Raw genomic sequence first — 114,713 nt, forward strand, 5'->3', positions numbered from 1 at the left:
TTGTTAATATTGGGCACATCCATGAAAAGGGTAAGAGGACTGAACCAAGTACTTATGACTTATAAATTAGACTCCTATTAGATGTGTAAGATTATGGAAACAACAGTTAAAACTGGACTCAACATCGTTTTAGGAAAGATGGGTCTTGCCTAACTAGAATTCTTTGAATGTGAAAAACACCAGGGTATACATACAGAGTATACAACATCATATATTTAGTTTTACTGAAGGCTTTAAACGAGGTTTATCGTATAAGATTAGCACACACTTTGAGAAATGGTTAACACAGCATATGGAAATGAGTACCAGAAATGGTGAATGTTTGGATTGGGGTGATGGAGTTAGTGGAGGTTCACTGCTGTTCCCAATTTATAACAAGGAGATGATATATTCTGGTATAGTTAATAAACTGATCAAGTTTGCATAAATCATAAAATAAAGATGTTTAGCAGACTGTTGAAGCAGCAAAGAAATGTAAAGGGTGTTCAAGACTTTTAACACTTTGCAGATAATGTTTCATATAGAGAATGTGCAGACTGATTTTATATGCAAGTAGAAATACATTATAAAAACAAAATATATTTTTTTTCTATTGAACTTGATACTTAGGAAAAAGACTTGTTTCTGTAGTGCCAAACAAATAATATTAGGATGTACTGTATAGTTACAACGTATAGCTTTAAGTGCAACATTGGCACAGTGGTTAGCAGTGCTGCCTTGCAATTCAGGGGCCCTGGGTTCAGTTCCTGCGGTCCTATCTGTGTGGCTTTTGTATGTTCTTAACTTGTTTGCATGGCAGGTACTCAATTTCCTCCCACAGTTTGCTATAAAATTACATCTATCTTAAACACGATCTGTTGGGATTAATTTTACTGGTATGTGTTGGAGCAGCTAGTATTTTATTGCTTCCAAGATCATATATTTAGTTTTGTATATAAATATGCAAAGAACAGCACACATTGTTCTTTGCATATTTGTAAAGGATACGCATGGGTTTCCTCTGGGTGCTGTGGTTTCCTCCCACAGTCCAAAGACATACTGGTAGGTCATTTAGCTTCTGGGAAAATTGGCCCTGGTGTGAGTGTGCGTTTGTGTGTACTCTGCCTTATGCCCATTGCTTGGTGGGATAAGCTCCGCCTCCTCCACAGCCATGCATTAGATAAAGCAGTTAGAAAATAGCTGAAAATGCAGAGCTGAAATCAAGCAAGTCCTTTAGACCTTGTTTAGAATATTCAGTATAATCTCACTCACAAATAAAAGAGATCTTAGTGTTCTGAGATAAAAGAAAGCAAAACAAAAGCAACTAGATACACTGCCAGGTTTAAAGAAGTGTCCTACAGTGACAGGATAAAAGAACTGAACTTTTTTCATTCCTAAACGGAGAAGACTACAAGGATACCTGATTCAAGTATTCAAAATCCTCTCACATTCAAAGGGTCTGCTCAGTCAACCCTATGGACATCTTCAGAAGTGGCAGTTAACCCCATGAACCAAAGAACACTTGGAAACTATGTTGAAGTGCTTTTAAAACCAAGAAAGGGAGCACATCTTCACGTAAAAGGTTATGGTATGTTTTCACAGATGTTATATACCTAATCTAAGTAAAAGGTAAATTGGATTCCTCAGGTGTTGTCAGAAAGTCCTCTTTCACTCTTATGGATCCTCTCATTTATTTATGTGTTCACTGCTCACTACAGTGTCATTATATCCGTTTAGATCAGTTGTTCCAACTGATCCTTGTTCTGGAGGGACCACTGTCTCTTCTGGTTTTTGCTGTAGCAAAATTTTCTATTTTGGGAATGTTTATAAATTTGCTTTCAGCTTTTAAAAGCCTGAAGGGGTTTGTAATTAGTTACCAGCCTCGCATCAATTTCTGAATTTCAGAACTGCCCTCATTCAGAGGTGCCTGAAATGAAACCAATTAGACCTTTGCAGAATAAAAAAAAATTACTGTGGAAGTGTTTGACGCATTGTCGTTCCTGTGTCTGTTCATTATGCATTGACCATCTATTAAGAGGTGTTTCATCAGACATAAGGGGAAGGCTGCTTAAGGTTCTCTGTGCAGAGGTTTCTGTAAACATTTAGTGTGCTTTTGAAACTCAGTACTAAGTGCAGAAATGAGTTGACTATAAGTCTACACTGATTTAGAGTTCAGATGAAGAAAAAAACAGCAGACAGGTATTTTATTCTTTTACCATTTATCTCGATGTCTCTGATCTTTCTATGTATGCAGCGTCCACTCAGGATTGTCTGAAATTTCTGTGTGAAATTGTGAAAATGTCTCATTTTTCTTCATTTTCATACCTAAAGTCTAAATAATCAGTCTTCTGCATGACTGTATCAGGTCCTGTGGAGAGCATATGACTACTTTCCCTGATATGAATTGGATTTTGTCTGTTCCATGTACAGTACTGCTGAAATTGATCTGTGTACCTCTTATTTGGTTTTAATATATGCCATTTGGATTGTAGAAAACTAAGGAATATCAAAATCACTTTCTACCACCTCCCAGTTACAAGAAAACAGAACATAAGAACATTTCATCTCTTCTTTGTAATTGAGGGCAGTAGCTAGGACAGAATAAAAGAACAGTAATGCTTTGAAGCACAGACTGTGTTGGCTTAGAAAAATATAGAATTGTTTCAGGGTACCAGTAATAATGAGAGCTTCTAACAAATGAAAAAAAAAACCCTAAGGACACAAAGACCTGACTTCCAAACCAGAAAAAAATGAGGAAGAAATGACTTCACTACATTAAGGGGAAATTAATTTTATAATGTATTGCATTTTGTGCAAGCCCAAAGTGAGATATTGCCTGGATCCCAGAGTAACACCTCTACTCTTATTAACTATCATAGGGTCTTCAATAAACAAGGACCATTTGTTAACATCTAATCTCATCTCATAGCGGTACCTCTTCAACATAGTTACCCTGATCATCACATTGAGACCAGAGGGAAAGGGTCTGGTCTAGACGAACGAGTGACACCTAAAAGATCCCCAAATACAGCAGCAACTAGCAACTTGGGTTTCCTTAGAGGTCTTCCAGCTTTAGGGCAACTTTCCTTAACCTCTAAGACCAAATGACATCAGGCTACAGGTAAAACATCTGTCAAACAATGTTGTAGGTGCTATCAGGCTTATGAACAAGCAGATAAATAAGCCAATTTTAATTGTTCAATAGTTCCTCTCCCTACCTACATGAGTGAAGGCATTACTGCAGTAAAGAACATGACATCACTTTCAGTAACCAGATACATGGTGGCTCAGAGCCTATCCTGGAAGCATTGGGCTCAAGGCAGGATACAACCTCATGGCAGCACAGACAGAAAAAAGCATACACACACCAGGGTTAGTTTTCCCAGAAGCCAATTAACCGGCCAGTCTGTCTTTGGACTGTGGGAGGAAACCCATGTAAACATGGGGAGAACATACCACCTCCACACAGATGGAGAATTGAACACAGGGCCCCAGCACAGTGAGGCAGCAATGGTAATCACTGCACTGCTGTTCCACCTTAGTAGAGAACATAAATCGCTTAATATTGTGTGGAAGCTGTGGCAATGATGACTACAAATCCCACCATCATTTAAAAATGTACAGTATTAACTAATGCCAGTACCTGTGTTGGTGAACTTCTACCTCTGCACCATTGAGAGCATTTTCACCAACGGGATCACCGTGTGGTGCGGCTACACCTCTTCTCGAGAGAGAAAGGCACTGCAGAGAATAGCGAATGTGGCCCAGAAGATCATCGGCCCTGGTCTCACAGAGATTAAACAGCTCTATGAGGACTGCTGCCGTGGTAGAATTCTGGCCATCACAGAGGACAGTAACCACCCCGGGCATGAGCTCTTCACGCCACTGCCCTCAGGCAAGAGATACAAGAGCATACGGACACTTGCCAATAGATTCTTTAATAGCTTCTACCCACAAGCAGTGCGATTGGCGAACACATTTGGCCATGCCTCTCGGACCACACCTACACCATCTACCTCATTGTAATTTTATTTATTGCACATCTGCAATCATTGTTTATGTCTGCTTTGTTTATATTCTACTGTTTACTTGTTTACTTGTACATTGTCTACTGTTTGTTTATATATTGTCTTGATGCACTGCCTGCACTTTGTGTTTTACACTTTTTTAACAATCAAGAGACTTTCTGTAAGAATTCCATTGTAAAAGTACATGTACCAGCTACATATGGCAATAAAGTTCTAGTTCAAGTTCAACTATTATTTAATACAGTATTTTTAATACAGTCTTTACAGGTATGCCAATATGAACAAAATATTTCAGGAAATTGCTTGAAAACAAGTATAGAAAGTCTTTTTTTAATGTGTTATCCTTTTCGTTGTGAAAAAAGTCTGAGAAATAACTCAAAATCTGCTAGGAGTTTGGAGGCTTCCAAATATCCAAGTTCCATTGTCATAAAATATTAAAGCAATATGGCAGTAAGCTTTGCAAAGAGGAGTTGTTTGTAGCAAAAATATCTAAGAATACTCTTCAGTAATAATAAAAACCAATAAATGTTCCTGTTACAAAATGCCGTAGTAAAGCAATGTGTTAGATAGGTTGCTAAAATATTATAAGTGGCAATTACAGTTTTTAGCTGTTGCCCAATTACAGAGCTGATTATTTTATGATTGCCAGACCCATTTTAGATGTCTTACACAGGGATTTGTCCTTTACTCTTTTTGATCTGTAACATTTTTTAGAAATGAGCTGTGAAGGATTTATGCTGACCTCCATCAAAGGAAATCAATATGGTGACGGCCCCTACGAAATGAGTGAGATCAGGGATCAGGGGCCAGCACAGACAGCTTTGATCACAATCTGGAGACAAAAGGATATGAGCAGCAGGAAATGGAAGTGAAGAAGACACCAGATCTTCCCTGAAATTTGCACTGCCTATAAATTCTGATCCACGATAAATTCTGGTTAAGGCGGTTTTCCTTCTTCATTTTCCAGCTGTATGTTTGGGATTATAATTAATTATATATGTTATATTTATAAGTCATTTCTGGATTCTAATTATCTAGTTTAAGATTTTTGTCTTTAAAACCCTAAAGATATACTGTACAGTGTACATATGCAAGTCAAAAGCAAGAAAGCAAGAAATGTTACTGAGATACCTTCAGCTTGTACTTCTAAAAATAGCCTTCTAAAATTAATAAAAGTAAAATGACATGAAAGAAACATTAGATTAACAAATGGGGGGTTTAGGAAAATGCTGGAATACAGTTAAACAGGATTGGTTGTAAAAAACAATAAATATCACCTGGTGACAGGGTCCTTGCAGTAATGGGATATGGAAAAAGACAGATATGGAATAAGTAGAGAATGTAAAGCAACAGTTGAAAGATATTCTGCTTGAAGCATGAAACAGATTAATTCCATAAGTAAATCAAGGGCTTGATAGCAGATGCTCAAATTGTTTAATATCATTAAGGTTATGAAAAAATAATAACATAAAGCACTTAACAAAGGTGTACTTTAATTCTGTATAAATGCAAACAAGACATACAGTATAAAGAGACAGGCAAAATGTGACAATAGTGGCTAAATACAAAACAAAAGTGGGTTTTGTTCTGTTTTAGAACAGAAAAAGAAAGAAATAGGCTCAGTAAAAATACAGAGCAGCTTTTAGATGATGAAAGGAAAATAGTTGATGTACTAAATTCATTTCACTTACGGGTTTACCAAGGAACAAATCACCAACATAGCTCAGGCTTAGGAAACAGAAGTTCTGTATTGAATTAGCATTAGCATAGAAGGCATACAGCAGGTACTAAAAGGACTTAAGATGAATAAACTTCAAGGGCCTGTGGTATTCTACCAATTGTTCTGCAGGAAACAAGATATATTATTCATAAGCCCTTGGGAAAACTCTTCCAGCTTAAGAAAGTTATACTCATCGATGATACCACTTATCCATGAAAATGTAAAAAAAAAAACAGAACCATGCAACACCAGATACCAACATGACAATTCAAGACCCCCAAAATAAAAAGAAATGTGCATTTCTGTTACATGTGAGGATAAGGAAAAATAATTAAAACTAAGGTAGTCTGATTTTAAAACTAAGGTAGTACCTAATTCTAGGTAATTATAAGATTTTGAAAAAGTAGGTCTTATTCAAACTGTAAGAGTTCCGAGCAACCGTTAGCAGTTACAGATTCAGAGAATGTGATATGGCATGTTTAGATTTCCAGAAGTGTTTGATAAAGTTCGTCATGAAGTTTTAATTCTAAAATTGAAGGTAATGCATGTGTTTGGGTGGAGAATGATTTCTGATCAGAAAAGGGGTGAATGCTTAAATTATGTTGAAGTTGTTAGAAAAGTACAACAGGGATTTAAATTATGTAGAATCAGATATAATTAGTTATAATAATTAAGATGTGTTTGCAAAAGATACTAAAGTAAGAGGATTAACGAACGCTGCAGAGGTAATTCAAAAACATTTAGTATAAATATCAAAACTGGGCAAGCAATGTACTCAAGTCTGGAGTGTTACATGCAGATAGAAGAAAAATAAACTATAAGAAGGAAAATATTGAGTTTAAAGAGGCAACTTATGAAAAGATTTAGGTCTTCTATAATTATTGTGTTCATGGTGATTCATCGTGTATTCTAAATGTTGACATATTCAAAATGTTTGCATTTTTTCTAGGTTTTTGTTTTTTCATCCTCATACATTACCTCCGCAGGTATACTTCCAAATCTCTTATTTGATCATGCCTTGGTTCTAAGCTCATTTAACTTCCAGGACCCACTCATGCTAAACCTGGCATTTTAATCATTTTGCTCTTCAAGATTATGCTCTTTTAAAGCCAATCTGCCAACTCCAAACCTTTTGCACCCATTTGACACCATATTTACTCGGTGAGTAAAATAATTGTTTCAACAGACACTGCAAGAGATCTAGTCTCTTCTCTGTATGACCTTTTCTAAAATTGATCAAATTGTCTAAAATTAGTCCTCTCCCACATACACATTACATGGGATGGAGAACTAGAAAAACAGGGAGTTCTGATTAGGATGCAGTCTGGGACAAAACTCCCTCTTTGACACACAGGCAAATCCATTCCATACTTCTGCTTGACATGCAGGCACTATAGCAGCAGTTCTTGATGGATTGCTTCTGGTCCAGGCTGTGACAGATACACTCAGGACGTAAAGGGTACCTACCGATACATATTTTTGGAGTGGCCTGTGAAAGAATATTTTTGTGTAATTAATGAGCTTTCAAATATGACTGTATGAAAGGCCATTGGCTGGTATTCGCTAAGGAAGCCGCAGCTGTCGGGAATCGATGTCTTAATGACCTCTCGAGAGAGACTGCACTGGTTCTCTGGGAGGGAGAGAGAAGAAATAGTATTCCCCTTAAAGCAGTAAGTTGTGAAGGTGGAGAACTCTTCCTATCCTTCTGTCAATGCGTCATTTGGGCTGGCCAAACGTGAGAGAGAAGCAGGGTATTTTTGAGTGTTAGCATGTGCTGGAGAGAGAGGGTAGCTGGGTAGCTGCTGGTAGTTGGGTTGCTGACAGCCACAGGACTGCTGAGGGGCAAGAAAAGCAAGACAGTGTGCTCGCTAAGAAAGAGTTCAGAAAAACAACCACCCAAAATTCAGTGAATTGAATGGTGTATTTTGTGTTTTAGTCACAATAAATGTGGCTTTACCTACTCAGCTGAGGGTCATCCACCTGGCCATAGGACAAGGAGGCTGGGACCCCCATGCAGAGTGAGAAGGGGGATAGAGTACAGTATTTATCATTTTTTTTACGTGAGAAAATTACATCGGAAAATGATAACAAATTGCTGATAGCTGAGGCTGATTGAACTTGTCATCCCTCTCAAACTTGCGTTGTAAAGTCCATTTTGTTTGTGTGTAGGTGCAGCTGCAATGGTGTCCAGGACATCTTCCGAGCCTCAGAAGGAGAGCCCGGGAACATGCAACCTTGCATGCAGCAGGAGACTGACAGCTGGAATTGAATGAGATACTGTACAATACAGAGGCACAGAGCCATGTGCTTAGGGGTGGTACAGGTACTGTATTTGTGAGAGTGAACAGTGTGCGGGGAAGACAGCAGTTGGAGAAGAATGAGCTGTTTGTCAATGTTAGAAATCATGGAAAATGGAAAAAAGGGCTTTCAGACTGCAGGAGGTCTCTCCTGTCTGCTCACACCCAAGTGAGAGAAATGTGAAAAGAGTGGTTGAAGTGTGTCTGAGAGAAAGTGTTCTGTAGTGAATGTGTAAATGTGAGTCTGGAGAGCAGGAGATTTAGCTGTAATATCCTATCCCTGAGGTAGGAAGGAGGGGGGGGGGCTGATTATTACTTGCCATCTCTGCCAGTACATCCGGATGTAGAATCATAGGACAGGATGTACAGTTGAAAGCACCCCGGCCTCTGTGTAAGAAGAGTGGTACAGGAGGCCTGTCCAGAACCTGTCTCCACTGGTTTGTCTCCACTGCAGGGATAGAGAAAGACCTTGACAGGGTTGAGTACACGCCAGACTGAGTGTTGAATGAGAAAAAGGTTAGTAGGTAAGAATAAAGTGAGAGTGAAAAAAAAATTGTGTCCAGATGGGACCCGTAATGAGAACCTAATGGGGTGTGACCTGTCTAGTATAGACTGGTATGACTGTACCCATTCACCATGAACAACGTGTCCAAGAAGATTATTTTGAAGTTATTATCAATCTTCAGTCATGGTGTATTCTGGCGAAACGGCCCAAAACCCATTTCAGATAGAGGACGACGACAGAGAATAGGCAGGAAGCAAGTTTGCAGCTATTCACCAGGAGAAATAAAGAGACAGAGGGACTGCAGGTAGAGAGAAAGGGGGAGGACAGTTTCCCCTAGCTTGCCAGGCTGTGCAAAGAGAGCGAGTTTTATGAGGGCCCTCCTTTTATAGAGTATAGTGGGGGAGGGGGAAGCTGCTACACACAAGGTCATGGGGCAATGGCACAGTCCATAACTTTGGGGGTAGAGGAGCACTATAGTATTCCATCCCAAAAAAAAGTGGGATTGAGACTAACACATCCCTAATTTTGTTTGATTTGCATTTATTTACAGAAATCATCCTTATGCTTATATAAGTACATTGTATAAGTTGTATAAGTACAACCATCCATTTTCTAACCGCTTCTTCGAATTCAGCAACTATGGGGAACTGGAGCCTGTCCCGGCAAGCAACGTGCACAAGGCAGGGTATGTCCTGAACAGGACTCCAGTACATCAGAAGGCAGACACACAAACGCTCACAACTTTTCCCAGAAGCCAATTAACCTACCAGTATGTTTTTGGACTATGGGAGGAAAGTGGAGCATTTGGAGGAAACCCACTTTAATGCAAGGAGAACATACAAACTCCACACAGACAGCACCCCAGAAATTGGAATCAGGGTCCCAGTGCTGTGAGGCAGTAATGATAACAACTGTCTCACAGCGCCACACTAATTAGAAGCACAGTTAGATTAAATCTGATAGCATGAGAACTGTGACAGCATGATGCTTTCCTCACATTTTATTAGCCAACTTTTTTCCATTTATTGTGGTTTTTACAGTATATGTTTATACTATACTTTTGTTTCATTGTGTTTTCCAAAATTAAACAAACATTTGTTCAAAAGCAGTAAACACAAATATCACTTTTACTGTATGCTTCAGATGAGAATTTTACAACTGAATTGGTTTTCTCTCCAAATAACCTCAAACATGTGAACCAGAAATATGCCTTTTCTTACAAGAAGTTGAAATCTTTTAATTCTTTGGCAAGTCCCTTCAAATTAGATTTTCTTTTGTTTCTTTTTTTCTGTTTTAAAAAAATGTATTTTGTGTATTGAGGTCATAAAAAACTTTGCATCCTGCCTTGTACTGTTATACAGTTAAGCTTTGAAAATGTTTACATTTATGTTTTATTCTTCCTGTTTGGAATATTAGATTAGATGGGTTTGGGGGTAACTGGTTTGGTTAATGGGTATTCTCCTGACCATAGGATGAGGAGCCTCAAACCCTATTCAGACTGAGTGAACCAAGGGGTAGCTGCAAGATGGAGGAGGTATGCTTGAGATGAATGCAAAGGGAAGGTGTTTATTTCTGATAGACTGTATGTACTGTATAGCTCATTTCCATAATGCAGGTACATCTGTGCAAGATTGAGGTGTCATTGTTATCCCTCCCAAGCTTAAGTTAATAACTTCCATTTACAGTAGATTCCTGAAATACAGTGGCTATCAAAAGTATTCACCCCCCCTGAAGTAGAAAAACACTTACATATTATTGATGGAAAATATAAATATAATTTATCTGTATTCAAAAATACAGTGTTGGTTCAGGTGCATTGTGTAATATGTCGGCTGTTTTAACATATCTTAAGCAGCTCCAACAATTACAGCTTCACATCAAAGGACAAGACTTGGGGCAGGACTTAGCAGGTCAACTCATGTTACATATCAAAGGACAGCTACACATCAAAAGACAGGACTTGAGACAGGAACAACCGGTCAACTCATGCTACATATCAAATGGCAAGATGAATACACATGAAGTGGTGAAACAAAACATCTTTCTGAGATCGTACTGTATGTAAGAGCTGGGAAACCCTTGCGGTTGGTTTGTCCTGCAGGGCAGACCCAACGCGCGTTGATGTCATTATTGAGCTCAATAAAACAACTGAATCTGCACAAGACTGTGTCCTGCTCCTCTGATGAAGAATTTCCCATAACACCCCCCCAACTTTTTTACGTTATTGTTTTACAATATGGAATCATAATGTATTTAACTAGGAGTTTTTGCCATTAATTGACAGGAAACACTCCTTAATGTCAAAAGGAAAACACAATTCTACTGATCCTCCTAAATTAATTATAACTATACAATGGAAAATGATTGCATAAGTATTCACCCCCCATTGAGACAATATGGCGGAGGCATGTTGGGCAGACATTATAGCCATAAGTCTACTTGGATAAGTTTCTAACAGCTTTGCACATTTGGCTACTGAAAATTTGCCAGTTTTTTTAGATGTCTTTATAATGGACTTTGCTGTACTTTGGGTGATATGTAATGCCTTGGAAATTTTCTTATACCCTTCCCCTGATATTGCTTTTCAATAACTCCATCCCAGATTTAATTTGAAAGTTTCTTTGTTTTAATTATATATTACATTCACTTGTACATTCACTTATAGACTGTAAGTCTATAAAATGAAATCTATAAATAATACTAGCTTCCCCCCCACCAACCTGTACTGATATTTCAGTGGATAAAGGTGTCGGCCTTATAATAAATATAATACTGCACCTCATCTGACATAAATGTTCAGTTCTGTGAGGAATAAATACACATGAAACATATTTACAGATTTTAAAAAAGGGTTTCTTAAAAAACTGCTAAACTAATTCTGATTCCAACACTTACAGATGAGAACTTCACTTTAATATCTATTATTTAAAAAACTGGTTCACTCCTATAGGAGATGTTTGTTTGGTATATAATTCAAAAATTTCATTTATTACAATGCTAAGCTGCTTAAGAATGTAAACATTAGAAACAACAGGATGTTCGTTGAGTGCTAAATTATATTTAAGGATATTTCAACATTAGCCCTTCCAGTCCTGTCAATTGTTGGATTTTAATGTGATAAGCTAATTAGTCTATTGAATACTGTTTCATTTCAAGGAATTATGAAGCTGACAATTATGACAGTAATGAAATAAAAGAGCATTACAAAATGTTCAGCTCTTGCCTAGTTCAGAGAAAGTGAAAATGACAGTTCTTTTAATTGTTTTTCAAGGTTGCATATGAAGAAATGTAAAGAAAAGATCTCTGGGAAATCATCATCATCTGGGAAAAATATAAAAGCTTTTAGAATTTCAATTCATGTGAAAACAGTGTGTTCTTCAGCAAGGCCATCGGAATTAGTTGATGAGCAGAGGGAATGCTTTTGTAAAGGAAGAGGTTTAAACAGAACTGCACCATATTAGAAAAAAAATCAAAACACCACATTTTAATAGCATTTCATTACAGCAGCATACAGATTCACTTGATGTACAAACAAAATGCCATCTTAATTTTTTTTTGTGTAAACAAGCTGTATATACTGTTCCACTAGCAAAATCTCTTACCCTTTTCAAAAGATTTGTTTTAAAAATGCCAAATGGAGAACAGGTATTATGTTCACAATGTATTAAAAAGAAAATTGGAGAGCCCTGAGTTTGACCTTTGACACTTTCAACTTGGGATTTTGGTTTGGCTGAACACTCAAGTAAATGCCACTTTCAATGGGCTAAAATAACAGCTTAATGGCAGTGGATTCAGTCACTTCTCCTTTTTTACATCCATTTCCTTTCAAAGACAGTAGTAGAAATAACCGGATGTGCTTTCTTCCACCTTGGCTTTTGCAATTACTTCATTAAATCGACATTTTCACTTCCTTGGTCAAAATAAATGTCTTTTCCAGGAATGTAGCAGTTGTTTTAATCGAAGTGACCTGAAAACCTTACGTGTGACATTGAGAACCAGGTCAGGACATTGGTGACCTATTAGGAAAACTAATTTTAGTTTTAGCTTCACGGCCATTCATTAAAATCAGCAAGCCTTCAAACTTTCTCAGTAAATAAGATTATCTAATACAGTACATATAAAACAACTTCTTGTCAACACTAAATGTTACAGACATCTCATTTTGTACAAATTTCAAAAACTGGCTCTGACAGCATTTCCTTTTTTTCTTCCTTTCATTTTTTTTTAAATAACTCCAATAGACAAGCTGGACAAAGAGCATTATTTACAGTAACAAAAATGCAAGTATATATATATCGCCTAAAAGCTGGGTTGGCCCCCTTTTCATTGCCTGGTACAAGAAACTAATAAATCATAGGCTTCCTGAGATGTGAGGAGCCATTTCTTTTGTCTTCAATGAAATTCACTAAAGGAAACAAAAACTGCACAGTCGGTTCCTATTTTATCCCTTTTTCTAATGGATTAAAAATACCTGCCTTACTATTGCACCACCCACCATTCCTACAACTCCCACGTAAAATCCCAAGTAAAACAAGTACATCTTCAAGTGTCACACCTGTGTTTGTCCACTACAACACTACAGGCATTTACGCATTAACTTTATTGATCCTGAAATAAATTAGAAATAAACAAGAACTAAAGTAATATGGTAGAATTCAAATAAATAAACAGAGATCGACGGTTGAAACGGTGGTTTTTTGTTTTCCTGTTTGCAGCTGATCGCTCAGTCGACTTTCTTTGTTCGCAGTCGGGCCAAGTCCAGGATGTACTTGCAGGTGGGGACAGCAGTGTAGAACAGAAGAGTGAGCAGTTTGCCGTGCGCCATCGTCAGCAGGGACTGGTGGCCGGTTGCCCACACACGGTACCAGGGACCATAGAAAGGATCCGACACCGCTGGGCACAACATGTTGTTGAGATTCACCTCCGTGACCTGCAGGTGACACCAGAAGTGTCTGGATTAGACTGTGAGAGATACTGGACTTTCTACAACTCCGAAGGGACAAAAGCAGAACGGTTTCCGGCATTAAAGCATTCTGTCACAGCTTGCCATTTTCCAACATAATTATTCTATTCCAGCATCATTTCATTTTGAAAGATCTCAGCCTATTAACTGAAACAACATGGATTGATCATTTTTATTCACTGTCTAAAAGGTTTTTGTGTCAAATGTTAGATTACAGCTCTGACATGGAGGTATTATACCGTGTAGCAGATCCTCCAGTCAGGTGATGTATTTTGGAGGACCTACTGTTCATACATTCACCGTATTACTTTCTATTTATGGGAAATTAAGAGTTTAGGTTGGAGCAACCCAATATTAATTTCCCTAACCTTCCTGATTTTGGTTTGTCTACCTACAGCTATTTTCTAGTTATTGTGTCTTATTCAATTCCTGGTTTGGCCCGAGGTCTAGACTTAACCTTGGTTATTAGACTCTTGACACAGTAATCATCTGTCCATGTTGGACATTCATGGAGAGCACTAAGCATCGGAATTTTTTTGCAAGCCAAGTCTGTTGCTGAGCTTTAAGGGACGTTTGTGCTAGGTTGGAGTATAATGGCTAAGTGTTCTAAATTGATCAATGGTCTTACCAGTCCCAGTGCCTGAAGAAAGGTGAAATGATAGAAGAACAGGATGCCAGTGGAGAGAAGAGCCCACCAGAAATCCCCCAAAGGCTCTGGCGTGTAGACACCTGTAAGAGATTAAAGCACATGCATATACAGTATGAATGTGTATTTATAGGTACATACTGAGCCAGCAAATAAACACAAACATACTCTCATGTTTCACAAGTAGAAACTCTCAAAGCTTTCAGTGCTCTCAGTAGTTTTTATTAAGGTAATTGTCTTTGTGTCTTATACACAAAATCCCCATACATTTTCTGCAACCAGTTTTCACATAACCAGCCTCTCCTGGGAATTATTTATGCTTGTATTCAAAGCACTTTGGCACTTTATTTTTCTATGGGGATTAAATTACCCAAGTGTGTGGAATATAGGGCTCAAAGTTGTCATTGAGGACACTGCCTTAAAAACACACACACAAAGCAAAAGTAAAACTATGACCCTAGACCAAAGAAAGAGTATTATTTAAATTTCAGAAATCTTTTCAAACATCTAACAAAAGGAACAAATATTTAATATGTCATTCTTGTCTTCCACTCTGTGTCTCTCATGCCTCATGCTTTGCAGCTACACATTATGAATGCAGGGATGATAAAACAGGGAAATATTAATGTGACAGATAATGGCGATAGACTAGAAAAACAGTGGACGGAAAGCAATGGAGAATATTCTGTAAACTTGTTCTCTATTTCTTCTGTACTTTTTACACTCATTGTTACATGCAAACATTCCAAATTGTAAAACACTGTTTCACTGTCTGCCCAGTATTCATTTGGAGAAAGCTTTTATCTCAACAATTCATGAGTAGGGATACAGAATAAAGATAATGCAAGATCATACAGCTGTATTTGACTAAATTAATCTAACAATAAGTGCATCTGAAACATATTACACATATACTACATACAATACCACAACAACTTCAATTATGTGATTTCCAGTACTGTGTATAAATGAAATCATGTATAGTTTATTGACATATAAAAATTTTAATGCACTGTAGTCTAAATCAGCTATGATGGATTCAGATCTGACTGATTTTTTCACACCTTTTATTTTCCAAGTTTCAGACTTTTGTTAACCAAGGATTCGATCAACTCCAGATTTCCATCGATTACAGAGACACTGATATGACATGTGATATGTGAAAAATATTTTAAAATCTTCCTCTTAGGAAACTGTATCAGTAAATAGATTTAATTGAAAATTTGCAAATATCATCAACACCCTAACCTAATTCCGATTTGCACCACACAAGTTACTGCAATAGTTTTTATGTCCACATCACATCATAAAAGTCTTATTGAGATATGGCCTGTTTTGCAAACCGCTCTTGTTCAAATACAGTTTGGCAAGTTAACTCAAAACTTGTTAGGCTTCAAGGATATTGAAGTAACAGAATACAATTTAAATATATTGAAATGGGGTTCCTGCATAGACATACTGTAGAGATGGCTGCTTGCCTTCCATTTTCTTCCCAAACAAAATATTTTGCAACAACTGCTAGGCCAAATAAATCCAAAATCCACAGGTATCATCTAGGGCAAAAATACAAATAAAATATAGTACAATGGTCCTCCTATGTGAAACTAGATGGCTTCCTGTCTATACTGGCCATTTTTATCATTGTATTTTGAACATTCAAACTGCCTGTATGAATGAACAATTGGTTCAAAAATTGAGGAGTCATCCTGGATAACTGACTATAACCTACGCATGGTTCCAGTTGAGAGGAGACCACTTGGCCCATTTAGCCAATTTGGTGGGAAAAAATAGGTAATAGATCCAAAGATCTCATCCACCTATTTCTTGAAGGAAGCCAGGGTATTGTCTTCAAATACATGGCTGGGTAACTTGTTGCATACTCCCACCACCCTTTGTGTAAAATTGCCTCCTGTTTTATTAAATGCACTTCCAGTTTCCACTTGTGTCCTCCGCTTTGTGTTTCATTGTTTACCCTGAGAAAGTCAATGAATGTGAGGAGGTGCAATGACAAAACATTGCACCAACATCAACCTAGTGTCCTGAGCTGCATTTTCAAAAACATGCCAAACTTTTACTACTTCAGAAGGACTAAACCATATATTTAAAACTTGCAAAATACAAGTAACAGTGTGGATCAGCGTGGCTCAGCATTAGATGTTGTGAAAAATTTGAAATGAACTGCAACATCAGAGTGATTTTTACTATGGGGTAGTTTGTTCTGTTATCCGATGAAAAGCCCAAAGAACTGAAAAACATTAAAAAAAATAAAGGTTGTGGGAATTCAGGAGAAACTAGCAGCAGTAAGGCAGCATCAAGGACACTAGTACACTAAAAATTGAGTGATTAAAAGATTTCTAAAAAATGCTTTCCAATAGCCATAAAACACAAATTCACTTTTCCAGTTTATAACTGTTCAAGTGTTACATTACAACAGTATTGTGTACAGATCTTTATTTGAACCAGTCAAATTCTGACTAAAACGTTGATAAGGTCCTTAGCAATTCTAATTTTTCCCCTGCAGCATCAATGTAGACTTCGTCTTTTGCCAAACTGACAAATTTCATTGCTCAAGGGTTCTACAGCTATATACAGTAGTGTCTCAACATTCATAAGGGTTTGTTACAGAGAACAATCGTGAACAGCCAAATTTGCAAATAACCAAATCCACCCTTTAACATTGCGTAATTTAATATAGTATACAGTACAGTATGTATGGTTAAAATACATAAGTAACATTCCCTTATATGATAATTAAAGTACTAATGCACTGGCTTTATGTCAATTAAAATAACTAAAACAAACAACAGTAATCACAATCTTATAGTAATCATTTAAAGTAAACAACATGAATCCCTCCACTGCGTCCAGCGGATGCCTGCACTTTCTCAGTCTTCCCTGCTCCATGTTTAGTATGCCCCACTGTAATGGAAAGGGCAATAACTCTGTCAGCGAGCCTATAAACTGATCTCCAGTCTGTTATTCCTTATGCCACTGAGACAACAGAGACCCTTTGTTACAATGCAAAAACAAGACCACACTGAGATATGGATGCTGAGTAGAAGGCAGGGGACAGGGAGAGGCTCATTCATTTGCTAGATTTACCTCACAATTCCAGTCTGTTGCACAAATAATTTGAAGGGTTTGCTTATTTGAAAGGTGTGCTTTGGCTCAGTTTCATCCCCCATTGTTCTTCTTCCACACAAAACCCCCTCTACCAGACTGAATTGCGAAAAAGTGAATTTGCTAATGTAAAATCTGGTGATGCAAAGATCCTACTGTATTTTATTTCAATATGACTTTCTGCTACCATGCTCAGCCAATAGGATGTTTCTTTCCATATAAGGCATGCTTTGTGTGTGACTATACATACTGCATTGATAATCTCAACAGTTGTAGCTGCCAGTGTTACTCTGAATTGAGTATACTTCTTAACCAAAAACACCCACTAATTGTACCGGGAGCTTTATTTAATTGTTTTACGTGGGTAGCAACATCCTTTTTTAACATTAGCATTACTTTTAAAATTGACAAGGTTAGGGAGAACTTTTTTTTTTGATCTGTTGCATTGACTTACTGTACGTAGTGTGGACATTTAAAATGTATATTAATACATTACCTCTTAAACACAACTTTAAAGGTTGCTTTTAAAAAAATAACTTTCCCCCTAACACAGGTTATACCTACAGTAAAGTACTTTGCAACCTCAGAGGTTTTAGGTTTTGATTCACACTCCAGAAGGAATTTTTAAACTGATTTAAAAACTGATTAAAAACTCGCTGACTACTAAATTCTTGGATTTTCATAATTGGTTTAACAGAATTCTAATTTAAGGTTTACAACTGATCATTCCCAACATGCTACCCATGTTTTTGGATATATACTGTACAGTGCTCTTGAAAGATATTGGGACAACAAAGTCAAAACTGTTATTTTTGCTTTACAGTTACACAAATTTTATTTGTGATTATTACATCAATATGAATGATAATTAAAGTATATGTTTTATTATATGATGTCAATGATGAGTTAATGAGGGCAGCAGCAGAATATGTTATGATGCTTGCAGAAACATCTTGTCTGTTTATATAGAAGAAAAGGGTGGCACAACAGTACAGTGGTTAGCACTGCAGGGGCGCTGGGTTCGATTCAGGACCTCGAGTCCTATCTGCATGGAGTTAGCTCTCCCGGTGTTTGTGTGGGTTTCCTCCAGGTACTCCGGTTTCTCCCACAGTCGAAGGAATGCTGGAAAATTAATTGGCTTCTGGGAAAAAAAAGCCCTGGGTGTGAGTGTGAGTGTCTATGTCTCTGTGTGCCCTGGGATAAAAGGGCCAAAGAAACTAAGGAGATCATGAGGAGAAAAAAAGCGGAAAAAGTTAGACTAGTCAAGTAAATCACCAGATTTAAATCCAATTGAGCATACATTTTACATGCTGGAAAAAATAAAGGCAGAACTCCCCAAAAACAAGCAGGAAAGTGGTTACAGCAAAGCCTTGGCGAAGTATCTCAAATTATTACATAAAGATTTTAGTGTGCTCTGTGGGTTTCTACAGACCAGTTTCTACACCATCAACACCCCAAACACCTTCACCAATCCTAACCTTGTTGTCACTATACGTTCTGACCTTTCCCTTTCACAGGATGAGCGATCCCTCCTCAGCAAAGGCCTCAATTTTGTACCAGTTCACAGGAAGCTGGACATCCCCCAGACCAATGTCGACCTTAATCGCTTTTACCGCAGGATCCATCTCAGAGCACATTTTGCTGAAAATTCCTCTTCACAGGCAGCTGACAACAATCCGGTTATTGATGTCATTAACAACATTAATCCCAAACGGAGCTGTTGGACTCCCCCCTCTGGCTGTTTTCCACCAGTTGATTATTTCATTAACCAATGCACCAATCAAGCTCCCAAGACACTCTATACCCAGTAAACACAGCTCCAACCTCACCCAAGGAGAAATTCAGGCTCTCCAGTCTCTCCGCAACAGAGATGATATCGTCATCAAACCAGCGGACAAAGGAGGCGCTGTTGTGGTGTGGCGTAAGGACCTATATATCTTTGAAGCCTCTAGACAACTAACTGACACTTCTGCCTACCTCCCTCTCCAACAGGACCCTACCACTGACTAACAAAAGGAAGTGGTTTCCACCATCTCACTTCTTATCAGCAGTAAGGAGCTCCTCCAGGAGGCGAACCGTCTCATTATTGAACATCCACAGGTATCTCAATTTTACCTCCTCCCAAAAATCCACAAACCGGACACCCCTGGACGCCCCATAGTATCAGCATGCAACTGTCCGACTACTTACATCTCGGCCTTTCTCGACAGCCTCATGAGACCGCTGGTTGAAGGTCTTCCCTCGTACATCAAGGATACCAACCACGCGCTCCAACTTTTTAATGATTTCCAATTTCAGGGCCCCGAATGCTACATTTTTACCATGAACATCACATCTCTTTACATCGTCATTCCCCATAATGACGGCCTTACAGCCCTCAAGCACACATTGGACAAACGCACAGTGCTTGATCCACCCACCCACACCTTGGTACGCCTTGCAGAATTGGTCCTCACACTGAATGCATTCTCATTCAATAACCTCTTTTACCAACAGGTGAGTGGAGTTGCCATGGGCACCAGAATGGGACCCAGCTATGCCAATATTTTTGTCGGCTGGGTAGAAGAACACTTCTTCGCTTCCTACACTGGCTATGTCCCTGACCTCTACAAGCGATACATTGATGACTGCGTCAGTGCCGCCACATGCTCCAACGACCAGCTTGAGTGCATCATTTCACCAACTTCCACCCGTCCCTCAAATATACGGTTAACATATCTTCCACTACTCTTCCGTTTCTTGACATCAACTTCTCCATCAACTACCCCCGACTCTCCACTTTTTATTACAAACCCACGGATTCACACAGCTATCTCCTGGTTAGCTCATTTCACCCCAAACACACTAAAAGCTCTCTCTCTTTTTCGCAATTCCTTCGGCTATGACGATTATGCAGCGACAACATCGACTTCCAGAACCAAGCCCTCAAAATGTACTCCTTTTTCATCAACAGAGGATACCCCAGCAGTGTTATTGACAGGGCCCTTGCCCAAGCCAAAAACACCCCTCGGAACAATAACTCAATCAGGAACCCCCACCATTACAACCGCATTCCTTTGGTGCTTCCCTACCACCCCAACACACTTCCTATCCCCAGGACTATTAACGACAACTTTTCCATCCTACAGGATGATCCCTCCATTGGGGCCCTCTTTTCTGACCGCCCCATCATCTCATATCGCCGACCACCTAATCTGTGCAACCTTCTTGTTCACAGCTCCCTTGACCGCCCTCACCAACCATCCACACCAGGCACTTTCCCTCGCAACAGAGCTCGCTGTATCACCTGCAAGTACACATCTAACACCACTCTCATTCAAGGCCCCTCAGGACAATTCCGGATCACCCAGATGGCATCTTGTACCTCCAGCAACCTTATTTACTGTATCTCTTGCAGTAAATGCCCAGCCATCTACATTGGAGAAACAGGAAGGAGACTCGGAGACCGCTTCAGAGAACATGTTAGGGCTGTGAAGATTTAAGATCTCTCCAAGCCCATTGTTTCCCATTTCACCTCTGATGGCCATGACCACTCTAATCTCTGTCTGTGTTCTCAAAGACAGTTTTCCAAACTCATACATCAGAAAGACTACAGTAGCCACAATTATCCTGCAGCTAGGATCACACCTTCTAAATTTCTTCTAAATTTTCTCCATTCATTGGAGATTTCATTTCACACCTCTCTACACCTATTCTGACTTCACACCTCTTGATTGGCCTCTCTTTCTGTCCCCTGCTCCCGCCTCTCGCTCCTCCTCTCTCCCAGCCTTTGTTCTCCCGCTTTGCTTACTGCCTTGTCTTTCTCACACCTGAAGAAGGCTCCACGGCCGAAACGTTGTGTTTTCTTTCTTCTTTTTTTCAGCATGGAATAAACCTATTACTTGTTCCTTTGCTAACTACCTTCTCTATTATTTCTCATACAATTAATCTAGTTACTCCAAAATAATAGGAAAAGTTGCAGATTGATCTCGCACAATATAAGGTTTTCAAAAATCTGTAGTACTCATTAAAGAAATGTAAGTAATGATTTAGAAAACAGTTGTTTTTTAAGAATACCTTACATCAGGAAGGGAAAGATGGGGCAACTGTTTGATGCAATAATATTTACAAAACATTTACTAATCCTACTCTACTGATCTAGTAATTTCTTTAAATATCCAAATACATTTGCTTATGTTGATAAATGAGTCATACTACTGAACAATGTAGTAGTAGCATAAAAGAAGATACAACTTAAAATTTTCATTCAAAATACTATTTTACTTAAAATATAAATTTGTGGATTTGGGTGGCAGTATTTCATTAACGTATTTTATTGATATTCAGCATAATAAAGCACCTTTAAGAGGAGGTTACAGATAAACAGTAATTCTGTGATGTTTTATGAAGGCACTTAAAGTACAAAATGTATTTTTCATAGTCTAGCTAAGTTGTAATTAATTGATAACAGCGAAGCAATACCAGCATCTGCTACAAATCAATCATAACTGGTTTCTTGCAAAGGATGATAATGTGCCCTTTTACTTGCTAACAAGATAACAGAGATAACTAAAATAAACTGCTTTATTAAAAAGTAAAGATGCAATTTTACTTTATCAATGTTACTTTTGTGAATAATTGTATTTACTGCTGACCATATTTGTGCGCATGGTAATTGTTTCTGTTATCATCTTTAGAATAAGTCCTGAGGTAAATATAGATAGAACAGAAAGGTTAATATAATTACTGGTACATCTTAGTACCTCATAGACTTGTATAAATCAATTTTAAAAACTAATTGCACTTTGGGAATGGAATGAATTATCCTGTTAATCCTCATTTGGTGTTTTTTTATTACTGTGGTAACACATTATAATATATTAGTTACTGTAAGCTAGGAAATATGGAAAAGGAGCTACTCTGGGTTGTGAATTATTTTTATTGCTCTTTGAAGTTCAAGAGCTAAAAGTAGGCGTGTCATGGCTAGCAAGATTGGGCTACCCTAATAACTGTTAAGAATCAATCTATACTAGTGTGAGTGAGTTAATCTTTTGTTCACTGTTCTGTTATTTTACAGTGGTGCTTATACACTCAGAGATACCTTCTCACCTGGGCTGCCATATGTGTTGATTTAACTTCAAAGATCCCAAGGTAAGATGTTAGTTTTATTTGCTTGAATTTGTATAACACATGCACACTCAAAGGACTCCAAAGCGTCACATATAGGGGATCACCCACTTTACACCCATAATGACCCTGCAATGTCACCACAGTTCAGGTATAGAAGTTAGCAACTGCTTCACCAACCCAATTCAATCAAGGGGGGACTTTAGGTAACTCATATTGTACAGTACCAGACTGGAATTGTACAATATGGGCCAGGCTACTGGGATGTTGAAAAGTGCCATGGAATATTTAATGATCAGTCAAGACCTTGGTTTGACATCTTATCTGAAGAACAGCACCACAAACAGCACTACGTTCCCAGTCAGCATACTGGAAAGCTGTTTTTTTGTTTTGAAAAAGTTCCAGTCCAGAGGTAAGAATTACTAATCTTGCAGAGGGAAATTTTTCTTGGAGCTCTCACACCCCAGTACTGACCAAGCTTAGCTTCTTAAATTTGACAAGATCCAGCTACAAAGTGGTGATACTGCTGACTTTCCTAAAGATGATATTTATTACTTTCAGATTGAACATTGATAATTACAGTACAAAATAATACAGATAAATACAGTATATAATTACAGATCTTAAGCTCCTAATATTTTTCATAGCTTTTAATAAATTATTTAACCACTTCCAGAAACTGAATTTAGATTATTTTAGAACAAAAATACAATTCATAACTGATTTTTAATAGTAATTAGAAGAAAACGTCCAACGAGGGATCAAACTTGAATTTTTTAGATTACGAAGCAAGGGCAATACTGAAAGAGCTACTGCCTTGTACAATACTGATAGAGCAACCTTTATCATGTGCAATACTGAAAGAGCTACCTGTTGCCATGAGCAATACTGACTGAGCTATCTATTGCTTTGTGTAATACTGAAAGAGCTATCTTTTACAATGCACAATACTAACAGAGCTTTCTACTGCCTTGTGTAATACTGATAGTGCTATCTTTTACCATGTGCAATACTGTCAGAGCTATCTTCTGCCATGTGCAATACTGATAGTGCAGTCTTTTATCACATGCAATACAGACAAAGCTATCTACTGCCATGTGCAATACTGATAGTGCAGTCTTTTATCACACGCAATACTAGAGCTATCTTTTACTCTGTGCAATACTAACAGAGCTTTCTACTGCCTTGTGTAATACTGGTACTGCTATCTTTTACCATGTGCAATACTGTCAGAGCTATCTTCTGCCATGTGCAATACTGACAGAGCTATCTACTGCCATGTGCAACATCTCCCACTGACTTAAAAGAAGGTGTATCTCTGATCAAATTGTCAACGTCATCAAAGTCCGTGTACAGTTACTAATAATCAGAAAATCTGTGATGATTTAGATTTAGGAAAAAATGTTCATGGTGTATGCTGGGTTCCCTTTGATTTTTTGTGAGCACAACAATAGCACACCAAGAGAAGCCTTCATATTTAACTAGCTCCCATACAAAGCACCATCCAAAATGCATGTACTGTAGGAGTTGAGTCTGTTGAATTTTTTCAACAATCTGTGACTTTTGGATATGTACCAGTGCTACCTGTTGGAAGGGAACATCATAGGTAGAAAGATGTACTTTCTGTTTTCCGCCTTAAATGCTTCTTAATTTCTGGTAAGTCCTTAGTGCCTTTTTTTACTGCTAGACCTCAAGCAGTCCACTAAGCTGGCTCTGCAAACAGTTTTTAGGAATCTAAATGTCAGCCAAAACTCTTGTGTTAACTCAGCAGTTTGTAATCAAGCAGACAGGACACTGAATTTGTGTTTTGTACTCCGGGATAACTTTCTAAAGTTGTAATTTATATATTAAGTTAAATAAATGCTTTTTATGTGTGTCACTACAAAAGCACCTTCTGTGTCACCCTGATGTACTGTATGCCTTTATTTAACTTACTTCATATTTGAAGCACTTCTACATTTTTTCTCATGCTTACCTGCAAAATCACACTTGTTTAATACTTGGAAGCAGTTAATTCCAGTAATAATATAGTATATACCTGTAGCAGTGGAAATAATAATGAATCTTCCTTAAAGCTTATTCTAATACATCAATGGCAAACACCATGAGTTTCATTTTCCACTTCTTAGGCCTTTCTTTTCCATAATTATGTATGAGTAGCCCTTTAATGACAACTTGCGGTGGTTAATGTTTCTAAATGATATTTAATGCATCTGAGATCGATACTTAATCACTAGAAGAGAGAAACAAATGCAACCTATCATGCTGTACAAAATAACTGCTCACTGCAAGATAGCTTGGCACACCTACTAAATCAGATAACTCCCTATGGTACAGCACTTACTAAAAGGATGGGAAAAATCTATTGACTAGTGCCTCTTTTTCAATAATCAAGACAAACAGAACATTAAATTCCATATAAATGTCTGCTATAATTGTCACAAAAATGAAACATCAGGCAGTCCCAAATATATACGGCTATTAACATTACAAAATTATTCCTTTATAGTGACCTACAGCCGCATATTCAACAGAATAAGTAGATAAATAAAATAGAAAAGAAAATACAGTGAATCACAAATTGTGATCATAAAAATACAGAAACAAGTACAGTTGGTTAATGGTAGGGTAAATAAATGCCCTGGGTAGAAGAGGAACAGGTGAAAAGGAGATAAAAACATTCAGGACAGCAACAACATGCCTTTCCTTTGTGTCTCAAAATAACCGACCTTACCGCAACAAGACTTGGTTCTAGTTTTGGGTTATTAAGCCCACTGTACATGTGTATTTTTGTCCATACATTTATTTTCTAACTGCTTCTTCCAATTCAGGGTCGCAAGGGAGCCGAAGCCTATCCCAGCAGGCAATGGGTTCAAGGCAGGGTGGAGTACACCTTGGACAGGACACCGGTCACACTCACACTAGGGCCAATTTTCTAAGAAGCCAATTATCCTACCAGAATGTCTTTGGACTGTGGGAGGAAACCAGAGCACCCAGAGGAAACCCATGCGTATCCTTTACAAATATGCAAAGAACAGTGCGTCACTTTGTATCAATCAATCGTAACAATATTAGCAAGTCTTAATATTTTCTATATTTTACTTGTCTTTTACTTTATCTATTTTACTTAGTGATAGCTATTCTTATTTTAGAAAACTGTTTTCTGTGGCAGTATAAGATTTTCTCTGGTAGTTTCCCCATATAAAGAGTTCTAATTTTTTAAGTTGCCTGAAACAAATCTGAACAGTCTTTAGCTTAATAAAGATTGAAAATCAAAAAGTCATAACTATTAAGTACACTCAAATAACTCAGCCCTAATATTCAAACTTGACCTTCTCCTAGGTTGTGCTTTGTCTTATGTCCTGAAATATCTCTACTATGAATTCCAAAAATAACAAAAATACATTTTGCATCTTCACATTTGTGATGAATTTGTGATTTCTATATGTACATACCTATATGATACAGAGCATTCAAATACTTCCATTTAAAATACTTTGAAACACAGCGTGCAACCTAAACTTACAGGTGGCACTGAATTTACAGAAGAACAGGCAAATGCCTTGAATAATCTGTGTTTCTCCTCTTGTGGAGAAACAGTTGCACACCGCCAGTCACACATAAAAATCATGACAGATTGTGATCTTAATCATGGAGACCAAGACAACTATAGGCCTTATTCTACTGCAGGCCTTGTATATTCACAGTCATCAAACATGTGGCAGTCAGATTCTTGCTTGCTGAGTATGGAAGATGCAAGAACCCCAACAGGCCTTCATGGTAACTGAAGAGTCTCAGAGACTGAAGGTGTCTGTGACAGACCCTATCCTTAAATAAGATGGCTCTGAACACATACAGAAACATAAAGGTGACACTGTGCAGTACAGGAGGCTCTCTTACAAGTTTTTATATACATTCTCATCAGAAAGGACTCTAAAGAAGCCCCCCCAAATACTACTAATCACTAAGCTACCAGCTACCACAGTGAAACCCTTTGTATCTCCAAACATACCGCTAATTAACCCCATGTGAGAATGTGAAATTAAGCATCACCAATAATCTAATTCATTGACTAAGTGTCATCCAGTGTGTCTATTGATAGAAGTCAACCCCTAGAGGCAGGTCTGCTGTTATTCAAAGTCCCTTCAAAGACCGGTCTGCCAGAGAGTTCTTTCATACTTCACCTTGTCAATGCAAACCCCACATTCATCAGCTACTCACTACCCGAGTCTATGGAAACTGAGAAAACTAGCTGTGAGATGATAGGATCCGTCAGAGTACTGAAGAAAATATGGCCTTTTCACAAAGGTATTAAGGAAGTTATACTGCACGTGGTAATGTAGATATTGACTACAGGTGTCCGGAACTAGGAGAGAAGGATAAAAAGACCACTTTGGAAGTTGTTGACCAAGAGGCTCACAGGCAGACAAAGGAGCCAGTGAGAAGGCATTGACTGGCAGCTGGCAGGCAGTGCAGCTGGAATGGGAGATGTATTTAGCTGTGAGGAAGACAGTGAGTTTAAACAGAATAGCAGAGAAAATGCCTCACTTTTCTAATTGTCAAAGCATAAGAGGCTAGCTAAGGAAACAGAGTTAGTAAGCTACACATCAAAGTAGGGAAATCAAAGAAGACATAAAAAACCATCACCCTAAGAAATACTTAACATCTTAAGAAATCCTAAGAAGAGATGGCTACGATTTTGCTTAACCCTAATTTCCCTAAACTACAAAAGTTGTTTTCAAACTATGCCTAAAGTTTTTATAACTTACAAATTGGTACATGACCATATTCATACCTCATAATAACCAACTGAGGGAAAACTGTTTTTATTCCACTGCTACACTTTATGACAGCTAATAGTACATAACATTCAGGATTTTTTTGTATTTGAGCTAACATATATAAAAAAATAAGGTCAGGCAGGACTGTGAATGTTTTCAGGATTATTTACAACATGTCCTCATTTTAACACTGTTCTCTGAGAATTCATTATTAAACTATTGAAGAAGACATTCCCAAAGAGACTTTTAAAAAGACAGAAATTAACGGTTAAAAAAGCAGCTTTGGATAAAAGCACCAGTTAAATACATCAATAACAGTCAATAAAGTAAAAAAATAAAGTAAAAAAAAATTACTGAAATAACTAATCAAAAGTGAAAATTGGCAGGCAACATAGATAACTAAGTCTTTGACACAACTTTTACACTAGATGGCAGCACTGTATCATATTTTATTGACAACACCTCACTACAGTATAAAGAACACCACACAGTGAAGAGATTTTCAATCCAAGTGTGTTTTACTACTGTAGATCTATTGTTTACCGCATACACTCAAAATGAATCTCATTATAACAGCAAAAATACCTCTTTGTACTTCACCTAAGCAGGTAATGATTTGGCATGTTCAACATTAAATGTGGATTTAAGTGATCAACGATTAGTTCAGATGTGCATTTTACGGCAAGACCTGCTGTGGAACAGACAGAAAAGATGGATATTTGAGCAGTGATGTCCTAGGAGAAACAATTAGGCTTGAGCTACTCTTTTACAGTTAAGCTGGGCACATGACACAAGCAGAAAATTAATAGACGTACCTCCTTTTCTAAACAGGTAGATGGGAACCATATAAAGTATGATGTGCTGGATATAGTAGACCTCCATTTCAAAGGGGAGCTGTAAGGAGACAAGAAAAAGAAGCATTTTACTAAAGAGTGAAGTGACAACTACTTCTTCAAAAGTTACTACTGGTGCACTACAATTGTAGTGAATGTTGGAGCCAGTAACACACATTGAACATGCAATCAAAAAACTCCCAAGTGCCCAAGGCCTATCAAGGTATTGTAAGTCTTTTATATTGCTTCATTTGAGGCATTATTTTGTATATAATGGGTTTTCTGCTTCACTTTGCATCAAGGGCATTCGTCTCTAAATTTCTCCTAGAGCAACTTCTGAAGTGATTTTGGACAAGACCTAGGCTCTTGACCATCAGCAGTGAACAAACTGGGATGTAACCAGAGAGTACAAGTCATTGACAAATGCACAGAAAATGTAAGACATATTAATTAGCAACATGTCAAAGAAATTTCCAATTTTACAACATACATCCTGTGTCACCAGTATGGATAATGAAAGAGGGATAAAGTCTAGAATATCATTACTTCAGAACTTACGTAATGTGTGATAAGCTGTATAAAACAAAAAGGATATTGCGTGCAATGCGATTTTAAGAAAATGCTAAAAAGGATTGCTTTTTTCCTGGGACTTCACTTTGAAACATCAGTGTGTCGTTTGAAATGGCAGATTTACTAATCTCTTGCATGTCACAACCAAAAGCAGAGTGAAGCAGCCTAGCACAGATACAGAAGACAGTGCTTTATTTTGACTTACTGTAAATGCTAAAAAGTGGCTCCTCTCCTCAGCCACAAAGAAAATTATTAGAATTTGATAAAGGCAAACACAAGAACCAGGAGGTGGGTTATGTTCTGAGAAAAGAAGAAACTCTGGTGAAAACTAAATAAACATCCTGTGGTTTTAATTTCCTAACCACCTCCCAAAAAGAAATCATTGTTGCTTAATGCAATGAGCAAAAAAAAATGCAATGAACAAAAAAAAAACATTATCAGCAATCATAATAGATATAAAATATTAATTCAATGAGATACAGAGAAATTAAGTAAAAACATTTAACATGGAAGTTCCTATAGTACATTGAACAATTCCTTATTACGAAAATCAATGCTTCATTTATTTTCATTTGTATTTGTTATTGGCATAAAGATGAATGGTAGCTCTGTAGCTGTTGATTTTCTGTTTACCTTTAAAAATCTTTACAAATTAACAAAAAAAGTCAGTTAATAACTGCAAATAATGAATTTATTTGTACAACTGAGTGCACATGAAACACAAACACGATAAAAATACAGTACATCACTGTCCTAAGATGTACAAAAACAAGTGATCGAGTACATGGAGCAGTCAATCAAGTGTACAACGTGACAATTTGCTCTGACCCACTGTATTATCACGTGAAACAATAATTAGTAATAATTCCTATTAAAAAGCTTGTTTGCTTCTAACATTTAGATTTTTATTGCATACAGTATAACACAATACAACACAGAAGAAAACTTTGAAACCTGTTGATTGCTTTGTTGATCTGATTGGGTGGTGGGAAGATGGTGTTAATTGCTGATTTTGTTTTCTAAATTATGAAAATTTAAACTGCTTGAAATAACTTTGCTATTTCACACTGAGAATGTTTTTAAAATATGTAACTATACAAGATTTAGTGCATGATATGTTTTTAAAAGGCTGAAGACTTTAAATAGTTAAGCTCAGGTTTTGGATGGTTAAAAAATAATATATACTGTAGTGTATTAACAAATTATTATGACAATGCCAATTTTTACAGTATTTTGTGTGTAGCAAAACACATGTAAAAAGTAAGTAATCTTGCTTATTATTTTCTTCCTGTTCCTGCAATGTTTAAATTTTATTATTTAACTTAAGATTGAGAAAGAAAGTGCACCAAAAAAGGATTCTACAATCCATTCTCAGTCCATGTTTTGATCACGAACACTGTAAAACTAATTTGGCGATCGAAGCTGTGGCATTTACTTCCTTCTCATTTTGCTTTAGATATCACACATTTCTGGTTTAATGGAAATGACTCAGCAGAGTCATTTTTTTTGTCTGGCTGTTTTCCTCTGCAAATGGTTCTGCAAACTTCGAACTGTTGATTCGAATAAACTGAGAAACATCTATAACTCACCACCAACAAATGGAAGTTTGATTGTGTACTCGGATGAAAAAACATTCTTTAATGTCTTTACACAAGATAGCAGAAACTCTGAAATAAACAAATGAAACCCTACATTGAAAAAAAGTCTATGCTATTGTTTAACTGCAAGTATTTTTTTTCCTCTCTTGGATGGAGTTCCAGTAACACTAAATAACTTTAGGCATGAACATGCCACAAATGATGAACAGACGGACCATTAAACCACAGATGAACACCCAAATTACTCAAAAGCAAGAAAATACTGCCACAAGGAGTCAACTTGTGTTGACTCCTTGTGGCAGTATTCAGTATTTTCTGAGGCCTTGAAAGCCTCAGCTTTCATTTTTACGCTGACGATACTCAAATATACATCCATACCAAACCTGACACTGATGTGGCTGTCTCTATTCTATCTAATTGCATCTCTGACATAAAAATTTGGATGACTCAAAACTTCCTTCATCTTAACTGCGACAAGACTGAAGTCATGCTTATTGGTACCCCCCATCAACTTCGTAAAGCCAGTCCTGTAACCCTATCTGTAGATGGCTCTGTACTTGAGCTTCAATCTAAATTGAAAAACCTTGGGGTTATATTCGATTCTGGCTTAACATTCGACCCACATGTGCAGCATACTGTCAAAACATCTTTTTTCACCTCAGAAATATCACAAGACTATGCCCTATGCTATCATTAACTGTGGCTGAAAAGCTGATCAACATATTTGTATTCTCTCGAATTGACTACTGCAATGCTCTACTCGCTGGGGTATCTAAATCTACCCTGAACAAACTGCAGTATGTCCAAAATTCAGCAGCCAGAATCCTGACCAGGTCTAGTGCAAGTGTTCACATTACTCCTATCCTGGAGTCCTTGCACTAGCTTCCGGTCAAATTCCGCGTAGACTTTAAAATCCTCATGCTCACCTATAAGGCTCTACATGGCTTGGCACCTCAATACCTGTCTGAACTATTATCGCCCTACTCCCCACATCGCAACCTCCGCTCTTCAAATTCTGCCCTCCTTACTGTCCCCCAAGCCCATCCACATTGTATGGGTGACAGGGCCTTCTCCTGTTATGCCCCCAAGCTCTGGAATTCTTTGCCGAAGGATATCAGAGTCACCTTCTCTAAACTCCTTCAAATCCAGACTCAAAACCTTCTTCTTCAGAAAAGCCTTTTCTTAACTGGTCCCATTCTTCACCCCTCTGCTCTTCTTAGTACCACCTTCCACAGTCTCCTCTATTGTTATTGTTGTATTGTTGTAATTGTAATTGTGTCTTATCTTGTGTATTCTTCTTATTTATTGTTGTATTCTTCTTATTTATTGTTATTGTCATCCTGTAAAGCGCTTTGAGAAGCCACCTTTAAAGGTGCCATATAAAATAAAGTTTATTATCATTATCATTATTATTATTATTATTATTATTATTATTATAACTCAACTATATAAAATATCAAGCATAAAATGGACCAGACCTTGTACATTAAGAAGTGCTTAAAAGAGAAAATTATGTAGAAGGCAGATATTTAATCCATGGAAATGGAGGATAATTTCATAACATTTGGACATGCTCATTTTAATTTCTTTATTAGAAAACACACAAGAAACACACAGATTGTATAATAGAACAGAACAAGAGAAGGACATTCCAAATTTGCCTGTTTGGTTTTTAGCTATTTGATTTAGCTATTGTAGTTGAGCCGAGGATTTTCTAAATGAAGCCATGGGCTTTGACAACATATCTGGGAAGCTTGTTTCATGCTCCCACAACCCTTTGTGTGAAACCATGCCTCCTCTTTCCCATTTTAAATGCACTTCTGCTTAATGTCAATTGGTGCCTGCTGGCTCACATTTCCCCATGGATTCTGAAGAAGTCCATTAGATTGACCTTATAAACGTCCTTTGAAGGTTTTTAGTACGAGGGCCCTCACATAATTCTCTTTCACCAATTTAAATAAAAAAACAGACATAAACCTCTCCTTAGTAGCAATATAAACACTAAAACCTTACTAAAACTTAACTTTTTAAGAGAAATAAAAGAGATATACAGGTACATACTTTGATAATGGCAGTAATTTACTAGCATTGTCTTGAGATAGAAACCACAGGTGTCTGCTCGGCATGGTGGTGTGTTCTACACTTGATGTGTCTGGCACAGTACAAGAAGATTCTCCAGCACAAGGGCCCAGTCTGTATAACAAGACTGATAAACACCTCATCTTTGTTTCCAGTGTAAGAGGCCATTCATCTATTATTACTATGGCTATTGACATCTCAGCTGGAGTAAACACCTTAACTTGTTCCTTCTCTGCTACACATTGTTTAACGGTCTTAGTACTGTCAGAGAGATTTTCTTTCTGAAATTCAAAAAAACACTACCCAAAAATAATGCATCATCACCTTAACCATGATATAGGTCTATAAGGACTATCTGAAACTTTTAAATTCTCTGAGCCAATTTTGTGTGAAATTAACAAATCATATCTTCATTACCATCTGAGACAAAAAATCTGTTGTTTTTTTTATTGCTGAAAATATTACAACGGAAACAAAATTAAGTTTGTGGTAAGGGATCTATTAATGCATACCTCAGACATCCTCTATTAAAAACTGAATTCTCCTTGTTTTTTAAATTGTGTTGCTAAAGCCTTTCATGGCAGCTGAACTCTTTTTAAGGTCTATTACATCTTCACTATAAAAAAAGTTTCTGCGGTAAAACTTTTCTCATTCGTGGCTTGTGGCTTGGGCAGCAGGTTCATATTGTGACAAGAAAAGGATGATTTGAATTACTTTTTGTTTTAAAAAATGTTATTTGTTTGGCAAGCCTTCCTCCTCTAGCAAGTGCTGTTTCTTCAGTGAATCCATGAAATATTCATCAGCCCCTTGCTGGAACACTTGGGTGAAGACATGCTGAAGCCTTGGTTTGTCATTAACAGCCTTGGCTGCTGAGTCTGATCACCTGCACATGACAGGCAGCTAATTCAGAAGGGGGGATAATTAGAGCATGAACACCAAAATGAAATATCTCAGGCCCGTGAAAGACTGAAAGGAAGAAAACTGTTAGAGATGCCACTGGGAAGCCAGTGTAAGTGATTGGTTGTACATACGGGCACATAGTACTGGAATAAGTGCCACACTTTCCATCCAGAAAAAAAAAATCAAACTTCATCTTCAGCAAGAAACTGCAGAGCAGGAGTAAATTAGTCATTTTAAAATATTTTTTTAAAATTAAAAACAGAACAACGACACCAAGAGGTAGCCGTTTTCACTGTTGTGTTGTTTTCAATGTCGTACAGCTGAAAGGCTGCTAAATTTCACATGGTAAGGATCTGACAATCTCTTCAACCCTTCAAGTGAGTGGTGCCACAGCAACCACAAACTTTGAACACTGAGTCTGCTTTCAAAATCAAAGCGGATCTAAGACGCACAGGCCTCTTCCAGGGCTTGTTTCAGCAGTTCGAGAATTTAAACATTGTAAAATAACTTCAACTTTATGTCCTTCATCATACAAAGTGAAAAAAGCCAACAAAAAATGCAGAATTGTTGTTACTTTTGCTAACTTAAATCATCATCTCCTTTGTCATGAACACAACCTGGTTTGTATCCGTCTTCTCATGTGACACAGCTGCCAGAATATCAGGTTTCAGGAAAGAGATGAAAGCACAATCTAAATCTCTGGAGGTGTAATAAAAACAGCCAGCACTGCACCTGTAGTTTGCTTATAATGCAGCTGCAGATGGATATATTTAAGAAGATAAGTTTCAGACAGTGAAACACAATTAATCTGGAGCCAAGCACCTGTTAATAAAGGGCCCTATACAGACGAGACACAGCATACTGTTTTTTGAAAGTAAAACATAAGGCAAATACAGAAATGAAACGACATTTTCTGGAGATGCTTTTCAAACCCAGGTTTATCCTTGTAAACCTGTCCATCTCCAATAGTGGACTGGGGCAGATAAGCTGAGGAAGCACAATTAAAACCCATTTTGGGAAGCAGTTAGATGTAAAAGGAAAAAAATCCAAATTTTAACAATTCATCTCCAGTGAATTGTGTAATAGAACAGGGGAAGTAACCTTACTCTTCAAAGGAGTTTGTTGCTGCTGTTCAGTGTCCAAACAAAGTGTTTAATTACATAACCTAAAAGCCCCCTTCTTACTCCCACCACTTTTTCCCTTACAGTTTTACAGTTTTGTAAAGAAGCCACAAGGAGTTGGGCCATAGCGATTGTAATGCAACTGCAATTTTGTGTTAATGCTGAACACTGGAAACTAGGAGGAAAGTCAATTTTAGCTGGGAATCAAAGACATACTGTCTTCTAAAGTACCTATTCTCTCAACAACTGCAAATAGTATTTTATTGTGACCAGAATGCCTAATGAAATTATTTTTTCTCACAAAATACATAACAAATTAAAGGGGCAAAAGTATTTTTATTATGTAATAAAAATTTATGAAAACTGAAATGTCTTGTTTAATGAAGCATTCACCCCTCTGAGTTAATAATTTGTATAATCATCTTTTGCTGCAATTACAGTCCTGAGACTTCTTGGGAATGTCTGTACCAGCTTTTTGGGGGATTTTTGTACATTCCTCCTTGAAGATTTTCTCAAGCTCTGGTCAAGCTGGATGAGAAGAGACGGTGAATCTTTGTGTCCATCCTCAGATTCTTAATTCTGATTCTAGTCTGGGCTTTGACTGAGCCTCTCAAGCACATTCACCTTCTTGTTCTGAAGCCACTCTAGTGTTGCTTCGACTGTACGCTTGGGATTTGATACACTGCTGGAATATGAATCTTTTCCCCAGTCTTGGGTCTTTTGCCAACTGAAGCATATTTTCCTCAAGGTTTTGCCTGTATTTGTCTCCATTCATTTTTCACTCTATCCTGACAAGTTCCCCAGTCCCCCACTTCTGAAAAACATCCCCCATAAGATGATACTACCACAGTGTGATTCATGGTAGGGATGATGTTACACGAATGATCAGCTGTGTTTAGTTTGCACCAGCCGTAGCACTGCACTAAGGCCAAACTCAACTTTTGTTCAACAGACCAGACAATCTTTTGCCACATGGTCTCAGGGTCTACAATTTGTCCTTCTAAACTCTAGGCATGCTATTAGCTTCTGTCTAGCCAATCAACCATAGTAATGCCTCAGAGACTGTTGTGCTCTGGAATGGTTCTTAAATATTAGTCATGGAACTCTGTAGCTCATAGACAGGTGTTTTTCTTCTGAAATCCATTAATCCATTAATTTTCCAACTGCTTCACCCAATTTAGGGACATGAGGGAGCTGGAGCCTATTCCGGCAAGCAACAGGAGTAAGTCTGGAAACACCCTGGACGAGATGCCTGTCCATCGCAGGGACATACTCACACTCACACCTACGAGAAAGTTTCCCAAAAGCCATTTAACCTACCAACCTATGTGTTTGGACAGTGGAAGGAAACTCACACAAACACAGGAAGAACATACAAACCACATGCAGAACACATGCCACCGAGCCACCCTCCCTGAAATCATATTGAACAGGCCACATGTACAATCAGGTTTTAGATTTATCTCACAAGGAAATTAGATGTACTGTACCTGGGCTCAATTTGCAAATGAAGTGAATACTTATCAAGTGAAGAGATTTCAGTGTTCTCTTTTAAATTATGGGCAAAAAGAATTCCAGAATCCTTGTACCTTTGACGTTATAGATTATTTTGTGCCAACCAGTGAAAAAAATCCCATATAAATGTATTTCTATTTGAGACTGTAACAAAATGTGAACAAATCCAAGGGGATGAATACTTTCTGAAGGCATGGTAATTTTTTCACTGGGTGTCATCGTAGGCTACATTGCAGAGCACACCACACTTACTGTACAAGAACTGTCACACAACGTTCTCACTGTAACACTTGCTACCTGCCCTTTCACATGGTACTTCTGGATAGAAGTTATTTGGGAATTTAATTTGATTACTCGGACTCCTGAAAAGTACATATAAATAAACATCTAACTGAAATGAATATTTCAAGCTCCATAATGATGTAAGGACCAAAACATATGAATAAATAGTTGGATAAGTGCCAAAAAGGACCCCTCTACTTTTGTAAAATTATACCATCACTTCTACACCATTTTTAAATCACCCTGCAAGACAGTTTATATGCAAATACCACTGCTCCTTGAAAACAGAAAAACAAAAGCCCTCCTCACTCAAGAGAAACAAAAAAGACCTGAGTGGTATGTCAGATTCATGCCTGGTTAATGATACAAATATCTGAACCATGGCTGACTGCACTTTTCCCTCCTGCTGGAAAACTCAGTAACTAATTCGAGAGTCACATGCTGTTGTGCACCAAATAAGACTATGCCACTAAAAATGCAATAATTAAATAATTGACCAGGACCATAAACTAACTGGAAACCTACATCTATTTTGTGAACTATTACAATTAATAATCTCTGGTTCTGAAGGCATTTTCTCAGGGAATAATTTCGTTAAGGTTTCTTTTTACACAAGAGAGGTGTCCATGTCTACTACAGCAATATTTTGTCAGAGCAACAGAAACATAGCTTTTGATTGCATTGTCTCTCAACTGCTTTGAAGAACCATATTTTTACTTAATCAACATGGGCTACGGAAGACAACACCACACAGTTTTTATCCAGAAAATAGTATACCTAAAAATGCTTGACCTACAAATACTGGAGACACTAGAATATAGTGTGTGTGAGTTGTGTGTTTCGTTCTTGGTTGGCAATTGCAATTAATGTTACCTACTTAGCCAAAAGAAGAGAAAAACTTCTGAGGTTGTGTTTCTCCACAAGATACTCCAAAATGTTATGACTCTATCATTATTGTTATTACTGCAATTTTTTGTGTCTGTGGAAGTAGTATAAACTATACTTTTCTCACTTCAAAATGTACTAAATGTTGTCCTCAATCAGACCAGCCACAGGACAGAAAATTGTGGGTTTCTGTAATTTGCCACCTACATATATAACAAGCAGAACTATCCCAGCTAAGAAAATATTTAGTTTAATTAAATAATTATGAGCTCTACTGGCAAGACTAGAGTTTGCCAAGACTTTTGTAGTGGATCTTTGGCAGGCTGCTATTGTTACTACTGGTGCTGTAAGAACCTCAAATACTGTTCTTCATATTTTACTGTTCTTGACCTTAGTACTACTAAGAACATGACATTTTAAATGACACCATGAGCTCTGAACATTTTTTATGTTCATATTACTGTAAACTTACAAACTGGATGTGCCTTCTCTTAAATTTCTAGTCACTAGTTTTATTACTTGTGGTTTGACAATGACTTGGCAAAATTCTTTCTTGTGTACTGTTACCACCAGGATCAGCCAATCACAATTTAGATAGTCAGCATTGAGCAAGTGGTTTATTTTCGCAGCTACAAAAATGATAGCATGTTGCAAGTTTAGTTAAGGAAGCTAGGTTTTTTTTGTGTATTTCCTTTACACAATTATCTCAGCTTCTCAAAATCACCTTCTCAGTAGTACATGCAACTGTGATATTTTCTCTAATCAAACTACAACTTGTTTTTTCATTTCAGAACTTTCACAATACTAGAATGATAATGCAGCTGCCTAGTGTTTAAATTCTGATAAAACTTCCCATGCTTTCAATATTTATACAATTAGGTAGGGCACTGAAATGAAATAATAAGAAACAAAACTCCATATGCATTTATTCTGTATAACTTATTCTGCTAGTTACATGTTGACTGTAAATGTCATTTTTATATGTGCTATCCTATAATGTTTCTTTGCTTTGTTGCAATTTTTTTTTAAACAAATAGCACTGAAGCATTTGCACTGCATGATTTCATGGACAACAGTTAACAATAAACCACTTATGATTTAAACCACTCACTGGAATCTCATCAGAGCCTAAAACAAATCTGATGAACTCTGCTTTGGTTCATATTATATTTACTGTTACGGGGGAACTAGTACTATGAATTATAAGCTGTACAGTATTTTTTATTTGCAAAACTAATATCATCACAAAAAAAGATAAGTAAGCCATGTCTATCAGAAGGTAGAATTAATTATCTATACCTTCCTTTATGGATTGGTCTCAGGAGGTTTAAAATGACCTTCAGCAACATAGAAGAAAACAAAGTCCTTCTGTACACTTCAGTAGTTCTTTTTCTCATATACAGATTCGTTTTTAGAATTTTAGGATTTTGTGACTGAATTTTTCTTACATTCATAAACAGCCATGTGTCTAGCTGAACAACAAAAGTACAGATTAATGGGACGGTGACAAAGAATCTAGCGCATGTAAAAAGACAGCCTATCTTGGGTTCCATTCAACATGCTAAATTTAGTAAATGCCCGTGAACTGAGGGAATACTCACCAGCCGGGTGTTGACAACAGGGAAGAGCAACGCCAACAGGGCCCCATTCAGCATGTGAACCTGCAGCCTGGATACCAAAGAAAAGAAGAACAGGTCAAGGTCAACCCAAACCACACAGCCACTACATGTTTTTAATGGCTTTTGGCCTCACTCACAGCCTCTGGTTATTATTGAGTTTCCAGTATTACCTGTATATTGTTTACTCTCTGTCTATAATAGGGACACCCAGCTCTGGACTTGGATTCTGGGTTACAGTAGGTTTTCTGGAAAACTAGTTACATTGTCAACAGCTCAAGTATGAGAAATACTCTTTTCCAGTCAAAGTATAATTAGATCAGTTAAACTATCCTCTTTGGTGAAGAGCTGTTGGTCCCCAAGGACAAAGCTGGGAACCAGTGGTGTACAGTTACAAGTTTAGTGTCAGAAATTTGGAATTACCTGTGGTCATAACTAAGTTCTTGTCAAGGACATCTCAGAGCCCCTGCAACATCAGAACAAATTAACTGCTCAGGATAACACTTTATTGCTCTTTTTAAGTTCCATTCCATTTATAACATACTCACTGAAGCTAACCTATTGAGCTTAAACAGCAATTCGAAACCAACTTGAGAACTAAACCCAAAACCTAAAGAACTGCTTTAACATACACACCTAAAAAGTAGATCAATTTGGATTCAGTTTGGATGTGTAGGTCAATATGAAATATGAAAAATACAGTAATTTCTTCAGAAAGAAACTAATTAAATGCACTTTTTAGTTGTAAAAAGGTCCAAAAGTGACAGGTGATTTTAATTTCGACCTGCAATTAGTGAGAAAGTGAAGTGTTAAATTGATATGATCTCTGTTATGGCTTTCAAAACAGTGTTTATCATTTTAATGCAAAAAAACAGCCTTCCAACAATAAAATTTGTTACTGTACATTATTTTAAAGCATTTAGGCTATATCTCTTGGAAGGTAGTAAGAAAACTACTTCTGTTTCCCTGATCTCTAGTTATGCAAACATTCCTCACTTCAAGCTTGTTACTAGGTTAGAAATGTGACACCATCACTAGATGTGCAAGTGGAAATAATTTACATTTCCAGAAAACACCACTCAGCAGATGTAAAACTGGGAGGAGCTGACACCACACCCTAAGAGAATCCACCAGATTACACTGCCCTGTGCACTGCCAAAGTAAAAGTCAGACATCAATACAAACAACAGACCTCTTGAAAGGATTAGAATAGCTGCATTACTTTTAATGAACAATTACCTGTTTCCCCTACTGTTTCTGATTATTTTATTTTTTACCTTTGAACTTCGTGCTGTTTTCATGCCAAGCTTATGGTTTTGTCCTTATTGAACTGACTGGAATGTTGTGTCGACAGCATTAGAGTACATGACTATTTTCAACTCTAGCATGTTCACAGCTAGACACTGTTACTTGATAATTATTCTAGTACAGACGTGAAACATGTAATAATTCCAGAATATCTTTTTGAGGTGAAACATATCCAGAAAGACAAAACCTCTTTTTGTATGAATTTAAATAATCATGCTAATGTACGTGACCACGTGGGGGGCAGTGTAGAATAGGTGATCTGTCTCTGGACTCAAACTAGTGGGTTCTGGGTGAGTTCCCACTGCAGACTCTGTGATGGACTGATGTCTCATTCAGATGGTGAATCGTGTGCTGTTTGCTTAACAGCATAGAAAACACAATAAGCTCTGGACCGATGGGCCATTATGGCTGGAATGCCATTCTCATTACGAGAAACAAAACAACTTTGATTGAAATTAAAAACATGATCATAATAGCCATAAGCATCACAGACAGGTATACAACATATACAAACAGGTATAACCTGTGTCAGGTCTGTAAACGCTTATTACTGTATTTTGGTTGTGAAAGCCATGTAGGAAAATGATATATTTTTTTCTTTCTCAGAGTGAGAATTTTAACTTGTGAATTACTTCATATTGCAATCTATTGTCTTTATTTTTTATTGATTTTATTGTACTTCAAACAGGATATTTTTTCAACCTCATATAAAGCTGAATACAATTCTGTTTTTAGTTAGCAGAATGCATTTGAGGTTAGTCTGGTTTCAAAGACATGCTGGTCCGTCTAATGAAAAAGTTTTGTTTTCTTTTGCTGGCACTGTCTTGAGCTCTTTTTCAGCCAAACTCAGTCTCCAATTGAGAAGATAACATTGGGAAACTTTCTCGCATACACTTTTTCTTTCAAACTGAAAAACGCCAAAGAAGTAGTGATTCTATTTCAATTACCATCTTCCTTACTTCCTTACTCCATAATAAATTTTGTTAAAAATCTGTTGGATGATTCTTGTCTATTGGGCATGACTACCATGACCAACGACTATCCACAGAGCTTTTTTAATGTCCAAGACTAGAATCAAAATAATTAATCTGTAACCTCCTAAATAAAAGATATATACTGTAGAAACATTATTTCAAGACATGGGTACCCTTATAAAAGGGTATGCTGGTAAAGGAGGCACAAAACACCTTGCAGTGAGGAAGCTATCCCAGAAGGTTAAAATACTGATAAACACGAAAGAAAAAGCTCATTAACTTTCAGTCAACAGACTGAAGCACTTTTACAGGTAATAACTAGGAGAGTGTACTATATGATAAGCTATAAAAAATTAAACATTTATGATTTTTGAGCCATGTACTGTCTGATGGGGTAGGAACAGAGGCTTTTCCTCTCTTTGAAGATAGTATAATTCAGTTCCCCATAGAAAAGGACCAGCTGCTGGTTTTCATTATTTATAGCATACTGTGTATTCATGTGAAGCCACATTTCTCCTGGAATGCATAATAACTAGGAAACTAGAAAAATCTTCTAAACAACTTCAGGAGGGGATCAAGCAAATTAGTGAACAGCCTTGAATGCAGAAAAACAGATATGAATTCTGTGGTGAAAAGTGGGCTAGTTTTAAAAAACGAAACCTGAAAATAAAGATATAGTATAGAGCATTAAAATCCTGCAGATATATCCAGCGAGTAGCTAGATGCGTGCTTTTTCAGAGCTTGTTCAGCGCAATGTTCAATGGTGTTGAAATGAGATACTATGCATGCAAACCTTCTCAAGGAGAAAACACTCCCCTGAGTTCTACCGGTTGTTTTAAAGTTTAGTATTAGAAACGTCACACATAGTTGTTACAACTGAAAAACCTTAGCCTGAGAATGAAAATAACGACTGCATGTAAAACTTCATGACAAATCAAGGAATAAAAAAGGAAAGTCACATCAAATCACATTTGACCTACATGCTGGTCTATTCAAAGAGATTTACATCTAAACCTTTTAGTATTTATACTGCACAATGAGGTCAGGTTCTAAATACAGCCTGTCACAGAGAATCTGATTGGCCAACATTTCCTCTCAATACACTTATGTGTTCAAGTCAAACTGGCAAAATGTCACAAGAATTAATTATATCACAAATTAATTAACATAACTCTGCATATATTCCATTTTCATTTTTGTAATCTTACTCTTTTTGTGTCAGGTCAGGTTTTTAAGATTTTGTAATAAGTCACTGTCAATGTCTAGTTAAATTTTGAATAAGATTATAGTCCAGCAATAGCTGGCAGCTGTACATAAATTCTTAAGGAAGACAGAAGCTGGATTTCACACATAAGCAATACCTAGATGAGATTTTTATACTCGGCAAATTGTCACTGAACAGTGTGTGGAGTAACAATGTCGAGAAGGAGTTTGACAGTCTTCACAGGGGTAGTCTCTAAAGGAACATATGGGTTGCTACTCTGCATCCTGAATATTAACAGTTTTTAACCCAACTTCTTTTGTAGTGTTGGTCTGGGTGACTTGAGCTTTAAAGTTATGGCAGCCATCCTTCTGAATATTGCCACTAACTAGGTAATTTAAAGCACAATAAAGGACATGCCTAGGATAGTGAGAGGGATTCTCTTCTATACAATTCACAATTGAACGTGCTGTCCTGTCACACTTCTTAGCATTCATGGGAAAAGCATTGAAATGCCTTTGGCTAGCAAATTGGATTAATGGCTCATGATGTTTCGTCCCCATCATCTATTGACAGACTGACAGACTGTTGGTAACTGACTGAACAAAGCTTGAATTCCTTCATGAACTTGAAAGCGGTATGGAAGTCAGCCCAGTGCAGTACTGAAAGAAAGCTTTGAATCCATAACAGCTGTGTGCCCTTATAAATCAGAGTGCTGGTAGATGAGTGAGCATGACTTCACAGAACTGTACTCCTTCCATACATCCAGTCTTAGAAAACAAATATCCTGGCCAAGAACCAACCCTCCAACCAAGAGACTCAATCAGAATGATCAAGACTTCATTCAGACCATCATTAAAAGAGGCAGAAGATGGATTAGAGGAATGAAAGAGTCATCACAAAGACAACATGCTCAGTATGCCTGAGGGAGAAAAAAGGTTATGTTTCACATAGCATAGAATCAAATGTTATCCAAAACCTGGAGAGACACATCAAACATCTTCATACAGTAGCTGCCCTTAATGACAATTGACATAAGAGGAGGTACTGTAAGTAAACAATTTCACAAGAAAAAAATGTCTCAGCGTTTGCTGTAAAGGCCAAAGTAAACAGACACCATTTAAAGTACATAAAACAGACAAAAATACTTAATATATCATCCTCAAGCATTGTTTTCACTGTGAAGATCACAGGCTCTACACAACCAAAAATAACGTTTCTTCAGACCTCCTTTGGCATTGTACTATTTCAAATTCTGCACTCTGTGCACTTACTCACCTGAAGATGATCATTGCAGTTTTACACGGTGGACAAGCGAGTAGGAAGATCTGTGAGGAGATAAAGGACAAGTTAAGGGAATGTGTCAGAGATGGAACTTAAATAAAAGGAATGATTCTGTTCACAAACTGTCATGTTTGCTCCTGCCCGAGCACTGCGGAGCAAGCTAGCATCACTGCAGGAACTGGCAAAGCCTCTACTCACCTGTCCATCAGCCAGTTGCTGTGAGTATGGGCTCAGGTGTGACATCCATTCTACCTGTGCATAAGTTACCAGCACACCTGTCTCAGTAGGAACACACTATTTAAGATCTGCCTTGGAAGTGTTCTGTGCTCTTTTGTTCTTTTGCTCTGAGCCTACTTGTTCCCTTCCAAGTTCCCACTTGTTCTGGTGTTCCTTGCTTTGTGTTTTATCTGGATTCACAACCCTCGCTTCATCCTGACCTCGTCTACTGGACTTTGCTTGACCACAGATTTAGACCGTCAATCCTGCTTGTTTTTCTTCCATGCCTGGCTTTGCCTGCTCTCTTGCGTGCTCCTCTATACATGACCCACAGACATAAGCTGTGACAATACACAAACTACCCAAGGCTGTGAACAAATGTTCTGTGTGCTGCAGGTTTCCCAGCAAAACTAATCAATACTATCAAGGTAGGCCGCAAAGTAGGTCTGAATATTACTTTAAGCATGACAATTGTGTTTCCTCTTGTTGTTTAACCAGGGCAAAAAATAGTGACTCTTACTTTATTTCCTTTCTCTCAACATTTTTACAATATGTCCATATTTCTCCTCCAACAAAAATAACCTGAAAAGGACACAAATCTTTTAAAACTTACAGTTACTTCTCAACTCATTTAAATCTCATTTTTACACATTTTCGCTGTACTGTCGTCTTATATTACATAGTATAAGTCTTAACGCAATTTTAATTAATTCAACTAAAGCAATACAACAAGCAAATACAACTAAGTCATTGTTAAAGTTTTCAGCAAGCTGTGGTAAAAGATACATAAAATATGGGATGTAAAATAACTTGATGTGCTAATACTACATTCAATAGCACCAAATTCGAGCAGAAATGTATAAAATGAAAGTTTTTATTGTGTCTTTCTAATTTCTACACTAGTTTATAAATAGTAATTATAGTCTAATACTGTTTAAGGTAACTGACAGAAAATGGTTTAACAAATGTATTGTGGGTTTGAGATAGATTTGTAGTAGGTATACATTTACTTCCTTCTTAAGGACACGGCTAATTTTTTATCCTATATTTAATATTACAAAAATGCATTCAGTGTACATTTATCAAAACAAAGAGTTCAGTTTCAGAGACCATTATCTCAAGAATTTGACTAAAATACACTAAGATGTATTCACTGTTAACAACACTCAACACTTGAACAGACACTGAAACATGTATGAACCAAAAATAAATGAAACAGCGGCAGACCTCTTCTTGAGTTTACCACATTCAAACATTACATTTTCAAGGAGAAATGTAGAAACAATACAAGAGCTATGTTTAAATACCATGAGGTGACTAACTTCTATCTAACACTGATCTCCGTTAACTGTTTTTTCTCAGCTGGAAAATTTTGCTGTCCTTCCCCTGGGTCTTAATGTGAAGTCTTTAATCTGACAACTCACAGAGGATGTCATTGCATGACACAATCCAGCAAAACTTTAGTTGTCCATTTGTAGCTGCTGTCAGCACCAATGAATTAAGCCACGTGCAAGGCATTCCTTGAGCCAGAAGTAGCTACTGGCTCAATGGTACTTGGCAGGCCTTCACAAATGGCCTTGTGAGCCCTACCCTTTTCCCATAAGGGGCATTTTGAGCCTTAATTGAGCACAATTAAAACAGTGTACATTTTAACCTAACAGCCCACTGGACACGTTCCAGTAATATTACTTGCATTTAAAATAGTGAGCAGACAGGTTTGCTAATCATTAGATTAGTACTCTTCCATGAAATGAGAGAATACCGAGTACAGGTTATGCGATTTCATACAAATAAAATGTATGTCTCCATTTGGTATTTGAACTGAGTTAATATGGCCAAAATTAATTGATCAAGTACTTTTACAAATACATTTATTTTTAAATTGCCTGCATTTTAATACATATTTCACACACACACACAAAAGAACATACATAAACACTGAGACAGCTTATTACAGAAACAGGCCAGACAAAGGGGGCAACGAGAAATAAAAGAAAAAAGAACAAAGGAAAAAGAAAGGTGGAAGAAGGGCTCTTGGGAGATGAGGCTCCTGGAGCTAAGATTAGACTACTGAACACAAAAGCTGCAGACATCCATTATAACGGCAGGAGCTCGGTGCAGTGCGCTGTGGACTTATACAAAGCAATAATATCCACATGAAAGACTGGAAACTGCGAGGCCAAAGGCAACTACTGGATAGTCCACTCTCCACCCAGTCCATCATAACTGAAAAAGATATGGTTTTAATTAAAGGAAGAAGAGCAAAATATATGATCGTCACTGCTTGAGTAAGAAAGATCACAGCATGATAGAGGACAGACGTCACATGGGGAATGAGACACTATGCAGTCAGATATCTGTCCAATTAAATCAGCTCTGTGAGGAACACGACCCATTGTGAAAGGCAAGAGGGCACTAGCCCCATCAATCCATTCTGAGTCATCGTTATAATCTTTTTTTGAATCTCGGCGTCTACGGCATCAGAATTTCCAGAAAGAAATATCCGTTGCATTAGCAGAATAAACGCAGCTTGACGTCAGCATAGAAATAATCAGCAGGCGCAGTAACCATTCAGAGTTGGCATGTTAACAGCTGAGAGATTATCGCCATCTTCTAAGGGCTAAGAATATCTGAGGTGGGGGCAGAGAGAGTGGTGTGGTGGGGTGGATTTTGTCACTGGTGAATGACATTTTTCCTTTGACAGAACTGATGGAAGACCATGTTGTGATGTTGTAGTATATTAATGGTTGTGTTGCCCATGCCAACAGGTGGGGTCGTGGAATGCATGGAAAGGAATCTACCCTTAATATCAGAACGCCATTGGTGAGGGATACAATTCCACAGTACATTGACAATTACAAGCCATTACAGAAATGTTGATTTTTCAGTAGAACAATATGCAGACTTTACAATGCAAAACCACACAGTACTAGTATTACAAATAGTAAGACTTCTCAAAAATAATGTAATGGTCTTACCATGGCCAGCTTTTACTTCTGACCTAATTCCAATAGAACGGAGATAGAACCATAGGACCAATTTGCTACTGTCACATCTACGACCAGCAAAACGTTGACAGCTGACTGCAGCTGCACAGGAAGAGTGGTTGAACATCCCAAAGGAGTCGGTCCACAGGCTGATCAGGTGCCACAACTGTGATAATACTATCAGGAGATCATACCTGAAACTAACTCTGAATTTAATTTCATGATTAATATTTAACCTTACAATGATTCCTTGATCTGTATTTTGCACATTTATTCCACACTCCTAGGACAATACTTGATTAAAATTCCCAAGTCTCTAGTACTTTCCCAAGTCACCAGGAAACAATGAAAGTCTTGTTACTAATCAATTCAGCTGTAGTAAACTACCTACAGAAACCCATAATTTAGATTTTCAATGACTAATAACATGTTCTTTCAAGGCTCAGAGTAAGAAAAAATATTTCCCTTATGAGGAGGTGAACGGATTGGAATAATGTCAGTGTATGGAAATAACACTCCGCATCACAGCTGGAGCTATTCCAGATTTGAAATAGAAGTACACTCACGCTTCTGTGTGTCTTTATTTGTTAAGACCTGAAAAGCCTGTAAATGTAACACTATGCAATTAAAGCTTTTTCCCCCACTCATTAAGTTCTCCTTTAGCTCCATTTAAACAAGTATCGTAGTCAGGGTAAACAAGAATAAACCTTGAGGTGAGCAAGGTATTTCAGATCTTTGCATGATTTGCCTTTTGTATAATATTGCAGTTAGACCATTTAACTTCAAATTTTAAAATAACTACGTTTTAGGTGCATTATTCTTGTGTATAGTTATAATACCTTACCACAAAATTAGGGAACACCTCTAGCACAATCCAGCCCTAGCTGTAATGATTAGCTGCACCCCCACATATTAATGTTTGAATAGATGTTCAGAGATGTCCGTTGAGATACAGGAGCACAACATGCTCTTCTCACAAGACATCAAATCAAGCCATATGTCCCTTTAGTTCAATGATTCCTTGCAGTCTGAATTTATTTCCTGTCGGTTTCATTGCCTATAAACCCCTGAGACTCAATATGCCCCAGTGAAGCATGCGGAAAAACATGTACCTGAAGCATGCAGAGACACATTTCAACACTTATGTTTTCCTTTACATCATCATTCTTTCTAACAACACAGCAGACTGAGTTCGATCTGCAAGTTCTTTACACAGAGTATTCATGTGATTTGAAGTCTGGGTTACATTATTGTACACATCTACTGTGTGCATAAAAGACAACTCAATCACAAACTTTAATTCTATCATGCTATCATGTTTAGACGCTTCACAAATCAACAATAAGTCGGACGTTTAGTAAGCACAGTGTTGCCTTAATTGGTGCTTATCAGTGGGGAGTAGCTCTTGTATCTATTTTGTCTTTGGTGTGAACTGGCAGTTCCATTTCACAAAAGATGCTGTGAGATTGTAATCATAAACTATTTTAAATACTACGCCAAAATGACTGCAGAACATAAACCTAATATATTTTAATCTCAATTATAATATCAAGCTAGAGTAATGGCTCAATTGTTAAGCTTTAATGTTAAAAGAATAACTATTATGCAAGTATTTTCTTGTAAGGTCTCTGGATCTGTAATTACACACATAACTTAATACCCGCATATATAGATTTTCAAATACTACACAAATGTTATAGTACTTAAAAGACCTTCATTATTTCTGCTGCACACAGCCAACAACCAATTGCCAGATATTTGTGTGAAGTTTACATTTGTTTAAATAATAATTCTGTGAGCATGTCCGCACTTCATAAGAAACAGGATGCTGACCAATATTGCTCTACTGTTTCTTCACAGTGCAGCCTGTTATTTCTTGTTTGGATTTGTCAATGCAAATTTTAAGCAGCTGAATCACAAAGCTTACCGTTCAGGTATAGAACAAAGCCAAAGAAAATAGTTCATGAAGAAGCTTTAAAAACATGCACATGGTGCCTTGCAAAAGTATTCTTCAGACATTTTCTATGGTGTCCCATTTGGTGAAAGTACAAAATGATGCAAAGTCTGAATACATCAACTGAAGACTTTGTAAGAGTAACAAACGTTACAGTAAATGTCAGCAAAAACTAAATATGTTGACTGCCTGTGAACTCAAAATTTTGTGTAATCACATTTCGCGGCAAATTTACAGCCACAAGTCTTTTGCTCAAGTCTCTATCAACTGCACACTGGCTTGATGCAGTTTTTGCCCATTCTACTTGGCAGCTTTGTTCAAGCTTTCTCAAGGTGTTTGGGGGATGCTTATGAAAAGCAGTTTTCAAATCTTTCTCTCATATTCTCAGGATTCAAGTCATGATTTTTACTGGGTCACTCAAGGACAATCACTTTCTTAGTTTTAGGTACTCCTGTGTAGCTTTGGGATTATTGTTCAGCTGCAAGGATAATTTTTGTCCCAGTTCTAGGTATGAAGCAGTTTATTCTCTAAGATTTGCCAGTAGTTTGCTTCATCTATGATCCCACCAGTATTGACAAGTATCCCATTCCCTGCCAATAAGAAGCAAAACTATAACATAATGCTGCCAGCAGCCATATCACCCTGCAACTCACAACTGACAACCCACTGAAGCTAGGCAGGTGTAAGCCTGGTCAGTACCTGGATGGGACACCTCCTGGGAAAAACTAACTTTGTTGCTGGAAGAGGTGTTAGTGGGGCCAGCAAGGGGTGTTCACCCTGTGAGCTACCTGGGTCCTAATGCCCCAGTATAGTGAAGGGGACACTATACTGTAAAAAGGTGCCATCCTTCGGATGAGATGTAAAACCAAGGTCCCGACTCTCTGTGGTCATTAAAAATCCCAGGGTGTTTCTCGAAAAGAGAAAACACCGGTGTAACACCGGCGTCCTGGCCAAATTTCCCATTGGCACTTACCAATCATGGCCTCCCAATAATCCCCATCTATGAATTGGCTTCATCATTCTGTTCTCCTCCCCACCAATAGCTGAGTGTGGTCAGCGTTCTGGCGCACTATGGATGCTGTTGCATCATCCAGGTGGATGCTGCACATTGGTGGTGGTGGACAGGAGTCCCCATCACCTATAAAGCACTTTGAGTGGGGTGTCTATATAAGTGTAAGCAATTAATTAGCACCATGCTGGATAGCATGAATGGTGCTGAGTGAGTGATGCACAATCCTGGGTTTGTGTTAGATTTAACACTTTGCATTCAGACTAAAATGCCTGATCAAGACAGTGTCTGGGTACTTTTCACTTGCTCAAAAAACATTTAGGATCCTGAAATATGTTTTACCCCTTTTCCTGATCTGTGCCTTTTTACAACTCTAATGTTGATTTGTTTCAAAAACTGCTTGGCCTTTACCTGTAAAGCGCTTTGAGTAGAGTGTCCAGAAAAGTGCTATAGAAGTGTAAGTAATTATTATTTATTTAGTTAGTTGCCTTAGCTTTACTTCCACAGACTGTCAGCGGGTGGTTCAGTCTGTGGTGGTTGTAATTTAATCTGCCTAGTTATGAACTTGCAGTGAGATGAAACAGGATTCTTTCTACAGAACCTCCTGCCAAGCCACTACAAAAGAATGCAGTCATTTGCAAGAGATACTTCTGTGCATCTAAAACCAGGTACAAGGGAAATGGTTTCAATTTAGTTTTAGCTTATAAAAATATACATATTTTGTAATTATGTGATTAGCAAGAGCTCAATTGCTAACACTTTTATTGATGGTGAAAAAGGTACAAAAGGTTTATTTTCCACATATTCTTCCAACTAATATTTAAAGGTATACATATACAAATATATTTTGAGCACAATGGTGATGTACTTTATAGTACATCAAACCCTATTTAATACAGGTAAACTTTTCAGAATTAAAAAAATAATTTATTATGTTGCTTTCCAGGTGGTTCACATGATACATTTCCCCCCCCTATACGAAAGCCGATTTCTATGCTACTCTTCGGCAAAGAATAGCTTGCAGATACAGCATCCCAGGTACACAATGTATTGCCAAAGTGATTTTCATTAAGTAGCACTTCAACTTCTCTGTACTGTATAATCAGGACAACATGGCCCAGTTCTTAGTTTTTCACAGTAAAACGGGTCACCAGCTCATGGTCTATTTACCTTATGATCAAGGAAGCACAGGCAGTTCTTCTAGAAAAGGGATACAAGTACAGTACATTTCCTTCAATAACAAGAAAAAAAATAAAGCTTTCAAAGAGAAAAGGTCTTTGGCAAACCGACAGAGGGAAAACAACAGAATAAGAACGCCTGATAAATACTGCAGTTATTCCAAGCAACTTTTTGCTTTAAAAAAAAACAAAGAACTATAAACAAAAATTATACAAGATTCAAACAGTCCACATACCTGGAAATTTTTACTATAAATACCTTCATTTAAGACTGGATAGTTAAAACTATTTAAGGATGTAGTCAGATGGCTTCTAAGAAATGTTCTTCACCATGCACAAATGCACTGCTTGCACCTATTAAATGTTAAATTATTCATCATATCCAACATCACAATCACAGTTCTCACAAATGGAAAAAGAATAAAAAGTGAGTGGGAGGAAAGAAGTACTGTATGCAAGGAGGTCTTGTATCTAAGATATTTTGGAGAACTGCCTGGCATCTACTATGACAACTTTAAATCCTTCACAAATTATTCTCAAGTGCTCCAAATGGAAGACTTTGAATTCAAAGCAGGATTATGCCTAAAAGGAGGTTTCACACTAATTCTGTGACTTTTGCACTCAGAAATCCTTCTTGTCGCACTCAAAGTCAACATTTACTTAGAAACACTATGATTGTGTCATGGTATGAGGTACAGTAAGTGTACGTGAAACTGAATTTTAAGAAGACTGCAGTGGTGAATTTAAGAGGCACTGTAAAACCACATCACAGCATCCACTCCAAGCTACTTACTGTATACTAATAGCTGTCAATGAAAATCAAGATATACCTATTATTTCTCCAAAGAGGATATTATGAATTATGACAGCTGTTTGAGGAAGGTAAATGCTAATGACCTTACATACAGTATCTGTAAAAATGCAGCTTTGGAAATATATCACTGTTTTACTTATGTTTTAAATAATTCATATTCAATAAGAAAAACACATCTTAAGTTATAAACACCCCAGACTTCTTTTTATTAAACAGCCAGACCTGTTTTTTGTTGCTGTGGTTCACTCCCATTAATTGTCAGAAATTATTCTCATTTGTTACTCTCTAAAACACAAACCATTCACCAACCATTTACAGATGAGAGGAGGCCATGATCCAGAAACCACATAAAGACTCTACTCAAAATACTCCCAGTGGCTCACACAGGACAGTTTGTTCCACACACCCATAACCCCATGACCTTCTGAGGAAATGAGTTCCTCCTGTTCTCAGAATGTCCTTTCACTTCCATGAATTTACAATTATTACTCTCAGCTCTCACCCCTTTGAAATTTATAAGTCCGCTTTTGATTCATGAACAGCTCAAAATACTCTTTCTTGGGCATTTTACAGTCTGCAAACGCCAAGACTTGTCATTAGAATGATACTTAACAACTTGTCTCACTTGTCAGCACTGAGATGGATGACTTTTAAGGAAAACCATGTTGGTGCTGTATGTGTTTTGGTGGGCTAGATGCTGACACTCTTCCTTCTGGACAACAGTTTTTATACCAATGCCACAGTATGACAGGGCAAATACTGTTGTAGGATACAAGCCACCAGATGAAATGTTAAACTGAGACTCCGATTACTTGGTCATTATAGATCCCATGACAAAATGTGCAGTATACGAGAGGGGGTATTAAAACTGGCGTCCTAGCTAAATTTCACTTTAGCTCCCTAAAAGCCCCCTTACTTCAATTGGCGAAGTAATTTCTCACTTCTCCACATACCTATATAGTGGGACTGTTGGTCTTGCTTTCTCTGCCAAAACTGCACATTGTGAGACCATCAGTGTGTTGTCTTATAATTAATTTGGGATGCTTTCAAATTAAAAAATGCATTTCTTCTGGCCTACTCACAAGGTTACTTCTTTAGCTCTAAGTCTTTAGTTTTAATTACTAAGCCACACAGATTAACAAACTATTTATCCATCCATTTTCTAAGTGCTTCATCCACATTAGGGCTGCAGTGGAGCTGGAGAATGTCCTGGCAAGCAATAGGTGCAAGGCAAGATACACCCTGGATGGGACATCAGTCCACTGAAAGGAAAACCCACAGACATGCACATACTCACACCTACTGTAGGGACAGTTTTCCCAGCAGCCAATTAACTTACCGGTATTCCTTTAGACTGCTTGAGGAAACGAGAGCACCTGGCGGAAACCAATGTGAACACAGAGAGCACATACAAACTCCACCCAGACAGTATCTCAGGTCTGGAATTCAACCCAATGCCCAGTGCTGCAAGGCAGCAATGCTAATCACTGTGCCACCATGCTGCCTGAAACTGACATTTTTCTTTAAGGACGGTTCATAAAATGCTGAGTTTAACTGATCATAATTTTCCCTCCAGTTTACATTCAAGCTCCACTGTATTGGCCTTCAATTTGCAGAAATTCTCACCAATTCCCCCACAGATCTGACCTCTTTGTAACCCTACCTGCCTGGATTTCTCAATAAAAGTGGCAGAGGAAGTAAAGAGAAACGGCAAACTGACTCGCAATATCTCTGACCCACATCCTAAGGCCACATAAGGCTACTCTTGCAGCTCACTTGAAGAAGTCATGCCTTAGACGCAAAAGCTTACTGCATAGCAATAGATTTTGACAATACTTCAAGAAGCTGGTGGTTTTTTTGCTTTCACTAGTTTCCATTTGAATTATTAAAATGTTTTGAGATACCCGATAAATATATTTCTGCAGATTAAACAAAGTCAAGTACAGGCAGCTTCATAAACACAGTTAATAACTGTAAACAAAAGGAAAACTAAGGGATATTTGTGTATATTGTTACAAGAATAGAAAACGTGTTTCACTTTTAATTGCTCTGTCACCAGAGTAATTACCTCTCTGGTGGTAATTAGTAAATCACTAACACTTTGTAAGTCACCACTCTGTCAGCCATTTATGTTCAGCAGGATTAAGAGAAAAAATATAATTTCCAGACAGCTCCAGTGCCAGACAACAGCATAATTCTTAAACACTATGCCCCTACTAAAATTGCTTTAATTTCCAAAAATCAATTTTAAGCTCCAAGAAATTGTCAAGTACAACAGAGATGTCTACTTGCCTCAAAACAATTTGCTTTATTAAAACTAGATTTCTAGACTAGATTACAGTACATTATGAGACTGTGAAAACTGTTTTCTGATTACTTCCTTAAATATGCAGAAGAAGCCTTCCTGGACCACATGAAATAATTTTAGCAAACTATAAGTAGCTGCAACAGTCATGTTCTGATGTACAAGAAAACAATTCTTTCAAAACAAAATAGCACCCTCAAAACAGAGTGCTCTACTGTGGTTAGTTCTGTAGGTTTTTAAACTATTTCTATTAAACCAGCTTTTTATAATCTGATGTTTAGGTTCACCTGCCTTACAATTACTTAAAATACAGTGGTCAATTCAGTTTAAAAAAATGCCTTGAACCATACAGTATAGGCTCTGGCTTCCTCACTACCTTGTAGTGGATAGGGTATTTAGAAAATGGATGGATATCATCTTAAAGCACTCATTAAAATAAGAATTATCGCTATATTTTTAAAGCAGTCTCTGGTTTCCTTCATTAAGGACTTCAACTCACCTAAAGATTAGGTATGTCATTTTATTTTTTAAAACACTTTTTTAACAATGACGAATTGACAAATTATTTGTTACATCTAAAGGCCCAATTTAAAACCTATGTTTTGAAACCGTGCCAAAGCCATTGTTCCCATTCAGAAAAGGTCTTTAAATTACATTTAGCAAAAAACCAAATTCCATTAGCTATTGACCTGCACTAGACAAGCATTCCTTATTGAGTACCCATAGCCATCGGGAGCACTTCCAATCTGGAAACAGCAGGAAATACCATTTTAAAAAGTCAATTTGACTTCACCATATCTGCTCAGCAAGCATGGGTAAAAAGATTAAAAACATATTTTAAAATGTAAGCCCTCAGTGAAATTTCAGACAACATTCCTTTTATTTTTTATACTATATAATTAGCTGGTTACTACACACATTACCCACACTGAAACATTAATTATGCGTTTGTCATTGAAACAGTAGAGTAAAAGCTTGCATTGACCTCACATTTCACATTCTTCAGCATTAACGCTGGTAACAACACATTTTGATAAATGATAAATGATGATAAAAATAAACTCTGAAAACATTAAGAGGCTCAGGATGTGCTGGGTTTATTAAGCTGTTTTCGCTTTTTAAGTGGATGACAGTGATCAACTTGAGAACAAAAGCATATTGTGCTGCATTATTCACAGAAAAACCCATCAAAGCCTTCCACTAAGGAATTTTTGCCAGACTGAGTTCATAAGTAGTGTCAAGAATTTATATGCAATCGTTCAACTATTCCTTATTCCTGAAGGTCTGAACTTGAGCATTCTATTCTCAATGGGCGGGGCTCTGCATTTTGCAGCAACATGTCCCAGAAATGGCACAGACTACAACACAGTACAGGATTTTAATGTTCTCATGCCTCCTCTTGCATTTTCACTGAAAACAGAGTGTTTAATTTTAAACAAAACATACAAATACAGTGCTGAACTGCAGAGGAAGATATGGGCTTTTCTAAAAAGGTATACAGAGAGACATTAAAAATGCAACAAATGTGACTGAATTCAATACTCATTTGCTGTATTCTTAATGCTTCTCTGTATATTATCCAGAATGCAGACATTAGATAATAAAATGTGATACAGACTGGGGCGACACTCAGCTCAGAAGACACACACGCAGGTGGCAATAAGATAAACTTTGTTATACAGAACATAATTTAACCAAAAGAAAAGCCCTAACTCTTATCTGAGCTATAAATTATTACTTCCAGCCTCTCTGTATCAACCACAGCAGCTAAGATGTTTACTGGTCCACATAATAAACAGAAACAAATCACAATCAAAACAGTTAAACCGAATGCTTTGCCAAGGTGCAATGCTAAACCTGTAATCCAAAGTTCATTAATTATCCATGTGTCTTTGCCCACTAACACTCATTCTAGCTCCCAGTCTCTCTCTTGCTGTGGTGAAGCTCTGCTCCCTTTTCTAGAAAGCAGGTACAGATCTCTTACCCACCTGCCCAATTATTGTAATTGTACTGGTCAGATCACTAGTGGTCATGCTGGTGAATGCAGTAGAGGAAAAGACTGATTTCTTGCTCCCTCCTTCCACCCTGTTGCAAGATATACTGAGCTTCAAAAGAACCTTATCGTTTATGACTGCATTTATGAAAGCTATTATGAAAATTACAGTAATAGTAGATGCACAGACATTTTTATTGTCCATTTACATCTGGTAAACTCATTACGTTGATTAACCTTTGTCATCAACATAAGCGATCAACTGAGGATTTACTATGAAAGTCACAGACTAGTAGACTTGCGTTGCCTCAGCTGGAAACAACTATACATCAGTGAAACATAATTTGCACAAGGCTGGAGATGCAATTCTGTTCCAATTCTCTTATGAAGCCTGTACAAGCATGTATTATAAGAGCAGCATAAGGACATGGTGGAATGTTGGAGTGAGGTCCCAAGACTTGATCCATGTAGCAGAACAGCATATGTAATCACTCCAGAAGCAAAAGAAATGTCAGTGCGCATTCTGCACACAATAGTGATAAACCAGAAGACCCTGCGTTTGGCTGTAACACCATGCCGAGTTAGAAACTACTGGCTGTGAACACCCCAGTCAGACAGCAAGAGAGCAAGCAGTGTACGTTCACTCAGTCCAACATGCTATTGAGTTGTTCTCTTTTATAATCAAAATGACACCAAAAAGGTTAAAATAAAACATTAAAAAACATTTTTTTAAATGTATTTAAAATCTATACTTTATTATTCAAAGAAAAGAAAATGTCTAAATAGCAAGAATGTACTTTTGATTCACTGGTCTATGAGCCATAGATGCCACTGTTATCCCAGCTCATCCCACAAATGTTTGATGAAAAGCAAGTCTAGTACAATAATTAGGCTTTCCATAGGCTTATTTTGATTTGATTATTATAAAGAAGGTCTCATCGGTTCAATTGAATTTGAGGCAACAGAGCTATGTATTTGAGGCAACAGTATTTATGAAAATATATCATAATCCCCAAAACGACTATCTATTGGACCCTTAAAGCTTTTTTTACATTTTAATTTAAAACACATAGACTCAAAAAACAGCTCTAATGTCTTGATCACTTGCAGCTTTAAGGAAGGAACTGAAAGAATGATAAGGTCTTCAAATGATACTTACACTACACATAGAGAGGTGTTTTGTTAGATAAACAACTGATTACAATCCTCCATGAACAGATTAGACTTGCACTGTGATATAGATAACATACGATCAGCAACAGAGCCAGGCCCCATAACACAGTCACATCACTCAATCACTAGCTAGTTGTTCTTGCAAAATCAATTCCAATACAATCTGATATTTGCTGATGCAATTTCCACATCACCACTGTATGTCAAAGTATCTTGCACATGTACAGTTACAGCACATTGTGCTATAGTGGAACTTCCATATTTGTCATGTCCACTTGTAATCCTTAAACAGTTAAACATTAACAACAGTCAGTTTTATCGGCACCACATTAATTGAGCTAAACAGGAAGCAAAGGCCTGAGAAAAATTAAAAAGCATGGAAAAAATAAGGCCTACTACACTACAATTTAAAATAAAGGGCTCCTATGAGAAGTAACCAATGGAAAAATCTAAATCTAAAATCACTGCGCATCTGCTTTTGTTGGACATTATGTTTAGGCTAACTGTTACTCCTTAATACCACATTGATGCAGTCTACACTGGCAGTTCACAACAGAACAGCAATGCGGCTATGCAAATATGAGTGAGCTGCCACTTTCTACGAATTGTTGGCCTGTGCTCAGTTTACACACACCACCCACACCTTGTAGGTGGCTGCCATTAAACAACACATCATTGTAAACCGAGCAGTTGGCCTGCAGTGAGGTCTGAGCTAGAAACCAAGAGTCTGTACAACTGTCTGGCTAATATTAATATCTTTGTTCCAAATGTCTTTTAAAATCTTTTGAGGTTTTGTCAGCAAACACAAATTAGTTGCCTAATTGTATTTTATCTGATGAAAATCATCAGACTGAAATTTAGCTCTAGGCGGAGCAATATCACTTTTCTAAAGGTTTATGCAATCAACCAATTGCATTCACACTGTATCAGAAATGCATTATTCACATATTATAAGTGTAATCAATAATTCAGTTGGCTCTTTTCATATGCCAAAACACATTAAAACTGATGTCCTTTTACCATTACTGAAACTACAGTACAGTATCACAAAGGTGTAGACATAATTTTAAATAATATAAAAGAGAAAAGTCAATTAATCTTAACATTTGTAGATTATGTTTTCCCCATATGTATTCCTTGCTTTCAAAGAAGTGGAAAAAACACACTGAGGTCAATAGCCAAATGAAGGGAAAAAGAATCTTAATTTAATACTTGAGGGACTGAAAACATAAAATGTTACATGCAACCATGTACAACTATGTATACAGTATTTGTACTGTAATACTTCTTATAAAGCAATGTTATTTTGTATTCTTAAAAAATCTAAAGAAAACAGAAAATGAGAGTTTAAATGTTACCTTACCTACTTCTACCGTAACTTGAGCTCATCAGACCTCAGATGCTAACTGAGGTTTGGCCTTCTCACTAGTGGGATAAACTGGAGACCTCTAAGGAAAACCAGGCTGCTGCTGTGGGTACTGTTGGTAGACCAGTTGGTGGCACTCTCCCCCACCCCAGACAGGAGTTTTTTTAAACCCCATTATAGTGCACAGAGGACAACAGCATGGTCATTAAAGATCACAAGGCAATGTTCGTGGGAGAAGGTATTTCAGCTCTGGAGTCCTGGCTAAATTAGAATGGCTGCCATGAGTCACCTGGATAGGGGTAAACAAAGTGAGTCCCTTCCTGTATGGAAAGGGCTTTGGGATCATTTGGGATGGAAAGCATTACATAAAGCAATCAAGAAATTCATTCCTGCTCAAGACAAGTCAATCAAGGCTACTTTTACCACACAACAACAGAACCCTGGCCTTCTTTCAGTTTCTAACACAAGACTCTGAACACTGGGATACGAGGCTGTAAGTGATCTCCCAGCCTAAATAATCTTTCAAACCCTATCTTAAAACATTTAGGCTCTAGTTTTTAAATTGTTTACTGTATTAATTTAGGTACAGTGTAGTACCTCTGTCTTTGGTTGGATATATTTATTGCAAAGTGCCTAGAAATAATGTACCATGAAAGGCACTATGTATAATAAAGTTTATTATTACTTTCACACAATTAAAATTTAATTTCCGTCATTTACTAACCAGGTCCACAGAAGGCTGAAAGCATGTTCCAGTGTGCTGTACGTGATTAGTACGTTATCATGATCTAAAAATAAAGAACTAACAATAACACAGGTCGCAATCCCGTCTTTGACTGATTAAACTAGTTCTGCTTGCTGTAAGGGATACACTGCTGCGACAGTGATAACTGTTCACTGGATTAAAAGGTCCAGAAGCAAGGCAAATTGAAGTCATATCCCATTTCCCATTTTTGGTTGGGTTAGTTGCAATATTCCAGATCTTCAATGCAAGCCTTTTAAAAGCAGCTCTGATCTCTAAAATTATATGATTTTCCAGATTTTATGAAGTGTGGTCAACCCCATATTAAAACTGCCTACTGATTCATTCACTGTTTCACACAGTTTCATAGTCACTTAACTTGTACAGTATGTAAAAGGCAACTGCTGTTCACAAATGGCTCTGGGAAGTAAACCTATTGCAAATGCACTTATAATAAGTAAATATAATATATATTGCCATCTTTTTTATTCACATTAAAAGCATTTTTTTCCTGATTATCATGCACAACTTTCGAATGTGTTTGGATTAAAGATTCAATTCTTTTTCGGTTTTCACACATACTGAAGTGCTCCCTATATAATAAATCCAGACTTATACTATTAGTAATAGCTACAGTATATAATGAATCCTTGAAACTGCTGTTCTTACTGCTTCTGTTTACTTTTTTATTAAAGGTTTTGTTGAAGGCTTGAGTAATGAACAGGTCATATGACTCCACAATATGCAACAAATGCCTTAGAATGCCAGAGTATTTTAATGGATCACTATTTTATGTGATAATTGTATTATTCTAAGCCAATTAATGGATACTTGATAGCAGGAAAATGTTATTTATGCCTGCAAGTATTTATTAGGAAATAGAAGTAAAAACTGAGAGATCTTTCTTTTGCTGCTTAGTTGATTAACAGAATGTGGTTTCAAAACGTAACCAAATGCTCTGATGCAAAGCCAAGGAGATGTACCAGTGTGATCACAAGAATCTAAAAGTAGTACAACTGATGGAAAAAAAAAACCTTAATCTTTGACAGCAACTATTCAGGTTTGTTTTTTATTATGAATGTGTGCAGCACCGTTCCTCCAGAAAGAATCCCTAAACTGTAAGACAAACAAATGTAATGACATTCAGTAAAATTAGGGTGTGAAAGTAGTATTATACTGTAAGTACTCTATATTACTCATTCTTCCCATCTTCTATAACAAAATAACTTTGATCTTGTCACCTACAGGTAAGTGGATTTTTGAATACATTTTGCCGATTTATTCCGCAGTATTTGGAACTGTTCACGTCTTTCTATACTTTTCATCTAAACCGAATATAATTTGCATTTGTGAAAGGTGTAGCAGTTTTGTGGAGGGTGTGGGATGTGGAGTGGAAAAGACCTTTAACCAAATTTCTGTAGGTTGCTTTATTGGCAAACTTACAAAGCCTGAAATTTAACAAGTGTAGCCAACTAAATGTATACAGTACACAGCATACTTATTCTGTTATAGTCTAAAATGTTAAACAACTCAAGTATTTTAAACTTTCCTCAAACAATTGTTTCACTAACATATGGGCAACCTTGCTGTGAATTATGTTAAATTCAGTCTACAACTCAACGTAATGTTTTACGCATCCGTACGGGTACATGCATAACGCTTTTAAGGCGCACAAACACTTGAAACTTCACCATCAAGAGCTATTGAATGTAACGTCAGTTACACATCCTTCGTTTTTTTTTTTAGATTACAATTGTAGTTGTAAGTAGATTATTGGAAACCTTTCTGGAAGTCACATCTGTAGAAATTCTATAGTCAATAAATACTTTTAATAGTAATTATATGCTTAATTAACACTTTTATTCCAGCTATTCACGACACTTTACTGGACTAAACGCTTGCTTGAAAACGGATGAATGGATTACGTCACGGGACAACTGGTCGTAAGCAATTGTTAACTTCAGATAATAAAACACGGCGAAATACACATTAACCCCATGAAGATCGCCAAAATTAAACTGGGACAGAATAACACTTTTTATTACCATACCTGTATCATAGTGACAACATGACAGGGGTTGAGGAGATAGATGACCGTCTTGGTCGCAAACTTGAACCCGACCTCCACTCCGAAAGTCAGACACAGAGCAACGAGCAACAGGTTCTTGCCCCAGCTGTCCTCCTTCATCTTCTCGCCTCCCTTTGCAATCTCCTTCAGTTCTTTCGAAAGGCTGATTTTCCTTAGAGCCACAGTAATTTCTATAATGGACACCAGAATAATTACCAAGCTCTCTCCCAGGCGCTGTTTCGGGGAGAGAAACGCCGCGCATTCGGGGCCCCCGTTGCCTTCAAATTTCGGGTCCACCCCACCGTAAATCCAGTCCAGGAGGCTGTATATGTTATACCTCGACATGTTCCGCTTATCGTATTGGAAAAGGTACGAACAAGACGGGATGAAAGCTAATACATTGACTTCTTGGCGAAACATCAAAAGCAAAGTTTCCTCTGTAAAAAAAGATTTTTTATTCCCAGTCAATATCACAACTGAGAAAAGAAGCTACAGGTGGAATGAAGTCAAAAGCTATACAACATCTAGTTCCGATTTAAATTTCATTGGTGACGACACAAAACGTGAGCAACTGCAGGGTTAATACTAGGTGTATCCTAATCCAAACGAATGCCACGACTAGCACTGCTCTTTATAGTAAATTACGACAGATTACGACATACGAACTCAGATTCATTTCCTTTTAAAAATGCTCCAAAATATGCAACTGTGTATGTATAAGCAAAGCAGTGAGACAAATATCCAAGTGACTGAATAAAATCCTGCCAAATCGGTAAATAGCCGGTTTGTCGTAGAAATCTGCAGACCTGACAAGAAAGCGTGTGCCACCGCGCAACCTGTCCGAGTCCCAAATTTAAAAAATGATGCTTCGAAACTCCAAAGCGGCTCTTTTATTTCACGAGCAACAGACAAAACAGGGGCCCTGCGAGTGAAATCCGATCGGAACCATCAGGCAGCAGCTTATGTGCAACGAGGACCAGCGTGGAATTATGAGATCCAATTTAAAATGAAGAAATGGCCAACTGCAGTAAAAAAAATAAAAATAAAATAATGATTGAAGTTCAGTCCTTGTGATGCCCGGAAATCATTTTACATGTATCTCGGATTAACATGTAGACCATTTCCATTTGTCTTGACTACCGGAACACAATTTTCTGTTCAGTTTCTCTCTATCCATATTCATGAGCATCTCGGTCATGCCAAAAAGGACTCACTAGATTGGTTTACACGAGAGAGTGAATCCGCCCCTTTAAAACGTATTAACCCTTAAAACCCGAGTTTTACTGCCACTTGAGAAAGTGAAAGGGTTGTTCTTTTAATCTAGTTTATGTGTCATGTGGTGCAATAGCTGGCTAGTACGATCAATTCTCTATGTGTGCACTGATATAATAAATTGAAAAAACCCTAAAAAGATATAGGATTAATTACACTTCACAAGCCATATTTTCGTCATTTATTTTATTATTGCAAGCAATTCATTTATCTTGATAAAATATATTTTAAAAATCAGTAAGATGGTAAGTACTGCAAATTGTAAACAGTATTTGAACCATGTGATCATATAGCTATAGGTTTTACAGGTTTGAGGAAGGAACGGGTTCGCAGAAAAATACAGGTTTATTTAATTAGATTTTTTTCACGTTACGAAAGTGAATTGATACGCAAACATTACTAAATTGATGGTAGTCTTGACATCACTAATTTTACACAAGCCTGTTGTCTTATTAGATAACAGACAACGTTGACATTAGACAACAGACAACTGGGGCCCTCTTTTCTGACCGCCCCATCATCTCATATCGGCAACCACCTAATCTGCATAACCTTCTTGTTCACAGCTCCCTTGATCACCCTCAACAACCACCCACAGCAGGTACTTTCCCCTGCAACAGAGATCGCTGCATCACCCGCAAGTATGTATCTAACACCACACTCATTCAAGGCCCCTCAGGGCAATTTCGGATCACCCAGGCGACCTCTTGTACCTCCAGCAACCTCATTTACTGTATCTCTTGCAGGAAATGCCCAGCTATCTACGTTGGGGAAACTGGAAGGAGACTAGGAGACCGCTTCAGAGAACATGTTAGGGCTGTGAAGATTAAAGATTTCTCCAAGCCCATAGTTTCTCATTTCACCTCAGACGGCCATGATCACACTGATCTCTCCGGCTGCATTCTCAAAGAAGGGTTTCTTAACTCCCATAGAAGAAAGACATTAGAAACAAAAATATTCCTGAAACATGGTTCACACCTTCCCCCTTCTCTCAATGACAGACTTGTTTTTGTGTCATCTTCTCTACTCACATGCAGATTTTGACTTCACACCTCTCTTCACCTCTCTCCACTTTGCACCACCTCTCTGCCTCTCCCCTGCTCCTGCCTCCTCCACTCTCCCAGATTTTGTTCTCCTATGCTATTTAATCTTCGCTGTCTGTCCTGTCTCTCTCCCGTTGTGTTTTCTTTCTTCTTTTTTCAGCATGGAATAAACCTATTGCTTGTGTCTTATTAGAATGTTGATCAGAAGGTCAGCTGTCGCTGCGAGTTGCGAGACGAATGTGAATGTTTTTCACAAGGAAAAGTTCAATGACATAGAACCTACTATTGTGACTGCTGTCTTTTCTTTAAAATGACCACTGAAGTAACCTTTTTGCAAAAGCAGTGTAACCGCTTACTAAATGCCCCACCTTGACTGTTAAAGAAGGAGATTAATAAATGTCATTAATACAAGTAGCACACTGACTATATTTATACCGCATGCACCACTTTGACAGAGGACTATAATTCTAAAATGAGCCCTGGTTGTGAAGTGTTTTATGGCCATTCATCCAAGAACATGTGTACTAAATATTTTCTTCATTGTTTATAAAATGTATTACATAAAGGCAGGATAAAGTAGGTCATTCCCAGATTCACTAAAACAAAATCTTCAGTGTATATGCATCTCAGATAAATTTAGCTGATATTTCTGTCCTATATCATCTGGAGATACTCTTAGCAGGAAAGCTAGGACAGCTGTAGAATTATGAAATATGTCTGTTTTGGAAACCGTAGCTCATCTTTATGACTGGTATTATTGTACTGCATTCTATTTAGTTAATTTACAGAAAAACATGAACTCCTGAAAGTGTTGATGAAGATGATGATGCTAGGTACTGTAAATAGGAAAAAGATAAGTTGGGAAGAGTTTTTTGCAATGGAATCTTGCGTTCAATTTATAGCATATTGGCTCCGAACATTTTTTTGTAATTGGAAACAAATCTCTCATATACAAATTTGCAAGTGTTGGGTATAACACACTGCAGTTGACAATTGATTAATTGATTTACTTAGGTTTAAATGATAATAATTTCTTGATGGAGTTTTCTGACGTCTGCAGTAAGCAGGTTGAGTTGGGAAGCTCTGAAGTTGTCTTCATGTATATGTTAAGCGTAATGACAACTGCACCACCTGGTGATGAAACTTCAGTAAAGCTACTATTCCACAAAATTCCAGAATGAGCAATTAAGCACCTAAATTGACTTACAGTGATTGAATTGACAATACTGGCAATTGCTAAGAGCTTATTTGATAAAAGATTCCCTAGCAAAAATGTTGAGACTTTACAGTTTATGTATGGTTTTAAGAAATAATGAAAAAGAAAAGAGATGGCCACCCTGTATTAATGAACATTTTTAATTATATATAAACATATACATAATTCTCTATTCATTTACAGGTTTCGACTTCACACCTCTCTTCACCTCTCTCATCTTCGCACCACCTGAGTGCCCACTCTGCTTCCCCTCAGCTCCTGCCTGCTTCCCGCCTCCTCTACATTCCCAGCTTTTGTTCTCCTGTGCTATGTCAGCTGCTGACTTCCCTCTTTCTCACACCCGAAAAAGGCTCCACAGCCAAAACGTTGTGTTTCTTTTCGTCTCTTTTCAGCATGGAATGAATCTGTACTTGTTCCTTTGCAGCCTTCGCATGCTGACGTAGTTACCTACTTGAACAATGTATAAACATGGTTAACATTTTTAACAATATGCTTATTATTTTTCCTTTTCCTTTTTTCAGAATTATCTGCCTTTCTGAAGCAAACTGACAAGTCAGGCAATGTGTACTGGTTTGAATGAGAAACATGGATTCTGGTAGATGTGAGTTGTTCTTCACATATGATATGAAGACAAAAACGTGTGAGTGGGAATTAGCAATTAATTTGAAAGTTTGAAGAAAACAGTTTTGTAGAATGTGGTAGATTAAAATTAGAACTGAAGTAAATGGGCTTTATTAATGAGGTCAATTCGACAGCTCTACACCGTTTGTGACACCTACTGTGGTGAGAGTGATTCTTCATTTGAAGATGTAATAATTAAGAGATCAATAATTAAGCAATAATTAAGAGATCACTCTCTTCTGGGTCCATGGGTTCTATTTTTATCCTTTACTTTTAGATTTGGAGATATTCAGACAACTATTTTTCTAATGTTATTAGTGCATGCCTTGCACTTCTTTTTTATTACAGGGATTAGTGTTTTTGGCTCCATCTGTCGGTTTGTTTTAATCAAAGTTAAAAATATTTGAATACAATTGCATAGCTTAAATAGGGCACAAGCCAGTGTATTGGGTCACAATAGCTCAGATCCTGTTACGGAAGGTGATGTCAGCCCCATCGAATCTAGATGGCACTGAAAAGCCATGTGGAGAGAAACCCATGACAGTTTGCATAGAGTAACTATGACAATTTCCACCAGTTCTATGCTCAAAATATTCTGAATGTTTAAAATACATGGCACAAAAGAATTTAAGAGAATTCCCCAAAGGTTGAAGACTGAAATAGACTACTTAAGTATTTTCCCTAAGCTAGTTAAGGTTGCATAAAATAGCTTAAGGGGAAACTTAAATGTAAACACTTACAGGTTCACAGACCCTGTAAAAAAACAAAACGAAGAGCTATGCTTCTTTAGTAGTGGCAGTGCTTACAAATTAAGAGCAGAATCAAGTCACACTTCATTAAAGGGGCTTCAGAAACAGAGAAGATCATCTGAGTACAATGGATTATGAGATATACAGTACAATGAAATTAGCACATATTTTTGTAATAATTAGAGAATAAAAGTAAAACAAATTCCTGGGAATGAAATGTGTTTTATTGAAGAGAATTTCTTTAATCTATGAAGTAATTTGACTCTTAATAGTTTTGCAAGTTCAAAGAACAGCATCAAATCGCTCCCTATGTGACTGAAACTGAAGCATAGCCTTAGTTCGGTGGTCTGTCAAACAAGAACCTAACCAAAGAAAAGGGAGAACGTATGTCATTACAAGATTTAAGACAAAACTGAAAGCAATATTAGCTCTCATAATATGGCATGCAAAGACTTATAAGTAGTATAAGTATTAGTGACTACTACTACTATTAGGCTATTACAAAATACTTATATATGAAGGTGAGTTAATAATCACTATACATTTGTGTTTACAGTATTGAATTATCCATAAATATACTTCAAAGGCTGGAAATACAGTCTTCTTCTGTATTTGTGAAGTGTATGAGATAATTTAAGAGTTCGCTTACTTGCACTCGTTCTATTAATTGTACAACTGCATCGTGATACATGTGCACCCTGCAAAGTTCAAATTTGGTAAAGAGAAGGTCAAGGTTAGTTCTATGCTGAAAAGCTAAAAGAAAAAATAAAGAACCATATTTCTGTTCAGGTGCCATTTCGAGTGTGTGGAGGCAGGAGGGCAAGAGTAGGAATGTCAGGTAAGGGCTGTTGAGTAAGAAGACAAAATAAATACAATTTTAAAAAGGGGTAGGTTAGGTGATACTTTATCCATAAAGTATGGATACAAATTAAAACATTGTAAACGTTGCCGTGCAGTAACACCAGAGGGCACTAACAACACTGGTGTCTTTCATGTTTTCTATACTAGAAGGTACAGAGATGCAATGCTTTCTGGTATGTTTAATTTCATACCTAAACATAGCACCCTGAATAGTGCATATTTGTATAAAATCAGAAAATCTGATGAAGGACAGCAAAATTCACGCAACATATTGATCCATATTTCAAAGTATGAGGGCATGACTGCAAATATGATAAAAATCCCATTTTACTACAATACAAGTGGAGGGAAGATAGTGGGATCTTCAAGTATTGGCTTGATGCTTAATTGCTTCATATATCAAAAAAGGATTAGTACTGATGGGCTGAGTGGCTTGTCTTTGTCATTAACATTTCTTTAATGTTCTTAAAAAAATTGAAGTCTTGAAAAAAAGTCCTAATTTTTGGTCCTTAGATGCAAAATATAATTTATAGATTCATACTAGGTATGTATTAACCGTGTTTGTGATGGTGGTTGCATCTTGCCTTATATTTGTAAGTGTTTGCTCAACCGTGTAAGTTTAAGAGGATTCTAAAGTATTCCAAAGCAAATTGAAAGGGCTCTGGAATTTCCTACAAAATAGACTACAGCTATTAGCTCCACCCTAAGTGCTCCTGGAAAACCATAATAAACAAATTTAGTACAAAGCTTCCGGATCTAAAGCCAAGGTCCACACTGGATCAAAACAAAACTGGGAATGAGAGGATTAACGAGTGTTCTTTTATATTATAGTGGAAATCGTACCACATTCCCACTGGACTTGTATCTTTGTTATGAGCTATTACGAAAGTATTCAATAATAAGGTGATAAAACAGGTCTGTTTTAACAGATATCGTGCTGGTAAAAAAAACACATTTTAATTCATCACAAAAAAATCCCAATAGGAACAAGCTGTGAAAACATTGTCCAAAACTTTGACAGCAAGCAGAGTGGAAAAAAGAAATCACAAAAACAAGGCTGCTGCCAAATTCAATATACTCTCAAAATGTACTGTATAATGGTACACAAAGAACTCATCTGGTTTTTGTGTAAGGAAACATCAGGCTTCTCCTTTTGGTGAAGGAGGTGCTCAGTAAAGTAAATATTGACCTCTTAGCGAAGGGGAAAGTGGAGCTCACTGGTTCAACTAAAATAGTCAATATGCACATTGACATCTTGACATGGGTCCCCATTAATTTTTATATTAGTCTTAAAACAGATTTGAATTTCAACTATTCTGTAACCACAAAATTAGGAAACCTATTGTGTTTGGAACTGCATTGAGTTGATGTTGGCCAATTAATGTTGTCTGGAAAAGAGAAAGCAATAAAACAGTAGTCCTTAATGTTTTGTGCCAAAACAGCCATAGAGTGCTTAAAAAAATTATATAGCAGACACGAGGGAAATCTAGTAAGTACAGATACATTTAGGTGTATTAACACAAATTGGTTCTCTTTCTCACATTTATATTGATTCTGTAAATGCTTATTTTAGGCCGGCTGGAGTGTGATGCTGACCACATCACCTCCACTTCCAGTGTCGGATGGTCAAGAAAAATGGTGGCCCTTGCCCCCCATTCCCCATGGGCCTTCATGACCTGAAAAGGGACCTACCTACCTAAATGCTTATTTTAATTTGACAAAAGTTATATAGACAGCATTTAGAGAATCCCCATTTCACTTAAAAAATGTAAAAATATTAACATGGTCAGCATTGAATGGTTACCACTTACGTTAGGCAGCATAGCCCTGTGATTACTACGAAGTAGACTGGAACTGCAAAAACAGCAGCTCGTGGAATATGAAGACGAAAATGATTAAACATGTCAACCAGGAATTCTGTTAGTCCCCTTTTCTGTCTGTGATGATGAGCTAGCAAAAAATAAAGGTAAAAAATGAAAAATAAATCACACTTGTCCGCCACCTTAAACAATTCACTCTTCATTGTGTTAAAATGAAGGTAATTAATCTGATTTGGTATACATTTCCCAGTGCAGATTGAAATTAATTAATGGAGATTTTTTTTCACTTGAGTTGCGTCTTGGTGTCAATTCTGTCTTGAAGTCACTGTGTGTGTGAAGTTTAAATGTTTTAAGTTCAGACAGACCCCGTTCTTACATCCAAGAAGGTGGCTCCAGAAATGTGAAAGACTTAAAAACTCAAAATTGCTGTACAGTATAATACAGAAGGCTTTATTTCAGAGAACCTGTAGAACTTTACTACAAGTAGGCTATTCAGAAACCTCCCTCCAATTAATTAACTAAATAGTACCCAGTTTGTCTCTTAATAAATGATAGAGGCCTTTGTTGACCTCTAGAGGCATGACAGCTCTGAACAGTCCCATTAAAGACCCGGACTGCCACACTGGGTCTGTGTGGGTTTTAACCAGGTGTCCCAGTTTCCTGCCACCTCCCAAAGACATTCAGGTTAGGAGGTTCTGGTGATTCAAACTTGATTGCCTCTTTTCATTGGTGACCTTTCTGATGTTCTACATAATATACATTAAATAATACAATAAGTGAGTTTATATGTTCTCCCAGTGTTCGTGTGGGTTTCCTCAAGGAGCTCCAGTTTCCTTATAATCTCATGGTCCAAAGACTGTCCAAATACTGGGAGGTTAATTGGCTTCTGGAAAAATTGGCCATGGTGTGAGTTTGTCTGTGTCCGTGTGTGCCCTGTGATAGACTTGCGTCCCAGTGTCTCCTGCCTTGTGTGGATTGGTTACCAGGCTAGGCTCCAGTTCATCTGTGACCCTGATTTAATAAAGCGGTTAGAAAATGGATGGACAATAATAATTAAGGTCTGTGTCCCTGCCTTACCTGAACTTTGACTATCGTTGTTTATGCCCTCGTTAATGAAGTGAAATTTTTCTCCTGATGCTACCTGTGCTGTTATACCAGGTCCCTTTGCCTGTGAGGCTGTGCAGAGGATGGCATTCCGCTTGGACACATTTTCATCTCTTCTTAAGGCCAACAGTTTTGGAAGGAAAAAGGGTTTTGAAAAGCGCTTTTTAAGCAAGCTTTCAGGCCTGGAGCATTCAGCAAAAGGTAGTGTTAAAAGGGCAATAAGCCACAGAAATCTTCCAAAATAACGCATTTTTTAAAAATGTCTTGAAACTCTGATTGTCAGAAAAATACTTGATTAGCTTTGTTAAGAAGAAATAGAAAAAGACAGTCTTAACATAATACTGACACAAAGCTATAGTTTTTGCAGTAGTTTTTGTATCATGCAGAATTTGCATAATAGATTTCCAGTTTGTGACATCAGCAGTTTGATTTGTGACATCATTTACTTTGGAATGCAATAAACATACTGTATCCTGTGGCCAGTTGCATTAGCCACTTCCCGTATTTATCTGCTGTAAGCTTCTCAATTTAATCTCTCTTTAGCACCTGAAAGCATGCAATTAAACTTTTTAATTAATTATGTACAATTATTATCATTAATAATATGTAGTGAAGCTATAGCATCTACTGGTTTCAAATTCATTTAAATTCCCTGCATACTGTACATATGCTTTGTTTAAGCTGGTGATACTACACAGGATAAACCTGTAGATCTAAATGTAGTTTTATTTTATTAGTACTTATCCCCCTATGAAATAAAGATTAGAAGCAATGCATTTTTAGTTTTTCATTTACTGAGTGCAGCAGGTTATAAAATATGTACTTAATACAGCCAAACTAGTAAAAATGCTCAAATATTCCCCCCTATATGAACAAAACCTAAAACCATTTTAAGAAGAAGGAAAGAAATTACAAAGGATCCAATAGCCAAAGAACATGTTTGTGTCACTTGTTTACATATTGCTGCTCATACAGCAAAAAGCATCTGGGAGTTTGGCTAAAAATGTTCTTCTGAGTATATTGTTTATAAATTAAATAAAATATGAAAAACAGAAACCTGTTCTTCAGCCCGTCTTTTATCAAATACAACATTCAGCTTAATGAACAAATACTAGGAGATCAAAATGGAAAACAAACAAACAAACACATTATTGAATTAAAGCATTGTGAAAATAAACACATACACAAATATATCAATATATGGGCAACATTTTCCTTGAAGTAAACCTTTGTAACTTTGCAACTAATGTTTTGTCATAGAAAATTATATTTTTGGAGGTTTTAGCTTTCTTTTTGTGAAGAACAAGAATATTATTTGTTTCTTCCATTATAACATTGATCTGACAGATCTGAGCAGTACTGTGTTAAGTTATAAAGATTGTACACTAGATAGTATGCAGCTTCAAAAAACATGTTTTCATTGTTGTAGTAAATGAAAAAGTCACTGTTGTGTGTCACATCCCAGGAACTCCACTCTTAAGGCAATATCATTATACCAGCCTTTAGGATGAATCCTTATGTATCTGGTAAACAATGGGGGATCGAAAGTGTTCAGGACTTGATCTTGGTTTTTGGTATTCCCTTGGAACACCTAGACAAAAAAAAACAGAAAGAAGCACACAATATTATATCACTCGGCAGCTACTCTGATTACAAATTTCACCCCTTTAAATATAAAATATAGGACACAGATCTCTGACATAATCCTGTGTCAAATGTACATTAGGCAAAAATTACTTTCCTCAAGTTCATTCAATTCTTACATTTACAATGTTTGTATTACCATTAGAACACTGAATCTACATTTCACAATCATTCAAAACTCCCCAAACCAAACAATTCTTATCCCTTCCAAGCAGAATATAACATTATAGAATTAAAATGGCATTTTTTAAAAAAAATAAATATGCACTGCTTCCTGAGAATCAGCCTCTAGGATCTGATTGGTGAAGATTTGTTAATTCCAAGATTAGATTCCCTGAGTTTACCTATAATCCAATTATACATTGCTTTATTTGTGTTTTTTTGTTACAGGAAAGACATAGTTTGACAAATGGAACTGTTTTTACGAGAAAGACTGTCATTGTTTCCTAGTGATAAACGTGACTGGTAACTGTTTTTCTTTCTCCATTTATGGTGCTGATAAAAAAGCATATCTACAGACATGAGATGTCTGATTCAAATCGTGAAAAGGAAACAGCCCATTCCAACACAATTCAAAATGATGGAAAAGGCAGCAGGAGAACTATCTTGCAATTAGCAAGATTTTTTTAACATGCTCTATGTTGTTTTAATTGATATCACACAGGCTAAAAATTGCAAGTGTCAAAGCAAATCCCAGCACTGTGATATGATTGGTGCAGAGTTAATCTTTGCCAAATTGCATATGTATTTGAGTCTTATACCACTGGAGGTGTCATGAGTATCACTGGAATTGTGAGGAATAGAAATTCGATTTAGTAATCGAGTAGACACAGAGAAACAGACACTGCACTCTTCTAAACAGAATAGACAGCAGGTTGCATTATCTGTATGGATTATATACTTTATAATTACATTAATGTAAATGTTTTATTTATTCAAATTAGTTTTTTATTTACATGAATGTTGTCTACAGGCTAACGGACTCCAGAACACAGAGTTATGAAAAAAGTACAAAGATATAATAAATGAAGCAGGATAGTTTACATTATAACCTGTATTCTGTTTTTCAGTTACACTGTTCTGGTTGCAATTACTAGTGCTACTACTCAAATGTCTGGGATTTATTTAGGCAGTATAGCTTAGGCTTTCTAAATCAATAGTTCTTTCCCACAGGCTTATGTTTAATGTACATATGAAATAAATAAAAAGCACAAAAAAACAGAAATTCAATTCAAGTTGCCAGATGTTGAAATCCGGGGAATAGTTCTGAAAAGCAACTATTTAGAAAAGACAACTATTTGTTTTTCTAACAAAAACAAATTGATGAAACCTATCTGATGGGGTAGTAGCAGCCTAGTTAATTTAATAATTACTGTACATACAGTATATGGGGCCGGAGCGATGGCACTGTGGCTAAGGATCTGCTGGCGGGTTGCCAGTTCAAATCCCACGGCCAGGCAGAGGAATCCTACTCCGTTGGGCCCCTGAGCAAGGCCTTTAACCCCACCTGCTCCAGGGGCGCTGTACAATGGCTGACCCTGCGCTCTGACCCCAAGCTTCTCTCCCTGTCGGTGTGTCTCATAAAGAGAGCAAGCTAGGGTATGTGAAAAGATGAATTTCTAATGCAAGAAATTGTATATGGCTAATAAAGTGATCTTATCTTATATGTTATTGTATAAGTTACACACCTTCGTGGATATATACAAATATCTCATATAAGGGGATGTTATACATGTATGTATATATATAAAACACCTGTAGTAGAAGAAGCTAAGCACTGGATAACAACACCTTTTCTTTTGAGCTCATGTCTTCCTGAACAGCCGACCAGGCTGCCCCATCCAAACTGATTGAAATCGTGAACTCCGTCACCATCATGTGGCTTAAAAAAGATTTGGCCCCCTGGGTGATGATTCCTGTGATCTTCTTCATCTCAGCAAAGTCCACCTGCAGCCACTCGTGTGGGTTATTGGCCTGTTTCAAAGACATATTCTGTGTTACTGAAACAACTGGAACAGTATACTCTGTGTTCCTGTAAGTAAACAAATGATCACAGAGATATCTGATGGACATCAGCCATCAAAGGAGTAAGGGCCACATGGCTTCCTGCTGTTTGTAAGCTAAAAAGCTAGGATGTGATTTTTTAAATTAAAGGGCTCCTGGGCATTATATCAGACCACTTGAAATACAAACTAACCACTGTTTCTTTATATGCAATGACACAATGATTCTGTATGTAATGATATCTAGTACTGCTTGTTTGCTTTATTGCTATCTATAGCTCAGTTTTGAATGTATAGTATTTTGTTCATATAGCACATCCTATGTTCAATGATTCAATTCAATTCAGTGATTAGGAATACTATTCCTAATACTACACCTGTAAATAATAACACAGAGCACTAAGCGGTTCACTAAGCGAGCGTTTTAGATTTTATTCGTCCATCCATTTTCTAACCACTACATCCCAGTCGGGGTGGTGGGAGAGCAGGAGCCTATCCCAGCAAGCAGTGCGTGCAAAGCAGAATACAACCTGGAAGGGACGCCAGTCCTTCGCAGGGCACACACAGACAGAAGCACACACACACACCAGGGCCACGTTTTCTAGAAGCCAGCATACCTACCAGTATGTCTGTGGACTGTGGGAATAAACCAGAGCACCCGACAAAAACCCCCATGAACATGGGGAGCACATACTCCACGAAGACAGCACTCACACCAGGGCACATTTGTACAGAAGTCAATTAACCTACCAGTATGAGTTTGGATTTGTCCTCGGTAACAGGGCAGTTGGATGTGGAGTGTCAGATAATGGGGTTAAGCCGCCAGAGGGCGGTGGTGAGACACTCCAGATACAGGCAGAAATGATTAAATAAGCAAGACGATATGAGGAGATTGGTGTCGTCTGCATGTGAAGCCAGTGTTCTCTATTTAAGGGTTTAGTGAGCGGACAGTCCTGGTTGGCTAAGGGGAGCTAGACCCTCACTGTTAGGTGTGGCAGCAAGACAAAAAGATCAAACTGGTTCCAGCAGCAGCTCTGGAGGGGAATGAGAAATTGTATCACTTGATAAGTATATCACTATAATGAGAGATTATATCTCTCTGAGGGAGAGAGAGAACAGGGCTGTCTGAGTCAAATATCTCTATCTGGTATCTTCTCGGGATTAAGTGAGCCAGCCAGTGGTGTTTCAGGGAAAACTCAATCTCACGGTGAGAAATTATTTAGTAGCGAAAGGCTCCATGGTTATGGAGGGAGTAGTCTAGGAGCAGGGAATCTCCTAAACAAAATGGTTAATCAGAAGAGGGAAGTCTCTCACAGAGCAGCAGCTCTCTGGAAAGAAGGAAGACAGGTAGGGCTGACTGGCCTCAATGAGATTGACCAGGTGAGGTATTCCACTGGTACAAATTTTTAAGAGTTAAGGGAGGCATGGAGTAATGGCCATATTTAGGATAAAAATGGTTAAATACAGCAATATTGGTTTGGGAGCTGCCTTATTAAGGTAAACACAGGGGTTAGTTGCAGATTCCCCATGCTTGGCTACCATCCAAGGGAAACTCCAAGTCAGAAACTGAACCCAGAACTTCAGCACTGCGAGGCAGTAATGATAACCAGTGTGTTACCAGCTGAAATAGTTGGGATTTGGTTTCCAATGATCAGTACTCGTTAAACTACCCACTAAGGGTAAGTCAGGGAGTAAGCCAGAAGTGGACGAACAGGAGTCAATTTTGTTTTGCCAAGTAGCTCTTTTGGCCAGCAACACACATGCAGATCTGACAGAGGAAAGAGCAGCTGGCAGTGTATTGTGAAGAAAAGACGAATCAGCCGAGATGGTAATAAAAACAAAGAAATATAGTACCTTAGGTCTCCAAGCATTGACTCTTGCATTTAAATTCAAACGAGCCAAAGAAGGCTTCCAAGATGAAAATGTAGCATCTAAAAATGACGAAGCAGTGATTTGATTTGCAGGAATCAGGCCTTTCTCCATCCCCAAGGGCAATGAACAGCCTAATGAAGTAAAAAAAAGACATGTTGTCCACCTCTAAGCAGTAGAAAGCAGACCAATACAACAACAACACTGCATTTAAAGGAAAAAAACAAATATGAATTATCCTTTTAATTAGTGACAAAATTTCATTTCACTCACAAAATGGGACCTAAAATCGGCAGTAGATTACCAAGAACAGAACTCCCTAATTTCAGAAATGCAAATATATTTAGAAATTAAAATAGAGTGAAAAGTTTATTGGCCACCATGACACACTTGAACCTGAGGCAGCAAGTAGATAAGTATGTTGTCCTTTCAACTCAAGAAGCAATTACAGCTTTAAGTAAATATTCTTTACAACTCTTCCATCTTTGCAGAGTTATTTTCAGGTCTTACTGTTCAGGTCACAGCCAATTAATTCCATGCGAAGTGTGGGACGCTTCTGAAAGTTCACAGGATGCAGTTTGATAAAGCGGCCTATTATAGGAGGGGAAAAATAGTTCTCCTTTATACTTGAGGAATCAAAATTTCCTCCAAATATCTGAAAGAAGCACACAAAAATGAGGAATTATAAAAAAGGAGGGAGTTTGACAGTTGCATACTTGATGTTTCTTGTTATGCTTTAAAAGGCTACTGACCTCTTTATCTTTAACCTATTTCTGTTATTTTTTTGGACTCACAAAGAGGAATTCACAGTTCACATGCTGCACATGCATAGAGAGTTAGTTCTGAGAGCGTTAAAATGCCGTGTACACCATTTTGTGTTCTGAGTGTGATATCACGGAAGAAGGCAAACCCTGCTTCACATGCAGTCTCTACACATTTCTATATTTCTATATGACTGAAAACTGAGCACTCAAATGTGATAAAGTGAGGAAATGGCAAAATAAATTAACACTAACAAGGAAATGGTGTTCATTAAAAAGTGTTCATTGCTATTCATTGAAAAATCACTGCCTGTGATTTAAGAAGCATGTGTCACATTTATGTGTTTGTTTCACTTACGTACACTTTCTTTCTTTAATATGCACATTATATGCTTTTAGTCGAGACTAGGTTATAAGCACCAGAAACTGCAGTTTATCTTTACCAATGAAAGGATTTTTTTAAAACATTAAAGAACAGCTTCCAATTAAAAGGATAAATATAAATATACAGTATACTGTATACCATAAATACAAGAGTGCAATAAAAAAACTAAATGTACATTACATAAGACACATGCCACCTAAAACATACTTAATTTACCAATTATTTTAGAACAATAACTAAATGTGGAAGTATGAGCACATTTATATACCTCTTCAAAATTTGAATCTGGGCCTGTTCCTTCACAGAATGTCATGCATGAACTGTGTGTACATTGCCTTTTGGAAAATTCACCTGTTCTGAAATTGTGCTGTTCCCTTTGTAGGTTTTCCACACTTCACCATCCAAGCTGTGAGATATGACAAACTGAGAAATGAAACTCTCTGAGAAACGTTGTCTTGCACCCTGGGTTCTGATTCCATGTATTATTGTTGGTTTCAAGAGGTCAACCTAAAATGACAGTAATAAATTTAAACATTCGATTTGCATAATCTGGGCTTTTCCATCATGCTAGAGCCTGTTTCAGTAGCCAGATCACTTGAATAGTAGAGACTCCATATTCTAAGGTGATGAATTTCTTTCCTTTCTACTAATCATTTTCATTCTGATGCTTGCTGTTGTTTCTTATACTGCTTGAAAGAAACTAAAGTTAAATATTGTAATTATGTTTGCTTCAAGGTTTCTGTTAGAAAAAAAAAGTCTGATGAATTGGCATAGCTTTATTTTTCTTTATTTGTCATACTGATTTTAAAGAAGATCTTCTCTCTTTTACTGCTTTACCTGAATCCATGACGTCTTGTCCACTCCACTCCAAGCATTAACTGAGCCAGACAATTCCAGTCTCGCCAACCTGGGCTTCCAATCATCTGTAAGAACAGAAATGAAAGGCACTTACAAAAATTTAAGAGGCTAATTATTGTGTAAGATCTCATAGTCTGTAAGCCTTCAAATTAAGTAATTTCATATTACTTAAGATTTAGGGAAAAATCTTAAGACAAATCTAGGGAAAATGTCCACAAAACACAACTTGTTCTGCAAAACAACTTTTTGGAATGTGCACTTCATTCTGTTGAAAGATTTGTATGCTTGCCACATAACTATTGCTGCATTATATGTCCTTTACAAAAAGTCAAAATATGAATGACTTTATATGAAAAACCCACCGGAAAAATCAAGAGGAGCTTCCTGCTTTCTTAAGGTGTGTTCCAGAACACTGATGCACATCCTTTCTCTGTGTTTATCTCCCCTGTGACCTGAGCAACTACCCTTACCATAATTCCCAGAGGAGATGATCTGAGAGTCAGTTATCCTCCCGGTCTGCATCCCCAGAGGTTGGGCACATCCTGAAGCGAGACACCTTCAGGTAAACCTTGGAAGAAACTGCCTCAACAACAGTATATTTTGTCTTACAAAGCCATTTTAAAAATCCAATTACAAATACAATTGCCCTGCAGATGGAATTTAAAGCAAAATACAATCTCTCTTCAGCCAACTCTGTCAAAATACTAAGATTATCCCCTTTCTTAATTTATTACCCTTATTTCACAGGAATGTGGAAACACGTGGGAGTTATAGTAAAGATTACATACTTGGATTGTAGACGAGGACCTTTGCTCTCATTCCTGACAGCTGGTATTCACCAATCATGCATTCTACCAGCCAGGTTCCCACCATTGCTGGCCTCATTTCGACTGTTCCAAAGACACCTGGGAAGAAAAAGGCATTCTGAGATAAAACATGAGTTGAGTCTTACTCTGGTTCCCAATCCATACTTATACACAAATGGAATGAATGAAACATTTGCTGTAAGTAGTAGAAGTTCAATAACATAAAAAAAGATGCAGAATATTAAATTGAATCACAATCGTGATTAATTTATATATTTCCATTCTTACTTAAATGTACTTCTATTTTTTGTGAAAGTGTCCTCACCAGGATATAGGGTGTAGACTCCCATCCTGTGTTCTTGGTCAGTTCGTTCTGTGAAGGGGTTCCCGTGAAAGTGTACAGCATGAACTTCACCACTGCTGCCCATGTTAAGCAGATGCCAACGGACAGGGTGATACTGTGCCACTACGAGGCCTGGGAGAGTCTCTGCAACATACCCATTGATCGCTGAGGGAAGAGGATTGGATTGACAGATTGGATTTGGTCAGTGAAGATCAGACAAAAATTCCACCCCCTTAAACCATTATATTTCTGTGCATGATTAATATTTACACAAAGGGTAATTATTTTTAGATTAAACTGAAAGCACAAAAGAGTGCTTGGTTCTAGTCAATGCCTTATTGACACATGAAAGGTATTTTCTACAGCCTTTATATCTGAAAACAGGAGCCACCTGTTGGTTGAGGGAATCTGGAATAAGTTGCTCAGCCATGTTGTCAAAGTTCATACTATTCTTTTCTCAGGAAATGTCTGGATGAGATCCTCAGATCAATTAGCAACTAGTAACCAAAAGAGTTACATTGCCCGTTGTTGTTTTGCACATTGCCTGTTGTCTCTGTCTTTCTTTTCTTATACAATTGTTTTTTGTACTACTTACTGTCTAAGAGCTAGCTAAATAGCATTTGGTTATACCATATACCTGTGCATGAGTATAATGACAATAAACTTGAACTTGATATGGGCCAAATAACCTCTCATTTACAAACTTCATATTAATGATGTAATTAATAATTTACCAAAGGCTAATAAGAACCTAGTCAACATTCATAGAGGGATTGTCCGGTGTTCAGTGCCAGTATGCTGTTCATGCCTAACATTCTTTAGAGGCATTTCCTATTCTAAAAGATAAGCTAAAATACTTTAACTTAGACATATATTCAACTAACTGCAACAGACTCCACATTTAAACTGATGGCACCAGGTGTCTGATCACATAAAAACTAACAATGACATTACTGGGCAGTGCAGGAGGCTTTACTGAAGATCTGCAAGTCTTTACTGCAAAAAAACAACAACCTAGCAGCCTGCTACTTAACAAAAAAAAATCACCAGCTATTACTCTAAGCCCTTCATATTCCTAAACATACCAATAATTAACCCCATGTAAGAATGTAGAATTAAACACCACCAATGATAAAACATGAACTAATTACAACCCTGTGTGTCTATGTAATAAAGGACACGAGTCTTTGGCTGCCTCTAGCAGGTCGGCAGGTCAGTTGTACTCATCCAAATAAGTAATAAAAGACTTTGGAATTAAGGTAATAAATATTTCCTATATTGATCACTCTTGATCGATTACTTCCTTTGATTTCCATATTTTAAAGCTGTAATATACAAATGACTTGTATAGAACAGTACCAGTTAACTAAGCCTGAATGAAACCTTACAATAAGAATGTTGTTTTATTTTTCCTCATGTAAATTGAATCTACTAATGTAAATAAAAAATGTAGGAATACATTTTCCTACATTGGTGGAAACTGGTGAAAAACATCGTTTCTTTTTAAAAATCTGACACAAAAACCTTCCGATATAAAACTGCCTTCTGCATTGAGAACCATTCATCCCGCTGAAATGAGGTTTTTACTGTAATGACTGTAACTATCGTCTTACCAGAAAATGTGTTGGTCTTTTGAAAAAGGGGATCGTTTCTTTTAGCCTTGCAGGGTGGCAAACAGAACTTCTCGATGTTCTCATCCATGTACCAGCTCTTGGTTTCATCGAACACAGTGAAGAGAAGGGTGAACTCCTGAATACCTAGTTGACGCTCATAAACCCTGCTGAGGGTATTGGGTTTGCAGATCAACAGAGGACCAATCAGGCCAGAGTTGATATCCTTCTCCTGTCACACAAAAATACACAAGTATATGGGTGTCAGAAAACCAACTCCAAAACCAACAAGATCCTTCAAATCAACTTTAGAGCTTTATGGTCGTCCAATTCAGGGTTTGGGATGGGGGGCAGCTGGAGCTTTTACTGTACATTGTGAAGTTTCCAAAGTTTCCAAAGAGTCAAAAGTTTTATCATTAATCATATTTTCTATTCCAGATTATTTTTATTTTGTCTTCAGAAAATTGAGCCTAGTGTTTTATAAATGTGGTAAAATAAAAAAAAAGCATAAAGCTTCAAAGGCTAATGGAAAGCAAAACAATTATTCCCATTTTGACATTTCTGAAGAAGGCTCCCCTAGAACATATGTAATTTTGGCCAGAAAATCTTGAACAACTTCTTTCAATGTTTAGGACATCATGGTTTCCATGGTCTAGCCATGTTCTTCGATACTTGGAAAAAGCCGTAAACAAACCTACCATATCGAGGTTGGAGTAATATGCCCAGGCTTTGCAGTCAAACTCCTTTGCAGAAGGACCCTGTGTCCTGGTGACTTTCCAGCTGTATGTTTGTATCTCATTCGGCTGCACAGCCTCTTCATTGTCTCCTCCAGCCTTCCCATGAAGCTCATTTTGCATTTTATCGTAAACACCATGAAGATGGAAAGAATAGGGTCTGGAAGCCAGATTCTTAAACGTGACCTTAAAAAAACAATATATAAATATATATGAAACTTCATGCTGGTAAATGCAAAGGTGTGTATACATGCTATACACTGAAGCCCTACAGTATATTGCTGGAACTGAATCCCATAGAAATGTTGTGTGTTGGCTTTATTGGTTGCTGCTGCAGCAAGGAAGTCAAGTTCAATAGATGAACATAAAGTACAGCTTTGATGAATGTGAAAAGACCCACATGACCTATGTGTTTGATCAGTGCTTATGCTTTCATAAAAGTCAGTAAGAATAATAATAACAGTAAGTTGTCTTAAAATTTATTTTAAGGAAATCAATTGTGTAATTGCTTATGTAGGGCCAACGTTACAGAGGGGTGACAGCCCAAGGTCTATAACCAGGGGGGCACAGAGTTCAAGAGGGTGTGTATCCAACCTTCTATTATCAGAAAGCCTCTTACTCCAAGTTAGAGTAGAGGCAACCTGGAGACTATCCTGGAAGCATAGGACTACACCCTGGACACAAACACACAGAAGGACAATATAGAGACATCAGTTAACCAAGCCAGCACATCTATGGATGGAAATTGGAGCACCAGGTAAACAAAGAGAGAGGATGTAGACTCCGCAGAGAAGGTGCCCTGGTTCGTGTTCGAAAAGAGGGGCAATTAATGAAAAACAAATCTTGGGAAGAGGTGAAGAACGCCAGTCCATCTCTGATAATTTGGCTTTACATCAAATAATCAGCCGGTAAACAGGAATGCAAAGAATAAATAGGTCTGGAGTAGAAACATCCTGTTTAGGAGATACAGGCAGTCCTCTATTTAAATGCACAGATGCTGAAAGATGCCATGTAACTGAAAAATGAGAAAATTCTAAACTCATTTCCCATAAGAATGCATGTTAATAGAGCGTATGTATTAAGGTTTCACTCTCAACTGGAGAGTTAAAATCCCCCCAAAATTAGACATTTTTAAACATGTCAAATGTTTATATATTTGTAGTTTTTAGACACATAAATGCGAGTTAATGTTTACCAATTTCATGTAAAATGTGAAAGGAAAATTGCTGTTAGTGGTGGGTAGTGCACAGTGTGGAAAATGCATGAGTCATGTTCCCATAGACGCAACTGAGCTGCAGTAAATTTTGTTCCTTTGACTTTTTTCCTTATTTAGATTTCCTGATGGTTATTCATTGCATAGTGTTTTGTTTAATTGGTTCATTTATTCATTGTTAAGGCTGACAGATTTTTTGCTTCATTGTTGTTTCGTTGTTTCTTTGTTTTTTAAATGACATGAAATTAACAGCATTTTGTTTACAAATTCAATGCATTGAAAATTCATTTTAAAGATTTTTCTTCACTCATTAACTTACCTGTACAGTTTAACAGATTTTTATTGGAGATTTTTTAGAATAAAAATATAAGGTACAGACTAGACAATAAAGGCTGTAATTACTGCCAAAGATGCTTCCACAAGTGTTAAGTTAATGGGTTTCCATACTTATGCAATCAACATATTTAAGTTTTAGCTCTGTAGTTTTACCCTTAGAAATCTTCAGTTTGAGCAGTCAGGTTTGAATAAAATATTAAGTTTAAAAAATGTGTATGCATCATTTTGTAATGTCACAAAACAGGACACCACGGGAGAGGAATATTTTGCAAGACACTGTATATTTTGTTATTATAAACATAATATTTATCTATTTCCAGCTTGAGTTTTACAACTGGTATTGTATGTATATTACTTTTTTTAATATACATTACAAACTGGATTGAGGTGTAAATATCAACTTGAAATTCTGGAAACAGTTGGAAGGTTGCATTTTAAGTCATAAATATGATTAGATTATGAAAATATTCATAAAAGTATAAAGTATTCACAAAAACAAACTAGCAAATATAATTGAATTTGCATCGTAGTCTGGGCTTGCTCTAGGGAAGAGCTCTATCTCCTCTTTCTGTGAGCACTAACAGGCCTTGGGCTAAATAATAATAATAATCATAATCATAATCATAATAATAATAATAAGGATTATGTAATTTTTTTAAGTCTGGAAAGTGTACATCAAGAAATTAGGGAAAGAAAATGCAGTCGTGATCAGTGCTGCTTTGCAGTGTTGGAACATGTCATCAATTCTGGACCTGGGGTGCTATCTGTGTGGAGTTTGCATGTTCTCCCCCATGTTAGAGTGGGTTGTTTTCCCAGTGCTCTAGCTTCCTCCCACAGCCCAAAGCTGTACTGGTAGGTTAATTGGATTCTGGGAAAACTGGCCCTTATGTGAGCATGTGCATATCTGTGTTCTGTCTGCCCTGCAATGGAATGGAGTCCAACTTTGTACACTGATTTGGTGCAATCCTTTTTGGCAGATTTCCTTAAGTTGCCTCACATTGCTCATTGACAGCGGTTTTCATGTCTTTCCTCAGATTCTCAGTAGGATTCAGGTAAGGACTTTGACTAGGCCACTCAAGGACAATCACTGTCCAGTTCTTAAGCACTCCTTTGACTCTGTGCTTTGGGTCATTGTCCTGATGAAAGGCAAATTTTGTCCCAGTTTTAGGTCTGAAGAGGTTTTCCTCTAACATTACTAGCATCTGACCTCTAACATTTGTCTACCTATTCTCCCATTAGTTTTGACAAACATCCCAGGCCCTGATGATGAGTAGCATAACTATAATATAATGCTGCCACCACCACACTTGACAGTAAGGATGGTGTGGACTGAGTGATGCACTATGTTGGGATTGCATCAGATGTAATGCTTTGACAAAAAAGCTCTGATTTGGTTTGGTCTGACCACAAAACCCTTTGCCACATGGATCATTTGCAGTATCATTTAAGTGCTTGGTTGGAAACTCCAAGAGGGGCTTGTAGTTGGTTTTCCACTCTTCTACACAGGCAAGCTTTGTAGAGTAACAGTGATATTGTTGACTGATCTGCATTTTCTCCCATCTCTGCCATTGAACTATCTTTCAGAGCTCTTTCAAAGCCACCACTGGTCTCATAGTTTCATCCCTCACCTGTTTCCTCCTTGGGTGTTCAGTTTGGAAGGACAGTCTGATCTAGTTGGTGCTTGGCTATTATAATACACCTTCCAATTCTTAATTATTGACTTCATGGTGCTCAAAGGGATGTTTAGTGTGCCCATATTTTGATCTGTGCCAACTTTATCCCTGAGTTATATTGAAAACCCCTCCGTCTTCATTGATTCTTTGCTTGAAATTCACTGCCTGGTTGATGGAACTTACAGAGACAGATGTATTTATTCTGAAATCATGTGAACAATTATTATTACTGCGGCTCATTAAGGTAAATTTGTGCATTTAAATTAATTGAGATTTACAACAGCCAAGGGTTTGAATACTTATGTAATTATAATTATATAGTTTCTTATTTTTGTCTTTTTGTTTTTAATGAGCGGAGTAGATTGTGTATATAACAATTATCAGTACTTTAAAGTGTCAAGACTTTTTGTTTAAAACAACAAACATGTCCAGGATTATTGCTAATCTTGTTGTGTGAGTCCATTCTTAGGAGCTTATTATCAAGAGATGTGTTAAATATTTTGCTTTTGTTTTTGTTTTCTGACAAAAAGTCAGATGTCTTGCAGTGTTTTCCCAATGTACTTTCTTCTGGCTTAACACATTATCTGTACTTACAGTTATGATGTCATTGATTTCAGCTCTGATAACTGGCCCTAAAATTCCAAGGTGCTCTTCCAATTCCCCACGAGTTGCTTGCTGTTTGAAACTGCTGTCTACATATTTCCTGAACACCACTTTTTTGTATTCTGGGAAAAACTTCTGCCATCCCATTCTCATCTCTCTGTTGATGAAGATCAAAGATATTTATTATTGTCCACTGCACATGTATCAAGATTCCCACATGCCAGAACAAAGACTTATACAATAGATTTCTTTTTGATCAACATCATATTATCAAGTCTTGCAATTCCTGCATATTTGATATTATCTTAAATCCATGCAGGTACAATATATTTTATGAAATTATGTTTCACCTTGAAGCAGGGGGTTGTAAAATTGACAATTAAGGGAACTTTCTTCAGGAGAATGTATGATGTTTTTAATACAGTTAAATAAAGTGTTCTGTTTATACCTGAAGTAGTATTAAAGTATAATTAAGTTTACATGTTATAAAATTGTTTTAAATACACTTTATGTCCTGTATCTGGAAGAATTTTATACACAAGCCTCATATAAAATAAATATAAAACAAGCAATCATTCATTTTTGCATTATGTTTTGGAAAGCTTCAAATCGTGTAGCTTACATACATTCAGTTTTAAAAATACTGTGTATTTTATGTTTCACCATTTGAACATTTTAACCTGGCAGTGTTATACAGTATCACTATCTTTAGAAAAGAAATGTTTCTTTGTAGGTAGATCAATAAATCACACATTTGGATGTTAAAAAAAAGTATTGGAACAATTATAAAATACAGTGACATACCTGGGTTTTATAAGTTGCTGCGGTTTTTTGATGCCATAATCCCACATCACTTCGACGGCAGCAATGAAAAAATTCCGTGATATCCCATCTGAAGAACGTACATCTATACCTTCATCATCATTGCTATCATAGTCATTCATAGTATCATTTTCCCCTTCATTATAATCATCATAATCAGAGACAATGCTTATGTTGGAATAGTTGAGATTTGGTTTCTCCTGTGTATGTTTTTGTGTGTCGTGGGAACTATTAGTGCTTTTTTGCATTTTACCGGACATGCTGAAATTTTCCGGCTTGTGAGAGGGCTCGACTTTTAAGAACTGATTCTCATGAGGCTGCTCTGTAGTTTTTTTTACCTCAGATTTGTCCTCTTCTCCGGTGTCTCGTTTCAGCAAGTGCTTTCCACTTAACAACTTATATAGCTTAGCACCCACAGATGACTCTTCAATCGTGTTGTACCTAGCCTGGCTGCTGTGTTTACTCAGGTAAGTAGTAGAAACTTTACTTGCATTGCTATGTGGGGGAGCAGTGGTGATTTTTAGACTTTCTGACTGATCAGTTATATCTCCTTCTCTTTTCATCTTTCTTCTGCTGTCGAGTAGCATTAGATTTTCATCAAGTGATGATTTCCCCATATCTTGCACCTTTATAGTGGGTGGCATGGTTACATTAGTGTGTTTTTTGAAGAGCTCTGTATTTTCTAACACCTCATCAGATTCTATGTGATGTATCACTAGAATCCTAGACCTATTGATGTGACTCTCATCAGAAACAGGCAACGACATATTCTTTGGATTCTCTTGGAATTCTGCACTGCTTGGCTGGAGGTGAAAAGGCTTCTCTTCTAGTCTGTTGGCATTTCGGCCTTGCTTAGAATCTGTTGAACTAACTGCAGTAAAAACCTGGTCCTTCTCAGAAGACGACAAATTTTTTGTTAGCTCATCAGATCCAAATCTGTCCCATGAACCAGACCCTAGTTTTTCTTTAGCGACCACCTCACCCAGATCAGTAGGCTTAAGGTTAGGAGTCCTAATTTTGGTTATGCCTGTCTCATGCATTTGACTGTAGATGGATGTTAGAGGCAATGCAAAGTCTTCATCCATTGAAAAAGACTCTTCCATCTCTTCCAGGTTAACAGTACTGGTTGTACTCTCTTCTGGTGTGTCCCTTTTTTTCACTTTTTGTTGAGCTGCATTGACATTACTTAGCTTTTGTATGATCTCTGAAGGAATATCCATTTGTTCTTTTAAAGTCCCTGCCCGATTCCCTTTAAGAGTCACAATGTACTTTTTTATTTCACAATTTGGCTTACTGGTCACTGCTGTGCTATCTATTGCTTGTTGTGATTTATCGCTGCTGGCTTTTTTGCACACTTTGATGGACAATGTCTTGTTTCTCCTGCCAGCTCCTCTGGGGGAAATGTCTTCATCAATGTAATACTCCAGGTCATAATCGTAATCTCCTACAGGAGGATCACATTTCTTAACGATATATTTGGCACTCATACCTCGTTTTTTAAAATTGTCGTTAAAAGCTCCTATCTCCCATTCACCTGCAAACACAAAAATTGTAACCCCATTAGTATTAGTGCTAATGTAAGCAATTTGATTCCACACCTTATTGATTGCTAACAGTATAGTTGGTACTGTAATATCTGACTTTCTACATGTGACATATACTGGATGAGCAATCAGCAACATAATACTTTAGAGGTGTATAGAATTAGTATTTTAAATTCATGATTCTGACATGATGTCTGACAGTTAAACCTCAAAGATGATCAGAACTTGATGGAACTAAAACACAGCGATCAGCAAAGCTTCAACAAGGAAACTCCTGGTAATTGTATGCTGTCATTAAATACTGGAACACTTAGATAGAGCTTCATTATCTTTGCATTCGAATCCTTTATAAGGTTTCGAAAAGGACAGGATCATGTTTAATGGGAATCTTACCTAATGTCTCAGGTTCCATACTGACAGTTTCCCCTGTCATGGGGAAAAGGGTTAAAACTGTTTTATACACCTTGTCTTGTTCAAAAGTGTTTCCAGTGAAATAGACTGAGAGAAAATCACTCTCGGTTCCTACATTCACTGCATGCCAGAATGCAACATCTTTCAGACAAACTGTGAAACGAAGGTTGTTGTACATATAACCGTTCACACCTGCAAGAAAAACATGGTCATATTTCTATGTTGGCTTTTTTATGCAGTGCCTCAAAAACCACTTAAATATTTCAAAGTGAAACAGGATATTACGCTTTAATGATTTATATCTTAATCATAGGTGACAGCTCTTCAGGTTTTGGGGAATCCCCAAGATGTGTATCATTCCCAGTGCTGCTAAACACCCACGTTATAACACTAAAAAATATGAACTTTACATCAGTCATTTCAAAAAGTCTCTACATGCATTATTAGTGAACTAATGACAACATGTCAGCAGTAAAAAGACTATAGTAATAAACCAACAAATTGAAACCATTTTTTCTTGTTTACAACATATAAGCAGTAGTCTAACTATTCAAAAAACCAATTGCAAACTACTGTACATTATTAGATACCACTTTATAAAAATAAAACTCTTGCACAATGATAAGTCTGCGCACAGCAGGCCCAATTGCTAGTATTGTATATCTGATATGGTGTTAGAAACAGTTTTTGATATTTAATATCTGTTAAGTTGGTTGAACTGACACTTTTACTTCTCTTGAAATATTTCTAATTTACTCCTAAGTGAAAATCTCACATACTGTAGCTTTCTGGACATGACTCAGAAAGGAAATGTATCATTGAACCACTGAGCAACACAGACAGCACACTGGCCTATGAGATGATGAATAAGAAAAAAATTAATACTGAAACATGTGTTGTATAACATGTTGCATGTGGAATTCTTATTTTAATTCTGAGTGAAATATTAGTAGATCGCAAATGAAACCAATCTTTATATCAATCTGAACAAGTTTTAAGAAATTTTTTAGTCAAAAATAATTACTAAATTATACCTACTGTACATCACATTAGAGTTATAAAACTCTGGATCTGTTAGATCAGTACTGGAAGGCGACTTGCAGTATTTCTGAATGTTTTCATTGATATACCAGCTCTTGTTTTCATCGAAAATGGAAAACATCAAGTGTCTCTCTCGATCTGTTGATATCTGGCAAAAAGCAACACAGAAAAATTCTCACATTTTCAGATTTTCACATTTTCACATTCACTCCAAAATATTCTTAGATCTTTTCATCCAGTAGCCTGTGCCTTCAGAAAGAAGATATTTTGCATTTCAAAATTCACATTGAAAGGACATGCATTCTGGTCTATGTGTAGAAGAATCATAATTACTCCTCACCACATTGCCTCGCATGTCAAGGGTTTTCTTGGAGCAGATGATCAGTGGTCCCAAGAGCCCTGATGCTGTGTCCCGGATGGGGTCAATGGTGCTTTGGTAGAAGCGGGTCAGGCACTGAGGGTCTGCCTTGGTTGGCCCATCTTCAGTGGTTATTTTCCACACGTAGGCGAATGTTTCATTAGGCTGTATGGCATAACTCCTAAGGTCCTTTCCTTTAACGTTTACCAGAACCTCAGTCAACATACAGTATGATGTTCTCTTCAAAATTACATCCAATATATTTTTATCTCAACCAGCCATGATAAATTATTTCTTTTGAAGAAAAGAATTACACTGGAAAAGGAAGCAACTCCACCAATTCTTATTACTCAAAATGGCCCCTGTGGAACTGAGTCGTCTGCTTTTTGCTGACATTCTTGATAAACAATAACAGAGAATACAGTATTATCTACTGCATTTTGTCGCATAGGATCCCAAATTGCTTTACAAACAGGAGAGAACACACCACTGAAATGTAGCATCCACATGGATAAAACATGTAAGGCATTCTGTGCTAAAAGTCTCACTTCAGAATAGGTCACATGGAGAAATTAGAAATTGCTTCACAGACTGGATTTAGGTCACCTATAATGAACCAGAGCAAAGCTGGCTTTAGCCAGAACGATGGAGTTTAATGTCCCTACTCTTACAAACAGTGTCATCGGACCTTTCATGACCAGGTAGTGAAAATGTTGGTTTTATGTCTCATCCAAAGGTCAGCACCTTCTATAGGACAGAGTGTCTTTAACCTTTAACATTGAATTTTAAATTCAAGACAAGTAGAGTAATAACTGCTGGCCTTGGCTTCTGAACAGAAAGGATCCTACCCTTAAGCGACTCCTTTTCCACACGTGGATGGATGCTGATGAGCCCTTGAGGGTAGATGTTGAAAGGGCGACTGGCTAGGTTCTTAAAAATGATCTGAAAGTTATTCAGCAAATGAAATTACACTTTGGAAACAAGGTAAAAGATGTAAAAGTATGTAATTTATTGGCTTTTTTCTCTCTCTTTCAGGTTCATAGAATAGAATAATAGAATAATGTCTGCCAAGTACAGTATGTATGCCTATATAGTTGATTATTTATGCTAGGTTTACAATACTTAGTACAATCTATATGAAGTCAGAATGAAAATAAATGAAGTTTTCATGGTTGATAATATAGTGGTAGAGTGTGCTTGAAGTATGTTATACAATAAAGTATACATTTATCTTTTGTATGCTATTATAAGAATTTAAAATTATCATTTACAAATTATCATTTACCTCAAATTCATCTTCAACTTCTCCTCGTAAAACAGGCCCCACAATTCCTTTTTCTCCTCCTGTAGCTTTAAGCTTACTGAAAGTTTTATCTTCATATTCAAAATAAGCAGCTTTCTTATACTGTTTTCCTATGCGATGCGGACCTCTCTCTAAATACTCAGATGACAAAATTCTGGAACACACAAACAGACTTTTACTGTAGAATCCTACAGTATGTGCCAAAAGACTAAATAATAATAATAAAAGACAAAAACATTGATGCTGCTCTGAGCGCACTCAATAAATTTAAAAGTTTGAGAATAAGAACATCTTTTCAACAAAATATGAGGGAGTTTCAGTAAGTAAGGTAATAATCATTCTTACGGCAATGCATTCATTCATATAAAGCTGAAAATAACATATATTTTTTGTTATACCAATAATATAATCAACAGTATAATGAGTCCATGATACACATCCATGATATATGAAAAGTTACACATTTTCATAAAGTTTTTCATATAGTTTCCGAACCTTTCTATGACTGTAGAAATATTGTATTTCTGCTAATATCTATGCCAAATTCCTAAAGTCAAGACTCAAATATCTGCTTTACTTCCTGATTCTTTGCTAGACAGGTGCTTCATTGAGAAGCCAAATAGAAGGAAATTGTTGGAATAAGTAAACTTGGTGTTCAGAAAGAGTATAATAATCTTCCTGTTGCCTTCATTGGAAAATAATGAAGTACAGATTAGCTCCTGTGAGTTATTTTCTAAGGAAAGCTGGTAAGATGGGCCCGTAGTAAGCAGAAAGCATAAATTGAGTCAATATGTCACCTGCACTGATGAACTATTTATATTGGTGCCAAGAGGCAGGTATCTGGATTCAGAACCTTAGCTGAAGGTCACCTGTCAATAATCGTCTGACAAAACTAAGCCCCCAATGAGAAACCTGCTAGGTGGAGATGTACATTATGCTACACCTGATCATGACCAGTCACCACTCATGATGTCTTGGCTTAGAAGATACTGTACAACAGCTGGGAACTGATCTGTCTCTCTTGCTAAAAATCTAGCAACATGACTCACATGACTGCATCTGCTACTTCCAACTTGCAACTGATCCAGATAAGCTGGATATAAGCTGCCAGACTGCAGGAAACTCTATATATACCATAATTCTGCTCAAGACTTTTCCTGCAAAGAGATGTTTTGGGCGACCCAATATTAATTTTGTCTGATGAATTAAAGAAACTGGACTTTTGCAGACATCACTGAATATCAACTGATAATACGGTTATAACCAGTAATACATTTTTTTCAGAACAAAGTAGACTGGTATCAGTTCCACAACGTGCCTACCTGTCTTTTTCACTGGGGTTCTGTGGAGCATAATCCCAAATTACTTCTTCAGCTGCTATGTAATGCACCCATTTCTTGGGTTTTAGTTTTGCTGAAGATCGTATTTTTGCCTGTGGATTTGTGACGTCTATGACAATAACATTAGACAGGCTTTCTATGTCAAATTCATCTTCATCAAAATCATGGCTCATTTTTCTCACCATCTTCTCCTCAGGACAGTTCTCCACACTGAAGTATGCACTCATGCCAGCTTTAAAGAAAGCAAGTTGAAAAAAATGGTGGTTATATACAGGTAATATCAAATACTCAGGGCTTTAGTCAAGACATTCATATTGGACACAGATGTAAACACACTGAACCCACAACTCTGGTACCACAACTCTCTCTCTCCATACTGATATCATTTTGAAAAATTCATTTGAATATCCTCACTACTTCACTGTGTGATTCAAACTGTCCTCAGTGTAATTCAGGATGTAATGAAGATCTTCATCTATACCAGTGGTCTCTAAGCCCAGTCTGGGAGAGTCCCAATTCAGTAAGCCTTGTATGTTGTTATCTTATCTCCGGTGGCACAGTGGCACAGCAGTTAGCAGTGCTGGGTTTCTTGGTTCAACTCCAAATCTGGGGTGCTATCTGTAAGGGGTTTCTATGTTCTCCCCTTGTTTTTGTGGATTTCTTCTCGGTGCTCTTTTTTCCTCCCATAATCTAAAAAACCAAGTGGTAGGTTAATTGGCTTCTAGGACACTAGGCCCAGGTGTGAATGTGTGTCTGTATGTGCTTTGCAATGGACGTGTGTCCTGTCCAGGGTGTACCCTGGTTGTGGCTGTTTTTGCAGAGATAGGCTCTCGCCCCCTGTGATCTGGAAGCAGATCGAAAATGGATGGATGGAAAGGATAGTCTAGTCTATATTACTTCATTTAATACTTTAGCTAAAAAACCATTTACAATTATTTTGTATCAACGATTTTTCAAAATTAATGAGTTTAAAGGGACCTATAGAACATGCTTGACTGTAGTTTTCCTGATCTCAGACATCAAGGCACTTCTCTTTCATCACAGTTGTTAAAGAATCTTTTTATCTAGCTACAGTAGGTCTTTTAGTAACAGTTCCATTTCTTGCTTTTATGTTTTGGTCTACAGTATCCTTCAGCAATACAAAATATAGAGTTTGAAAAGGTTTCTTAGTGTTGCCGGCCAGGAAATGTGAAGTGTTGCACAATGTTGAGAACAGCCAGTAACTTTCAGATCTTTTGATCTTGAATGCTTTTATGTCATAGTGCGTTTTTTGTTATCAGCTGCTTTTAACATTTTAACATCACAGATGCATAGGATCGATGTTGCACAACAAGGATTTGGTAAGATTGTGATGTCATGTGTCATGGACCAATCTTTAGTCTTTCTTGCCCAAATGTACTGTATAAGGTGGGGCAATAGTGTGGTTGTTTTTCAGTATTACAATATTGGGGGGAATCCCAAGTGTCTTATCCAGTAGAAGGCACTTCTACCTAAGTGCAGGTGATCCAGACATTGCAAGATTGGGTCACGTCATGTAGATCATGACTCGCATTCACCATATGGGCTCAGGCTTTCTTGGTTCCAATGAAATTGTGACCCCTGTGAGTTCCTGTGTGCCTGCAGGCTTCTGCTGACACATCTATATGTCATGCCTCTTCACACATTGAACCACCTATACTGTACATCATTGAAGGGCTTGGAGCATGTCCAAAAATAAATAGTTTAAGGGGTGGGCACACCAGAGGAGCAGAGAAGCATTTTTTCATTCTCCCCATGTGGGTACAGTTGTCATTGCTGTCCTTCTGAGCCAAGATGTAAAGACACAACAGGCAAGTCCAAACTCGGAGTAAAGGCAAAAAAAAATGGCAATTCTACATTTTTCCAAAAGAAAAAATAAGGTTCTTCTTTAACTCATCAGTGTGATCTCACTGTTTTACTATTTTAATAACAGCACACAATAATATTATTATTTTCCATTGTGTTTCCCAAGCCTGGGTGAATCCCAATGTACCTTGTTGGTGAGAGTGTATCTGACAGTATATAAGGAACTTCCCAATAGCCATAGGTTTCATCTCTGCTGTGGTGAAAGTCATGGATGTGACATCCAAGGTCATTTTCCTGTGGTTATTCACTTGCAACGTGTGATCCTGGAATCGAATTGAATGGATTCCTGGTGTGGCACCCATGCCAATAAAACGCCAAATGATTTTCTTTTTCAGGCATGCTTTAAGACCTAAAAAATAAGAAGGTAAAGCATTTTGCATTAAAAAAAACAGTATTAATGTTTTAGAGATTTATGTGAATACAGTACTTCAAGTTTTGCAGATGGTTTGAAACACCATTTGTAAAGATTCCAGGGGAGAGGACTGTTCATTCTTCTTCACTATAATCCCTTGATTCATTAATATCTTTGCACCACTGAACCGCAGGAAATAGAAATGTAAAATGTATTAATTCCTTAAGCCTTAGAAAAGCATAATTAATATAGAAAATGAGTTTGGATGCCTTTAGAAGATTCATTTAATTTAAATAATAGAGACATAATATCTATATACGATAAATAATAATTTATACATAAATTAAGAACATTAAACTTTACTGTAAATGAGAAGTGGCCATTTGTCCTATCATGCTCATTTCATTCTGCCTTATTCATATAATCATCAGTGGTCATGCTAGAAAGAAACGCACGCAAGAAATGGACTATTTAAAGTAACCAATCAAACCTACTTTGCACGTGAAACCATTACAGACAATATTACAATAATGGAAGTGGATCCATTGTTATTATATTGTATATATTGGTTTCGCATGTAGAATCATCTCAGATATCATCTTATTCATATAACTGACTGAGATGTTAATGACAGATATAAAGAAAAGAAATAAATATGACCCCTCCAGTTTGGTGGAACTGAGGAAAGAGTGCAGAAAATGGTAAGAAATTCAATTCACAAGACTCACAACAAAAGAAAAGAACCACAACAGGTTGAAAGCAGTTATAAAGGTGAAGGAAGGGCAAACACACCATTGAAAAAAAATTGAGGATAACTTTTACTCTACTACAGTGCCATTTTCTACTCCAGGAAAGCTTGTTTTTATATTATCATTACAGTCTATTTATATTTGTACAGTCACTGTGAATGGTGAATACTGTTGGAGAGTATCTGAATTCTTAATACCTTCTGCAACATACTGTATATGCTCTCACATGAGTGAGTAAATCTTGGACAAATTGTATGTCTGCATATAGATATTTTTTTTCATATGGGAATCCAGTCTTTAAATATCCTAAAGTGCACCTAAGGAAATAATTGTAATCATAAGCTTTCAATGGCATGGAAAATTCACATACAGTACCAGGCAAGGAAGCGTTGACATATCCATTGATAGTGTGATACTGTTTTTGAATTCTGGGTCTTAGATTCTGGATTTTTTCCTTGAAGGTCTCTCCATCTCCATACCAGCTTTTTGTTTCATCAAATACAGATAAAAGCACAATGAACTCCTGGACGTTTTGATGTCGATCAGTGTTAAGTGTCCCTGTATGCCAATATTGAATAAGTGAAGAAACAATTAAAAAAGGAACAAACTGACATTTTCCAATCAAAGTCCAGAATAGTTTTGTTCACATTTGATCATTTAAGAAAGCATAACGTACCATCAGAAAAAGAAAGAGTAAAAATATTTGTCTAGATTGTGAGCTACAAGACACTATCATCATAGTAAACAGAAATGTGATGATCTTGTAAGGCCTTTTCAATTTCTAAAATTCAGCTTTTACACCAACAATTGTTGTTGTTTTGTGCAATGAAATTTAAAATATATATATAATTTATATACAATATTTAAGTTCAACAATGTTATAATGATGAACCTGCAAGTCTCCAATTATCCAGAAGTGCCAATATGTAGGCATTTCATTTCAATCATATCATGAGTATGATATGTATAAGTACAGGTTTTTACTTCCTTTTCAGAACATAGACTGAAGCAATGCCATTCATTATTTTTATTCTTTGGTTCACTTTTTTTCATCACATTTGTTACAAACGCAATGTCCAAAGAGCATATCATAAGATCAATACATTATATGAAATTTGATTAGTGTTGTTTTCAGAAACAAACCCACCATCTGGGTTTTAATTGGCTTTTTATAAAACAAACCTATCGTAGTAATGAGAAAAAGAAATTATGTTCTCTGTGGTGAGTTATTTCCTGCTGTGACAGATGACTTTCTGTCAAAAGACCTTTCAGAATAATAGGTGATTGCTCATTTTCTCTCACGGGGCTGGTTCTGGTGTAGATGGACCTGAACATCATTGCCCAATACTGTCACACATGGTGGATGTCAGTCCCTCAGTTTTGAGAACCTTAATAGTATTTAGCTTACAGCACCTTACCTGATTTGCAGATGAGTAAGGCTCCGATGAGACCGGAATTGAAGTCCTTCACAATGTCTACATGTGAAGAGTAGGAGTAAGTTAGACAATCTGGATCCTCTGGTGTGGGTCCAATGGTAGGTGCAATATCCCAAACATAACGGTAATAGCCCCCAGGAGCTACAATGTCATCCTCTTTCTCCTGTGTGGATGTCTCATCATTATAACCTGCACCTGGATGATAATGACAAGCAAGGCAAGGACAAAGATTACTTACAGTAGGCATCATTGGTTCGTTTGAACACAGGAGTTCATTTGTGGTTTACCAATGTTCAAAGAATTTTCCACACATTTTCTTTGGTCCTGAAGCAGTGCATTTTTTACAAAGCCATATAAATATTGCAACTTGAGTGACTGGGGTTGACACTGTGACATACAGTGCAAAGAAAGAATTTTTAGTGTAGAGAAATGGCTATTCCCAACCGAACTGGAAACTCAAAAATAAAAGAAAGGAGAGTAGAACAATCTATTTTGCTGATGGTCAATTTGGCACAAATGGCACGAATGCTGGCATGAATACACACGCATGAATACTTCACTTAATTTCTTGGGTGACCACACAGCGCCCCCTCTCCTTCCTGGAGATATAGCAGCCCTAACCCCAGGGTGTCTCCCTGCCAAATGTCGGGTGAGGAAATGACGATCGCTACAATATACAGTAAATGATATATGATGAAAAATAAAAAAAATCTATTATCTCAAAATATCATAAACAGGGCTGTAACATGCGTTGGAAGTTTCATTCCCAAACACAGCAAAAGTCACATGGTTTTCCTAAGAAAATGACATTGTTGGCCAGTGTCCATTCTTAAAGACCTATATGATACAACTGAACACATACCTGTACCTGTAAATGACATTTCTGGTAAATCACATTGTTTATGCTGAAACAAGAGTGCACTTGCTGAATGTAAGTTAAAAAATGAACAGGTGGCTTGAGCCTTATGGCCCGGGAGTGCTGATTTGAGCCTTGTTTAGTTGTTAAATTGTGGTGAATAATTGTCTGGGAATGGGTGTGTTAGATTCTTTCCAGGATTTTTTCATTTGGTTCAGTGACTCTTGAGACTTGCTGAGTCCTTGCAATTTTGCAGCAGTACCAAGGAACTGTCCAGCTCTTCTAGCTCTCACATAGGACCCTATGAAGCTTGGATTTTGTCAAATGGGTAATGTCTCTGACAAGTGGGCATTGAACACCTAACAGCCCATGTAGCTTCTTGTAGCAGGTGCTATCTTTAAAGAAAGAGAATGACTACAGAAAAGATAAGTGGTCTGCAGAGCTCACCCTCTGATTGTTTCCAGTAGGAGATCCCAATAGGATGAACACTGTAGGGACGGGAAGCAAAATTCTTAAAGTGAACTACAACTTTGTCCATTACTTCAGCAGCTATCACTGGACCTTGAATTCCTATGAAAAAGCACAGTTTGAGAATACATATGTCACTTAGTCTCATGTTCTCTCTTCTTAACTGCTAGTTTGTTAAAGGCCTATATGATACAGCTGAACATGTAAATGACATTTCTCGTAAATCACATTGATTATGATGATGTAACAAGAGTGCTCTTGCTGAATGTAAGTGTTAAATCATATGGTGCTACTTACATTTTACTTTTAATTCAATGAAGCAAATTATTTAATTCCAGATTTAACATCTCTTTTTACCCATTGCAGTTTATTTTCATTTTGCTTTTGCCTCAGCAAGACACAATAATATTTGATTACAAAGGGCATTTAGTATTAAATGATAAATTACCATTTATAAGACTATGGACTATCTGGAGTGTAAAATGTCTTTCAAAATCTGCAAGGTTACAATGTCTTTCAAAATTCCAGAAAATGTCTTGGGAAAGATAATTATGCCTTGTTTTATTAGAAATGGAAACATTCAATCAAACTTGTTTCTTTCATGAACGTTCCTACTACAACGTATGCAGTATATTATGTAATATAGTTTATAATATAGTTTCTCTCAGATTGCTCTTTTATTAAAGTACTGACCCATCCATGACGGCTTTGCTTTTGGTGTTGAGAATGTGGAATCTGTATATTCCCAATAAGTGGCTTTCTTGTACTGCTGTGATCCCTCTTTGGAAAAATGTATCCTTTTTTGGTTCCTAACAAAGTATAAAAAGACACAAATTTCACTACTAATTTTCTTAAGCAAGAACATAAAGTATATAACTTTGAAGTTATTACACTTATCAACCATTTGCATTCCCTGTCTGATACAGTAATACTAATGAAGGAAGACTTATTAGATATTTGTAAATGGGTTAGCTCTCTCTTTTTGATTTTTTTGAAGTGCAGTAATGCTGTAATGTAATGCAGTAACACTGAAAATACTTGAGTAATTGTACAAGTGACTATGCTTAAAAGCAAGCAAAATGAGGTCATTAATGCCTGGAGAGGGTTTGTTATATTCTATTTGTGGAACTAAGGCAAATGAATTTGAGAATAAATTATAGCTGTCTGTTAAGACCAGAAACATAATAGTCTAATAATGTGTTAAAAATGATTTAAAAAAATATATGTAAGGAACTATGCTTCTACACCAACAGTAGAGATAGCAGAAAGATATGATGGCACTAGTGAATAAACATCCAAGATTTTCTGAATGCAATTGAAATTTTAACAGAAGAATGTTAAAGGTACTATATTTACCCTAAATGCTAGGTATGTATTATGAAAGCATTTTCTTTTTTCTATTAGAATAATCTTTACAAAGTAATAAAACACACTACTGATCAAACATACATTCAAATAAATTAGTTATTACTGTGTTTGAAGTGTAAAAAGGTAAATTGTTTATTGAACAGCTGATTAAATCATAAGATATGTGTATCTTCTAGAAAGCAAATTGACTTTTCATAATTCAGATAAATTAAAATTAATGATTAAATAAAGAATACTACCTGGGACACAGAGGTAAAGTAAATTTCTTTAAGGGTAATCTTACATAGATTTAACTAAACTGTTGTCAGATTTGAAATTGACTCTCCAATCAATAAATCGTGAATCATAATAAAATTGCTATTACTTTAGCAAGCTTTAGTAATTGCTATAACTTTAATTATCACAGCTATAGCTACCAAGGGTACTATTGTTGATACCATTATAATGCTCTTCTAATGCTAGTGCTACTTCTGTATTATTGCTACTATGACTACCACTATCAATAATATTGTTCCTAATATTACTGTTATACAAATTAATAAGCAATATACTCAAATTAAAGTTGAATAAAAATTAAAACAGTAGCTTTTTAAAGACTATGTGTAGTTATAAAAAAAGAAACTCCTTGGTATATACAGTACAACACCATTTTTAACATTAAGTATTACAACATTAAAGTCATCTGGAGAACAAAAAGGTTTTCTACATATTTATTAAGACAGAAATTGGAAATAGAGTAAATAAGTTTAAAAAGTTGCAAACTATTACCAACAAGAAGAAACACCTGAATGTTTGTGTTCACCTATTTTCTTTATTATTTTGTGACTGTTTGAACCTGCTGAACTATTGAAATTGACCTTTTAAGACAGAATATAGGATACTGGAAAAATATATTTCCCTCATCTTGGCACCCTTTAAAATATTTTAAGAGCATAGTAAGAAAAAAACATACTGTACGTACTTGCTTTGTGATGGGAAAGAATCCAAATATTCACTGTGCAGGTAATCCCATTCAAACTCCACCGCTGCAATGTAGAATTCCCTGATTTGAGTGTGGGGCTCTACAGCAATGCCGAAGAACATGAGAAAGGAGAACAGCAACAAATTTGCTGGAACTTTTTTTAGCACTTCCATCTTCACCTTTGAAGTCACGCAGTGCTCCACCGATTTTTAAACCTATTTAATAGCTCTGGACATCTTACGCAAGAAGAAAACACAGCTCTAATTACTCAAGAGTAACTCACAGAAAGAAAAAAGCAAGATTAGGAAATGGGGGAGGAAAAAACAGAAATGGAACACTGACTGAACTCTTCACCTTCCCGCAACTTCAAACAAGCAAAGGAAATTCAGCAGGGAGCACAAATCCAGATTTCGGCATATGCCATGTTACAGATTGCAGAATCTTATCTCGGGCGCATTTTGAGAAGAAGGCATGATTTTTTTTGGCTCCATGAAACAAAGGAAAACTAAGAGTAAAAACAGCAAACACCTCCTTTGCTTCTGTTTCGTGTGACCTGATCGGTGGCTGGCTTCTGGAGAGGCAGGGGTTGGACAAATCAAAAAAGATGCCAGAGAGCAATTGTCAGTTGCAACACAAGAAGTCTTTATTAACTCAGAAACACAGGTGCAAGAGGGTCTTTTATTTTAAAAAAAAAAATTACTGGCAAAAGACCATATAACCATATAATAAGGGTACAGAACTATGACCTACACAGGAGCTCAGCTGTAAAGTCTCAAGGGAGCTGGTTTAAATCTGGAGGTTAGCCTCACAATACACTATCTGGCTGATGGGTTGTGCACTGAGGACACTCTGGGGCAACCACGTTCTCATGCCAATCAATTGGTCAAGCAGCTTTCCAAGAGCCTTTAGCTCCAGTACAGGGCAGTGTTCACGCTACCACATCACTACATTGAGGAAAGCAAACCTATTCTATTCTGCCCTCTCCAGGTTGTCAATCCACATAAAGGAACATAACCCTCAGTACACATAGGTCTGAATGGCAATTTCAGGTGCCACAAACACTACCAGCTAAGACCTGATGAGATCATCCCTTGCATCAGGTGTGCAATCTGCCTGTTAACACAAACCACTGCAACACAGAAAATGGCACCATTCGAGAGATCATTTAGTACATTTCATCAAGCTCATGTTCAATGTGTGTTATTTAGTTCCTATGTTATTAAATGTAGATACTGTATCAGTCATTCCAAAACAGTCATGGCTTTTTCTGGGGTGGTATGAGAGCAGAGCGTCTGAGCTTCACACAGCAAATGGGCGTTATTCCAGCAGTCTAGCACAACCAACTGTGTGAATTGTAGCTCAATATGTTTCAAGCATGAGCCGAGAGTGACGGTACTCCCTGCTGCACTAATTCACCCATTAGATTTCCAGTGCAGGTGCTATCTCCCCTGAGGACAGCCCAACCCAGTTATTGGAAATGATGTGGTGTTAGAATGACACATGTTGGTAGGGGCCAATGTAGATTTCTCAAGATGAGGTAAAGTACTCCTAGTACTTTTAATAAGCAACCGTCACTTATAAGAATGTTGGAGACCTACAGCTGACATATACAGTTATTACAACACAACTTAACACAACACTATATTTAAACAAGCTTTTTAACTGTGAGAACTATTTGCATGTTGTGAGGCCAGGTGCTGTTTATTGAACAATTCTGAAATTACTGAAGCAGTAGAATTGCTGAAAAAGCCTTGATCAGGTATCACAAGTGTTCGTTTAATCAAATCATTAAATATTAAAAATGAAATTGTTTATCTGTTGCCATGAATCAGTAGAATTTTTTTTCTCAGTAAACTAATAAGAAGTAACTTCAAGTATACAAATTTGGTTCCACATACTGTACAGTACATCTTATACTTTCATGAATTTCCTGAAAAAGTCAATCTTTTAGTCTCTGAATATTTCTAATTTATGCAGAAAGCTATATAAATGAATGTCTTTTAAGTTTTTCAGTAAGTTATTCTCGGCGAACACCGATATATTTATGTAACACACTGCATTTACTGTAATTTACCAAGTCATTAATTCACCAAAAAAGTACAAACTGAAGCTTTTTTTTTCTTTACTTTCATTTTGTACTCCACTTCTGCTGATTATTGAGCTTTTCAATGTAGTAATAATTTATCAGGATGTCAAAAGTCAGCAAAAACATGACATTTAAACAGCTTTAAAAAATCAGGTAGGGCTGGCAGAAAAAATGCTTACCAATGCAATGAAGCACTGAAACTTAAGGATGGCTTAAGCAAAATACATAAGGTTCTCTTTCTCATCATGCTGTGTCACTGATTATGGCACAAAAGTAATACAGGGAATTAAATTTGGTTTTAATCTAGCTAAGGGTGTCAACTGAGGAAGTGTCAGAGGACTGAATGTATCAATAACTGCAGCATCTGTATTTCCCTTGGCTCTGTAATTATTCTTCTGCTAAACAAAACTGATCAGTCTGGCTTTCTTATTGAATATTTTACAATAATTCACTAATCTCTGCAATTCTGTTAGGTATTTGGAGAAGAGTGGTGGAAAGGTTTTTTTTTATACATTTGTGAACCATTTCTACATGGTGGCATAGTGGTTAGCATAGTTCTGGACCTGGGGTGCTCTCTTTGTGGAGTTTGAATGTTCTCCCTATGTTTTGCAAGGTTTTCCTTGTATAGGTTAATTGACTTCTGCTTAACTGGCCCTAGGTGTGAGTGTGTACATGTTTGAATGTCTCCCCCCCTGAGATACCCCACCTTTCTCAAACTTTCCTGTGACCCTGAGTTGGAAGAAACAGTTAGAAAATGGATGGATTCATGAAAATTTCTAATTACAGTAGGTATAAAAGAGAGGCTGTTACTAATTCCAAATGAAAACAAAAAAAACCCCATAAATGTAAAGCTTAAAATGATAAGGGAGAAAATAATTAATGAATTATTGTCATTTAACAGGAAAGCTAAACTATACAAGATTAGTTTTATGACTGCTATGATAAATTTGTATTTAAAAGTATTCAAGCTAATAGTCATTTTTTCCTTCCCCTAACCAAAATCATTCACAGAAAGAAGAAATATTGTATCTGAACACTGCTTTGAAACTTTAGCCACACACTATATAAAGGTGTATTGTATAATTATTTTATTATTATTTAATATATACATTTTTCTTTGTGCACTTCATTTCAGTTTCATGTTACCCTAATATGTAAACCTTATATGGGCTACTAGAACTTTTCAGACAATCACCATCATAAATCAGTACAGAAATATTTACAAAATCCATGTAACGAACAAGTTACGTCTTTGAATAGATTCAGTTGAATGTGAGTAAAATAGTGTTACATTTGCATAAATATGCATAATCTATTATTAAAACATTTAAGATCTTAAAATAATAAGCTGAAAGTTAATGCAAAGTGTTACCAAAGATGTAAAATGAAAAACATTTTTCATATGAAAATCACTGTGATAGATTTCCATTTTTCTTTTGCAGGACTGGAGATTTTTCTTCATCTTGATCAACATCCAAAAGCTGCCAGACCTGGGGAGATGAGACATTCCAGGGATAGCACATACTGAAAAAACAGGATCAAAAAGACTAAAGAGTACTGCAAAGAAAACCAAAAGACAGCAGGTGCCTCATTTTAAAAATAGAAGACCAATTTGACCTGACTGGTATGAATTGTTTTGAAGCATTTTCCCTAACATTGACTTTGGTACAGCATGGTACTTAAAAATAGGTCCTTCTAAAACAAAATGAAAAATGCAAGATTATTCTTTTCAAATGTAGAGTGTCTCAGGTCTGCTTCAGTGAATTAATGTGATGAAGTGGTGAGGAGCTGGGAAAGAGTTTTAAATTTTTTTTAAAGTGTTTAGAAGAAATCCACACAAACACAGAGATGACATACAAACTTCTCACCTACAGCACCCCAGAAACTGACCCCAGGGCCACAGTGCTCCAAGGCAGCAATGCTAACCACTGTGTCACCATGCTGGCCTGCTTTGGAATCATTTGGGATTAAAAACTGCTATATAAATATATTTGCGCAGTTACAAAACATCAATTTCAATTCAATTCAAGCTTTATTGTCCCATTTGGGGAAATCAAGAAAGTGACTTGTGCTAAGGAAAAATAACAATTAAAATAGCAATTGAGGCTTATAGCATAACAACAACATACTAGATAATACTTACAAAAAAGTTTTTTTTTAACTGTAGTTGTCCACATCGGAGAATATTTTAGTAATATACTTATTACATGTTTTTGAGCATGACTTTATGGGAGATTGTCATATTCTTCCAGAAATGAATTTGATCCTCCTTTTATATAACTATATCACAGGACGGAAATGTAATGTAAGGTGTCTTCATGATGTTTTCATCCTTTACGCACACACCCTGGAAAAGCTGGTGACAGGAGCATTACAGTATTAATTTGTAAGGGTATCTATCCACCTTCACTAGAATCCAGCAATGCTGCCAACTAACAGAGAGAAAATTGATTGATGTAGATCTTCCCAACACACTGAGAAGCATGGACAACCATAACTGCATTTAAGTCAGATGATTCAGAGCTTCCGGTATCTGATGCAGGTGCTTCACACTGGTAAAAACATTGCCATGACTCACTGTCACCAGGATGCTCAGCTGGATTTTGTTAGAAGGTGTGTTCTGGTGAATCCCCTATGCTCCGTGTTTTATTTTGGCAGTGTGTATTCAGGAGAGGCTATTAAATGTGTTCCTCTAAAACCAACAGGTGTTTGAACCTCCAGAAGCAGGGTTGGAAACAACATTGGTATAAAAGTGACCAAAACTTATTTATTGAGCTTAAAGATGAAGTAGACTATTAATGTCATCTCTAAGCATTTCTTAAGATCATTGCTGTCCAATGATCTGCATTAAGCTGACAGAATTCAGCACTCACAGCTGTAAAAGAGCTGTGCTTTACCTGTTTTTACGATAACATGAGTTAGCACAACAGTGAATTCATTTGCTTTAAGAACATATTCAGCAAAAAGGAGTTGGAAACGATGTTGTACTTAATTAAGGATATGAGTACTTATATATCCTAAATGTATGCCTTGAAACGTATTACTTGAGGCTTTGTTTTGCATAAGTGCACACCATAGTATACAGTATGTATCTAAATGGACAAATCCAGAGTGAGGTGTGAGATGTTGTTTTAATTGCATAACTCAGTAAATCATGTTTCCTGCACTTAGTTTGTGTCAGATTTATTGCATCCTGCTTTGGTAAGTAATCTTTCTAAATTTATTGCTTCATTGTTACTGTTTGTATATGGAATGGACTTCCTTTTGGATTCAGAGCTGCTGATGGAGAGATAGGATTAATTTGATTCAAACTGGTTGACTCGTGAGTCCTGCTTTGTAAATCCAAGTACACACTGTATAAGAGGACAGGGGCTCTACCCAGGATTTTCCACAGTGTAGTTCCCAAACCGATCCTCATCCTCCCAAAGTCAGACCAATACTGTTCACATGCTGCATTGTTTTGTCTTTGTGTGTGGAGGGGTAGGGGGCACAACATCTTTGCATTGAACATGTTTCACAGTTTACTGGCATGTTCTCATAGAAATGAGGGTGGTAGCATACAGTAAACATATTGCATTTTGGAAAGGATGAAGTCTTTTCAAGGAAAGCAACTTTCACTTTCATATGTTAAGGGAAACAGCCTCTTCTGTTGTTCTACACACTCATAAATCTGGACTGGTGTCCCTACAAATTAAAATGATGAAATATCACAGGCCTGTAAAAACACTTTCAGGAATAAATGACATCACACTGATAAAAGCAATTATTTCATCAAGTTATTAATAATACTCGGGATAATGAATACAGCAATTGCAAATATAAACACGTGTGGTGCCATGCATGTTATTAATAAAGTTTCCCCACCTACCTTACCATTCAAATAATTACAAATGCAGCAGACAAATGGATCTATATTGTTTGTCAAGCGCAGCAGTAGCCAAGTCTGCATTTTGATGTCTATGGCATGACATACTTGTTGAATTGTGACCTGTTTTATGTATGCAGCTTTGTATGCTCAGGTCTTGAAACATGGTGTTGCAGTTTGTCTTATATCACCCCTCTAATACTCTGAAAAACAATAAAAACTGGAGATGCACTTCAGAGTGGGGGCCATTATTTACTCTCGTGTTTTTGTTAATAATGTAGTGTGAAAAACACATTTGTGAAAAATTTTCTAATACATTGCATTCTGCACTCAAAAACAGGCAAGTGCTTCATTTGAACATCAAAGGCAATGCAAGAGTAAGCAGAAAAGGTCCCACCCACTTGCAGGGGAAAGAGGAGACTTCCTGTACAATTGCTACATAAACTTCCCCCTCCTCAGAGGGTAAAGTAATATGATTCACCAAAATGTTTATGCAAATGAAGGGATTTTAAATGGTTCAAAGTGGCAGATCTATTTATGTGTTTCTTTCTTTCAGTCAAAGCAGAATGTTTCTCACTGATGATGTCATTAGACAAAAGAACAAAAATGAAGATAACATGATGTCATGCTTTTCCAGCAATACACATGCACAGAAACAGAGACAACGTTTTTAAGGTGTTTTGTATTATAAAGGATTAGGCTTACTAACTAACCTTACTTCTGATTAACCAGAAAAAGGAAAACACAAGTATTTTTAAAAAGTTAAAATGTATTCACCTACTTAAGCAAAATAGTAACTTTAGCGTGTACCATCTCGTTTCAGGTTCTATCGGGATGTTACAGCATCAGGAAAATACTGCCATCTAGTGATGAACACTTGAACAATGAGTGATAATCTAATAGTTTATTGAAGATTTCTTTCTGTGTTCAAACGATTGTGACTTGATGCAAAAAGCTTGTTAACAAAACAAATCATTCTATTGTGTTTAGAAATTAATTACTAAGTTTATGTAACTAACAGTGGATATTAATTGTAAATAAAATGGTTGTCAAAACTGAACACAGTACAGTCCATACAGTATAGGCAAGTCATACTTCTATTACTAAATTCTATCCTTAAGGTTATGAAAATTCTATTTAGAACTACAGGATCAATGATATGGAATTAGGATCTTAGTGAAGAGTTAACGGGATTTAAAAATAGTGGTAACTTATTAGTTATTTAAAAAAACAACAGTAATAGACACAGAACATACAACATGATATGTTTAGATTTTCTAAAGTATATTGATTAATTCTGAAATTACAGGCAGTAGGCATTCAAGGTAATGCATAAATTTGGTTTGTGCGCTGGTTAATAGTTAGAAAACAGTACAGATGATAGGTGAATTCTCCCACTGGGGTGATGTACATAATAGAGTACTTATATACAGTATCCTAAAGGAATGCCATCATACATAAAACTATAAGATTGAATATGTGATTGAAGTAAGAAGCTTATAAAATCTTTAAAAAAAGACTGAAATTTCCCAGAACTGCATACTCATGCACAAGGTAATCATCAGAATGTAAGAAAGTTGTTATCTTATGTTTCTTGACGGTGACATTATTTAATCTTACAAAAAATCTGATGAGAAACTTCAAAAGTCACATATGGTATGCATAAAGACAGATGCCCCTATGTAAGTGATCAGGACCTGACAGGCCACCGCTATCTTGAACACAAGAGTGCAATCAACATAGCTCAGGGCTGCATGTGAACTACAGGGATTTTCCTTCACTCACTATTGTGATGACATTCCCATATGCAGACCTCAGCAAAGTTGTTATCTGTAATGTGTACATTACTTAGCCAAAGAGTTTGGACTAATCAGAAAACACCATTGCAGCCCAGTGAGGTTGAGCCATTATATTTTTCTTAAAACATTATATAAAAATTCACATGAAGTTGTCAATTAATACAACATTATATAGATGGGGATGATCTGTTTTGTTGATAAGCATTTTATTAATCGGTAGTAGGAATTACTTTGATATGTAATAAATGCTCTGTTAATGACCTGTGGATTAACTATGAATTATGACGACCTAAAATAAGAAGTGTAACTGATATCTGTATAAGACAGTGGATCCCAAACCTGGTCCTTGTGGAGTATTGTGTCTGCTGATGTTCTTTCCAACTGAGCTGTTAAACACAAGGGCAAATTGAAGCTTTTGGTCAATCTGCTTATTTAGGCTTTTGTTTACTTGTCAAAAATACCAAAATACTCTACTTCAAGTCCAATGTTCCAGCTGATTCCCCCCCCTTATTTCTGATTAAAAAGGACTTCATAGGTTCCAATTTATGATGAATAGTCACAGGTGGGAATGACAATGTGTAATCTTTTTCCTTTTTGCAGGTGTCCAATTAGTCATGTCAGCTAACACATCTGAATGGAATTAGATCTGAAACTCAGAGACTGAACCCAATTAATTAAATACCAATTCCCAACTCCATTCAGCTTTTTAATAGATGAATGTAGTGCATACAAAAATGCCCCAGATCTAAAACTGAAATAAATTAGCCTGCACTTAAGAACTTTGTTTGAAAAAAAGCAGAAGACACAGGGGTCCCCATGGACCAGGACTGAGAAACACTGGTATAAGTTATGTCTGTCCCAAACTCCCCCTTTATTTAGTGTTATGATGATGAACTGTCTGATGAAAAAGGGATTGATATTAACCTTCTCTTGAAGCTTCATACTGTGGCAGACAACAAAGAGGGTGCTAATCCCAAGACTTGTGCCACACATAGGTTTCACAAAAAAATTAACAAAAAACTCTGTATGTCTTTGAGGATTGAACCTGGGTTTCTTTGTTGTTTTAAATCAAAGAACAGTTTATCCAAGGTCAGTTTAATGTGCTTGTGACAAAGACAAAACCATTCCAGTTGAAAAGTTTGGCAATTCACTGTCACCTTGTTTTATTGAAACTGGTCATGATAACACCAGGTAAAAGGCAGATTTAGATACAAAAACATTCATCGCACATTTTAAAGGAAACAGATCTAATGCACACCCTTAAAATCAACAGCCGGCATCACAAATTCAGACACAGCAGTCTGGAAGTACTGGCAGAAAGAGATCATGCACTCAACAGACACTTCCCGGAGAAATGTCAAAAATCTGTGCTTAGAATTAAATGTTTTATGGTACTGTGTGAATCCCCATTATTAATAATTTTTGAGAGCATTTTGTCTTACTTTTTCTTTTCAGAGGATAAATGAGCAGCTTCAGTAATAAAACTAGTGAGATGGATACTACACATTTGAGATGTGTATATTAATTTGAATTTGGCACAGCTAACTTTTGAATGCGGTTGCGTATCATTTGAATTTGGTAAATCTTCTTTCAGTGAAAAGTTTAATCTGCTGTGGATGGGTTTAATTCTCAACTTTCTTTAATATCAAAAAGTGAAACACATTTCTAGTCACAAAGGAGATGAAAGTTGTATGATGTGCGAGGGACTCCAAAACCCAGTCTTGGGTGAAAACGGAGGCCTGAAAATGAAAACAGGAGAACCCCCTTTTTATGAATCCTGCTATGTTGTTTTATTGGAAAAAGGTCAGGCAAAGATAATGCAATTCAGAAAAGGAAAGTACTTTTTTTGCTTTTGGGAAACCGACACAGTCACTTTCACAAAATAAGGTCATAAAAAATTCCAAATAATGAGGAGAGAGACAAGTTAAGTGTGTTCCCCCCCCACCCTCCAGCAGTGAATGACCATGCTATGTGCACTATTGGTGGGTCCTACATATTGCCACGTGGGGAGAGAGTTTAAATTATTCAGAATTTAATATGTATGTTCTGTTTATACAAAACATACAACTAATTATAATAATTGCACGTACAGTAAGCCAGGAGATAAATTATATGACGTTCCTCATGGGGACTGCCCCTGAAGTGATTAACGTTCACCATAATTCCCACAGAGGTGTAGGGAGAGACCCAGGGGAATTCAGAGCATGCAACAGTACTAAAACCAAAGCTCACACTCCTAACTCTGCCACAGCAGCACTGGCCAGTTGTCTGTAAGGAGCAATCCATTTTTGACAATGGCTTCCAGTTTTTGCTTGTTTTTCAGCATGCTGCCAGAGCAGCTAATGTGTGTCAGTTGAGGAAGTTACTTTACATATTCTTAGAATTTTGTGTCGCGTGAAGCAGGAAGGATGTGATAGCCCACAGTCTTTTGAAGCGCTGGAGAGAAGGATGTTAAAACAGGTATTGTATAAATCCAGGTAAGTTTTGTACAAAATTATTAGGCGTTTTTATTGTTAGCTTGCGTCTTCAAAAACCCTAAGCGACTTGGTTAAAATGACAATAATGTTTGACATGCTGTACAGTGGTTGTGGCATATTGAGTCGTTTAATTGGATATTTTCTTTAGCCTGACGTGTGCATGTGCAGTAAGTTCTATTTTTTTGCAGGTCAGTCTATTTAAAATGTCTTCTATTAATTTCCTGAAATAATTCCATACATTTTGTATAGATATATAAATATACAGAATTCGAAAAACAAATCTCAGATAACTTCTAAGAATTTCAGTATGTGTTGAATGTGAACGCTCACAGGTTGTTAAGTGTCACGTTATAATTCACATTCAAGATATTTTTCTGTACTGTGCGGCTTGTTGCTTTTGAAAGAAACTGAAAGATATGAATTTCTTCCTAAGAGTGTTGTGCAGGGAACTGACAAACACAGTGTATTGAAGAACTGGAATGCCACTTTTCAAATTGTTGCAAATTTTGCAGTGGCATGAAAATCCCTTCTGTTGAACAGATATACATCAAAGGGCAGAAAATGCAATTTATGTGAAATGCTAAAAGGTTTCAGTTATCATTAACGATAATAATATCTTCTTGAAAACAAATTAATTAAAACAAGTTACTAAATGGTAACTGTATATATATAACTTTTAAAATTCAGAGTATTAAAAAAGAGGATTACATTGCAGGAATATTTTTAGGCTGTAACATTTCAGAAGTACATTTTCTAGGCAGAAAAAAATCAAATGCAATCGAAAGCAGATTTGGATTGCCAGATTTTTTTTCAATAATATGCTTTATGAAAGCCTTAACTTTTTAGTAGGGCAATACTCCACTTGATAATCAGAAATGTATGTGAATGTGTAGGGTTGTTAAAAAGTAATGTTGAAAACAGGAGTTCTTTAATTCTTAATCCTTAAATTCGTTAATCATCAAACAAAGTAATGGTAGTCAGACTGCACAAAATATCATTTATCAGTTTCTCTTTTCTAACTTGAGCACCTGAAATGAGTACTTTGCTACTCTGTGCTGTGAGAGCAGATTGGCTTAAATCCAGGTCATGTGGGCTCTGTGAGGAAACAGCCATGTCAAATTCATGCATGATAATAAGGGTATGGTATTCCCCTTTGATTTAGAAAAAAAACCTTTGCAGCATGAGAAGTCTTAGTTTTATCAGTAAGAGAGTCATTTCACAATGAATGTAATCAGACAATTTTTCAAGGCATAGGATTAAAAATGACTAAATATTACAAGAACAAGCCTCATGAAGACTGATGAAGCAGCCAGATTACCCCATAGATCTGAAAGTTACTTTTTTTTAATTTAAATGTCCAGTTTTAAATTCAACCAACAGCTCAGAGAAATAAGTCTTTGAAAAGGTTGTGAAGGGACATCTGAGAAGCCATTCAGATTACATTGCGCTAAAATAGAAAGTAAGTGCACATTATTTTTCATTGCTTGGTTGGAATGGGAACATTTTCAAACTGTATGTAGTGATTTTGTCAAATTAACTTTAATATTTCCAAAAGGGCCTTTCTTTTGTCATATTTTGGTATGTTTAATAATGGACACTGCTTTGATTTTTTGCTTTTCTGGTTATTGTAAGGTTTTATTCGACAGATCGTTGCAGAACAGCAGTCACCTGATCCAGATGATCTGTGATGTCCATTGCTAGCTCAGTATTCAGTGTAGAGTCTGTGTGATATTCATACACAGCTACATCTGATTACTGGGTCAATAATGACATCATAAGCAACCTCTAAAGACAGAAAAGGCTGAATGTCAAATATTGTCAATGTTTTCTATTTTTCTCCTTAATAAAATACTATAGAAGACTTTTGGTTTATTGTCTTTTATTTTCACAAAGCACATAAATTACACCTATAGTGTGTAAATCCTGACATTTGTACGTGCAGTAATACTGTGAGATTTTCTCAAGTTTTCTGAACCCAGTGCGATATTTTTACTTTTTCTTATGAGAGAATACAAGCATCTGAAGAAAGATGCAAGCTACTTCATTGATAAAATGAACAATAACCAATAAACTGGCCAGGTTTATTATTATTTGCCACACAAACGTGGGCTTGTTTTTTCATGAGAAGGCTTTTACATTGGAGTTGTATAACCATTCTGTGAAAAACACAGTTCTATTAAAATATTAAGTGTTTAGCTGCATTTTTAGTTAGGGGATGCAAAACTACCCTTTAGAAATGGATAATAAACCATATATTAAGAAAATCATGACTTGTTATAGCTGGAACAAAATTACCTTCTGCAACTAGGGTTAGGGTTTGGAGTAAGGTTACGGCTAATGTAGAGATTCATTATAACAATTTATTATGTAAAATATTCTACTAAAACTTAACCAACACATTCTATTCATTAAACACTCATGAATGGCAATTTCAACCTTTATGCGAAGTGGTGCCAGAAAAAAGGAATGGAATGTCTATGGAATGTCTTATTACATTCCTCCCTTTTAGAAGTCCAATTGCTTTTTTCAGATGAGTTCAGATATTTTCTTTATTTGACAAATCCAATTTTGTAAAAGTCTATCCTCCTAAAAATATACTTTTAATATCACCACCTTTACTGGAGATGTCTACTTTTTTAATACCCACATTTCTTCAACAAATCTAATGGAACTTCGATGTTCAGAAAATATATTTTTTGTCATCAATATATGCCTTACCGTAGGGCCAAGTTATCATATAGATTACACCTTGTGTGAGACAGGGCCCTTTATCTTCTTACCCATATGGGGATAATTGAAAAGGTTACCCTTCACAGTACTGCTACATTGTGCACAAGGTCCACATCGATAATTGCCATCTGGTCGAAGTTTCAATAAAGTTTTTTGAGATTAAGGTAAACAACCAGTCTTAACCAAACAATCATTGAAGTTTAATCCATGCTTAAAAACAACCATGGGTAACTCCAAGAGCATATCTTCTAATGTTCTATCAGTTTGCAAAATGTACCTACTATGTGTTTGTATATTATCAATAAGTATCTTATTGATACTTTCTCAGCCTTAGGTATATTTGGAACTGAATGTGGTGTTATCCATTTTGTTTTTCTGTTCTGGTTGTAAAACTTATATAATTTTTAATTTAATTAACTTTTTCTATAGTTTTTAGATTTTTTTAATTGCTCATTAAATGACCTTGTTCTTATAACATCTGAGTTGAAATCTTTCTTTAATTTATAAAAAAATCAGTTTGCAATCAGATTTCCTTTGGCAAATTTGCTGCACTCAACAAAGTTGGGTATTAAGTAAACATTTATGTTGCAAAGGATGTGTACAATCAGCACTCTAAGTATTACAGTCTCTAGGTTTTTATACAAATCTGTATACAATGTACATTTGTTTTACATAATACAAAAATGTAAGAAATTGACTCTCTCAAATCATCTTCTGACAGCAGGTAAAGGTATTTATAAAATAGGAAGGTCCAGGACAAGGGACACACAAACACAGCTATAAGGAAAAACCAAGTGCTTTTTCTTTCAAGTACATGGAAAATTAACAACAACCAAAATCAAACTAAAGCCTAGCTCATTTGTGAGGTTCTACCCTAGACTTCTTTAATAATAACTGGCAGCTAAGTTGCTTTAACTTTTTCGGAAACACACAAAATCTGTCACGATGCGTCTTTCAGGATCCTATGCAGACAGCACAATCTGGAAGGGAGTGAACAGACACAGGGAGGAGATGAGGAACTGGGCTGGTAGACGAACAGGGGGACGAAGGTGCTTGGTGTTCGGGGGGGCGTGGTCCAGGCAAACAAGTCCGAAGGGTGATCATAGAGAAATCCGTAGGGAGGCAAATGTCCTGAGCCGTGTGGTCCATCCATGACAAAGACAAACGAAGTTAAAAGCCGGAGCGGGCTTGGGATCCGGCGAAGTGTCGGGGGAATAAAAAAGGGTAACGGGGCCAGTCGCTCCAAGCCCCGGACCCAGATGGTCAGGACGCCGGGGAAAAGGCTTGCCTTCGGACAACCGGGAAAATAGGCAAGCCTTGTGGCATCCATCTTCCAAAGCTGAGCCCGGAATAGTAGTGCAGGAGATCAGGCAAAATGCGAAAGAGCCGGAGCGCCCTTAAGATAGATAGATAAGACTTTATTGATCCTGAAGGGAAATTGATGCGCTACAGCAGCCCAGCCCAAAACAAGCAAAAAAAACAGACATCAGAATAGATGAAACATTAGAATATGGACAGTAAAACAAAATAAATATAAAATAAATAAATAAAAATAAATACATAGGTGTGTGCAAAATATGATCATAGTCACTATAAAAACAATAAAATATGTACAAAATGTGCATAGGTATATACAGATTGAGTGTCCAAAAAGTGCAATGGAGCAACATGCTGTCCATAGACGATGAAGGGCTAACAGTACTAGCCTAGGGCAGCATTATATACCCTGACAGCTGCCGGGAGGAAAGACCTGAGGAAACGTTCCCTTGAACACCGTAGCTGGAGCAGTCTGTTGCTAAAGGTGCCCCAATAACAGTCCCATGAAGCGGATGAGAGGCGTTGTTCATGATGGCTGTGAGCTTGGTCAGCATTCTCCTCTCAGCCACCACCTCCAGGGGGTCAAGGCTCAGCCCCAACACAGAACCAGCTTTCTGGATAAGTTTATTGAACCTATTTGCATCTCTTGTCATGATGCTGCTGCCTCAGCACACAACAGCGTAGAAGATGGCCGCTGTCACCACTGATTCATAAAAAATGTGTAGCAGTGTTCCACACACACCAAAGGACCTGAGCCTCCTAAGAAAATAGAGTCGGCTCTGACCTTTCTTGTACAGGGCGTCAGTGTTACCAGACCACTCCAGCTTATCATCCAGGTGTACCCCTATGTACTTGTAGGACTGCACCCCCTCTATGTCCTCACCCTGGATGGAAACAGGGTTCAGC

General features: G+C 36.9%; 2 protein-coding genes across 2 annotated transcripts; both read right to left on the reverse strand.

Moving 5' to 3' along the window:
• Nucleotides 1-11,989: 11,989 nt before the first annotated feature.
• tmem164 (transmembrane protein 164) lies at nt 11,990-62,317 on the reverse strand. Its single transcript, XM_088924987.1, has 6 exons — nt 61,099-62,317; nt 43,306-43,355; nt 38,530-38,596; nt 27,961-28,039; nt 14,121-14,221; nt 11,990-13,459 (listed from the first exon to the last, which is right to left on the reverse strand). The coding sequence occupies exons 1-6, from the start codon at nt 61,534-61,536 to the stop codon at nt 13,253-13,255; spliced, it is 942 nt and encodes a 313-aa protein (XP_088781113.1). The 5' UTR covers nt 61,537-62,317; the 3' UTR covers nt 11,990-13,252.
• An 8,261-nt stretch (nt 62,318-70,578) lies between these two features.
• On the reverse strand, nt 70,579-99,790 carry f8 (coagulation factor VIII, procoagulant component). Its single transcript, XM_088925303.1, has 25 exons — nt 99,534-99,790; nt 97,898-98,013; nt 97,184-97,306; nt 95,863-96,075; nt 94,820-95,002; nt 93,471-93,692; nt 91,442-91,691; nt 90,102-90,273; nt 89,665-89,758; nt 88,799-89,010; nt 88,456-88,606; nt 87,400-87,609; nt 85,445-86,996; nt 84,632-84,797; nt 80,780-81,001; nt 80,085-80,313; nt 78,454-78,636; nt 78,111-78,227; nt 77,793-77,864; nt 77,302-77,387; nt 76,816-76,971; nt 75,829-75,973; nt 75,304-75,452; nt 73,238-73,420; nt 70,579-71,393 (listed from the first exon to the last, which is right to left on the reverse strand). Exons 1-25 carry the CDS (start codon nt 99,704-99,706, stop codon nt 71,244-71,246), a joined length of 5,529 nt encoding a protein of 1,842 aa, XP_088781429.1. The 5' UTR covers nt 99,707-99,790; the 3' UTR covers nt 70,579-71,243.
• Between the last annotated feature and the right edge of the window lie 14,923 nt (nt 99,791-114,713).

This window comes from Atractosteus spatula, chromosome 9 (assembly GCF_055471065.1).
Source record: "Atractosteus spatula isolate fAtrSpa1 chromosome 9, fAtrSpa1.hap1, whole genome shotgun sequence".
Classification (NCBI taxonomy): domain Eukaryota; kingdom Metazoa; phylum Chordata; class Actinopteri; order Semionotiformes; family Lepisosteidae; genus Atractosteus; species Atractosteus spatula.

Excerpts from the sequence above, each read along its gene's own strand:
- tmem164 (XM_088924987.1), bottom strand. The coding sequence starts at position 61,536 with ATGTTTCGCCAAGAAGTCAATGTATTAGCTTTCATCCCGTCTTGTTCG. Across the intron at positions 28,040-38,529 it reads CTGTTGTCAACACCCGGCTG|CTCCCCTTTGAAATGGAGGT; the intron begins GTGAGTATTCCC and ends GTCTCCTTACAG. Across the intron at positions 14,222-27,960 it reads CTACCTGTTTAGAAAAGGAG|GTGTCTACACGCCAGAGCCT; the intron begins GTACGTCTATTA and ends AATCTCTTACAG.
- f8 (XM_088925303.1), bottom strand. The coding sequence starts at position 99,706 with ATGGAAGTGCTAAAAAAAGTTCCAGCAAATTTGTTGCTGTTCTCCTTT. Across the intron at positions 77,388-77,792 it reads CATCTCCTCTGGGAATTATG|ATGATTGGAAGCCCAGGTTG; the intron begins GTAAGGGTAGTT and ends CTGTTCTTACAG. Across the intron at positions 75,453-75,828 it reads AATTGGCTGTGACCTGAACA|GCTGTTCATTGCCCTTGGGG; the intron begins GTAAGACCTGAA and ends TTACTTCATTAG.